The sequence below is a fragment of the Hypanus sabinus genome, chromosome 3 (genome assembly GCF_030144855.1).
Source record: "Hypanus sabinus isolate sHypSab1 chromosome 3, sHypSab1.hap1, whole genome shotgun sequence".
NCBI classification, from domain to species: domain Eukaryota; kingdom Metazoa; phylum Chordata; class Chondrichthyes; order Myliobatiformes; family Dasyatidae; genus Hypanus; species Hypanus sabinus.
In genome coordinates this window covers 18002358-18146536 of record NC_082708.1, presented here as the reverse complement: position 1 = coordinate 18146536, position 144179 = coordinate 18002358, and the positions used below count along the sequence as shown (strand labels likewise).

The window sequence follows — 144179 nt, the reverse complement described above, 5'->3', positions numbered from 1 at the left end:
CTGTTTTTACAGAAAACTGCCAAAATAAAATACATCACAGCATAGCAGCAGAAATTCTAACTAAGGCATTGCATCTGCAAATTCTGGAGACTGTTGTGCATGAAAATCCCAGGAGATCAACAGTTTCTGAGATACGCAAACCATCTTGTTACGCCTGTGCCCAACTCTGAGGGGTGGAAGGGTCCCAAAGTAGCCCCCTCCTTTTTGAGAATCGAAGGATCACTATTGATTCGGGTCAGGAGACCCAGGCAATGAGAGAAAGACATGCAGAATCCACAAGGGGTTTGGAATGTCCTGGCCCCTCAGCGATACAAAGCCATGGGAAGCGGCCATTGTCTCTTGGAGACGGAATTGTGTATTGAGTACTGTGCTTCGTGGAAGCCCTCAGGCAATGTGGGCTGGTTGGCGGATGGCATCATTCCACCCTGATTGACACCCCGTGACACACATTGACACACCTGAGACCCCGTGAGTGGGGATAAAAGAGGGACTGGGGAACAACCCCTGGGGACGCACCCGGAGAAATGCTAGAAATCCCGTGACAGCGTTTGATGGCGACAGCCGGTGGGGCTCGCGTGCGTCCTTTTCCTTGGCCTAGGAATTGGCGGGCTTCCACAGAACGGCTTAGCTAAAAGGACTGACTACAAAAAACGGAACTCTCAAAGGATCGACATCATAAAAAGGAAAAGCTGGCAAGTTTAAACATCTGTCTCTCTTGACTCCAACCAAAAGCTGCAGCCTGAATGAGCTAATGACTTTTATATTTCCATCGGACAATACATTATTCCCTAGACAATGATAGAGCTTAGTTCTTATTGATTATTATCACACCCGCACTGTTAGCATTAGTATTGACGATGTATATTATCTGTATGTTTGCATTGATGTTATTTTTGTGTATTTTTACCAACAAATACTGTTAAAAATAGTACCATCAGACTTCAACGGACCTCTCTATCTTTGCTGGTAAGTGACCCAGTTACGGGGTATGTAACAATTGGGGGCTCATCCGGGATTTGACACCAAATTGGGAGGCCAGTGAATCGGGCTTGTAAGTCCAAACTTGGATCTGGTTATGCGGGTAGCCAGACGGGAAACCAGCAAAGATGGACGTGGATGGATTTATAGAAAACCCGACTCTGGAGGCGCTAGTGGCGGCCACCAAATCGGACTTGATAAATATGGCGAAGGGGCTAAACCTCGCAGATGTGAGGTTGTCAATGAAAAAGCAGGAGGTGCGAAGGGCCATAACTCAGTATTATATTGAGAAGAATGTATTTGTAGCTGAGGTTTTGGAAAATATCCCTGAAAAGGTACCAGCTAGTGGGACGGCTCAGTTAGAGTTGGAGAAATTAAGGTTGGAACATGCAATTAAGTTAAAGCAGCTGGAAGCAGCTGAGAAGGAGAAAGAAAGAGCCGAGAGAGAGAAAGAAAGGGCCGAGAGAAAAAGAAAGGGCCGGCAAACAAAGGGAGCATGCGCTCCAGCTAAAGGAGTTAGAGGTGAAACGGGAGCATGAGCTCCAGCTAAAGGCGTTAGAGGTGAAAAAAGAGCAGGACAGGGCTGAGAAACAAAGAGAGCATGAAATTCAGTTAAAATAGCTGGAAGCAGCTGAAAAGGAGAGAGAGAGGGCCGAGAAAGAAAAGGAAAGAGCCAAGAAGGAGGGGGAGGCAGAGAAACAGAGGAAACATGACTTGGAGATGGAAAAGTTAAGGCAAGAGCGAAGAGATCAAGGGTCAGACCGAGAGGAGCGGTTTAATGTTAGTCGGGAGTTGAGGTTAGTACCTCCGTTCGAGGAGACGGATGTTGATAGTTATTTCTTGCTTTTTGAAAAGGTGGCAGTGAATCAGAAGTGGCCCAAAGAGAAGTGGATGGCATTGTTCCAAAGTGTGTTAAAAGGAAAGGCACAACGAGCATATACGGCGTTGTCCATGGAGGAGGAAGAGGCAGAGGGTTATGACAAAGTAAAAGCAGCCATTCTCCGGACTTATGAATTGGTACCTGAAGCGTATAGGCAAAAGTTCAGAAATTTAAAGAAAGGGGCGAAATCAGACATATACCAATTTTGCCTATGAGAAGGGTGTGCTCTTGGACCATTAGTGTACAGCAGAAATAGTGGAGGAGGATTTTTGGCATCTCAGGGAGTTAATTCTGATTGAGGAATGTAAAGGTTGTGTTTTGGGGGATATCCGGATGTAGTAGAATGAGCTAATGACTTTTATATTTCCATCAGACACTACATTATCCCCTAGACAACGATAGAGCTCAGTTCTTATTGATTATTATCATACCCGCACAGTTAGAGTTAGTATTGATAACGTATATTATCTGTATGTTTGCATTGATATTATTTTTGTGTATTTTTACCAATAAATACTGTTAAAAATAGTACCATCAGACTTCAACGGACCTCTCTGTCTTTGCTGGTAAATGACTCAGTTACGGGGTACGTAACAATCCCGTCTGACACTAACAATCATTCCACGGTCAAAATCACTCAGATCACATTTCTTCCCCATTCTGATGTTTGGTCTGAACAACAACTGAACATCTTGGCCACGCCTGCATACTGTTATGCGTTGAGTTGCTGCCACATGATTGGCTGATTAGAGGTGTACCTAATGAAGTGGCCATTGAGTATATATCAGGATCGGATGCAACACAAAAAAAACACTCCAAGATAAAGAATACATTAATAAAAAAAATAAATATAAAAACATAAGATACTTTATATACCTAGCTTGATTGTGTGTCAAAGTGATGTTTAGTATAGGAGTGTCTGTACATAATGTGACTCTAACAAGAAATGATAAATAAGTGGTGGTTGCAGGTGTAAATGGATGGGCTAGTGGGTGGAGGTGTTGGTCAGACTTACTGCTTGGGGAAAGTAACTGTTTTTGAGTCTGGTGGTCCTGTGTGGATGCTACCTAGTGGCCTCCCTAATGGGAATGGGACATCAGTGAAATCTACATGATGTGTTGGGCTGTTTTATTGTAGAGCCTTCCTATCCACCACAGTACAGTTTCTATACCATGCAGTGATGCAGCAAGCTAGAAAGCTTTCTACTGTGTATCTGTAGAAGGACGTGAGTACAGATGTGCATAGTCCAGCTCGCTTTAGCCTCCTCAGAAAGGAGAGGTTCTGGTGATCTCTCCTACTTGTCCTTGGACTATGAGAGGTTGTATGAGATGTACACTGCCAAGATTTTGAAACTGCTCAGTTTCCACTACTGTGCCACTGATGTAGAGAGAGGAGTGCATGGTGCGAGTTCTCCTGATGTCAATAAACATCTCATTTGTCTTGTTGACATTCAGAAAGAAATTATTTGCCTGCCACCAGACCACAGGGACTTCCTTCTCCTCTTCCTAGCTTATCGTCATTTCTGGTGGTGAGCCCCAGCACTGCCATATCATCAGCCAACTTGACAATACGATTACTTCGATATTTGTCCATGCAGTCATATGTTAGCAGAGTATACACCAATGATCTCTGTTGTGTTCTGTATATTCATATGTACCGTGGGTTACTAATAAAGAACCATGTTCTGGAAGAAATAGACCTTTTATTTAACAACAACCACCATGTTCTTACAATGCATGTTTCTCGATCTTTCTACCATCCCTGCACTTGCTCAGAACTCTCTCCAATCACGTTCTTACACATCATATCACCAAATCTTCTTTTCCCTAAAAAGAAAAACAATTAGCAATATTGACCAGAGTAAATGCGTAATTTAACATGTCTCTATCAGTCTCTCTGGGGGTTTATCAGCACGAGTAGACCTTCTAAGTAGTTCACATTGTTCTTGTTTCATTGTTATTTCCATGTTTTGTCTAGTCTGCATCAGTTAACTGAAACTCTGAAGCTGGCTGTTTCTTGAGATGTTTGTGATTTCTTCTTAACACTGCTCCTTCTGTTTGGACCATGTATTATCTGGGTTGGACTTCTTCAATTACTGTAGCTTTCTGTGTCCATGTGTTCATTTTGTCTTGTATCCTCACTTCATCTCCTTGGTGCAGTTCCGGTAATGGAGGAGAAAATCTGTCAAAGTATGTTTTCTGCTTTGCTTTGTGTTCATCTTTCAACCTTTTCACTTGTTCACCTCCCTCTGTTCTCAGAAGGCTCTCAACTATTGGCAGAATGGATCTCAAACGGCATCCCATCTAGAGATGAGCAGGTGAAAATCCACATTCAAGTGGAGTACTGCGATAGGCTAACAAAGCTTTATAAAAATCACCTCCACTATCTTTTGCTTTGTGCATCAGTTTCTTGATAATTCCTACCAACATCTCAACTAATCCATTGGACTGAGGGAAAATGGACTGGATGTTGTGAGAACAAAGCCCCATTCCTGAGCAAAATGTCTCATGCATTCACCATTGAATTGTGGACACTGTGAACACTTCATCAGGTGCACCATGTCAGGAAAAACTGATTTCATGCATGTAATTACATTCTCTGCAGTTGTTCTGCTCAGGCCACACACTTCAGAATACAATGAGTAGTAATCTGTTACTAATGGATTATCTTTGTTGTCAGTTACAAACAGATCAAAGCCTACCTACTGATAAGGTCTCTGAGGACTAGGATGTGGATGCAGTGGCTCCTTAGGGTTGCTAGGTTGGTATTTAAGGCATATTTGACAAGAAGACACCAATTCCGCAATTTCTTGATTCCTCCTGGGTCAAAACATCACTTCCCATGCCCTTCTCTTACACTTTCCAATACCTAAGTGGCCTTCATGAATTTTCCTAAGCATTTCTTTACGGAGACTTTTAGGAATCACAATTCTGCTACCCTTGTACAATATCCCATCCACAACAGACAGTTCTGATCTGTGGTTCCAATAATCTTGTAATTCTAAAGTACAGTCATGCTTATTATCTGGCCATCCATCCATCACCACTTGTATTACTTGACTGAGAATTTCGTCCTTCCCTGTCTCAAGACGCAGCAGTTCCAACTTTTCAGGAGCAACAGGAACAGTCTCTATGATCATAACAACAAATGCCTGAACATCAACAGAGTCCCCGTGACTGTTTTTTGTTGTTGGATCCACAGCTCTGGAAAATACATCAGCCTTGTACATGAATTTTCCAGGTGTGTATGACACATTCAATGCATATCTTTGCAATTTGATCATCATTCGCTGAATTTGCAAAGGACAGTCACTTAAAGGTTTGCAAAACAATGCAATCAGAGGCTTATGATCAGTTTCAACATCAATAGATTGCCCTGACACAAGCTGATGAAATCTCTCACAAGCAAACATGATACTGAGTAATTCTCTTTCAATTTGAGCATACGTTATTTCTGGATCAGATAATAAATGACATGCATATGCTGCTGGTAGCCATTCCTTATCATGTTTCTGGAGTAATACTGCCACATGCCTGTCTGAGATGCATCACATGAGGTTTTGATGGGTCTCTCAGCATCATAGAATTTCAACACAGGTTCTTCAGTGAGCACTTTCTTGAGATTTTGCCATGCCCTCTCCTGTTCATGATTCCAGCTCCATTCGTTTTTCTTTTCTGTTAGCTGCCTCAATGGAGCAAGCTGTTCAGAAAGTTCTGGTATGAATTTTCCCATGTAGTCGACTATTCCCACGAACCTTTGAACATCCTTTTTACATTGTGGTCTTGGCATGTACTCAATAGCAGAAGCCTTCAATAGATCAGGACACACACCCTCTTTGCTGATGATATCACCCACAAAGATAAGTTCAGTTACTCCTAGCTGGCATTTGTCTTTATTCAACTTCAGGTTTGCCTTGCGTGTTGCCTCTAAGACTTATCTAAGTCTGGTGCCGCGGTCTTGTTTAGATGATCCCCAAACAATAATATCGTCCATGGAAGTATCCCCACCCTCAATGTGCTCACATAGCATGTGAATGATTTTATGGTGCACTTCAGGAGCTAGGGGGGTTGGGGGTTATCTCTGGACCCCACTTCCATCAGGTCTGTTCAGCACTCATAACACCCCCATCCTTCAAGGAATTTTCACCAGGGTGAAAATTAACTAGTAAAGCACATTACAGAGTCTAATATAATACAGAAATGGTCATTAACTACAAGAGTAACACAAACATATTTTCAAATTAACACCTGGATAAACAATCAGCAATTACATTGTCACTCCCCTTTACATGTTTTGTTTTAATATCAAATTCTTGTAACAACAGACTACTACTTAATATCTGCCTATTTTTGTTCTTCATGCTAGTCAAAAATACCAAGGGGTTATGATCAGTGTAAACTATCAATAGTCTCTGTGCCAAATAAATGTAGACCTCAAAATGCTGTAACGCCAGGATAAGTGCCAGTAATTCTTTTTCTACAGAGGAGTAATTCTTAACTTAGGTGTTCATTACAAAGTGTGAACCAATACATGTGTGATTATAATGTAGTACGTTACAGAAGTTTGTGCAAATACTAATCTCTATTTTACTTTTAAACCTAATTCAAACAGTCAATCTTCCATTATGTTACCTTTATCTTTCACAAGCTTCGTCTAAAAAAAAAGTCAAATTCCCGCAAAACCAGATCCTGTTATTCAAAATGGCATTTGGTCAACCCTTGCCTTATTTCCACTTAACTCTCTCGTGATTAGCTTGCTTACCAGCTTAGATAAGACCCTCACAGACACCCTTCACAGGGGCTAGCTTAACACTAATGTTTTCCAGACTAAGCCTATTTGCTGAACTTCCACACCACTCATTAATTTTAAGCAGGTCCTTAATTTTATCTTCAGGTTCTTTAATTATATTAGTTTCCCGTTTAACACCTGCAGGTGATCCCTCTTGGTCAAAACAACACTTCAAGTTCTGCCTCTCCAAATCACATACTTGAACAACATCACCAAGTTGTTTATCCTTAAATTTCAAAACAAACTGTAATTGACTAGCAGGCATCTTGTTAACAAACCATTGTTTTGTTAACGGTCCCCTGACTTTGATCAACAGTCCTGGAACCAAACCCAACTTTAAATTTACTTTATTCAAAAGTCTAGGAACAAAACTTTTCCCTTTTCCTTCAATAATATTCACATCACCAGCTTTCATCTCACCACTAACTTTTAACACAACTTCTGACACAAGTGACTGAGAATTCTCAATTCCTACTGGTGCCAAGGTTAACCCTTTCTTCACTGAACCAAGTCCATCTGACCCAAAAGGATTGCATTCCTTTTCAACTAAGTAAGACCCCTTAGACTTTTCCTGAGCTTCAACACTAGGTTCAGTACTCTGATTCCACAGGTACCTTACAACCTGAATACAGGCAAACAGGACATCTGCCTCTTCTAGGCTTCCAATACCAGTCCCAGTTTCAAATTCTAAGTTCCCCTGATCCTCCCAGTTACTCTCTGGGCCACTACCATCTGGAGTAAACTCAAACTTGTGGGTTAAAACAACCTTGTCTGCTAACCCAGCAGACTCCCTCAAGGTAGCAGCATCCTTTCCATCTAGGACTGCCCTCACATCATCGGGAACATACTTAAATTCTTCAACTACAAACAGCTCTGTCAAGCTACATAAATCACCAGTGTCCAACCCTGGACCTTCTAGCTGCCACATCTGTTTCTCATCTTGGCACTGTGCCTCCATAAGCCCCTTCCTCACTCCAAGATGTCCACCTATGGGTAACTTCTGGGCCAAGTTCAAAATCTCATTCCTTGACAACACCAAATCTGCTTCATCTCCCTTACTTTCCTTAACACCACTATCCTTTTTTTCTCCTCATCCTCTAACCCCTTTTGATACAAGGTCGGTAAAAATGTCTCAGCTAAATCAACACTGGACTCATTTAAACTGGTTCCTATCTCAGCCGCCTTTCTAGACATGCTGTGAGTTATTGCACAGGCAGGATAAATCTTGGAATCTATGGGCGGATCCTCAGCACTTACAGGCTTGCTTGTCAGCTTCACTGCTGAATACACATCCCCACCTGCAAGATCATTACCCAGTAGGACATCCACACCGTCCATCAGTAGTTCTGACTGCACCCTTATTTCAACTGGTCCAAATACCAAGTCACATTTCAAAAATATGCTGTGCAAAGGTACAGCCTCAATCCCTTTTCCAATACCTTTTATCACATTTACCTCCCCAGTCTCGGTCTCAGCATCTAAGTCTAACACCTTCCTTAGAATCAATGACTGACCAGCCCCAGTATCTCTCCAGATCCACATGGGAACTGGGGTTTCTCCCTCCTTCACAGATACCATCCCCTCTGAAATAACCCTCTCACACCCCTCTTGGGCTCTATCTAACCTTGCCTTCCTCATCGGTCTGCTGACCGGTTCAATGCAACCAGTTGGAGTTGTCGTCTTTCCTTTTCCTGTCTCCTTCTTCGGAGCCATGCACTTAGATGCTATGTGGCCAGCTTTTCCACAATTATAACACGTAAAGCTGGGAACCTTCTTGCCTCCTCCTCCTCCTTGCCTTTTCCAGTACTCCCCGGCTTATTCTCTGCCTTAGCCAGTGGGCTTTCTCTAGTGTCCCTACTGCCTCTCTGGTAGCTCTTATTTGGGGGGAGTTTTATCTTGTGGGTTAAGGCATACTTGTCTGCTAACTTGGTAGTCGCAGACAGAGTCTCTGTCTTCCTCTCATCCAGATACATCCTCATACCCTCAGGGACGCAACTTTTCAACTGCTCGATGAGCATCAGCTGTTGCAGTCTATCAAAATTTCCATTGACCCCTTTTAAGGCACACTACCAATCCCAATAAATTTGCATCTCATGGGCAAACTCTAAATACGTGCGGTCCCATGGCCTCCTCAAATTCTGGAACTTCTGCTGGTATGCCTCTGGAACCAACTCGTAACTCCTCAGTGTAGCCCTTTTTACTTCATCATAATATTTAGCCTCATCCATAGACAATGCAGAATAGGCTTGCTGAGCCTTCCCCATAAGTACACTCTGTAACAGAACAGCCCACTTCTCCTTAGGCCAGTCCTGATTCATAGCAACTTTCTCAAAATGGAGGAAGTACCTATCGACATCCATCTCCTCGAATGGGGGTACCAACTTAATCTCCTGACCAACCTTGAACCCCTTGTTTGGGTCTGCTGCCTGGACCCCTCCCTTCGATGACTTTAACCTTTCTTTTTCCAGCTCAAACTGCCTCTCCCTCTCCCTTTCTTCCCTCTGCCTTTCAGCTTCTTCCCTCTCCTTTTCAGCCTCTTTCCTCGGCCTTTCAGCCTCTTCCCACTCCAGCTTCCTTATCTGGAGCTCATGCTCCCTTTTCTTATCCTCCTCAGCCAACCTTAATTTTTCCAATTAAGAAGCTCACTCTCGACTGGTTTACTCTCAGGGAACAACTCCAATACCTCCGACGGGAACACCTCCCAGGATACATAATACTCAGCTATTGCTCTCTGTGTCTCCAACTTTCTCATTGCTGGTTTCAACACCAAGAGATTCAACTGCCTCGCAATACTCAACAATTCCACCTATCTGGTATCCTCAAATGCCCCCGAAGTTGGTTCCTTTATAAATTTGTCAATCTCCATCTCAGCTGGTTTCCCTTCTGGGTTCCCACACAACCAATCATATAAGGGACTTCTATCCTGATTCATCAGCCCCCCAATTTAGTAATCAAATCCCACACTAGCCCCCAATTTTTTACGTACCCCGTAACTGTGTTAACAGAACAGCAGAAATGGAAGGATACGTTGGAGTCTGGTGGTACTGTAACTAAAGGTGTTTATTAGTAAACTAGAAAATACAGTATCAATAATGCAAGTATACATATAAAACAGGTTAGCAATAATAAACATAGAAGTGTAGGAATAATGATCAATAATAGGAAACAAGCTCTATCAATGTCTAGGGGTAAATGAATTGTCATAGAAGAATATAAAGTTCAGTTCAGTTCGTGCTGAGGTAGCTGTTGTTGTGTTACAATTGTTGGAGAGAGAGAGAGAGAGCGAGCAAGAGATTGAGCAGCTGCAGCAGGCAAACCTTCTGTTGTTTTCTTATTCCATTGTACCATTGTGCTCATTTAGTTATGATCCCTCCATTCTCGGCTAGACCGTTCTTCCGTGGTGGACTTGTCACTCTGGCATGAGTGGACACACACACAAACCCCCACCGGCCCTGCCATCACACTGTGAGCTTTGTGTCCGATCTCCTGATTCAGTCCTCTAAGCCCCCACCGTCCTGTTGGTGCACAACACTCTTCCAGTGTACACTGGCATGTCTGAGGTGGTCTCCCCAGATCTGTCTTTTATCCCTACTGACGGAGTATCAGCCATCCATCAACTCAATATGTCCATGTCCATCAAACTAGACCACTCCTGCTGTCTCCTCAGGAATGTTAACGAGCAAAGAAATGTCCTTGTAGTGAAAGGTAAATAATCAGTGAAGAGTCATAATACATAAATCAACTGTCTTTCTCTCTCTCTCTTAACTGTAGCAGATGTCTCTACCTCTGTTCATCATCTCTCTCTCTCTCATTCGCAGCATAGTTCCCAAAAGGGTGGGGGGTTAACTCTGGACCCCATTTCCATCAGGTCTGTTCAGCACTCATAACAGTACATCTGCTGGCTAATGCAAATATCTAATCAGTTGATCCCCTGGCAGCAACTTAATGCATAAAAACATACAAAACTGGTCAAGAGGTTCAGTTGTTGTTCAGACTAAACATCAGAATGGGGAAGAAAAGTGCTCTAAGTGACTTTGACCGTGGAATGATTGTTGGAGCCAGAAGGGGTGGTTTGAGTATCTCAAAAACTGCTGATTTTCATGCAAAACAGTCTCTAGAGTTTACAAAAAATGGTCCAAAAAAACCAAAAAGCATCCATGAGTGGCAGTTCTGTGGGTGAAAATGCTTTGTTAACAAGAGAGGTCAAATATGAATTGCCAGATTGGTTCAAGCTGACAGGAAGTCAACAATAAATCAAATAACCATGCACTACAACAGAAGATTGTCTCTGAATACACAACATGTTGAAATTTGAAGAGGACGTGCTACAAGAGCTGAAGACCATGACTTTCACCCAGTGGCCACTTTAATAGGTACAGGACAAGGCCAAATAGAGGAAATTGGGACCAGCTAGATGGGCATCATGGTTGATATGGACTCGCTGGGCCAAAAGGCATGCATTCATAGAGTATTTCTCATTAACTCTGACTCACGCAATACAGCATGCCAAACAGGAATAAGTTAAAACAAAACAAAATGTAACTGGATGGAAGTTATATTGAATTATATGAAAGGTTACATAATGTCCATCAGAATATGGATAGCATTTGATAGATAAATTCTCAGACGCTGACATCAAAATATGAAATATTTGAAAAATATTTCCTGGTCCCTGGGAACAGTGTAGGTTTCTTCATTTGCTTTGCAATGGTAAAAATACTCAGTCCAGATGATACTCCTCCATCTTATCGAAGACTGGACTTCTTCTTGGCAACAAGTAACATTACTGCAACTTTAAAGTTTGGAGTTCAATTCCAGCACCATCTGTAAGGAGTTTGTACATTCTCTCCATGACCTCATGAATTTCCTATGAGTGATCTTGAGAATGATTCTGGGAATGAAAAGGGTATAATATAATCAGTGATTGAAGACTCTATGCCTGTATTTCATGGAATTTAGAAGAATGAGGGGGGATCTCATTGAAACCTATCAAATGCTGAAAAGCCCAGATAGAGTGGGTGTGAGATGATGTTTCCTTTGCTGGGGGAGTCTAGGACCCAAAGGTACACCCCCAAAATAGAGGGATATCTATTTAGAACAAAGATGAGAAGAAATATCTTTAGCCGGAGAGTGGTGAATCTGTGGAATTCTTTGCCACAGGCAGATATGGAGGCGAGGTCATTAGGTAGATTTAAGTCAGAGGTTGATGGGTTCTTGATTTGTCAGGATGTGAAAGGGAGAAGGAAGGAAAATGGGGTTAGGAGGAACATAGATTAGCCATAATGAAATGGCAGAGCGGCTGAATGCCCTAATTCTGCTCCTATGTCTTATGGCCTTATAGGTGCTCTGGTGTCCTCTAAGAGCACAAAGGAGTACCAATTAGAAGGTTAATTGGTCATTGTAAAGTGTCCTGTGATATGCAAGTGCTAATTAGACAGTCAGGTTGTTGGACTGTGTGCCTCTTTGAGCCAGAAGGTTCTGTTCCAGGCTGTATCTCTAAATTCTATAAATAAGATTGAAGATTCAAAACTCAAAAACGTTATTGTCATTCTAACCATATATCAGCTCTGCAGGGCAGAATGAGACAGCGTTTTCCAGGAGCAGTGCAATCATAACATAACAAATGCAACACTAAATAATAAACATAACAATAAATAGTAAAACACAACAGCCACATGTCAGTTAAAAACATGTTATAAGTGTCCAGTGCAAGTTAAAAGTGTCCAAAGCAGAGTCAGGTAGAGCAGCTATTTAGCAGTCTGACTGCCTGTGGGAGGAAGCTGTTTAGTAGCCTTGTGGTTTTTGTTTTGACGCTCCTGTAACGTTTACCTGATGGCAGAAGAACAAGCAGTTCATGGAGAGGGTGTGAGGGGTCTTTAATGATGTACCGTGTCTTCTGGAGGCATCGACTCTGAAAGAGGTCTTGGACAGAAGGTAGGGAGACCCCAATAACCTTCTCTGCTCCCCTAACCACCCTCTGCAAGGCTTTTTTGTTGGCAGCACTGCAGCTGGAGTACCAGGTTGTGATGCAAAAGGTCAACACACTCTGAACTACTCCTCTGTAGAACGTAGTTAAGATGTTAGTGGGGAGTGATGCTTGTTTAAGCTTCCTCAGAAAGTGCAATCTCTGCTGGGCTCATTTCACAATCTCAGTGGTGTTCCTGGACCAGGTGAGATTGTCCGAGGTCTGCACCCCAAGGAACTTGATGTTTTCCACTCTCTCCACTGTGGAGCCGCTGATGCTGAGGGGTGTGTGCTCAGGCTGAGACCGGCTGAAATCGATGATCATCTCCTTGGTTTTGGTGACATTAAGCATCAAGTTGTTGTCACTGCACCAGCTCTGTAGGTGCTTAACCTAGAGATAAATAAATGAACCCAAAACTCAGCATCCATGGGAAGAAAGAAATTATCAACAATTGACAAATCAAAGTCTTCCTTTTTAATATGAATTTCAAGCTGCTTTCACTAAAGGTAAACAGGATGTAATGAGATTATGGGAAAGCCCACTGGTTTTCTTCAGAAATTGCCTGTTTGTTAGCCAAGATACATTGGAATTAACCCTTGATGACTTTCAACACGGAAAAATTAATGATATTCAGATTTTTTTAATATAATGCGTCTTCACAGTGAATAGCAAAACAAAACATTGTCCTGTTGTAATAGATTCCATTTCTAGTAAACATGTATTTGTACAAGAAAGTCCTTGTACAAGTCTTTATGTAAACGTCCTTTCTACACCCTTGCAGATCTTTAACTCATCATACTCATGCTTTGAAAAGATCTAGCAAGCCTTAAAGTTTTATACTGGTCCCCAGCACATTGGTTTTTGAGGTGAATTTGTTTTACACTTTACACTTCCACAACAGACAGTTCTGATCTGTGGTTCCAATCATCTTGTAATTCTAAAGTACAGTCATGCTTATTATCTGATCATCCATCCATCACCACTTGTATTACCCGACTGAGAATTTCGTCCTTCTTTGTCTCAAGACGCAGCAGTTCCAACTTATTGGGAGCAACAGGTACAGTCTCTGTGATCATATCAACAAATGCCTGAACATCAACAGCGTCCCTGTGACTGTCTTTTGTTGTTGGATCCACAGCTCTGGAAAGAGTGTCAGCCGTGTACATGAATTTTCCAGGTGTGTATGACACATTCAATGCATATCTTTCCAATTTGATCATCATTCACTGAATTTGCAAAGACAGTCACTTAAAGGTTTGCAAAACAATGCAGTCAGAGGCTTATGATCAGTTTCAACATCAATAGATTGCCCTGACACAAGCTGATGAAATCTCTCACAAGCAAACATGATACTGAGTAATTCTCTTTCAATTTGAGCATACCTTGTTTCTGGATCAGATAATGAATGACATGCAGATGCCGCTGGTAGCCATTCCTTATCATGTTTCTGGAGTAGTACTGCCCCTAAGCCTGCTTGAGATACATCACATGAGGTTTTGATGGGTCTCTCAGCATCACAGAATTTCAACACAGGTTCTTTAGTGAGCACTTTCTTGAGATTTTGCCATGCCCTCTCCTGTTCAGCTGCCTCAATGGAGCAAGCTGTTCTGAAAGATTGGGTATGAATTTTCCCATGTAGTTGACCATTCCCATAAACCTCTGAACATCTTTTTTACGTTGCAATCTTGGCATGTTCTCAATAGCAGAAACCCTCAATAGATCAGGACGCACACCCTCATCGCTGATGATATCACCCACAAAGGTAAGTTCAGTCACTCCTAGCTGACATTTGTCTTTATTCAACTTCAGGTTTGCCTTGTGTGAGGCCTCTAAGACTTGTCTGAGTCTGGTGCCACAGTCTAGTTTAGATGATCCCCAATCAATAATATCATCCATGGAAGTACCCACACCCTCAATGTGCTCAGGTAGCATGTGAATGGTTTTATGGTGCACTTCAGGAGCTGATGCAATTCCAAATGGAAGCTGAAGAAAACAATATCTGGCAAAAGGAGTGTTAAAGGTACACAACTTTGAAATCAGTTCATCTAGCTTAAGTTGCCAGAATCCAGAGGATGCATCTAATTTACTAAAGTACTTTGCATTAGCAAAGTGTGACATAATTTCTTCACGAGTAGGCAATTTGAAATGCTGTCTTTTATTGGCTTGATTCAAGTCTCTTGGATCAAAGAAAATCCTCAGTTTTGCATTTTTCTTATCAACAATGACAAGCGAATTGACCCATTCAGTCGGTTCATCAATTTTTTTTTAATGACTCCTAGCCATTCCATTCTGTCGAATTCTGTTTTCAGTTGATCATGTAATGCAAAAGGTACTTTTCTACATGGATGTACCACGGGTGGCACTGTGTTGTCAATTTTAATCGGGTGCTCTCCTGGAAGACAACCAAGTCCTCATACTCTTTCATTAAATCACTGTATTCTGACTCTGTGTCACTGTCCAGCACTAAGATTCTTTTCACCAAATTCAGTCTCTCACAGGCAGATAAACCCAGTATTGACTGTACATTCTTTGGCTCCAGCACAAATGAAAGCGTGTGCACCATATTTTTGTGTGACACTTTTGCCACACATATTCCTTTAACTGGAATGTCTGCACCTGAATACCCAGTCACTTTTATATTCGTCTGATGCAACTTTGGTCTTGGATTTAATGCATTAAACTCAGATTCTGCAAGAACACTTACTTGTGCTCCAGTATCAAGTTTAAACAGAATATTGTTTTGGTTCACTTGCAATGGACTAGTCCAGTCATTCTTACTTTGTTTTCACAGAGCACATCAATATAAAATTCCTCACATTCATTTTCAAGCACTGCATTTACTAGTTTTATTTTCTTTCTATTTCTGCAACAGGATGAAAAATGATTATTCTTACCACAGATTGAATATAGGTTAGGATTTCATTCCTTGGAACATAAAAAAATTAGAGTTTTGAAAGAGGTATACCAAATTATGAGAGGGATAGGTAGGCTAAACGCAAGCGGGACTTTTTCATTGAGGTTGGGTGGGACTGAAAATAGAGGTCATGGGTTAAGGGTGAGAGGTAAGATGTTTAAGGGGAACATGAGGGGAATCTGCTTCATTCAGAGGGTCGTGTGAGTGTGGAACAAGCTTGTGTGGAACACAGGTGTATGCAAGCAAGATTTCAACATGTAAGAGATGTTTGTATAGGTATATGGATGGTAGGGGTATGGAAGACCAGGGTCCCGGTACAGGTCGATGGAAGTAGGCTGTTTAAATGGTTCGGCATGGACTAGATGGGCTGAAGGTTCTGTTTCTGTGCTGTACGTCTCTATGATTCTATCTTTCTCATTATGATCTTTACCTACACAAGCCCATTCTCTGTAACTTTTACACTTTATTCTACTTTATTTTACTTTGTTCTATGTGTGTTGTGTAATGATTTGATCTGTATAAACAGTATGCAAGATAAGCTTTCCACTGTAATAATATTAAACCATAAACCATAATAAAGATAGAAAATATTTTGACGTGAATATGCTTGAACTTATCAACTGTGTGAAAAGTTGGTCAGCTGATATCATTCTGATGATAGTTCTACTCTTCACCACTTTTGAAGGTTGTTGAGCACAAATTCAAACATGTTCATTACTTAAAGTGTTACTTGAGCCTGTGATAACTACACTGTGGAGATTCATAGGAAGTTGCCAAACGTTATTGTGCAATTGCATCCTCTTTTTGTTTGCTGTCAACAATTTCTTCAGATCTTCCTATCAGCTAACCGCCTGATTGAGAAGTTTAATACACTCAGTATTTAATACACTTTATTAGGTACATTTGTACATCTGCTGGCTAATGCAAATATCTAATCAGTCATTCCTCTGGCAGCAACTTAATGCGTAAAAACATACAGAACTGGTCAGGAGGTTCAGTTGTTGTTCAGACCAAACATCAGAATGGGGAAGAAAAGTGATCTAAGTGACTTTGACCGTGGAATGATTGTTGGAGCCAGACGGGGGTGGTTTGAGTATCTCAGAAACTGCTGTTTTTTTATGCAAAACAGTGTCTAGAGTTTTCAGAAAATGGTGCAAAAAAAACAAAAAGCATCCATGAGTGGCAGTTCTGTGGGTGAAAATGCTTTGTTGAAAAGAGAGGTCAAATATGAATTGCCAAACTGGTCAAGCTGACAGGAAGTCAACAGTAAATCAAATAACCATGCACTACAACAGAAGATTGTCTCTGAATACACAACATGTTTAAATTTGAAGAGGTCGTGCTACAAGAGCTGAAGACAACGACTTTCACCCAGAGACCACTTTAATAGGTACAGGGCAAGGCCAAATAGAGGAAATTGGGACCAGCTAGATGGGCATCATGATTGATATGGACTTGCTGGGCCAAAAGGCATGCTTTCATAGAGTATTTCTCAGTAACTCTGACTCATGCAATACAGCATGTCAAACAGGAATAAGTTAAAACAAAAGAAAATGTAACTGGATGGAAGTTATATTGAATTATATGAAAGGTTGCATAATGTCCATCAGAATATGGATAGCATTTGATAGATAAATTCTCAGATGTTGACATCAAAATATTAAATATTTGAAAAATATTTCTTGGTCCATGGGAACAGTGTAGGTTTCTTCATTTGCTTTGCATTGGTAAAATTACTCAGTCCAGATGATGCTCCTCCATCTTATCGAAGACTGGACTTCTTCTTGGCAACAAATAACATTACTGCAACTTTAAAGTTTGTTCAATTCCAGCACCATCTGTAAGGAGTTTGCACATTCTCTCTGTGACCTCATGAATTTCCTATGGGTGATCATAAAAATGATTCTGGGAATGAAAGGGGTATAATATAATCAGTGATTGAAGACTCTATGCCTGTATTTGATGGAATTTAGAAGAATGAGGGGGGGATCTCATTGAAACCTATCAAATGCTGAAAAGCCCAGATAGAGTGGATGTGAGATGACGTTTCCTTTGCTGGGGGAGTCTAGAACCCAAAGGTACACCCCCAAAATAGAGGAATATCTATTTAGAACAAAGATGAGAAGAAATTTCTTTAGCCGGAGAGTGGTGAATCTGTGGAATTCTTTTTCACAGGCAGATATGGAGGCGAAGTCGTTAGGTACATTTAAGGCAGAGGTTGATGGGTTCTTGATTAGTCAGGATGTGAAAGGGAGAGGGCAGGAAATTGGGGTTAAGAGGAACATAGATGAGCCATAATGAAATGGCAGAGCGAACTCAATCGGGTGAATGGCCTAATTCTGCTCCTATGTCTTATGATAGAGATAGATAGATAGATACTTTATTCATCCCCAAGGGGAAATTCAACATTTTTCCAGTGTCCCATACACTTATTGTTGCAAAACTAATTACATACAGTTTTTAACTCAGTATAAATATGATATGCATCTAAAATCACCCTCCCAAAAAGCATTAATAAATAGCTTTTAAAAAGTTCTTAAATAGTTTACTAAAGTGCATTGAGTGGTAACTTAAGCTCAGTCCTAACCCCGGCACTTTAACATGTCTTGCCCTGGTGGTTGAATTGTAGAGCCGAATGGCGTTGGGGAGTAATGATCTCTTCATCCTGTCTGAGGAGCATTGCATTGACAGCAACCTGCCGCTGAAGCTGTTTCTCTGTCTCTGGATGGCCTTATAGGTACTCTGGTGTCTTAGAGGAGTGCAAAGGAGTACCAATTAGAAGGTTAATTGGTCATTGTAAAGTGTCCTGTGATATGCAAGTGCTAATTAGTCAGTCAGGTTGTTGGGCTGTGTGGCTCTTTGGGCCAGAAGGTTCTGTTCCAGGCTGTATCTTTAAGTTCTATAAATAAGATTGAAGATTCAAGATTCAAAAATATTATTGTCATTCTAACCATACATCAGCTCTGCAGGGCAGAATGAGACAGCATTTTCCAGGAGCAGTGCGACCATATAACATAATAAACGCAACACTAAATAATAAACATAACAATAAATAGCAAAACACAACAGCCACATGTCAGTTAAAAACAAGTTATAAGTGTCCAGTGCAAGTTAAAAGTGTCCAAAGCAGAGTCAGGTAGAGCAGCTATTTAGCAGTCTGACTGCCTGTGGGAGGAAGCTGTTTAGTAGCCTTGTGGTTTTTGTTTTGACGCTGCTGTAACGTTTACCTGATGGCAGAAGAGCAAACAGTTCATGGAGAGGGTGTGAGGGGTCTTTAATGATGTACCGTGTCTTCTGGAGGCATTGACTCTGAAAGAGGTCTTGGACAGAAGGCAGGGAGACCCCAATAACCTTCTTTGCTCCCCTAACCACCCTCTGCAAGGCTTTTTTGGTGGCAGCACTGCAGCTGGAGTACCAGGTTGTGATGCAAAAGGTCAACACACTCTGAACTACTCCTCTGTGGAACGTAGTTAAGATGTTAGTGGGGAGTGATGCTTGTTTAAGCTTCCTCAGAAAGTGCAATCTCTGCTGGGCTCATTTCACAATCCCAGTGGTGTTCCTGGACCAGGTGGGATTGTCCGAGATCTGCACCCCAAGGAACTTGATGTTTTCCACTCTCTCCACTGTGGAGCCGCTGATGCTGAGGGGTGTGTGCTCAGGCTGAGACCGGCTGAAATCGATTATCATCTCCTTGGTTTTGGTGACATTAAGCATCAAGTTGTTGTCACTGCACCAGCTCTGTAGGTGCTTAACCTAGAGATAAATAAATGAACCCAAAACTCAGCATCCATGGGAGGAAAGAAATTATCAACAATTGACAAATCAAAGTCTTCCTTTTTAATACGAATTTCAAGCTGCTTTCACTAAAGGTAAACAGGATGTAATGAGATTATGAGAAAGCCCACTGGTTTTCATCAGAAACTGCCTCTTTGTTAGCCAAGATACATTGGAATTAACCCTTAATGACTTTCAATACGGAGAAATTAATGATATTCAGATTTTTTTAATATAATGCATCTTCACAGTAAATAGCAAAACAAAACATTATACTGTTGTAATAGATTCCATTTCTAGTAAACATGTATTTGTACAAGAAAGTGTTATGCAAACGTCCTTTCTACACCCTTGCAGATCTTTAACTCATCATACTCGTGCTTTGAAAAGATCTAGCAAGCCTTAAAGTTTTATACTGGTCTCCAGAACATTGGTTTTTGAGGTGAATTTGTTTTACACTTTACACTTCCACAACAGGCAGTTCTGATCTGTGGTTCCAATAATCTTGTAATTCTAAAGTACAGTCATGCTTACTATCTGGCCATCCATCCATCACCACTTGTATTACATGACTGAGAATTTTGTCCTTCTCTGTCTCAAGATGCAGCAGTTCCAACTTTCCGGGAGCAACAGGTACAGTCTCTAAGATCATATCAACAAATGCCTGAACATCAACAGCATCCCTGTGACTGTCTTTTGTTGTTGGATCCACAGCTCTGGAAAGTGTGCCTGCTGTGTACATGAGTTTTCCAGGTGTGTATGACACAGTCAATGCATATCTTTGCAATTTGATCATCATTCGCTGAAAACAATGCAATCAGAGGCTTATGATCAGTTTCAACATCAATAGATTGCCCTGACACAAACTGATGAAATCTCTCACAATCTTTCTTTCTTTTTCAATCTTTTTATTGATTTTCACATATACACAAAAAAAAATAACATAGTAATAAGTAAATTATAAATACAATAGACTTGAAATCACATTGATAATAAGATAATAATATCCTACTAAACATCAACAAAAGAAAATACCTTAATCAAGTCCACATGATTATATGAAAAAAAAACAAATAACCATTAAAAAAGAAAAAAAATATTAAAAAAATATGTGAAAAAAAAAATATATAAAAAAAAAAATAAAACACTAAACTAAACTAACATAGGCAATAATAACAGTTTACAAGTATAAGATAGTGTCAAAGAACTCCGGAACTCCATACCTGAACATGAATAAGCAGAAAGGTCTGGAAAAGGCCAAATTAATTCATATGAAAATGTCGAATAAACGGTCTCCAAGTTTCTTCAAATTTAATTGATGAGTCAAAAATAGTGCTTCTAATTTTTTCCAAACTCAGACAAGAAATAGTTTGAGAAAGCCATTGAAATGTAGTAGGAGGATTTACTTCTTTCCAATTTTGTAGTATAGACCTTCTGGCCATTAATGTTACAAAAGCAATCATTCGTCTGATTGAGGGGGAAAACTGATTGCCATCTTCATTTGGTATGCCAAAAATTGCAGTAATAAAATGAGGTTGTAAATCTATATTCCAAATTGAGGAAATAGTAGTAAATATATCCTTCCAATAATTATGTAAAGTGGGACATGACCAAAACATATGGGTCAATGAGGCCACTGCTAAATGACATCTGTCACATAGAGGGTTAATATGAGAGTAGAATCGAGCAAGTTTATCTTTAGACATATGAGCTCTATGTACAATTTTAAATTGTATTAAAGCATGTTTAGCACATATAGAAGAAGAATTAACCATTTGCAAAATTTTTTCCCATTTATCTGTTGATATGTTGTATTGAAGTTCTTTTTCCCATTCTTGTTTAATTCTAACTGATATTTCTGGTTGTATCTTCATAATCATATTATAAATAAAAGCTACTAATCCCTTCTGACAAGGATTTAAGATAAAGATCAAATCTGTAGTGTCCATCAAAGTTGAATTGGGAAAAGATGGTAAAACTTTATGTAAAAAATTTCTAATTTGTAGATATCTGAAAAAATTAGATTTAGGTAATTCAAATTTATTAGAAAGTTGATCAAATGACATCAAAGTATCTTCAAAAAAGAGATCACGAAAACATTTTATACCTTTCCTTTTCCATATGTTAAAAGCTTGATCTGTCCAGGAGGGTTTGAAAAAGAAATTAAATAAGATAGGGCTATCAAGAACAAAGTTTTTCAAAATAAAAAACTTACGAAATTGAAACCAAATTCGTAATGTATGTTTAATAACAGGATTAAGTATTTGTTTATTAAATTTAACTAAATCCGCAGGAAGACAAGAACCAAGAACAGAGAATAGAGAATATCCCTTTACCTCATTACATTCCAAATTTACCCACTGTGGGCACAGTGGTGAATCCAAATCTAATTTCCAATACAATAAATTACGAATATTATTTGCCCAATAATAAAATCTAAAATTAGGTAAAGCTAAACCACCATCTTTTTTTGATTTTTGCAATTGCTTTTTACTTAACCTAGGGTTTTTATTTTGCCACACAAATGAAGAAATTTTTGAATCAATGTTATCAAAAAAAGATTTAGGAATAAAAACTGGTAGGGCTTGGAATAAATATAAAAATTTCGGTAAAATCATCATTTTGACAGCATTAATCCGACCAATTAATGATAAAAACAAGGGAGACCATCTTGTAGTAAGTTGATGAATTTGATGAAGCATAGGTAAAAAATTCATTCTAAATAAATCTTTATATTTCTTGGTAATTTTTATACCTAGATAAGTGAAGTTATCAGTAACAACTTTAAATGGTGTCCTATCAGTCAATAAAGTTTGTGCATTTAAAGGAAATAATTCACTCTTATCTAAATTTAGTTTATAACCAGAAAAAAGTACCAAATTGAACCAACAAGGATAAAATAGCAGGAATAGACCTATCAGGGTCAGAAATATATAACAGCAAATCATCAGCATAAAGAGATAATTTATATAACTTCTCATTACGGGTAATACCAAAAATATTAGGAGATTCACGAATAGCAATAGCTAAAGGTTCTAATGCAATATTAAACAATAAAGGACTTAAGGGACAACCTTGTCTCGTACCACGAGATAATTGAAAAAAAGAGGATCTGTGGTTATTCGTAAAAACAGAAGCAACAGGTTTATGATATATTAATTTAATCCATGATATAAAATTAGGACTAAAATTAAAATTTCTCAATGTATTAAATAAATATATCCATTCAACTCTATCAAAAGCTTTTTCAGCATCTAATGAAATAACACATTCTGGGATTGTGGGTGGTGAAGTATGAATTATATTAATCAATTTTCTAACATTAAAAAAGGAATACCGATTCCTCATAAAACCAGTTTGATCTTCTGAAATAATCTGAGACAGTACTTTTTCTAATCTAATAGCTAAAATTTTTGTAAGAATCTTAGAATCTACATTTAATAATGATATAGGGCGATAAGATGTACATAAAGTAGGATCTTTATCTTTTTTAAGAATTAGAGAAATATTAGCTTCATAAAAAGATTGAGGTAATCTCTTCTTAGCAAACGCATCATTAAAAATTTCACATAACCAAGGAGAAAGCAAAGAAGAAAAAGTTTTAAAAAATTCTACTATATAACCATCAGGACCAGGAGCTTTCCCTGAGTTCATTGATGAAATAGCCTCTCCTATTTCCACTATAGAAATAGGAGCATCTAACAGACTATGATCTTCATCAGTCAATTTAGGAATATTCAAATTGTTAAAAAAATTATCTATCATGGACTGGTCACCATCAAATTCTGAATGATATAAAGATTTATAAAAATCTTGAAAGGTATTATTAATTTCTTTATGATCAGTAGTTAAATTACCGTCTGATTTGCGAATTTTAATAATTTGTCGCTTAGTCGAGATAGCCTTTAATTGATTAGCTAACAGTTTACCAGTACGGTCACTATGAATATAAAATTGAGCCCTGGTCCTAATTAATTGATTTTCAATTGAAGAAGATAATAGTAAACTATGTTCCATTTGAAGCTCAACTCTCTTCTTATAAATTTCTTTGGTAGGAGTCACGGAATAAATCTTATCAATTTCCTTAATTTTATCCACCAATAAAGCAATATCTAAATATCTTTGTTTTCTTTTACCAACAGAATATGAGATAATTTGACCACGAATAAAAGCCTTAAAAGAGTCCCAAAGTATTCCTCTGTCGATTTCTTCAGTACAGTTTGTAGAAAAGAACAAGTCAATTTGCTGTTTTATATAAGTAATAAATTCCAGGTCTTGAAGCAAAGTAGCGTTAAGTCTCCAAGATCTGGTGTTATTGGAATAGTCCGAAATCTTAATAGATAACTTCAAAGGTGCATGATCCGAAATAGTAATAGAATCATATTTACAATCAATAACATCCGTTAATAACCGATGATCAATAAGAAAATAGTCAATTCTAGAGTAACTATGATATACATGTGAAAAAAAAGAAAATTCTTTATCTTTAGGGTTCAAAAACCGCCATATTTCTGTAATTCCCGAGTCAACCAAAAATGAATTAATAAGTAGGGCTGATCTATTCGGAAGAGTGCGAATAGGTTTAGATCTATCCATCAAAGGATTCAAACAACAATTAAAATCTCCACCCATTATCAACATATATTCATTTAGATTAGGAAGAGAGGTAAATAAACGTCTAAAAAAATCAGGGCAATCAAAGTTTGGAGCATAAATATTAACTAGAACAACTTTCCGATGGAAAAGTAAACCAGTTATCAACAAAAATCTACCCTGTGGGTCAGAGATAATTTCATGATGTGTAAACGATATTGAGGGATCTATAAAAATAGACACACCCCTAATTTTGGCGGTACAATTCGAATGAAATTGTTGACCCTTCCAGAACCTAAAAAAACGTTGATTATCCTCCCTCCTGATATGGGTCTCCTGTGCAAAGATAATATTAGCATTCAGTCTATGGAATACTTTAAATATTTTTTTGCGTTTAATCGGATGATTTAAACCATTAGTATTCCAGGAGATAAAGTTAACAGATTTATCCATCATACCAATATTAATTGTGTGTATCATAAAAGGTTAAAAAGACACATAACCCACAATTCAGGAAGGAGGAAAATTGATTCAGGAGCAGCCGGAGAACATGACACCTCAACAATATTAGTAATTTAAAGTCGGCCCATAAACTAAAAGCAAAAAAATAAAAAGCAAAAGCGTGAAAAAAGATCCCTACCCCCTCCCCCCACCCTTCGAAAAAAAGCCAAGCGGCAGGCGCATAATCTAATACTAATATTACCCCCATTTCAAGATGGCAGCTCTATAAAAAAAAAGATTAGAAGAAAACTATATATCACCCAAATTAAAATATAGAGTTGCAAAAAAAGAAAAAAAAGAAAATATATATATCAATCAGAATAATAAAAAAAACTAATATAATACAACAATCATTAATAAAAAAAAGGTATAAACGTCAAAATTTAAAAGTGTAATATACCTTTAAAAAAAAATCCCATATTCAAATACAAGATGACGTTTCAAGAGCAAAGACTTATGGGAAGAAGAAACGCCATTTTGGAAAAGCCATATTACTAAATACAAAAGTGAGTTCAGCGATCTGTTAAAAGACAAAATAACATTTAAAAAGAAAGGGATATAATAAACAGTACAACATATATATAAAAAAAAACTAAAAATCCAAAACATTCGTCCCATATCTGAGTACAGGCAAACAGATAAATGCTTGTAAAAAACAAAATCTTACGGGAAAAATAAACATCTTAAAAAAAAAGATAAATCATTAATGCAAAATATAAACGTATATAACCAAAACAGAAAGAAAAAAAAGAATATTATCAAAATTTAAAAAAAACACATCTATAAACAATGAAGCTAGTAAAAAAAACCGGACCCATAGATCAAAAAATAAAAAGTTATAACCCAACTTCATAGGTTAAAACTTAAAATAGAAAGATATCCTCTCTCCGAAAAATCTTCCACATAACACATAGTTCAAGTTGCAGTAGAAGATCGAAATTCTCCAACAAATTTCTTCGCTTCTTCCAGAGTGTTGAAAAATCGTTGACTGTTGTCGGGCAGCACAATTCTAAGCTTCGCTGGATACATTAAAGCTTGTCTAAGTCCGATCGAATGAATCTCTGCCATCACTGGTTTAAAAGCGATCCTGGCTCTCATTACTTCAAAAGAATAATCCTCAACTATTCGAAATTGAAAGTTTTTGTAGGAAATCATACCTTTTTTACGAGCTAATCGAATTAAAAACTCTTTCTCACGAGGATAATGAAGGCGAACAATCACTGCTCGTGGTTTATCAGGCACAGACGAAAACCTCGCAACTCTGTGAGCGCGGTCGATAATAGGTTTAGTTTTCAAACCTTCATCACCGAAAATTTCCCATAGTAAATTAGAGAAAAATTCAGTTAAATCACCGGACTCAACTTTTTCGGGAAACCCGATAATACGCAAATTCTGTCTGCGAGATCGATTTTCGAGATCAGAAATTTTAAACTTATACTGATCTACAGTCTTAAGAGTCGATTGTACCTTCTTATCCAACACTTCAATTGTACGTACTTTTTCAACAATTAATTTTTCAAGAGTCGCCAACTTATCTTCATGCCGCTGAATAACCGATGCCTGCGATTGAAACTTAGTATCAAGCGATTTAACAGCTCCTTCAAGTTCAGACATTTTCGTGGTAAACGTGTTTTCCAAACTTGCCATTTTACTTTCCAAACTTGCCATTTTACTTTGCAGCTTGTTATCCAAACCTGCAAGTTTAGTGTCCAGAAGATTAGAAATTGTTTCAACAGATAAAGGCTCCTTAGACGATTTCTTACTTGTAGCCATTTTAAATTCGGCAAAGTTAGATCAAATATAGTTTTAAAAGAAAAAAAGTCAATCGAAAATATCAACTCATTTGATTAAATTCGAAAAGATTAGATTAAAGGGTGATTATAGTTAGAAAAGTGAAGAGCGCCTAAAAGGCAGATGTTTACGTCGCCATCTTGAAACTCCACCCCTCGAAATCTCTCACAATCAAACATGATACTGAGTAATTCTTTTTCAATTTGAGCATACGTTATTTCTGGATCAGATAATAAATGACATGCAGATGCCGCTGGTAGCCATTCCTTATCATGTTTCTGGAGTAGTACTGCCCCTAAGCCTGCTTGAGATGCATCACATGAGGTTTAGATGGGTCTCTCAGCATCATAGAATTTCAACACAGTTTCTATAGTGAGCACTTTCTTGAGATTTTGCCATGCCCTCTCCTGTTCATGATTCCAGCTCCATTCGTTTCTCTTTTCTGTTAGCTGCCTCAATGGAGCAAGCTGTTCCAAAAGATTGGGTATGAATTTTCCCATGTAGTTGACTATTCCCACGAACCTTTGAACATCCTTTTTACATTGTGGTCTTGGCATGTTCTCAATTGCAGAAGCCTTCAATAGATCAGGATGCACACCCTCTTTGCTGATGATATCACCCACAAAGGTAAGTTCAGTCACTCCTAGCTGGCATTTGTCTTTATTCAACTTCAGGTTTGCCTTGTATGTTGCCTCTAAGACTTGTCTACGTCTGGCATCATGCTTTTGTTTAGATGATCTCCAAACAATAATATCGTCCATGGAAGTACCCACACCCTCAGTGTGCTCAGGTAGCATGTGAATGGTTTTATGGTACACTTCAGGAGTTGATGCAATTCCAAATGGAAGCTGAAGAAAACAATATCTGGCAAAAGGAGTGTTAAAGGTACACAACTTTGAACTCAGTTTATCCAGTTTAAGTTGCCAGAATCCAGAGGATGCATCTAATTTACTAAAGTACTTTGCATTAGCAAACTGTGACATAATTTCTTCACGAGTAGGCAATTTGAAATGCTGTCTTTTAATGGCTCGATTCAAGTCTTTTGTCAAAGCAAATACTCAGTTTTCCGTTTTTCTTATCAACAATGACAAGCGAATTGACCCATTCAGTCGGTTCATGAAATTTTTTAATGACTCCTAGCCATTCCATTCTGTCAAGTTCTGTTTTCAGTTGATGATGTAATGCAAAAGGCACTTTTCTACATGAATGTACCAAGGGTGGCACTGTGTTGTGCTCTCCTGGAAGACAACCAAGTCCTCACACTCTTTCATCAAATCACCGTAGTCTGACTCTGTGTCACTGTCCAGGACTAAGATTCATTTCACTAAATTCAGTCTCTCACAGGCAAATAAACCCAGTATTGTCTGTACATTCTTTGGCTCCACCACAAATGAAAGCGTGTGCACCATATTTTTGTGTGATACTTTTGCCACACATGTTCCTTTAACTGGAATGTCTGCACCTGAATACCTAGTCACTTTTATATTTGTCTGATGTAACTTTGGTCTTGGCTTTAATGCATTAAACTCAGATTCTGCAAGAAAATTTACTTGTGCTCCAGTATCCAGTTTAAACAGAATATTGTGACTTCCGGTAAGATGGCGATTGTTTAGTCGCTCCTGAACTTTTGCTCCGTTATACTTCCTATCTTTGCACTATATGTCTCCCTTCTTAAACCTTAGTTAGTTATTTTATTAGGTCTCTTTTACCTGCCTGCGAACACATCTATCTCATAATGGCTACCAAAAGTACTAAAATCGGGAAAAAGGGAACTTCTACGGCTCTGTCGGCTGAGATTCTCGCTATTTTGGAACAACAATGACAAGATACTTTAACGGATTTTAGAAATGAATTTAGAACTTCTTTCAACCAGCTGGATTCCAAATTGGATCAAATTAATGCCAGACTGGATGAACATGCTGAACATTTATCTCGCATTGACTTAACTTCCGAAGATTTAGAATGTCGTGTTCAACATCTTGAAACTTTCTGCTCCAACCTAGTGGAGAAGAACAGTAAACTTTCTTCCAAAATGGTGGATCTTGAAACTCGGAGCAGATGTTGCAATCTACGAATTCTTGGTTTGCCAGAGGCCACCGAAAAGGGCTCTTCCGTTGAATTGTTTTTCATCTTTTCTCTGTGATATTTTCGGGAAAGAATTTCTTCCGACTCCACCCGAGCTTGAAAGGGCTCACAGGATTTATGTTCCTCATGCAATTTTGGGTTCCCGTCCATGGCCAGTTATTTTATGCTTTCCTTGATGCCAGGTGAAAAACCGTTTGATTATGGAAGCATGTCGCAGAGGTACTTTTGCTTTTCAAAATACGGTCATTCGTTTTGTGGAGGATTATGCCCCCCCAGGTTCCGAAGATGCGTGCTGAGTTTAAAGGTGTAATGAAAGTGCTTTTGGATCGCGTATTCAGACCCTTTCTCCGAAATCCAGCCGATCTTCAAATTACGCTTACTACTGGAGAATATAAGTGTTTTAAATCAGTGAAGGAGGCTGAGGCGTTTGTTGGAAGTCTTCCAGTCTTCCAGTCATCTCAACTTCTTCGGAACCGGCCTGACCTTCTAAAATGGTTGATAAACAGAATATTGTTTTGGTTCACTTGTAATGGAATAGTCCAGTCATTCTTACTTTATTTGTTTTCACAGAGCACATCAATATAAAATTCCTCACATTCATTTTCAAGCACTGCATTTACTTGTTTTATGTTCTTTCTATTTCTGCAACAGCATGAAAAATAATTACTCTAACCGCAGATTGAATATAGGTTAGGAATTCATTCCTTGGAACATAAAAAAATTAGAGCTTTGAAAGAGGTATACCAAATTATGAGATGGATAGGTAGGCTAAATGCAAGCGGGATTTTTCCATTGAGGTTGGGTGGGACTGAAACTAAAGGTCATGGGTTAAGGGTGAGAGGTAAGATGTTTAAGGGGAACATGAGGGGAATGTGCTTCATTCAGAGGGTCGTGTGAGTGTGGAACAAGCTTGTGTGGAACACAGGTGTATGCAAGCACGATTTCAACATTTAAGAGATGTTTGTATAGGTATATGGATGGTAGGGGTATGGAAGACCAGGGTCCCAGTACAGGTCGATGGCAGTAGGCTCTTTAAATGGTTCAGCATGGACTAGATGGGCTGAAGGTTCTGTTTCTGTGCTGTACTTCTCTACGACTCTACCTTCCTCATTATGATCTTTACCTACACAAGCACATTCTCTGTAACTTTTACACTTTATTCTACCTTATTTTACTTTGTTCTATGTGTGTTATGTAATGATTTGATCTGTATAAACAGTATGCAAGATAAGCTTTTCACTGTATCTTGGTACATGTCATAATATTAAACCATAAACCATAATAAAGATTAAAATATTTTGCCGTGAATATGCTTGAACTTATCAACTGTGTGAAAAGTTGGTCAGCTGATATCATTCTGATGATAGTTCTACTCTTCACCACTTTTGAAGGTTGTTGAGCACAAATTCAAACATGTTCATTACTTAAAGTGTTACTTGAGCCTGTGATAACTACACTGTGGAGATTCATAGGAAGTTGCCAAACGTCATTGTGCAATTGCATCCTCTTTTTGTTTGCTGTCAACAATTTCTTCAGATCTTCCTATCAGCTAACCGCCTGATTGAGAAGTTTAATACACTCAGTATATAATACACTCTATTAGGTACATTTGTACATCTGCTGGCTAATGCAAATATCTAATCAGTCATTCCTCTGGCAGCAACTTAATGCGTAAAAACATACAGAACTGGTCAGGAGGTTCAGTTGTTGTTCAGACCAAACATCAGAATGGGGAAGAAAAGTGATCTAAGTGACTTTGACCGTGGAATGATTGTTGGAGCCAGACGGGGGTGGTTTGAGTATCTCAGAAACTGCTGTTTTTTTATGCAAAACAGTGTCTAGAGTTTTCAGAAAATGGTGCAAAAAAAACAAAAAGCATCCATGAGTGGCAGTTCTGTGGGTGAAAATGCTTTGTTGAAAAGAGAGGTCAAATATGAATTGCCAAACTGGTCAAGCTGACAGGAAGTCAATAGTAAATCAAATAACCATGCACTACAACAGAAGATTGTCTCTGAATACACAACATGTTTAAATTTGAAGAGGTCGTGCTACAAGAGCTGAAGACAACGACTTTCACCCAGAGACCACTTTAATAGGTACAGGGCAAGGCCAAATAGAGGAAATTGGGACCAGCTAGATGGGCATCATGATTGATATGGACTTGCTGGGCCAAAAGGCATGCATTCATAGAGTATTTTTCAGTAACACTGACTCATGCAATACAGCATGTCAAACAGGAATAAGTTAAAACAAAAGAAAATGTAACTGGATGGAAGTTATATTGAATTATATGAAAGGTTGCATAATGTCCATCAGAATATGGATAGCATTTGATAGATAAATTCTCAGATGTTGACATCAAAATATTAAATATTTGAAAAATATTTCTTAGTCCATGGGAACAGTGTAGGTTTCTTCATTTGCTTTGCATTGGTAAAATTACTCAGTCCAGATGATACTCCTCCATCTTATCAAAGACTGGACTTCTTCTTGGCAACAAGTAACATTACTGCAACTTTAAAGTTTGGAGTTCAATTCCAGCACCATCTGTAAGGAGTTTGTACATTCTCTCCATGACCTCATGAATTTCCTATGAGTGATCTTGAGAATGATTCTGGGAATGAAAAGGGTATAATATAATCAGTGATTGAAGACTCTATGCCTGTATTTCATGGAATTTAGAAGAATGAGGGGGGATCTCATTGAAACCTATCAAATGCTGAAAAGCCCAGATAGAGTTGGTGTGAGATGATGTTTCCTTTGCTGGGGGAGTCTAGGACCCAAAGGTACACCCTCAAAATAGAGGGATATCTATTTAGAACAAAGATGAGAAGAAATATCTTTAGCCGGAGAGTGGTGAATCTGTGGAATTCTTTGCCACAGGCAGATATGGCAAGGTCATTAGGCACATTTAAGGCAGAGGTTGATGGGTTCTTGATTAGTCAGGATGTGAAAGGGAGAAGGCAGGAAAATGGAATTAAGAGGAAAATAGATCAACCATAATGAAATGGCAGAGCTCACTCAATGGCCTAATTCAGCTCCTATGTCTTATGGCCTTATCTGTGCTCTGGTGTCCTCTAAGAGCACAAAGGAGTACCAATTAGAAGGTTAATTGGTCATTGTAAAGTGTCCTGTGATATGCAAGTGCTAATTAGACAGTCAGGTTGTTGGACTGTGTGCCTCTTTGAGCCAGAATGTTCTGTTCCAGGCTGTATCTCTAAATTCGCTAAATAAATAAACCCAAAACTCAGCATCCATGGGAGGAAAGAAATTATCAACAATTGACAAATCAAAGTCTTCCTTTTTAATACAAATTTCAGGCTGCTGTCACTAAATGTAAGCAGGGTGTTATGAGATTATGGGAAAGCCCACTGGTTCTCATCAGAAATTGCCTGATGGTTATGCAAGATACATTGGAATTAACCCTTGATGACTTTCAATACGAAGAAATTAATGATATTCAGATCTTCTTTTTTTATATAATGCGCCTTCACAGTAAATAGCAAAACCAAAAATTATGCTGTTGTAATGGATTCCATTTCTAGTAAACGTATTTGTACAGAAAAGTCTTATGCAAACTTCCTTTATCAGAAATGTTTCTACACCCTTGCAGATCTTTAACTCATCATACTCATACTTTGAAAAGTTCTAGCAAGCCTTAAAAATTTACACTGGTCCCCAGCACATTGGTTTTTGAGGTGAATTTATTTTACACTTCCACAACCTTATGTGTAATTGTCGGGAGTTCAACCTCCCTGCCAAAAAGGGATGGTAAGCTGCAGGTAAAAATTGCACTATAAAAGTGCCAATGACCAGAAAGCACAAAGTCTAGGACATACCTTGATATTACCATCATTGAGCACATAACCTTCAAACACCTCGGTCAACAGCAACCCTCGGGGGTTGCCGTTGACCGGAAACGTGGAACAATCATACAATAGTATTTGGAGTATAGTGTTCAGAATGCTTGCTTCATTCTTGGAAGAATATGACTGCTTTAGAGAGGGTACAGACAAGATTTACCAGGATGCTGCCTGGATTAGAAAGCAAATCTTATGAAGAAAGACTGAGCAAGTTAGGGCTTTAGTCTTTGGAGCAAAGAAGGATGAGAGGTGACAAGATAGATGTGTATAAGATGATAAAAGGCATAGGTAGAGTGGATACCCAGCACTTTTTGTTGTGCATTTAAAATTTCAATAATATTTGAGTAATCTACTAGATATATATATATATATATATATATATATATATATATAGGGTTAATTAAGCATTCTACATGGAAACATAGAAAACCTACAGCACAATGCAGGCCCTTTGGCCCACAAAATTGTGCCAAACATGTCCCTACCTTAGAAATTACTAGGCTTACTTATAGTCCTCTATTTTTCTAAGTTCCATGTACCTATCCAAAAGTCTCTTAAAAGGCCCTATCATATCCGCCTCCACCACTGTTGCCAGCAGCCCATTCCACGCACTCACCACTCTCTGAGTAAAAAACTTAGACCTGACATCTCCTCTGTACCTACTCCACAGCACCATCAACCTGTGTCCTCTTGTGGCAACCATTTCAGTCCTGGGAAAAAGCCTCTGACTATCCACACTATCAATGCCTCTCATCATCTTATACGCCTCTATCAGGTCACCTTTCATCCTCCGTCTCTCCAAGGGCAAACGGTCGAGTTCACTCAACCTATTCTCATAAGGCATGCTCCCCAATCCAGGCAATAGCCTTGTAAATCCCTTCTGCACCTTTTCTATGGCTTCTACATCCTTCTTATTGTGAGGCACCCAGAACTGAACATAGTACTCCAAGTGGGGTCTGACCAGGGTCATACATAGCTGCAACATTACCTCTTGGCTCCTAAATTAAATCCCATGATTGATGAAGGCCAATGCACAGTATGTCTTCTTAACCACAATCAACCTGTGCAGCAGCTTTGAGTGTCCTATGGAGTCAGACCCCAAGATCCCTCCAATCCTCCACACTGGCAAGAGTCTTACCATTAATACTATATTCTGCCATCATATTTGACCTACCAAAGTGAACCACTTCGCACTTATTTGGGTTGACCTCCATCTGCCACTTCTCAGACTAGCTTTGCATCCTATCAATGTCCCATTGTAATCTCTGTCAGCCCTCCACACTATCCACAACACCTTCAACCTTTGTGTCATCAGGAAAATTATGAACCCATCCCTCCATTTCCTTATCCAGGTCATTTATAAAATTCACGAAGAGTAAGGGTCCCAGAACAGATCCCTGAGGCACACCACTGGTCACTGACCTCCATACAGAATATGACCCGTCAACAACCACTCTTTGCCTTCTGTGGGCAAGCCAGTTCTGGATCCACAAAGGAATGTCCCCTTGGATCCCATGCTTCCTTACTTTCTCGATAAGCCTTGCATGGGGTACCTTATCAAATGTATTGCTGAAATCCATATACATAACATCTACTTCTCTTCCTTCATCAATGTGTTTCGTCACATCCTCCAAAAATTCAATCAGGCTCATAAGGTAGAACCTGCCCTTGACAAAGCCATGCTGACTATTCCTAATCATATTAGGGTGAGGGTGAGAAGCTGGATGTTGTGGTCCATGTAGGGACCAATGACATGGGTAGGAAGAGTGAGAAGGTCCTGAAAGGTGAATTTAGGGAGTTCGGCACCAAGTTAAAGGACGGGACTTCCAGGGTAGCAATCTCAGCATTGCTACCAGTGCCACGTGCAGGTGGGTTTAGAAATAATAGGATAGTGCAGATGGACACGTGGCTGAAGACATGGTGCAGGAGGAAGGGCTTCAGATTTATAGATAATTGGGCAGTTTTCCAGGGAATGTGGGACCTGTTCCAATGGGATGGTTTACATCTGAACAGGAGGGAAACAAAGATTCTTGCAGGTAGGTTTGCTAGAGAGGCTCCAGTGGATTTAAACTAGATACAAGTGGGGAGGGGAACCAGAGTGCAGGAACAGATGTATGGGAGAAGGAAAAAAAAGAAGACGGTAAAGTTTTTTGCACTGTTAGAGATAAACAGAAAAGAAGAGGTGGAGAATTTCTTAAATGTATTTATTTTAATGCTAGGAGTACCCTAAGAAAGGTGGATGAGCTTAGAGCGTGGACTGATACCTGGAAATATGATGTTGTGGCTATTAGTGAAACACGGTTGCAGGAGGGGTGTAATTGGCAACTAAATATTCCTGGATTTCGTTGCTTCAGGTGTGATAGAATCGGAGGGACAAGAGGGCGAGGTGTTGCATTGCTTGTCAGAGAAAATAGCAGGATAGATTAGAGGGCTTGTCTAGGGAGACTATTTGGGTGAAATTGAGGAATGGGAAAGGTATAATAACACTTATAGGGGAGTATTATAGACCACCTAATGGGGAGCGAGAATTGCAAGAGCAAATTTGTAAGGGGATAGCAGATATTTGTAGTAAGCACAGTGTTGTGATTGTGGGAGATTTTAATTTTTCACACATAGACTGGGAAGCCCATACCGTAAAAGGGCTGGATGGTTTGGAGTTTGTAAAATGTGTGCAGGATATTTCTTTGCAGCAATACATAAAGGTATCAACTAGAGAAGGGGCAGTGTTGGATCTTCAGTGTTAGAGAATGAGATAGGTCAGGTGACGGAGGTATGTGTTGGGGAGCACTTCGGGTCCAGTGATCACAATACCATTAGTTTCAATATAATTATGGTGAAGGATAGGACTGGACTCAGGGTTGAGATTTTTGATTGGAGAAAGGCTAACTTTGAGAAGATGTGAAAGGATTTAGAAGGAGTGGATTAGGACTATTTGTTTTATGGGAAGGATGTAATTGAGAAATGGAGGTCATTTAAAGGTGAAACTTTGAGAGTACAGAATCTCTATGTTCCTGTTAGGTTGAAAGGAAAGGTTAAAAGTTTGAGAGAGCCATGGTTTTCAAGGGATATTGGAAACTTGGTTTGGAAAAAGAGAGAAATCTACAATAAATATAGGCAGCATGGAGTAAATGAGGTGCTCGAGGAATATAAAGAATGTGAAAAGAATCTTAAGAAAGAAATTAGAAAATCTAAAAGAAAATATGAGGTTCCTTTGGCAAGTAAGGTGAAAATAAATCCAAAGGGTTTGGATTTACAGTTATATTAATAAAAAAAGGATAGTGAGGGATAAAATTGGTCCATTAGAGAATCAGAGTGGAGTGGACAACTATGTGTGGAGCCAAAAGAGATGGGGGAGATTTTGAACAATTTCTTTTCTTTGGTATTCACTAAGGAGAAGGATATTGTGTAAAGTAAGGGAAGCAAGTGGGGAAGTTATGAAAACTATGACAATGGAAGAGGAGGATGTACTGGTGCTTTTAAAGAATATAAAAGTGGATAAATCCCTGAGTCCTGACAGGATATTCCCTATGACCTTAAGGGAAGTTAGTGTAGAAATAGCAGGGGCTCTGACAGAAATATTTCAAATGTCATTAGAAATGGGGATGGCGCCGGAGGATTAGCGTATTGCTCATGTGGTTCCATTGTTTAAAAAGGATTCTAAGAGTAAACCTAGCAATTATCAACCTGTAAGATTGACATCAGTGGCGGGTAAATTAATGGAAAGTATTCTTAGAAATGGTATATATAATTATCTGGATAGACAGGGTCTGATTAGGAACAGTCAACATGGATTTGTGCGTGGAAGGTCACATTTGACAAATCTTATTGAATTTTTTGAAGAGGTTACTAGGAAAGTTGATGAGGGTAAAGCAGTGGATGTTGTCTATATGGGCTTCAGTAAGGCCTTTGACAAGGTGCTGCACTGAAGGTTAGTTAGGAAGGTTCAATCGTTAGGTATTAATATTGAAGTAGTAAAATGGATTCAACAGTGGCTGGATGGGAGATGCCAGAGAGTAGTGGTGGATAACTGTTTGTCTGGTCAGAGGCCGGTGACCAGTGGTGTGCCTCAGGGATCTGTACTGAGTCCAATGTTGTTTGTCATTTACATTAATGATCTGGATGATGGGGTGGTAAATTAGATTAGTAAGTATGCAGATGATACTAAGATAGGTGGTGTTGTGGATAATGAAGCTTGCAGAGAGATTTAGGTCCATTAGAAGAGTGGGCTGAAAGATGGCAGATGGAGTTTAATGCTGATAAGTGTGAGGTGCTACATTTTGATTGCTACATTGAGGTGCTACAATCATGGACATACATGGTAAATGGTAGGGCATTGAAGAATGCAGTAGAACAGAGTGATCTAGGAATAATGGTGCACATAGTTCCCTGAAGGTGGAATCTCATGTGGATAGGGTGGTGAAGAAAGCTTTTGGTATGCTGGCCTTTATAAATCAGAGCATTGAGTATAGGAGTTGGGATATAATGTTAAAATTGTACAAGGCATTAGTAAGGCCAAATTTGGAGTATTGTGTACAGTTCTGGTCACCAAATTATAGGAAGGACGTCAACAAAATAGAGAGAGTACAGAGAAGATTTACTAGAATGTTACCTGGGTTTCATCACCTAAATTACAGAGAAAGTTTGAACGTTAGTTCTTCATTCTTTGGAGTGTAGAAGGTTGAGGTGGGACTTGATAAAGGTATTTAAAGTTATGAGGGGGATAGACAGAGTTGATGTGGATAGGCTTTTTCTATTGAGAGTAGGGGAGATTCAAACAAGATGACATGAGTTGAGAGTTAGGGGGCAAAAGTTTAGGGGTAACACAAGGGGGAACTTCTTTACTCAGAGAGTGGTAGCTGTGTGGAACGAGCTTCCAGCAGAAGTGGTACAGGCAGATTCAATATTGTCATTTAAAGTAAAATTGGATAGGTATATGGACAGGAAAGGAAAGGAGGGCTATGGGCTGAGTGCGGGTCAGTGGGACTAGGTGAGAGTAAGCGTTCACACCCCTCCTGCAACCATGTTTCACTAATAGCTACAACATCATATTTCCAGATATCAATCCATGCTCTAAGCTCATCCACCTTTCTTAGAATGCTCCTAGCATTAAAATAAATACATTTAAGAAATTCTCCACCTCTTCCTCTCTGTTTATCTCTAACAGTGCAAAAAACTTTACTGTCTTCTTTTTCTTCCTTCTCCCATGCATCTGTTCCTACACTCTGGTTCCCTTCCCCATTTGTATCTAGTTTAAATCCACTGGAGCCTCTCTAGCAAACCTACCTGCAAGAATATTTGTCCTCCTCCAGTTCAGATGTAAACCATCGCACTGGAACAGGTCCCAACTTCCCTGGAAAACTGCCCAATTATCTATAAATCTGAAGCCCTCCCTCCTGCACCATGTCTTCAGCCACGTGTTGATCTGCACTATCTTACTATTTCTAAACCCACCTGCACGTGACACTGGTAGCAACCCTGAGCTAGATTGCTGGAGGTCCTATCCTTTAACTTGGCACCTAGCTCCCTAAACTCAGCTTTCAGGACCTCCTCACTCTTCCTCCCCACGTCATTGGTCCCAACATGGACCACGACATCCGGCTGCTCACCCTCCCTCTTGAGAATACTGAGAACCCGATCCGAGATATCGTGGACCCTGGCATCAGGAAGGCAACAGACCATCCGGGATTCTCGATCTCTTCCACAGAACCTCCTATCTGTCCCCCTCACTATTGAATTCCCTATCATGAATGCTCTCCTCTTTTCCCTCCTTCCCTTGTGAGCTGAGGGTCCACTCTCGGTGCCAGAGATGCAACCACTGCAACTTGTCCCTGGTAGATCATCCCCACCAACAGTATCCAAAACGGTATACTTATTGTTGATGGGAACGGCCACAGGGGTGCTCTGCTCTTCCTGTCTATTCACCTTCCCTCTCCTGACAGTCACCCAACTACCTGTCTCCTGACTCCTAGGGGTGACTATCTCCCTGGAACTCCTGTCTATTTCTGCCTCTGCCTCCCGAATGATCCGAAGTTCATCCAGCTCCAGCTCCAGTTCCCTAACACGGTTTGTCAGGAGCTGCAGCTGGATGCACCTTTTGCAGGTGTAGTCATCAGGGACAACAGTGCTCGCCCTGACTTCCCACATACCGCAAACAGAGCACTCAACTGCCCTAACTGCTGCCTCCATTACCTACTGCTAAGCTAATTGGATTAATTAAAGGAGCTTACCCAGCCTTACTTCACCTGGAGTGAAGCTTGTACTCAGCCTCTGCTCGCTTTTTAAAATTCCCCCGCTGATCTCAGAGGCCGACTTTCACGCACTTGCGCAGTCATGCCCCATTCAAACCTCGCCTCTGCCTGTTCTCGCCAAATGCCTGACTGAGCCAAAGCCGACCCACTCTGCCTCAGTCCACTCCGACAATGGCCACTACGATGATCACAATGGCCACTACGACAATCTTAGGCACCCTAGCTATATATATGTTTAAGACCTTTGCACAGAAATATATAGATAAAAAAATGATAAATATTTGTTAGGGTACCTGTTAATCTACATGTAAGAAAGCATTTCCTTGTCTTTCTAGCTTAAATCTCTTAATTCTGTATTTACTCTGCTCTCCACAGCACTGAGGCTGATACAGTGGCTTGCTCTTACTGCTCTGGGCTCCATGTCTCCATGTCTCCATTTCCATTTTGCTCCACAGTGTGATGAACTGAGGCTGAGGCTCCAGGCTTCATGTCTAAGGATGCACTTTAGTTCTGAGTGCTGTTGCTTGCTTTTGTTGTTTGGCACAATGTGTGTGTTTTTCACTCTCTCTGTGTATTGGGTCTTTTTTTAAATGGGTTCTTTCAGATTTCTTGTTTTATGACTGCCCGTAAGGAGATGAATCCCAAGGTTGTATAATTTATACATACTTTGATAATAAATATACTTTGACCTAATGCAACTCAAAAAGACTAAAACATCTGAGAGAGTACGTGATTCAGATTCAGACCGATTTATTTATCGCATGGACATCGAACGTACAGTGAATTGTGTTGTTTACACTAAAAACCAACATGCCCTAAGGATAAACATAAAAATTCTGCAGATTCCGGAAATCCAAAGCAGCACACACAAAATGTGAAGGAACTCAGCAGGTCAGGCAGTGAACAAACAGTCAACATTTCAGGATTGAGAAGGAAGGGGAAAGACACCAGGATAAAAAGGTGGGGGGAGGGGAAGGAGGCTAGCTAGAAGTTAATAGGTGAAGCCAGGTAGGTGGGAAAGGTAAAGGACTGGAGAGGAAGGAACCTGATAGGACATGAGAGTGGACCATAGAAAGGGAAGGAGAAGGAAACCCAGGGAGTGGCGAAAGGTAGGCAAAAAGAGGTAAAAGGCCAGAGTAGGGAATGGAAGAAGAAGGGAGGGTGGAGGTAATTTTATTTTACCAGAAGGAGAAATCAATATTCATGCCATCTGGTTGGAGAACCTTCCGCTTTTGTCAGATAGAGCACAGGTGCTTGACGAAGCATTCCCCCAATTTATGACAGGTCTCACCAATGTAGGGGAGGCTGCATCAGGAGCACCAGACACAGTAGACGACGCCAGAGATTTTCAGGTGAAATGTTGCCTGACCTGGGGGCCCTGAATGGAGTTGAATGGGTAGGTGTATCACCTAGGTTGCTTACAGGGATTAGTGCCAGGAGGGAGATTTGTAGGGAAGGACAAATGGACAAGGAAATTGCAGAGGGAGCGACTCCCTTGGAAAGCAGAAGGAGGTGGGGAAAGTAAAAATATGTTTATCTAAGGATGTGCTAGGGCCAGCCTGGAAGAGTCTCCGCATATAATAGTGCCAACGTAGCATGCCACGTGTTCAGCAGAACACACGCAACAACACAATAGTAAAATAACAACAGCAAACCAAGCCCATTCCCTACCCACCCACCGACCTATCCACTGACAGGCAGGCCTCCAAACCCCAGCATATGAAGGAAGTGGCTGGTTGAGGTAAATATGCACATTGTTTTGTTTTTCTGAGTTGGCAGAAAATAACTTGAGCTGCAGTTGGCAGCTTCCTTTACCATACTGTGGCTTTGCAAATATTTGTGCTTCCAAGGAATGTATTTCATGGAATAATAATCCCTCATTTCAGTAAATGTGAAAATGTAACTATTTACTTCCTAGCTTTGGTTGGCTTTGAGAAAGTGTTAGTGCATGCAGTTCCCCTGATCAAAATGGTGAGTGAGAGCCTTTTGGACCTCGATCCAGGGGACTTGGTCTGTCATTAATTCTTTGGGGTTTTTTTCCGTTCCATGGATGCCTATGAAGTGTAAGAATTTCAGGCTGTATATTGTATACATTCTCTGCTATTAAACTGAACCATTGAACCATTGAATCAGAGAGGGAGAGAGGGCAAAATGACAGTACAAACTCACAGTTCAAACTACCAGTGTTTCAAGAGGCATCAATGCCATCATTCTCAAGCACTACTTTTCTGCAGTGAATACGTTCATTAATAAATCTGTCAGGCTAATAGCTTACGTACCACACAAACAATGGCTTCCATGATAGAAGATTATTTACTGTCATTTTTCAGTACATGGGTGTAAATGAGAGCAAAGCGATTGTTTTGTTGTCGTCCTGACTTTGCTTGGATTATATTAGGAATCTTGAAAGTAGAAAAGCCTGCAAATGACAAGGAGAACAATGCAGTGGCTAGAATGAAGCATATTATTCCAGCTAAGTCTTGTTGTTCTGCTCTGCGCCCTGAGGCTCTTCGGGTGGCAACCTTGCCATTTCTTTGGCACTTGTCTGTTTTTAATGAGGCTGAGTTGCTAGCCCAGTGCTCAACCCAGCACGGATGGAAAGCGTGCAAGGAGCCGGCCGTGTTCAAACTCAGGACCACTTACCTTGGATGCCACTATGCCTCCAGCCATCAACACCTAAAGTTTTAACTTATGTTAATACAGTATGTAGTATTTCTTTCTTGTTTTAATCTCCTACATTTTATAAATGAAGCCAAAGATCTCTTTCACTTTTTCATCACCCTTCTCAGTTTAGAACATAGACCACAACATTTTATGGGTCCTTCATCCCACGAAGTTGTGCTCTGTGAACAATCTAACCTCCTATGTGGTCCATAACCCTTCATTCTTCTTTCATTCATATGTCTATAGAAGAATCTCATAAATGTCCCTTTTACATCAGACGCTACCACCAGCCCTTTTAGGGGACATCACCCCTAAACATTTTTCCACTCACCTTAAAGTGATTTCTGGTATTAGCTATTGCCACCATGGAAAAGAGATGCTGGCTCTCCACTCTATCTATGTTTCTTATAATCTTATGCACAACTATCAAGTTGTTCTTATACATCGCTATCAAGTCATCTTTCATCTTTCGTTGCCCCATAGAGTAGAGCCCCAGTTCACTCAACCTTTCCACATAAGATCTCTACTCCAAGCAACATGTTGCAAATCTCCTCTCCGTCCTCTCTAAAACATCCATATTCTTCCGACCATGAGGCAACCAGAAAAATAGTCCGAACCAGCTCAAGAACATATAAGATCGGATTAGATTGTGAGTTTTGTGTTGTTAAAAGTGTCGGTTCCCACCTTGTGAAAGAAATGGAGACTGAACAAAAGTATTGGCGCACACTTCTAGATCAAATAATTGAAGTTGTCAAGTTTTTAGCAGAACGAGGCCTTTCATTTCGTGGTAGTGATGAAACTGTTGGCTCTCCTCATAATGGAAATTACTTGGGGTTGTTAGAATCACTGGCCTAGTTTGACCCTTTTCTGGCAGAACGTATAAATGCTCATGCAAAACAAGGAAGGGGGCATAAATCATACCTAACTGAAACAACATGTGAGGAACTCATCAATCTGATTGGATCCAGCATACTGGATCACATTATTGGTGACGTGGAGAAATACAAGTATTATTCTGTTTCATTGGATTCTACTCCAGATATATCTCATGTGGACCAGCTGACTTTGACTGTGCACGGTTTTGCCATCTGGAGCAGTTCAAAGATATCTGAAGTTTTTGGATATGGAAGGTCATAGTGCTGACCAGCTCACTCAAAGTTTACTTGATTTATAAAAGGAAAATGACATTGATATAAAAGACTGACGTGGTCCAAGTTATGACAATGCCAGCAACATGAGTGGCAAATATAGTGGTTTATAAGCCCGAATTAAAGAGCTGAATGAGTTTGCGGATTATATTCCATGTTTTGCACATTCACTAAATTTGTTTGGAAAATGTGCTGCTGAATGTTGTCAAGAAGCATAAATTTTCTTTCAATTTGTAGAAAGCCTGAACACATTTTTTTCTGCTTCTACTTATCAGTGGGATCTCCATTCTGCTCCACTATCTGATGGTGGTGCTCATTTGCCCATTGTGAAAAGAATGTCAGATTCCAGGTGGTGAGCTCGTGCAGATGCAACAAAAGCACTTTTACACAGCTTTTCTGCAATAAAACAAGTCTTGGATGACATTTCAAATAACAATGATCAGAAGGCAGAGTGTCGACAACAGGCTCATGGACTACTTTCAACCATGGTGAAGTTGGAAACAGGAATAATGGTCAAATTGTGGGATCAAGTATTACAGCGTTTTCAAATGACCAGTGCTTCTTTGCAATCTTCTGGCCAAGACTTGAACACAGCTTGTGCACTCTATGAATCCTTGCATGGATATATTCAAGCTATGCGGTCTACTTTTTCAGACATTGAACAAAAAGCCAAGGATCTGACTAAGTTTGAAGATTATCAACAGCAAACTTGAAGAAAACACAGGCAAAATCATGCGTATGATGACTTCAGTGGTTCCAGCACTCTTGATCCACTTATTGAATCTCAAACGCCTTCTCAGAAGTTTAAAAGCCGAACGTTTCTTGCCATGATTGACAGCTTGCTTTCTGCCCGGTCAAAAAGGCAGAAGGGTGAATGGTGTTTTGGGATTCCTTCATCAGTTACAGTCGCTTACACCTGAAGAGATCGTAAAGAGGTCATCAAATCTTATTGAATCATATCCGGAAGATCTGGAAGAAAGTCTTGATGAAGAATTTGTGCAGTTTACTGAACTATTGAAAACTGAAGCAACACACACAAAATGCTGGTGGAACACAGCAGGCCAGGCAGCATTGATAGGAAGAAGCAATGATGACATTGGGGGCCAAGACCCTTTGTCCGGACTAACTGAAAGAAAATATAGTAGGAGATTTGAAAGTAGGAGGGGGTGGGGGAAATCCAAAATGATAGGAGAAGACCGGAGGGGGAGGGGTGAAGCCAAGAGCTGGAAAGGTGATTGGCAAAAGGGATACAGAGCTGGAGAAGGGAAAGGATTATGGATAGACATACCAGAATGGGAATGGGATGTGGAATTTATCCATGTCCTTCTCTACTGTCAAGATGAAACCACACTCAGGTTGGAGGAACAACACCTTATATACCGTCTGGGTAGCCTCCAACCTGATGGCATGAATATTGACTTCTCTAACTTCCATTAATGCCCCTCCTCCCCTTCTTAACCCATCCCTGATTTATTTATTCCCCCCTTTTTTCTCTCTCTCTCTGCCCATCACTCTTTGCCTGTTCTCCATCTCCCTCTGGTGCTCCCCTTCCCCGTTCTTTCTCCCTAGTCCTCCCGTCCCATGATCCTTTCCCTTCTCCAGCTCTGTATCCCTTTTGCCAATCACCTTTCCAGCTCTTGGCTTCACCCCACCCCCTCCGGTCTTCTATCATTTCAGATTTCCCCTCCCCCTCCTTCTTTCAAATCTCTTACTAACTTTTATTTCAGTTAGTCCTGACGAAGGGTCTCGGCCTGAAATGTCGACAGTGCTTCTTCCTATAGATGCTGCCTGGCATCAGAATTTTGTGTGTGTTGCTTGAATTTCCAGCATCTGCAGATTTCCTTGTGATTGCTGTTGAAAACTCATCTTCCTTCTCATATTGGCACCAAACAAGACCTTGTGAGTTACAGTTGTACCGTTTGATAGCTGACAATTCTTTGGAGTTGTGCTTTCCAAATGTAGAAAATGCCTTGTGCATCTAATTGTCACTCATGGTTACCAACCGTAGTGGAGAACGCTTATTTTCAAAACTGAAAAGGATTAAAAATGAACTAAGGAGCACCATGGGTCAAAACAGACTGAAGAGTCTCAGTCTAATGAGCATTGAACATGAATTACTGCGTGAAATAGACATTTCCAGTATCATCAACAAATTTGTTCATGCTAAATCTGGAAAATGTAACTTTTGAAATGTAGTTTTGTTATTTTTGACATTTCAAATTGATACCTACATGTAAGTAATACTATTGCTGAAGTGTCAGACATTTGTGTATTATCTGGCTGTATAGCAAATGAAAAAAATGAATTACTTTACTATGCAAGTAAATAATTTATGTTTTAACACTTTGGTGCATTTTTTAAATTTAGGGACACTTTATAACATATGCTACAGGCCCCACTGTAGCTTAATCCAGCTCTATAATAGAACACTTGAAGCCAAAATGAACATATATTTCAGACTACTTGCCTCAGGTAGGAATTTGGAGAAACGAGAAATTAAATTTTATTGAATATAATGTGTTTAATTGCATAATGGTGCTGACACTTTGCAATAGCGTCAAAAAGTGTTTTGATGATGGTTTTTGTCTGCAGTTAATGTCTGAGGCTTCTCGCTTAACTGTCCGACAATAATCAGCCAGCACTAATGGATTCCAGTTGCACTGATACTGCTTCTCCATCATGATAATGTCCTGGTGAAACCTTTCACCGTGCTCATCACTGACAGCACCAAGATTTGCAGCAAAGTCTAAATGGGAATGCAGAAAGTGAACACATATTGCATTTCATGGTTTTGTATGCATGCAGCTTGTCAACCAGCTGCATGTCGCCTGGTGCTCTGCTGTTGCCAAGAAAATTTTCCACAACGTCCTTGAACGCCTTCCAAGTGACTTACTCCATTTCCACTTAAAGTCCTTCGAATTTCCCGTCTTTAATGACCTGTTTGATTTGTGGTTCAGCAAAAATGCCTTCCTTAACCTTGGCATCAGTTATTCCTACTCGAATCATGAATTGAAATAACAAATAGATACAATTTCAAAAAATGGTGTGTCATAGGAAAATCTCATGGTGATTATCATGATCATCAGCCCAAAATCCTTAAATGCACCCAAAGGTATTTCAGAGGCAATATCTTAGTTGTCTAGTGTAATCAGCACACATAATACAAATTAATTAAATGTTATTTTTATTCTAATATTTAACACTTGAACAATCAGATCTAAGGAGGTTTCATTTAAATTACACAACTGATTCTTTTGTAAAATCAGAGAATTAAAGATGTCTTTCAAAGTCGCACTCTGATCCTTCTCCAATATAGACTAGCTTGTCCTTCTCCTTCAATTTCCCTTCCCTCTCCAAGTAAAACATCCATCAAATTCACATCCCCTCTTTTCCCTTCCTTACCCTTCCTCTTTACACTCCAGCCCCTTATTTTCCCTTTGCCTCCCTCTTGTACATTAAGTTTCTCCACTAGAGGATACCCAACGTTTGCAACCATACCTCACAGGTTTGTCATTTGGTTTAATTTCATGTTATCAAAACTTTTAAGTTTCTTGCTGCTTAATGAAAATGTTATCAATTAGCTAGATACTTTATGAATCCCAGAGGAAATTACAGTGTCACAGTAGCATTACAAGTGCACAGATATACAAATATTAGAAGAGAAATAGAAAGAATTTTTTTTAGATTCCCAGTCTAACAGGAGTTGGGGGGGGGGGGTCATCACCTCCTTGGCTATAGATTGACTCATTATAGAGCCAAAAGGCTAAGGGTAAGAATGACCTCATATAGTGCACCTCAGAGCAGCACAGTTGTCTTAATCCACAACTGAAAGTGCCCCTCTGTTCAGCCAACGTGGCATGCAGAGGGTGACAAGCATTGTCCAGAATTGCCAGGATTTTCCACAGGGTTCTACCACAGTCTCCAGTGTGTCCGGTTTGATTCCTATCCTACAGAGATAGCCTTTCTGTTGAGCCTATTGAGCCTGTGTTGATCACCCGTGTTGATGCCATTGCCCCAGTGCACCACTGCATAGAAGATTGTACTGGTGACTACAGAGTGGTAGAACATGTGAAGGGGAGGCCTGCATACATTAAAGGACCTCACTGTCCTCAGGAATTAGAGGTGATTCTGGCCATTCTTGTACACAGTCACTCAAGTCTGTCATCCAGGTGCACCCCCAGATACTTGTAGGTCCTCACCACATCCACATCATCACTATTAATAGTAACAAGGAACAATATAGGCTTAGTCTTCCTAAAGTCCATCACAATCTCTTTTGTCTTACTGATGTTGAGCTGCAGATGAGTCAGCTTGCACCATTTTACAAAGTGCTCCACCAGGGCCCTGTATTCGTCCTTCCGTCCTCCCTTTACACAACCAACTATTGCTGAGTCATCAGAGAATTTCTGCAGATGACGTGACTCAGTGTTGTATCTAAAGTCCGAGGTATACTGGTGAACTAGAAGGGAAAGAATACAGTGCCCCATGGGGCCCCAGTGCTGCTATAACCATGTCTGACTCGCAGCTCTGAAGCTGCACAAACTGTGGTCTGCAAGTTAGGTAGTCCATTATCCGGGATACAATGGAAGTGCCGACCTGCATTGAACAGAGTTTTCCCCCCAACAATGAGGGCTGTATGGTATTGAAGGCATTTGAAAAATCAAAAAAGCATGATCCTCACATTGCTGCCCTGCTTATCCAAATGGGAGTAGGCTCTGTTCAGCAGATAGATGACAGCGTTGTTGACTCCGGTGTGCTCCTGGTTAACCTCTCTTCTCTGTTTTGATGTTCTGGCATTATCTGGTAAGTTTATCACTGTACTTGTGCATACTTGCAATTGCACACACGACACCAGATCTTAAAACGGGGGTACCTCAAGAATGTTGCATCCATCAATACTGCCGTCAGGATGGGGGTATGAGAGCCCGAAGGCCCATACTCAACATTTTAGGAACAGCTTCTTACCATCTGCCATCAAATTTCTGAACATGAGTTAATTGATGGTCCATGAACTCATGAGCTGTCCCTCATTATTCCTTTTTTGCACCATTTATTTATTTTACTGGTATTGCTAATCATAGTAAATTTTTGTCTCGCTGCCACAGAACAACAAATTTCATGACATATGTAAGTCATAATAGAACATTTGAGGGAAGATCTATCCAATATTGAAAGGTCTAGACAGAGTAGATGTGAGGGGAATGTTTCCTATAGCGGGGGAGGCTAGACCCAGAGGGCACAGCCTCAGAATAGAGGGACATTCCTTTAGAAAAGAAATGAGGAGGAATTTTTTTAGCCAGAGTTTTCTGAGTGTGGAATTCATTGCCTCAGACAGCTGTGGAGGCCAAGCCATTGGGTATTTTTAAAGCAGAGGTTGATAAGTTCTTAATTGGTAAGGGTGTCAAATATTATGAGAAGAAGGTAGAAGAATGGGTTTGAGAGGGCTAATAAATAAGCCACAATTGAATGGTGGAGCAGACTTGATGGGCTGAATAGCTTAATTCTGCTCCTGTGTTTTATGAGCTTATAAATCTGGTTACAATTCTTATTTGACTTGGGGCTTTAGATTTGTCTCATTACAGTTTATCTGATGCTTGGCTTTACATAATGGTATAAGCAACAAATGTATGTGATTTGCATCTTTTTTTTGATGAAAATCTGTTCGGAGATACTGAATTTTCAAAGTAAAGTACATCCATTGTTCATAATAAACCTCCTTGTCATAAATTGTCAGTCAGAGTTTATGAGAAACAACTTATAAAAGATCTTGACCTACTCTCAGCAAGCTGCAAGAACAAAAATTAGAAAGCAGTAACAAGAAGGTAAAAATATAATGCATGGATACATAAATACTTGGGTGTGTAAGACTCACTCCCTACCCATGCATGTTATCTGCTCAAGCATCTCTTCCATTGCAAAAAGAGCAGGTGTTGAAATTGGCTCACAAATTGAAGAATCTGACAACATATGATTTATCTTACATCAGCATTCCTCTGACATGCAGACTTTGTCCCTTATTGTAGTCTTGGCTACAGTACCAGAATAAACTACAATATCTTTTTTTTAAAAGGAGAAAATTTATCCCCTACACTTGCAACCACTCAGTGAGGAGTGATTCTATGGCTCCTGTGAGTACGTGGCCTGTGGATGCACTCAGGCAGTATGGTCGCGTAGAGGTTAGCACGGTGCTTCATAGTACCAGATACCTGAGTTCAATTCTCACCGCTGCCTGTAAGGAGTTTGTACGTTCTCCCTGTGACCACATGAGTTTTCCCTGTGTGCTCCAGTTTCCTCCCACCGTCCAAAGACCTACAGGTTGGTAGGTTAATTGGGCATTGTAGATTGTGATTAGGCTCGGATTATATTTGTGGGATTGTTGGACATCACGGCTCAAAGGACTGGAAGGGCCTACTCCGTGCTTTATCTCAATAAATGATTTTTTAAAAAATGTGTTCCACTGGTAGACAAAGAGCACAGAAACAGGCCCGTCGTCCCACCTTGTCCATGCTGAACTATTATTCTGCCTAGTCCCATTGACCTGCAGCTACACCATAATCCTCCACACCCCTCCCACCCAATTACTTATCCAAACGCCTCTTGATTAAGTAAATTACCAAAGAAACCTTGATGCTTCTGTCCCATCAAATATGGCCGTAAACATAGAATGAGTTGACTTGAATCACCACAGTAAACACCAAGACCTAGAATCAAAGAACTGCGCTTGAAATTGGATTCACACTGTCCACAGAGGTTGGATTTGAAACTTGGCAAGAACTCCTTGAAAAGAGATTTGATAGTCTTACTTAATTGTCTCTACATCCATCGTGTGTGTGTCTGGGCACAGCTTCATATTATTGAACAGAGGTTCCTTGTAAAGTTTTCTGCAGTCAGGAACCTCACTATGTCATTCCTCTCTCTGCTTGCTAATGCTTTACTGAAGTTTATTAGATCCATGTTTAACTGGATAATCTGGTCTCGTTCAAATGAAACACACCCACAGAGAAAAAAAAACTATTGCAGTCAGCTGATTTTAAAAAAAGTTGTAGAAAGATATTTGATAAACTACAATAAATGGCTCAGTCTCCTCTCATTCTTCCTTTGAAATACATTTTTTTTCTCTTTCGTTCTCTCCTATTGAAGACAAAAACATCTTGAGGATAATCGAACATCCCTGTTGCTGGAAGTCTAGAATGTGACAACAGCTTTTAAGGATTGTAGAATTCTTTAACAGTAATTTAAGTGCACTCTTCGGTTTTGTTTGCCAGCTGGGGATTCTTGTTAATCCACTTCTACGGAAGAAAACAAATTGAGGTTATTCTGTTAGCAGCATAAATATTCTAGGAAGGATAAATTGGAAATAGTGAATGTGCAATATCTCAGGTGGAGTAGGAATGGGATTAATACTGTCAGCATTTCTACCATCTCTACCACCATAGGGCAGAAGGTAAAGGAGACTGAACCTCACACCAACAGGTTCAGAAACAGTTGTCCTGCAACCATCAGGCTCCTGAACCAGTGTGGGTAACTTCACTCACCTCAAAGCTGGACTGACTCCACAACCAGGCACTTGCTTCCAACCACTCTACAACTCGCATTCTCGGTATTAATTATCTAGTTTTCTGTTAAAATTTGCACAATTTGGCTCTACTGTGTGGGTGATTTGCATGCCCACAAAAGCATGCAGTACCCTCCCAAACCAAAAGCCATGGATGAACCAGAAGCTTCATAGACTGTTGAGAGCTAGGTCAGTGGTATTTAAGTCTGGCAACCCAGGTCAGTATAAGCAAACCATCTATGACTCGCAGAGGGCTATTTCAAGAGCCAAGGAACTATTCTGGAAGAGTTTGGAGGTGACATTAGATGCATGACAACTCTGGCAGAGTTTGCAGGCCATTACTTCCTACGAAGCAAAACCCAACATCCTGAATGGCAAAGATGCATCACTACCAGATGAGCTCAACGCCTTTTATGTTTACTTTGAAAGGCAGATTAAAACCACAGCTATGAGGAGCCTTGCAGCATCAGGTGACCCTGTGTTCTCTGTCTCTGAGGCCGAAGTCGAGCTGCCTTTTAAGAGGCTGAACCCTCGCAAGGCAGCAGGCCCGACAGAGTGCCTGGTAAGACTCTGAAAACCTGTGCCTACTAACTGGCAAGGGTATTCAAAGACTCCTTCAATCTCTCATTGCTATGGTCAGAAGTTCCCACCTGCTTCAAACGGGCAACAGTTATATCTGTTCCCAAGAACAGCAGCATGAGTTGCCTTAACCACAATCGTCTGGTACTGCTCACATCTAAAGTGATGTTAGTCAATGCTGGAATCAACACCTGTCTCAGGAAGGACCTGGATCCACTGCAATTTGCCTATCAATAGGTCCAAGTTGCCACGATAGGTCAATAGCAGACGCGATCTCAAGGCTCTCCGCATGGCCTTGGATCACCTGGACAATGCAAATACCTAGGTCAGGATGCTGTTTATTGACCATAGCTCAGCGTTTAACACCATCATCTGACAGTACTGATCAAAAAGCTACAGAATCTAAGCCTCAGTACTTCCCTCTGCAATTGGATCCTCGATTTCCTAATTGGAAGACCACAATCCATGCAGATTGGAAGTAATATCTCTATCTTGCTAACAATCATCACTGGTGCACCTCAGGGATGTGTGCTTAGCCCACTGCTCCACTCTTTATATACCCATGACTGTGTGGCTAGGCATAACTCAAATACCATCTATAAATTTGTTGACGATACAAACATTGTTGCCAAATTTTCAGATGGTGACGAGAAAGCTCACAGGAGTAAGGTATACCAGCTAGTTGAGTGGTGTCGCAGCAACAGCCTTGCACAACGTCAGCTAAGCCAATGAGCTGATTGTGGACTTCAGGAAGGGTAAGACAAGGGAACATGAACCAATCCTCAGAAGTGGAGAGGGTGAGCAGTTTCATGATCTTAGGTGTCAATACCTCTGAGGACCTAATGCAGATGCAACATATTGATGTAGCTATAAAGAAGGCAAGACAGTGGCTAAGTTGCATAAGGAGTTTGAGGATATCAAGTAAAACACTCGTAGGTGGCATTTGGTGAGTTCAAGTCTCTTGTTCCCATTTAATATTAAGGGAGTGTTATACTTCAGTAAATGACATCTCTCAGAAAATATAACAGTTCAAGTCTCTTTCCCATTACATTAAATTACTGTGGACAGTGGAAAATAAGGCACTTCCCTTCTCCATAAGACCACACGAGCAGGAGGCATAGGAGCAGATTTAGACCATTCAGCCCATTGAGTCTGCTCCATCATGGCTGATTTATTAATCCTCTCAACCTGATTATCCAACTTTTTCCCCATAACCTTTGAGATCCTTGCTGATCAAGAAGCTATCATTTTCCACTAAATATACCTAAAGTCCTGGCTCTCAAAGCCATCTGTGGCAATGAATTCCTTCTCCTCTCTGTTCTAAAGGGACATCCTTATATTCTGAAGCTGTGTCCTCTGGTCCAAGAATCACCCACTGTAGGAAACATCCTCTGCACGTTCATTCTATCTAACCCTTTCAATATTTGATAAGCTTCAGTGAGATCCTCCTCATTCTTCTAAATTCTAGCGATTACATGCCCAGAGTTACCAAATGCTACTCATAAAGTACTGGGCAAAGGTCTTAGGCACATATACATAACCATGGTGCCTAGGTCTTTTACACAATGCTGTTTTTGTCAATGCAGAGTGGAGAGCGAGTTTGTAAACCTGTAGGGAGAAAAAGACACTGGGAATGGCAAGGGTAGAGTGCCATTGGAGGGTGTGGGACAGTTGGCAGAGAAGGAGTGCCAGGTGTAGTGGGGGGTGGTGTGGATGCAGACACATCACTCTTGAGTCCAATCAATTTGTTTACTGATCATTACAGAACATCGGTCTGGTGCTGCTGCACTCCTTCCACTCTCACTTCCCCCTTTCCCAACCATGATTCCCCCCTTCCTGCCCCCTTCCCCCTCTCAGTCCACAATAGAGACCCATATCAGAACCCGGTTTATCATCACTCACATATGTCATGAAATTTGTTTTTTTTCTGCTGCAGCAGTTCAGTAAAATATATAAAATTACTACAGTACTGTGCAAAAGTGTTAGGCACCTGAGCTATATATATGTGCCTTCGGCTTTCGCACAGCACTGTACATTAACACTTTCATTCCCAGGATCATACTTGTGAACCTCCTCTGGACACGTTCCAATGTCAGCATATCCTTGCTTAGTTAAGGGGCCCAAAACTGCTCACAATCCTCCAAGTGCAGTCTGATCGATGCCTTACAAAGCCTCAGCACTACAACCTCGCTTTTGTTTTCTTGTCCTCTTGAAATGAATGCTAACATTTCATTTGCTTTCGACACTAACGACTCAACCTGAAAGTTAACCTTTAGAGAATCCTGCACAAAGATTCCCAAGTCCCATTGCGTCTCTGATTTCTGAATTTGCTTCCTGTTTGGAAAACATTCAACACCTTTATTCCTTCCACCAGAGTGTGTGAACATTCATTTCTCTATTCTATATTGTATCCACCTAATCTGTCCCACTCTTTCTGACTCTCTGCTTCCTGAGCGCTAACTCCCATTCCACCTATCTTTGTATCATCTGCAAACTTAGCCACAAAGCCATCAATTGTGTTATCCCAATCACTGACATATAACATGAAAAGAAATGCTCCCAACAGCAGCCACTGTGGAACACCACGAGTCACTGACAGTCAAACAGAGAAGAACTTTTTTAATTCACTTTTTGCCTCTTGCCAGTCAGCCAATCTTCTATCCTTGCTAGTATCTTTCCTGTAATACCACGGGCACTTATCCTGTTTGGTACCCCCATGTGCAGCACCTTGTCAAATGACTTCTGTAGGTGCATCACAATGAACATTATCAAGTGAATAGATTATCTGGCTGTTACCAAACAGCAGTTTAAAGGACGTACAAGATGTAAATTGATTTCTGTGTTCAGCACCACACTCAGAATGCTGGAGGGACTCGGCAGGTCAGGCAGCATCAACGGAGAGAAATCAGCAGCCACCATTTCAGGCCGAGACAGCTCCTGCTGAGTTCCTCCAGCGTTTTGTGTGCGTTGCACAAGATTTCCAGATTCTGCAGAATCTCTAATGTCTGTGATTTCTGTGATTCTACTACTACAATGGTATTCAAGTTTGTTTATTGTCGTATGCATGTATGCCCAGGATATACAGGCCTTGACAAAAATAGTTTTTTTTGCAGCAGCAGCATTTGAGGACCTCTCCATTGGTCAGGGTCGACCATGGAGATTGTCTATGTGATATGCAAGCCAGCAGTATGAAATGGAGAGCAAGCTGCTGCCCATGCAGCAGGCTCCCTCTCGCCACGCAGCTGATGAACCCAATGCAACAGCAGAGACCGATACTGCTTGGCATCAGCAGCATTGCAGGGACCCTAGGGACTTCAGCTCTGGATTTTTCCTCGGGGTTTACTCCTGAAGCCTTCCCTCTCCAATACCAGCACATCCTCCTGTAGAGTCTCTCCTGACTGGTTGCAGCATGGTCTGATGTAGCAATTCCAGTGCAAAGGAGTGCAGGGAGTGATGGATAATGGACAATCACGGGCACAGCCCTCCCCACCACTGATAGTATACACAAGCAGTGATGCCTCAAGAAAGCAGAATCTATCCTAAAGGATATATAGTACAGAATATGTAGTCCCACAACACAAAGTTCAAGAAGAGTTACTTCCTCAGGCAATCAAGTTCTAGAATTGACTTGCACCATTCTAACCTTACCTCAGCAATGGAGAAACACTTGCTACTATGGACTTATCTCTGACTGTTTTCTTTTCCACTAATGTCTTAAGTCTCTTTCAGGTATGCGTACCCTGAAGAAGTTTAGATCTTTTCTTCAATGCAAGTTCAGTAAGACCCTCTTTCACTGCTCCCCCCTTTGTTTGTCTCGAACTCTTTGCACCTATCACTTGTCAGCTTGTACTCCTTTCCTTCACCGATCTTCTCATTATAGCTTCTTCCCCTTCCTCTACAATCCTGATCAAAGTCTTGGCCCAAAAGACTAACTGCTTACACCTCTCCATAGATGTTACCTGACCTACTGAAATCTTTCAGCACTTTGAGTGTGTGTGTGTTAGTTACTCTGGATATCTAGACCCTGCAGAATCTCTTGTATTAATGAACTTCAAGGCATTATTTAATAAGCATCCATTCTTCAGACAGGAAGTGTTCCACTAAATGCAGTTCCTACACATGTGAGAAATCAGGACTTGCAAATTGATCTATTGTTTTTCCACCTGCCCTCTGATGCGCACTTTCATTGCTTACCTGAAAATCGCCATTGTACTCCTCAAATAGTCCTTTGAACTTCTCTCCAGCATCAGGGATTGGTTGGCACATTTTTGACACAAATTTACATCTGGAGGAAATACAAAATGCCAAATCATTTTCAGTCAGAATACGTTAGGGAAGAGGAGACACATTTATTGGATTTGTCTAATCATACTAAAAAGAGCACAGGATCAGAAAATGAAGGGAACAGTTTGAATGGAGAGGAGGAGAAAATGTTTCACTCAGAGGGTATCTGAAATTCCCTGCTTGAGTCAATGATTCAAGGTAGAAGCCTGCCACACATTGGACGAGCACTTAACCAAGTGTAACCGACAAAATAATCTCTCAAATATTTACATACTCTGTGATGGTAGTGAAATTCTTGCTGCAGGAAATGATAATAATACATGAAATCTTAGAAACACTCAGCTGGTGGTGTAGTATCAGATATTTCCAAGTTGATAATTTAATTCTAGACTTCCATCATTTGATTGTCATGATGACTTTATGAATTAAGTATATCTTTAGCAAAATAATATAGAGGACTTTGGACTAAAAACATAAGAAATAGGAGCAGGAGTCAGCCATCTGGCCCGTCGAGCCTGCTCCACCATTCAATAAGACCAGGCTGATCTGGCCACAGACTCATCTCCACCTACCTGCCTTTCCCCCATAACCCATAATTCCCCTACTATGCAAAATATTGTGTGCAATATTCCAAATACTGGGCCCAATATTTGGTTACCTGAAGAATTGAAAAACTGCATGCAAACTTCACAAGGACGTTGCTAGCAATGTTCCCTTTAATGTGTAATGACCAGTGTGCACAAAAATCTTGTGTTGTGCAATTTTTGCCCAGTTTCAACAACATGTGCACACTGAATTTTTAAGTGGAAGCAAACCTGAAGTTGTTCTAAGGATAATGAACTACCAAGTTCAGTATGTTGTTCATTGTTTAAAAGAAATAAAATAATACACATCACATAATCTTATTTCTCATATACTATATGACAGAATGTAATAATGTCAATTTTTTCATATGCTGTTGAAGTTGTTTGAAACAGTCAAACAGAATTATAAAATTACGAAGCCAGTTGACAAAATATCCAGAAAGGTATTTTATTTGAAGATCATTGCATAAGACAGATTTTGTAGCATAATTTCATTAGAGACATAAAGTTGAACAAGATAATGAACATATTTAGGTTGGTTAGCCATTTTTTCCTCACTCCTGTCTAGGCATTTAGAGAATCAATAATTATTTCAATAAAAACAGTATTCATAAGCCAGTTCTAAAGTTTGCAGACAAGTCATTGCAAACTCCATGTCCACAACAGAAACTGGAAACTGGTGCAATCACGAAATATAAGTAACACGCCAACGAAGGAAGAGTGATAACTTTTTGTGTGCAGTTTAAATTCCTTTGTGTGTTCATAGCAAAAGATGTGTGTGCGTGCACATTTTAGAAGGAACATTAGTTGCCAGGTTAAACAGGTTAGAACTTTATTCCTTAGAGCATAGAAGAATGAGGGGAGATTTGATCAAGGTATACAAAATTGTGAGGGATATAGATAGGGTGAATGCAAATGGGCTTTTTCCACTGAGGTTGGGCAAGACTACAGCCAGAGAACATGGGTTAAGGGTGAAAGGTGAAATGTTTAAGGCAAACATGAGGGGAAGCTTCTTCACTCAGACAGTGGCAGGAGTGCAGAACGAGCTGCCAGCAGAAATGGTGAATGCAGGTTCAATTTCCCTATTTAAGAGAAATTTGAATTGCTATGTGGATAAACAGATTAACAGTTCAGCATGGACTAAATATGTTAAAATGTCTGTTTCTGTGCTGTAGTGTTCTGTGACTCTATGGCGACAAATTCTGTGAAGACAGAATGGGCAGAATACTTCTTTATTACCTAAAATGGAACTTAGGCCAAATGGCTTCTTTCAAAAGGATTGTTCAATTTAATTTTAGAAGGATTCTATTGAAGAAGAACATGCTTTCAGACAGTCCTCCTCAGTAATTTCTCCACACAATCTAAATTCAAGTTAGATAGTTATGTGGGTGTTGGGTGAGATAGATATCTTGGTTTATTATTTAATCAGTAATTTGTGGTTTGCAGACACTGGATCCAATTACAAGCACACATTCCAAGCCTGTGTTGGAAACCAAGATGACTACATTAGCCTGCATACAGCTGGGGCTTTCACCATCTCCTTTAAAGTTCAAAAATTTTGAAGTTCGAAGTAAGATTTATTATTAGAGTACATACATGTCACCACATACAACCCTGAGATTCTTTTTCTATAGGCATACTTAGCAAATCTACAGAACAGCAACTGTAAACTATAAATATCAGGAACTACTAACTGCTAATAGACTTTGCCAATGCAGATATAAATAAATAGCAATATGTAATGAGCATGAAATAATAATATAATATTTAAGAGTCCTTAAATGAGTGGAGCTATCCCCTTTTGTTCAAGAGCCTGATGGCTGAGGGGTAGTAACTGTTCTTGAACCTGGTGGTGCAAGTCCTGAGGCACCTGTAACTTCTACCTGTTGGTAGCAGTGAGAAAAGAGCACGGCTTGGGTGGTGAGTATCTTTGATGATGGATGCTGCTTTTCTACGGCAAAGTTTCATGTAGATGTATTCAATGGTTAGGAAGGTTTCCCCTGTGATGTACTGGGCCGAATCCACTAACTTTTGTCGGATTTTCCACTCAAAAGCATTGCTGTTTCCATACCAGGCCATAATGCAGCCAGTCAGCACGCTTTCTACAAAATATCAATAGAAATCCACAAGGTTTTCGATGGCAAGCCGAACCTCTGCAGGATCCTGAGGTAGTAGAGATACCGTCGTGCTTTCTTCACCGTAATTTCATCAGTAGGTCAACCTGACTGGCAGGTTTAGCCTCCAATCACTGAGGGCTAGCAGGTAACAAGCCATAGAAGGTTGATTCTCTGACAGATGGATTGGGTTGAGGGTTTTAGTCTAATGAGAGTGTGGAGGGTCAAACCCGGGTAGCAGCTAAGCCTTGTCGAGTGCAGCGTAAAAATGACATCTCTTTTTTTTTCCTTAAGCACTCCTTGCTTCTCTAGAGCTACTAAGTTTCACCAAGACCAGGAAAGTCAGGATTGAATATGTAAACTAGGCCAAGTATAGAGGCTGTCTGACCTACTGAGTTCCTCTAGCATTTTGCATGTGTTGTAAGCCCTAACCTTTATTTTATGATAGTTAAGCCTTCCACTGGTCTGGCTGATTCCAAGCTTGTTCTATTAACACATGCAAAATGCTGGAGGAACTTAACAGGCCAGGCAGCCAATATAGAAAAACTTAACCAGTCGATGCTTCAGGTTGAGACCCTTCATCAGGACTGAAAAAAAGATGAGAAGTTAGAACAAGAAGGTGGGGGAGTGGAGGAAGAAATACAGGGTAGGGGAGGGGTGAAGTAAAAAGCTAGAAGATTGGTGAAAGCAATAAGAGGTTGGAAGAAGGGGCATCTGATAGGAGGGTGTAGAAGACCATGAAAGAAAAGGGGGAGGAGCACCAGAGGGAGGAGATGGGAGTTAGGGAGATAAGGTGCAAGAGGGAAAAGTGAAGGGCGGGGGGGGGGGGGATTACCTGTGTGTGGCCTCAATGCAGCAGTAAAGGAGGCCTTAGATTCACATGTCGGAATAGGAATGGGAAGTAGAAGTGTAATAGGTGACCACTGGGAGATCCCACTTTTTCTGGCGGATATAGCATAGGTGCTCGGCGGTCTCCCAGCTTGCGTTGGTTTGCACTGATATACCGTAGGCTATTGTCTGTTTTTTTCCAATGGTCATGGATTCACATTTTAGGTAGCAACAACAGGGTATTTACTTCTATTTATTTATTGTGATCCAGCACGGAATAGGCCCTTCTGGCTCTTTGAGCTGCGCTGTCCAGCAATCCCCCTATTTAATCCTGCTCTAATCACATGACAATTTATATTGACCAATTGACCTACCAACCTACCATCTTTGGACTGTGGGAGGACCTGGAAGAAATTCATGCAGTCACGGGGAGAACATACAAATCCCTTATAGGCAACGGTGGGAATTGAACCCTGTGTTGCTGGTACTGTAAAGTGTTGTGCTTGCCATTACACCACCATGTTGCCACAAATGCTAAAGCCAAACTCAGACTTTGGGTGCAGTGTGGTCTTCAGACTATTAAAGCCATAGAATTTTCAGTGAAGTACAACAAAGAATTATAGAGGTGGACAAAACCAAGAGAATAATGATTACAAAATATTGGGCAGGGTAGATAATGGAAGATAGAGATGATGTGATTGCAGTTTTAAAAATTATGACTAAGATGAAGGGTCGTGAGCTATAACATTGACTCTTTATCCCCTTCCACAGATGCTGCATGACTTGTTGAGTTTTTCCAGCAGTTTTTGTGAGTTACATAGAATTGCAGGGAATGTTTCCTCTTGTGAGGAAACCCAAACTAAATGAGCATAAATACTGGATATTTACTAATAAATCCAACGGGAAATAATAAGTAACTTGTTTACACAATTAATGTCAACTTAGTCCCACAGGTAGAAATTGTGGTAAAGAGCATAAATATTTATTTTACAGATTCTGGCCAAGGTTGATTTTTCCCTAGGGTGTAGGAGAATAAGGGAAGATTTAATAGATGTATGAAAAGTAATGAGGGATACTGATCAGGTTTGGGTGGCAGGGTGGAGATATTTCTCCACCAAAGGAGGTGTAAGGCACTCCTTCTCTCTACTAGCCTGCAGATCACCCTTGGGTAAGGTATAGCACCTGCTTAGGCCCCACCATCCCCAATCAGGGTCTCGTGAAGCCCGGGCAGCAGGAGGTCGATGGTGATGTGAGCAGCTGGTGTATATCACAAGTCCTGGTTATGCGACCACTGACACCAGGCAGACAATCTCTGAAGGGTATTGAGAATGGGTGGGGTCACCCATCTTGGAAAGACACTGCCTAGAAGAAGGTAATGGCAAACTATGTCTCTAGAAAATGTAGCCAAGAACAATCATGATCATGGGACTATGATTGCCGACATCATACAACATGGCACATAATGATGATGATGATAATAGATAGGGTTAACAAAAGCATGCTTTTCTCACTGAGGTTGGATGAAACTAGAACTAGAGATCACGGGTTAAGGGTGAAAGGTGAAATGTTTAAGGGGAACATGAGGGGGATCTTCTTCACTCAGACCAGCCGGTGGTGAGGGTGTGGAATGAGGTGCCAGCAGAAGTGCTGGATATAGGTTCAATTTCAGCATTTAAGAGAAATTTGGATACTACAAGTACAGGCTTTTAACATTATAAATTGGCCGGTTGTTTGTTATATCTCCCTCTCGCTGTGAAACAGGGACACCTCTTTTCCTTTATTAGAGAAAGAGAGATACGGTATTTTGAATTAACTGGTGAATGAATAGTCTTTGGGGCACTGCATGTCTGTGCCTTTATTGATGCTTTGCTGCACGCTTGAGTGCTCGGTGGGGGGCACCGATGCTTTTTTGCTGGTGCGGAGGGGGGTCGTGGCCTTGCTGCTGATTGTGCGTGGGAGGGGGGAGCTGGGCGGGGTCTTTGAGGTTCTAACGTTTGACTGTCCTTCATTCTTTGGGCACTCCTCAGTTTTTGTGGATGTTTGCAAAGAAAAAGAATTTCAGGAAGTATATTGTATACATTTCTCTGACATTAAATGTACCGATTGAAACACTGATGGGAGGGGTATGGAGGGTTATAGTCTGGCTGTAGGTCAATGGGGCTAGGCAGAATAACAGTTCATCATGAGCCAACTGGGCCAAAGGTCTGTTTCTGTGCTTTAGTGGTCTATGACTCTATATATTGAAAGAAAAGGGGAAAGGAAAAGATGGAAGGCAAGGAAACACAGGGAAAGAATAAATGACCAGTTGGGAGATGAATGCCGGTGGATCAAAGATAATTGGGCCATTGGTTAATTGGAACCACCTCTTATTTTGGACAACTCTTAAAGAACAAAAATTGATCAAGAAAATAGCCGGCAATTCCTCCATTTATTTGGGACACTATGCTGCTTAAATGGGTCAGGAGACTGTTGCTAACTAGCGTCAGACGTGTTTACTTGTGTGGCCATTAGACCTATTAGACACTACACCAAGCTTAGAGCAAACAGGTTTTAAATTGCATCAGTTGCACATGCTTGTATTGTGTTATCCATTTCGGCTGATGGATGATGATTCACAAAACAGTCCTTTTTGATAATTTTGATACCAGGAAGATTATTGTTCAAAAGTGATACTACTTCATGCAGAAAGGCAACAAAGACAGACCATTATCTGCACCAGGTATCTGTGCTGATTTTGTTTATTTACAATGAATCAAAAGAACATGGCATCGCAAGTCATGTATTTAATATTTCAATAATATTTGAATAATTGTTTAAATATCCATTCATGTTCATTTAAATAATTTATTACAGGTTTTATGTATAAATACATTCATTGCATTTGTCATCACACTACCATATGATACATGCGTGTCTCATATTCCCGGACTCCCCACGTCCTCTTTTGAATTAGTTTAGTGTTTTGAAGTCATAAAACTTAACAGCATATACCGGATGAATTCCTCTGTCAATAATTATTAGGAACTAATACACAGCTTGACAGTACTGCAGTGGCATTCTCAGTGTTCTAACTTGTTCTGTATTTCATTTAAATAAATAACTTGTTACGAGGTTAAATGGTAGTTTGTCTTATTTTATATCCTTTTAACTATTTCCATGAGACTTTGGTGAACAGGGTCAGCCACCTAATTGTGCCAAATGTACTGGTCCTGATCTGTCTCAGTTAACCGGAATCAATTGCTTCATTGGTTCACCTGTCCAGCAACTTGAGGTTGAAAGAAAATACAGTATAAGGATATCTGTATGTTTCCATGTACATGTGATAAATAAAGCTAGTATCTCTCTTTAAGTGAATGAAGTATGTCGGATTAGACATGGTTCTATGGAATAGTGGGATGAGTTTGTGGGATAGAATGGCCTGTTCAGTATTCTTGCTGCTTATGATGCCATACAGTAGTATTAAAGGGCATGTGTAAAATATTTTTAAAGAAATAGATTTTAAATGCAAAGAAAAAAATTAAAGGACAGCAGTTCAGTAGCATGGAGACATAACAGGAGCTATAGGTGCAAGGCACAGGCAATCCAGTGAAAATGTTGGATGCTAAGAAGCACAGAATGAGTGGACAGCCAGTGCCTTTTTCCCAGGTGTCAGTGGCCAATACTAGAGGATATCTGTTAAGTTAACGGGAGGAAAATTAAGGGGAGCTGTCAGAGGCAGGATTTTTACACACAGAGAGGTAGGTCCCTGGAATGCATAGCCAGGAGTGATGGGTGAGACTGATAAATTAGCAACATTTCAAAGATCAAGGATCAACTTTGTTCACTGTATACATATATTAGGAATTTGCTGTGATGAGTTGGTCAGGAAATGACCAACAAAAAAAAGACATCTTTATATAAAAATAAAGAACTACTGTACTGTGCAAAAGTCCTGAGCATATAGATATAGCTAGGATGCTAAAACGTTTTACATAGTACTGTTTTTGTCAATGTGGAGCACAGAGCAAGTTTTAAAATCTGGCAGGAGCAAAAGATGTTGGGAATGGTGAGGGTGGAGCACCCTGGGAGGGGTGTGGGACAAGTAGCAGAAAAGGAGTGTCGGAGAAAGGGGGTGAGCGATGTCGGTGCAGACACACCCAGCCCTGAGACACCAGGCAAGGTCGTTTGATTCCAAACAATCAGTTTATCAATCATTACAGAATGTCCCTCTGGTGCTTCCCACTCCCTCCCTTCTCCCTTCCCCTTTTCACAACCATGATTTCCCCTTCCCACTCTCAGTCCACAATGCAGACCCGCATCAGAATCAGGTTTATCATCACTCACATGTTTCACAAAATTTGTTTTTTTTTGTGTCAGCAGTACAGTGCAGTACATAAAATTACCACAGTACTGTACAAAAGTCTTAAGCGCCTTCACTATATAAATGTACTCAAGACTTCTGTGCAGTCCTGTACATAAAATAAAGTTAGAGGTTAAATGATGGATGTGAACTGTGCACAAGTAAATAAATTCTTGTATATTTTTACAATACAAACAACATTATAAAATATGACTTAAAGTGTCTACAGTGCAGTCATTTAGTGACAGGGTTGTAAAGAAAGCTTTTGGCATCTTGGCCTTCATAAGTCAAATTACTGAGTATGGGAGATTGGATGTTATGTTGAACTTGTGTAAGACATTAATACGACCTATTTTGGAATATTTTGTGTAGTTTTGGTCAGGAAAGGTGTAAATAAGGTTGAAAGAGTAGAGAGGAAATTTACAAGGAGGTGGCCGGGTCTGGAGGACCTGAGTTATATGGAAAGAGTATTTCTTGGAATGTAGATGCTTGAGAGGAGATTTGATAGTATATAAAATTATGAGGGGTATAGATAGGATAAATACAAGCAGGCATTTTCTACTGAGGTTTGGCGGGGCTACAACGAGAGGTTATGGGTTAAGGGTGAAAGGAGAAGAGTTTAAGGGGAACATGAGGGGAAACTTCTTCACTCAGAGTGTTGTGAGAGTATGGAACGAACTCCCAGTGCAAGTCATGTATGTGAGCTCAATTTCAATGTTTAAGAGAAGTTTGGATAAGTACATGGATGCTAGTGGTGTGGAGAGCTATGGTCCAGGTACAGGTGGATGGGACTAGGCAGGTTAAATGGTTCATCACAGACTAAATGAGCTGATTGGCATGTTCCTCTATAATTCTTAGATAGGCACATGGAGGAAAGAAAAATGGAGGGTTGTGGACTATGCAGGAGAGAAGATCCTGGAGTAGGTTAAAGGGTTGGCACAACATCATGGAACAAAGGGCCTGTACTGTGTTGCACTGTTCTAGATTCTGTGTTCTATGAAAAAGCCACACATGTATACATCTTTCTGTGCTACACAACTCTATAATTCAACAACTGATAAACCAAAGTAGATGATATAAATAAACTTACTTTATACAGATGAATACCAATAGCAATATTAGCACAACAAGAATCACTGCAAACACCGAAGCAATTGCCAGAACAGACATATCGCTTGCATCAGATGCTAGAAAAAGAAATAAGCCTTCCATTAATATCTGATCCAATAAACCTGCTGGCATATCAAGAACAGCAGTTGCTCCTTATTTATCACCACCTTCAATGCTCTATCCAGCAGTGTATTCCAGTTACTGTATGTAGCTACTTGCCACCCTTTGAAGGTACAGAAGTCAAGGCCCGATAGCCGGCCTCGAGAACCTCTATGAGTCCACTTGGGAAGTCAGGGCACAGTGTCTGGGAATCCATAAGTCTGCTGGAGGCCAAGGATGGACTGTTCTGAGCTTAGAGGACTGTATATGTGAATTTGGGAGGGAAAGGAATAATAGGGGTTAGACAATAGACAATAGGTGCAGAAGTAGACCATTCGGCCCCTCGAGTCTGCACCGCCATTCTGAGATCATGGCTGATCATTCGCTATCAATACCCAGTCCTTGCCTTGTCCCCATATCCCTTGATTCCCCTATCCATCAGATATCTATCTAGCTCCTTCTTGAAAGCATCCAGAGAATTGGCCTCCACCGTCTTCCGAGGCAGTGCATTCCACACCTCCACAGCTCTCTGGGAGAAGAAGTTTTTCCTCAACTCTGTTTTAAATAACTGACCTCTTATTCTCAATCCATGCCCTCTGGTACTGGACTCTCCCAATATCTGGAACATATTTCCTGCCTCAATCCTATCAAATCCTTTAATTATCTTAAACATTTCAATCAGATCCCCTCTCAATCTCCTCAATTCCAGTGTGTACAAGCCCAATCTCTCCAATCTCTCTGCGTAAGACAGCCCTGCCATCCCAGGAATCAACCTAGTGAATCTACACTGCACTTCCTCAATTGCCAGAATGTCCTTCCTTAAACCTGGAGACCAAAACTGTACACAATATTCCAGGTGTGGTCTCACCAGGCCCCTGTACAAATGCAAAAGGACATCCTTGCTCTTGTACTCAATTCCCCTTGTAATAAAGGCCAACATTCCATTTGCCCTCTTCACTGCCTGTTGCACTTGCTCATTCACCTTCATTGACTGATGAACTAGGACTCTTTGCATTTCTCCCTTACCTAACTCTACACCGGTCAGACAATACTCTGCCCTCTTGTTCCTGCTTCCAAAGTGGATAACTTCACATTTATTCACATTGAATGACATCTGCCAAGTATCTGCCCACTCACCCAGCCTATCCAAGTCTCCCTGTATTCTCCTAACGTCCTCTTCGCATGTCACACTGCCACCCAGTTTAGTATCGTCAGCAAACTTGCTGATATAGTTTTCAATGCCCTCATCTAAATCATTGACATAAATCGTAAAGTGCTGTGGTCCCAATACAGAGCCCTGTGGTACCCCACTAGTCACCTCCAGCCAGTCCGAGAAACACCCATTCACTGCTACCCTTTGCTTTCTATCTGCCAACCAGTTTTCTATCCATGTTGAAACCCTGCCCCCAATGCCATGAGCTCTGATTTTACTCACCAATCTCCTATGTGGCACCTTATCGAATGCCTTCTGAAAATCTAGGTACACTACATCCACTGGCTTACCCTCGTCTAACATCCTTGTTACATCCTCAAAAAACTCCAACAGATTAGTCAAGCATGATTTGTCCTTGGTAAATCCATGCTGGCTTGGCCTAATCCTATTACTGCCATCAAGATGTGCCACTATTTCGTCCTTAATAATGGACTCAAGCATCTTCCCCACGACTGACGTTAGGCTAGACGATAGTTCTCCGTTTTCTCCTTCCCTCCCTTCTTGAAAAGTGGGATAACATTAGCCACTCTCCAATCTTCAGGAACTGACCCTAAGGAATCTAAGGAACATTGGAAAATGATTACCAATGCATCCGCAATTTCCTGAGCCACCTCTTTTAGAACCCTCGGATGCAGACCATCTGGACTCGGGGATTTATTAGCCTTCAGTCCTATCAGTCTACTCATCACAGTTTCTTTCCTAATGTCAATCTGTTTCAATTCCTTGATATCTTATGACTCTGGCCCATCCATACATCTGGGAGATTGCTTGTGACTTCCCCGGTGCAGACAGATCTAAAGTACACATTAAATTCTGTTACCATTTCCCTGTTTCCCATAACAATTTCTCCCAATTCATTCTTCACTGTTGTTTCACTGTTAAGATTTGTTGATTGATCTGTTCTGCTTTGTTGACTTCCATGTTCTGCCAAACATTGTGGGCATGCTACACAGTATGTTGGTACTGGAATGTGTGGTAAAACCGCCAACCCTTCCAGCTTACTGCTTTTGCTGCTGCTTGTGGAAAATTGCAAATGTCACTCTACTCTCCAAGGGACAAAGGCAGATGAAAGGAATTATAGGCCAGTTATTCTGAGCTCAGTGGTTGGGAAGATGGAGTCAATTGTTAAGGGTGTGGCTTTGGGGTACTTGGAGGCTCATGATAAAGTAGGCTGTACTCAGCAAGGTTTCCTCAAGGGAAAATCCTGCCTGACAAGTCTGCTGGAATTCTTTGAAGAAATAACAAGCAGGATAGACAAAGGAGAATCGGTTCATGTTGTGTTCTTGGATTTTCTGAAGGCCTTTGACAAGGTGCCACACATGAGGCTGCCTAACAAGCTACAAGCCCATGGTATTACAGGAAAGATTCTAGGATGGAATAGGCAGTGGCTGAATATCAGGAGGCAATGAGTGGGACTATTGGAAGCATTCTCTGACTGGCTATCGGTGACTAGTGGTGTTCCACAGAGGGTTCTGCTTTGGGACTGATTCTTTTTACATTATATGTCAATGATTTGGATGACGCAATTGGTGGCTTTGTTGCAAAGTTTGCTGACGATATGAGGGTACATGGAGGGGCAAATAGTTTTAGAGGAAATAGGCTACAGAAGGACTTAGATTGGAAGAATGAGCAAAGAAGTGGCAGATGGAATAGTGTCAGGAAGTGTATGGTTATGTATTTTGGAAGAAGAAATGAAAGGGTTAACCATTTTCTAAACGGAGAGAATAGAGGCACAAAAGGACTTGGGAGTCCTTGTGCAGGATTTCCTAAAGGTTAATTTGCAGGTTGAGTGTGTGGTGAGGTAGACCAATAAGATCTTAGTATTCATTTCAAGAGGACTAGAATATAAAAGTAAGGATGTAATGTTAAGACTTTATAAACTACTGGTCAGCCCTCACAGAGTATTGTGAGCAGTTCTGGGCCCCTAATCTGAGGAAGGATGTGCTGAAACTGGAGAGGGTTCAAATGAGGTTCATGAAAATGATTCTAGGATTGAACGGCTTGTCATATGAAGAACATTTGTTGGCTCCGGGCCTAAATTCACTAGAATTCAGAAGAATGAGGGTGACCTAATTGAAACCTGTCGAATGATGAAAGGCCTTTATAGAGGCGATGTGGAGAGTATGTTTCCTTTGGTGGGAGAGTCTTAGACCACAGGGCACAACCCCTCAGAATAGAGGGGGGTCCTTTTGGAATGGAGATAAGTGGGAATTTTTCAGCCACAGAGCGGTGATGGCTTAGAAACCTCGGTCTTTGGGTATATTTAAAGTTGTTGATAGGTTCTTGATTGGTCAGGGTATGAAGGGATACAGGGAGGATGCAGGACATTGGAGCTGAGAGGGAAAATGTATCAGCCATGATGAAATGCAGAGTACCTCAAGGTTCAACCACAAACAAGAGAAAATCTGCAGATGCTGGAAATCCAAGCAACACACACAAAATGCTGGAGGAACTCAGCAGGCCAGGCAGCATCTGAGGAAAAGAGTAAATAGTTGATGTTTCAAGCCCAAGACCCTTCTTCAGGACTGGAGATAAAAAGTTGAGAAGCCCGAGTAAGAAGCCGGGGAGAGCGGAGGAAGAAATACAAGATAGGTGAAACCAGGAGGGAGGGAGGGGTGAAGTAAAGAGCTGGGAAGCCGATTGGTGAAATAGATAAAGTGCAGGAAGAGGGGGGAATCTGATAGGAAAGGACAGAAGACAATGGAAGAGAAGGAAGGGGAGGAGCACCGGAGGGAGGCGATGGGCTGGTAAGAAGGTAAGCTGAGAGAAGGAAAAGGGAATGGGGAATGGTGAAGGGGGACATTAACAGAAGTTAGAGAAATCAATGTTCATGCCATCAGCGTGGAGGCTACCCAGATGGGATATGAGGTGTTGCTGCTCCACCCTGAGCGTGGCCTCATCACGGCAGTAGAGGAAGCCATGGACTGACATGCCGGAATGGGAATGGGATGTTGAATTGAAATGGGTGGCCACTGGGAGATCCCACTTTTCCTGGCGGACTGAGCGTAGGTGCTTGGCGAAGCAGTATCCCAATCTACATCGGGTCTCACTGGATACAGCTGACGACCCCAACAAACTCACAGGTGAACTGTCGCCTCACCTGGAAGGGCTGTTTGAGGCTCTGAGTGGTAGTAAAGGGAGGAGGTGTAGGGGCAGGCACAGCAATTATTCTGCTTGGAAGGATCAGTGCCAGGAGGGAGGTCAGCGGGGGGGGGGGGGGGGGAACAAATGGACAAGGGAGTGCATAGGGAGCGATCCCTATGGAAAGCAGAGAGTGGGGGAGGGAGGGAAAGATGTGACTGATGGTGGGACCCTATTGAATATGATGAACGTTACGGAGAATTTTGAGCTGGAGGCGGAGGCTGCTGCGGTGGCAGGTGAAAACCAGAGGAAGCCTAACCCTGGAGGGGAGGATGGGGTGAGGGTAGCATCAATGATGGAGGACAGCAACCCCTTTCTTTGAAGAAGGAGGACAACTCTTTTGTTTTTAGTTCAAGGTTCAACAACAGCTTCTGCACAACTGTCATTAGATTATTGAACTGACCTGTAACGCTATATTTTTCCCCGAAATTTGGAATTCAATTCTGGTGCCATCTGTAAGGAGCTCATACATTCTCCCTGTGAATACATTAGTTTCCTCCCACAGTCCAAAGAAATAATGGTCACTGTTTAACTTGTTATTAATTTTTCCACATGTGAGTTAAACATAATTTAGGTCATAAGACCATGGGCATAGGAGCAGAATTAGCCATTCAACACATCGAGTCAGCTCTACCACTTCACCATGGCTGATCCATTTTCCTCTCAAACCCATTCTCCTGCCTTCTCCCCATAACTTTTCACATCATGGCTAATCATTTTGTTTCATTTTTCAACCTTTTTATTGATTTTCAAATAAAGAATATACAAATCAGAGGAGGAGTTTAGTAAACAGATAATATAAATGACATATAAACTGCAATAATAAAAACAGAAAGTATATAATGTCAAAATCAAATAGGTAAAATATTACGCTGTTATATATACATTGGTAAAAAAGAACTACAACTCTTCATAGGAATCATAAAAGAAAATTGGAAATTTTTTAAAGGAGGAAAAAACCCCACTAACTAAACTGAAATAAAAAAAGAGAAAGAAAAAAAAAGAAAAAGAAAGATAGGGCAGTCCAATTGAGGACAAAATTAAAAAGAGAGAAAAAAAACATCCTTCCAGTCATCTCCGAACCTTCACGGATAAAGATTTTCCCCAAAAGAGAGAGAGAAAAAAAAAGAAGAAAAATAAATAAATAAATTAGACCATATGAAAATATTGAATAAAGGGTTCCCAGACTTGTTCAAAATTAAAGGATGTATCAAATGTCCGGCTTCTAATTTTCTCCAAGCTTAGACATGACATGATGGAGGAGCGCCAATAAAAAACAGTAGGGTTAGATTCTTTCCAGTGTAGCAAAATAGCTCTCCTAGCCAGTAAAGTTGAAAAAGCTATCACATGTTGAGCAGAAGCAGACACCTTGCTTGCTTCCTCTGGAATAATCCCAAAAATTGCTGTAAGTGGATTAGGTTGAACATCCACATCTATAACTTTAGATAATATTTCAAACACATCCCTCCAAAAATTGTTTAAACTTACACATGACCAAAGCATATGAGTTAGAATAGCCAATTCTGCATTACATCTGTCACAAATAGGGCTTATATTAGGAAAAATATGCGCCAGTTTATCTTTGGATCTATGGGCCCTGTGTACTATCTTAAAGTAAATTAAGATATGGCGTGCACAGATAGATAAATTATTGACTAAATAATAAATTTTACTCCATTGATTGTCTGAAAGTGAATATTGAAGTTCTACTTCCCAAATGTGTTGAACCCTATCATTAGGCGACATGCAAGCATTCATTAACTATTTATAAATGATAGCTATTAATCGTTTTTGTAAAGGTTTAAACTGAAAAATAGCATAAGCCAAATTTAAAGAGCAGGCCGAGGGGTGATTCGGTAAAAAATCATGTAGAAAATTCCTAACCTGTAAATATCTGAAAAATTTTGTATTAGAGATATCATATTTATCCATTAACTGTGAAAAGGCATTAAACAGTCTTGTAAAAACAAATCTAAAAAAGTTTTTATTCCCTTAATTTTCCATGTTAAAAAAGCCTTATCCAAAGTTGTTGGTTTAAAAAAGAAATTAGAATAAATATTTCTAGAAAGCAGAAAATCATTTAATTCAAAAAATCTACGAAACTGAAACCAAATTTTTGAAGTATGTTTAACAATATGGTTGAGAGCTTGTCTACCTATTCTGGAGAGCGAAAACGGAAGGGGAGCTCCTAATAAAGAAGCTAACGAAAACCCCACTACTGAATTTTCCTCCAACTGTAACCATGAAGGGTGATCTTGGTCACCTATATCATAAATCCAAAAAGTAATATAACGAATATTAATTGCCCAATAATAAAACCTAAAGTTTGGTAAAGCCAGTCCTCCATCTTTTTTTGATTTTTGCTATAAAAGTTTATTCACTCTAGAGCTTTTATTATTTCAAACATAAGACAAAATCAAAGAGCCTATTTTATCAAAAAATGTTTTTGGAACAAAAGAGGGAACTGCTTGAAATATATATAAAAATTTCAGTATAATAACCATTTTTATCGCATTTATTCGTCCTATCAATGACATCGACATAGGCGACCATTTAGAAAGCGCCTGTTGAGTATATTCAACTAAAGGGGAGAAATGATACCTATATAGGTCTTCAAAATTTTTAGTAATTTTGATACCAAGGTAAGTAAAATGTTTTTTGGCAATATTAAAAGGTATTTGATCATAATAATCAGAATGATTATTTATAGGAAATAATTCACTTTTATGTAAATTAAGTTTATATCCAGAAAAAATACCAAATTCCATAAATATAGATAACATAAAAGGAATAGATTTCCTAGGATTTGAAATGTAAACTAATAAATAACGAAACCTTATGTAATTTATCCCCTCTCTTAATACCCTGCACAGAATTAGAATCCCTAAGAGCAATAGCAAGTGGTTCTAAAGCCAAATTAAATAATGAAGGACTGAGGGGAGACTAATCAAGAATCTACGTATCCACCTCCACCTTAAATGTGCCCAATGACCTTGCCTGCACAGCTGCCTGTGACAACAAATTTACCTCAAGTTAAATTCATATTTGCTAATGGTTCTCTTGCTCTTGTGCTGCAGTACAAGTGCAATATTTCATTGCACTTATACCCAGTTCATGTTTGCTTATGGCAACAAGCAATTTGAACCTGAAGTTCAACCTGAGTTACTTGATATCATATTTCTGGTCAATTAACGCAGTCTCAGCTCTGTCCCCTGGTGTTCACATCCCAGAGTGGGACTTGAACCGAAGCCCTTCCGGTGCAGAAGCTGAGACAGAAAGCATTCAATGCAATTTTACTTTATTTATTTAGAGATACAGTATGGAACAGGCCCTTTCGTTCCAACAAGGTGCACCACCCAGCAACCAACATATTTAATGCAAGCCTGATCACAGGACAATTTACAATGACTAATTGATTGACTAGCTATATGTCTTTGGACTGTGGGAGAAAATTGGAGCACTCGGAGAAAACCAATGTGGTCACGGGGAGAGCGTACAACTCCTTACAGACAGCACTGGATTTGAACTCCAAATTCCAGAATGCCCCGAGATGAAAATAAGATTGCTTTAACCATTACGCTACCAAGGCGTAAGAAGGACACTAAAATATCTCCTCCCCAATGGGAAGGCAGTAAATCGCGGACGGTAGGAGTCCTTCATGCTGACTTCTTAAAGCACCACCCTTTGAAGTCACTGGGTATATTTAAAGCAGAGTTTGAAGGGTTCTTGATTCGTAAGGGTGTCAAGGATTATGGGGAGAAGGCAGGACAATGGGGTTGAGAGGGATAATAAGTTTATTCCCATGGACAGCTGTGGGGGGTGTTGTGTCTGTACAGATACATATCGACTAAATAAAAGCACGCATGCAGGAGATGGCTTTAACTGGTGTATTCATATTGCAGGGAGAAAGAGAGAGAGAGGACGTGTGTAAGCAACAGATCAATGCGCAGAGGTAAGTTATCAGTCTATACATAGTGCCAAGCGAAGTCAGTGCATAAAGGTAATGGATCCATAAATTACACTTCCTCCCCCTTTAGATTAATGTAACATAATAGAGATTTACAAGGATTGGAGGGCGTACCCTATAAGAATAGGCTGAGTGAACTTGGCCTTTCCTCCTTGGAGCGACGGAGGATGAGGGATGACCTGATAGAGGTGTATAAGATGATGAGGGGCATTAATCGTGTGGATAGCCAGAGGCTCTTTCCCAGGGCTGAAATGGCTAGCACGAGGGACATAACTTTAAGGTGAAAATAGGTCCTGAGGGGCTATCAGGGGTAAGTTTTTCCACACAGAGTGGTGAGTGCGAGGAATGCACTGCCAGCAACGGTGATGGAGGAGGGTACAATAGAGTCCTTTAAGAGATTCTTAGATCGGTACATGGAGCGTAGAAAAATAGAGGGCTTTCTTTTTTCTTTTTAAATCTTTTTATTAATTTTAAACAAACATAAATGAAACATGAATACAAAGAGCTTGAGAGTACATAATTAATAGGTTAAGGTATAAATACAAATAGATGCTAATCCATATATAGTAACCTCCCAAACTCATAGTAGTTACACAAAATGGAATAAATAAGAAACCCCCCCCTCCAAAGAGAAAGAAACCTAACCAACATGGGCCATTGCTTTGTATCAAATATACACAGTAGCGTCAATAACTCCGTACCTCCATCCAAGTAATTAAGTATAATAAAAGTAAGGTTTAGGAAAAGCCAGTTTAGCTCATTTGAAAATGTTGAATGAATGGTTTCCAAGTTACTTCAAATTTAACTGACGGGTCAAAGACAACACCTCTAATTTTTTCTAAACTCAAGCAGGAAATAGTTTGAGAAAACCACTGAAATATGGTTGGAGGATTAATTTTTTTCCAGTTCAATAGGATAGATCTTCTAGCCATTAAGGTAACAAAAGTAATCATCCACCAGGCTGAGGGGGATAAACAACTATTATCCACCATTGGTAAACCGAAAATTCCAGTGATAGGATGTGGTTGCAATTTGATATTCAGAACTGTTGAAATAATACTGAAAATATCATTCCAATAATTTTGCAAACAGGGGCAAGACCAAAACATGAAGTGACTTCAGAATGACATCTGTCACAAGTTGAATTAACATAAGAATAAAATCGAGCAAGTTTATCCTTGGACATGGGAGCCCTATGTATGACCTTAAATTGTATTAGGGCATGTTTAGCACAAATAGAAGAAGAATTGACTAATTGTAAAATTTTCTCCCACTGCTCAGTATAAGACAGTGAAGTTCTTCTTCCCATTCCTTCTTAATTTTTTCTGATACTCCTGGCTATATTTTCATGATCATATTATAAATGATGGCTACTAAACCCTTCTGGCAAGGATTCAGAGCTAAAAACTTTTCAGCGGGCTATGCGCTAGGGAAATTCTAGGCAGTTTCTAGAGTAGGTTACATAGTCGGCACAACATTGTGGGCCGAAGGGCCTGTAATGTGCTGTAAATTTCAGTGCCCTATGATCTAAAATTGTATCAGTAACAAAACATTCAATTTCCCTTTAATAAGCCACATTCCAAATAAACATGCTTTCACAATAACTGTCCATAACTAACTTCACTATGCTGAAGGTTCCGTCTTTTGGGTGCTGCTCTGTTTCTTTCATGATAGCATCTTTGGACTTGGGGAGTGACATCAGGTTTGGCAGGTGTCTTGTCAAAGACAACGTCCTCCGTTGCAGGTGTCACATTGTTGTTAGTGACATGATCATCACTGAGAGGCAAGTCCAGTGGCTATAATGATACTGTTTAGTTGGATGCAGCCGATTCAGGTGTGTTTGTTGGCTGAGCATCCAGTATCTGGTCCATATGACATCTCCATGTCTGATCTCCAACATCAACTGTGCACATCAGTGGCCCAGTGCTTGTAGATATTCTACCGGCTGTCCACATCTCCCCAGTAATCATGCGCTAGGACTTCCTGTCCAACCTCGAAGCTCCTTGCTGATTCACATGGCAAATGGCTGAACTGTTTATTCTGTACTTCTCCCCGTAGACCTGGTTTCAGGAGGTCTATGCAAGATCTCAGATTCCTGCTCATGAACTGGTGTTTGATTTGTCATTGTATGAAGTTCCGATACGCAAGAAAGAAATTGTCCACTTTGTGATGTAGATAAATGTACTCCTTATCCATCACTTTAATGGACTTCTTGAAGGTTTAGATAAACCTTTCAGTACCCCATTAATTGATGAGTGGTGAGGAGCTGACTTGAAATGTCCTATGCCCTTTTTCTTCAAGAACAGTCTGAATTCTTCTGACATGTATTGAGGTTCATTGTCACTCACAATTTGTTCTGGTAAACCATTTCTGGAGAAGATAGTCTTCAGAGTGGAACCAGTCTTCTCTGATGTGGTGGACATCATTGGCATGACTTCAGGCCACTTCAAATGAGCATGTAGTACGTCCCTCGTCGTCGATGAAGACCTCGACACCATTAGTCACTTTGAGACTGGATGCGGCGTGTCCAGAGATGACTGGTCAGGCCAATTTGGGCACGGAATGTCCTGGCACATGTTGGGCAGACGTGTGTGGGCACTGCAGTTGTTGCGCTGGTGGCTCTGGACTTGAGCAGTTTGCGCTGATGTTGTGCTTCAACAGCGCGCCTTGCTTCGAAAGCTTGACAGCCCTTGTGGATGAGTCCGCGCCAGGCAGGGCGGTTTGGTGCCAGCGTTTCCCAGGAGGTCATGTCTATATCAAGCGACTCCAGGGAGGCCCTTAGAGTGCCTTTGTAACATTTCTTCTGCCCTCCATGCAAGCATCTTCCAGCAGAGAGTTCCCTAAGAAAAAGCTGCTTAGGTATGTGCTCGTCCGGCATGCAGATGATATGACCTGCCCACTGGGTCTGTGCTCTCATCAGCAGTGTGTGGACTGATGGGAGACTTGCTCTAGGGAGAACTTTCATGTCTGGTACTTTGTCTTGCCATCTGATGCCTAATATTCTGTGAAGACAAGTCATGTGGAAAGGGTTGAGCTGTCTTGCATGCCTTCGATACACATTCCAACTGGTTCGAGGAGAATGATGAAGAGATACAGGCTCCACTTGCTGAAAAGCACCGCCTTCATCGTGCCCATCAGAACGACCCATCATCAGCTGCCAAGAAAAACGCCTTTACCAGTGTTCGCAGGACAGTCCAGAATAAACCGCGTAAAATGCAAGATGCCTGGCTGAGCGCCAAGGCAGATGAAATACAGGGATACGCTGACAGAAATTACTTGAAACGATTCTATGAAGCCCTCAACACTCTCTACGGACCTCAGTCTCTCGGGAGCTCCCCCCTCCTGAGTACAGCTGGTACAACTCTCAATACAGAGAAGGCTCAGAACCTGCAGAGATGGGCTGAACACTTCAAAGTTATCCTCAACCGACCGTCATCCATTAACGATGAGGCGATAGACAGGATTCCCCAGGTCGACATCAACAGTGCCATGGATAACCCACCGGTAGCAGCGGAAGTCACGAAAGCTGTCATCCAGCTATCCAGTGACAAAGTCCCAGGGGCAGACGCCAAACCTACAGAGATCTACAAAGCTAGTGGTCCTGTACCTTTAGAGAAGCCAGTCTTTTTGGAAGCAAGGATCCATTCCTCAGGAACTTAAAGGTGCATCCATCGTACACCTCTACAGGAGGAAGGGCAATCGACAGGTATGCAACAACAACTGAGGAATCTCGCTGCTCTCCATCGCAGGAAACACTCTTGCAAGAGTCCTGCTGAATCATCTGGTCACTCATCTGGAGCTGGGCCTGCTGCCAGAGTCACTGTGTGGCTTTCGCAATGGTCACGGGACCATTGACATGACTTTTGCCGCCCGCGAAGTTCAGGAGGAGGGTCAGGAGCAGAATCGCGAACTTCACACAACTTCTGTTGATCTCATGAAAGCCTTCGACACTGTTTGCCGACAAGGCCTGTGGAGGATCATGTCAAAGATCGGCTGCCCCGCCAAATTCATTCCGATGGTATGCCAGTCCCATGATGGCATGATGGCCAGAGTGCTGGACGACGGAGAATCCTTTGAGGCATTCCCACTCACCAATAGCGTCAAAGAGGGCTGTGTGCTCGCACCCACATTATTCAGTATGATGTTTACTGTCATGCTGAATGATGCCTTCCAGGACAGTGATGCTGGAATCAACCTTAAGTACAGAGTGGATGGGAAGCTCTTCCAGTTATAACAAAGTGAAGGAGACTGTCCTGAGAGACTTCCTCTTTGCCAATGACTGTGCCCCGTATGCTGGCTCAGAGCCAGAGATGCAAGCCAATATGGAAAATTTCTCCACGGCTTGCGACAACTTTGGACTCAACCATCAACATCAAAAAGACCGAAGTCATGCACCAGCCTGCTCCTCGCGCACCGTACACAGAACCCGAAATCACAATCAAAAGGACAGAAACTATAGGCAGTGGACCAGTTTTCTCACCTTGGCAGCACCCTCTCCTGAGCAGTGACTATCGATACGGAAGTTAACTGCAGAATAGCAAAAGTAAGTTCTGCTTTCAGTAGACCGCACTCCACTGTATGGGAACGTCGAGGAATCAGCCCAGCAACAAAACTGAAGGTTTACAGATCTGTGGAACTCACTACCCTCCTGTATGCCTGTGAAACGGGGACTGTGTATCGAAGGCATGCAAGACAGCTCAACCATTTCAAATGAGCATCCACAGCAATCAGAAACATGGAGTCCATGAATGGCCCAGCGAAGTCAATTACTACTCTTTACCCTGGTGACAATGGCCACTCCCACGGGTGTAATGGTGCCCCATGGGGGTGCATTTTGAACTCATTGGCATCCCAAACAGCTTTTGGTCAAGTCTTCAATCTGTCTATCTATTCCCAGCCACCACACTTAGCTCCAGGCAATATTCTTCATCTTGACTGTGATTCTCTAACACTCTGGTGTGCAGTTTGGAGGGAAGCACAACACGATATCCACACATCAGCATTCTTTGACATTCAGACCGTTGGTCTCATCTCACCAAGAACATAGGATTATCATGAGCTGGTTGTACATGCATGGTGATGTCATAGGCTGTTGACAATGTCAGGTCATTCCTTGTTTCTCTTTGTGTTTTCGAACTTGTTCCCGGCAAGTGGTCCACCAATGCTGGGTGAGATATTTCTGATGGGTCACAGTATGAAGACTTGTCTTCTTCAGTTGCCAACAGTGGAAGAGGCGACAAGTCATCAGCATTGCAGTGTTGTTTGGTACCCTTGAACTCTATGTCATAAGCTTAGGCCCCTAGGAAAAGTACCCAACACTGCAACAGGGTAGTGGACATCACTGGGAATCCCTTCCTGTGGCGGAAAATGGACATAAGCGGCTGGTGACTAGACCTGACTTGACTTGACTAGCATAAACTTTTGTCTTTAGAGGTAGTGGTGGATCTACTTTATTCCAATTGGACGAAGGGTCTCTTGGTCGATCTGTGCATAATTGTGTACTGCGCCTCTCAGTGATCTTGAACCAAACACAATTGAGCGTTCAGATCCATCTTTCATAACACGTGACAAAATGACTCCAGTGCCATTGGGGACACATCGCACACAAGTCTGAGGGCAGAGATGGGTCATAATGGGTGAGCAGTTTATCTGATGCTATTAGTCTCTTTGTTTCCTTGAATGCTCTTTCACATCTTTCTAACCTTTCCTACCTTGCTCTTGTTTGCAACAGTGCGTTCAATAGATGCAGCACTGAAGCAATATTTGGCAGTAACCTGTGGTAGTAATTTACCAGGCCCAAGTATGACCTGTAGTATGACAAAAAAGTATGACACATTTTCCTTTTCATCTGCCTGTAGCACTGCTTCAATATTCTCTTGTGACTTATGTAAACCATGCTTGTCAATGGCATGTCCACAATAAGAGATTTCATATTGCAGACCATTTTTGTGGAGGTGCTCTTCATCATTCTTGCCAGTCACGATGAGGTCATCAAGGTAACATTGTGTTCCTGGCATATCTTGGAGCACTTGGCCATTGTTCTTTGCCAAATTGCTGGAGCTACTGCGATGCTATGATCAGACGATTATACTGGAACAGTCTTTATGAGGGTTGATTGTGAGGAACTTCCTGCTGGACTCATCAATCACCATTTGCAGATCGGCTTGTGACAAGTCAATCTTTGAAATCCTCTTCCCGTCAGCCAAAGATACAAAAAATGTCTTCTATTCATGGCATGGTATACTGCACAGTATGCAGCTCAGGGTTGATACTCACTTTGAAGTTCATGCATATGTCAACAGCTCTGTCCTTCCATTTCTTGATCACTGAGATGATTGATGTGGTCCAATCCCTCCACTCAACCTTGAAATATAAAGCACTACCTGCTGTGTATTACTTCCATACATCACACTTGCTTTCAGTTTGCCTTTGAGAGACACTTTCTCACTTGTGTAGGTCTTTAGCATCACTGGTGTCTTTTCTAATTATAGCTTAGAAAACAGTCTGTTTTAGTCACCCTCTGAAATCATAGACAAAGCTGACCCTGCATCCAGCTCCATTTCCAGTTTTACACCAGACACATCGACTGTGATCCATGTGATTTTGTGATCTGCTTCAGTAAAACTATGAAGTTCCAGGCATGACAGCTCACCTTTGTCAGACTCTGTGTTGTCTGATGCAGTTTTACATTCAGTCACTTTGTCCATTTGTTTAGTTTAGTGTTTGAATCATTTCAGTCTGTTGTTTTTCCACTTTGGTTGTGCTTTTTGTCTGACTTGCACACTCTATGTGACCTTGTCTGTGACACCCTGTGCAAACTTTTTCATTGAACCAACGTCATGGGAGGATTTGCCGTATCAATAACATTTTTGGCTTTCTGAACCATTCAGTGACATTTTGTGCATTTCAGATTCGAAACTCTTTTTCTGTAATTCTGCTGCATCCTTTGCTGTAGACACTAACAATATTGCAAAGGTCAATGCCTATTCTAAGGATAGGTCTCTTTCTGCCAGTAGCCTTTTTTGAGTGCTCTGATTATGCATACCACATACAAGCCTGTCCTTTTAAGCACTAGAAATTCCAACTTTAAAGTCACAGTATTGGGAAAGTTTGTGATGTAGTGTATTCAGAAATGCTTTCATCCTTTGGTTACTTTTGTAAAATCTAAATCTTTCAGCTATTATCAGTGGTTTAGGGCTCTAGTGATTTTGTAACATACCATAAATTGCATCAAACGTCTTGCTTGCAGGCTTTTCAGGAGTTATGTAAAAGACTGTACATTTTAGCACCCATTAAGCAAAGAAGCACAGTGGTTTCCTTTTCCACATCCACGTTGATCTTGTTACAATACAGTTCAACCCTCTTGATATACAATTTCTAGTCCTCATTAGCACTACCAAATTAGTCAACTTTCCTGACTAAGGCCACTGACACGCTACTTTCACATTAAATTTGTTAGTTGTGCATCTTTCACTGTGTATTACTCAGTCGTTCACATGCCCTTTGTTAGCGTCCGTGACGGCCTTCTCCACACTGACTTACTCTTTCCCCTCACAGTCTCTCCCTCCAAATTTTGTCGTCCCATAACTGTTGGTGTCATTGCTGATATTTGCTGATTTTCAAGTTTGTTCTCATCACCAATTTGTTATGTCTGTGCAACTACATATCAAATAAATAAAAGCATACATGTGGGAGATGGGTTTAACTGGTCTATTCACATGACAGAGGGAGACAGCACAGATCAATGTGCATGTATAGACAATAGATCAATGCGCATCGGTAATTTATCAGTCCATTCATCATGCTAAGGTGGAGGGAGGTCATTGTACTGAAAGAAATAGATCCATACATTACAGGGGCCAAGTCATTGGATATATTGATAGGTTCTTGATTAGTAAGGGTGTCAAGGGTTTCAGGGATAAGGCATTTACATTTGCTACTGTATAAAATAATCCTCTTACCTATAATAAGTGGTTTGCTCCAGTCACTCCAGATAATGCTTTCCAAACAAAAATTATTCACTTTCACCCTTACTTGCACTGAATATTTCTTTGTTTTATCCCGACTGATGACATATTTTGTATCAGATGTATTTTTAACCTGAAACAAACATATTGGTTAATAACAATTCATTAAATTTTCAGAAGTGATTATAGATTCTGTGACCATTCACAAATTCATAGACTTATTTGAAGACAAATTCAGAGACACTTAGACCACACTCTAAGTATTGTGTTCCATTCTGGTCACCTCATTATAGGAAGGATATGGAAGCTTCAGAGTGAATGCAGAGGATATTTACTAGGAGGTTGCCTAGATTGCAAAGAATGTCTTATGAAGATATGTCGAGTGAAGGGATTTCTCTTTAGAGTGAAGGAGAATGAGAGGAGACTTGATAGAGATATAAAAAAAATGATAAGAGGCATAGATAGAGTGGGTCACCAGAGACTAATTGGCTGATACGGGGGGGGGGGGGGCATATTTTTAAGGTGACTGGAGGAAAGTATAGGGGGATGTCAAAGGTAGAGTTTTTACACAGAGAGTGGTAGGTTCATGGAACATCCTGCCAAGATACCAGAGGCAGAATCATTAGGGGCATTTAAGAAACTCTTTGATAGGCATATGAGTAACAGAGAATTCTTGTACTATGGAGGAGGGAAGGGCTTGATTGATCTTAGAGTAGATTAAAAGGTCAGCACATCATGGTTGAAGGACCTGTAATGTGCTGTAGTGTTCTATATTCTATATGAGAGAGGCGTATCAAGATTGACTCTTGATCTCTCAACCGATCTTGTCATGGTCTTTCCAATCTGATTTCTCTACAACAATTCTCCACACTGTTACCATGTTTAAATTTGTACTACTTCAGTCTAATCATGTATGGGAGAACATATTTAGACAGCATGCAAACATTGCTTTTCACTCTCTCTTTAGAGGTAACAATAATAATTTGCCAATTTATGAGACTTTATGACCATAAGATAAAGGAGCAGAATTGAACCATTTAGTCCATCAAGTCTGTTCTGCCATTTCATCATGGCTGATCCATTTCCCCTCAGCTCCAATCTTCTGCCTTCTCCCCGTATCCCTTCATACTCTGAGTAATCAAGAATCTATCAACATCTGTCTTAAATATACCCAATGACTTGGTCTCAACAGCTGTCTGTGGCAATGAATTCCATGGATTCACCACTCTCTGGCTTAAGAAATTCCTCCTCATCTCCATTCTAAGTGGACGTCCCTCTATTCTGAGGCTGTGTCCTCTGGTCTTAGACTTCCCCCATTAGAAGAAGCATCCTCTCCAAATCTACTTTATTGGGTTCAATTAGATCCCATTGTTATTCTTCTGAATTCTAGTGAGTACAGGCCCAGAACTAACAAACACTCCTCATACTGTAAGCCTTTCAATCCCCACATCATTTTAGCGAACCTCCTTTGAAATTTCACCAGTGTCAACATATCCTTTCTTCGATAAGGTGACAAAAACTACTCACAATACTCCAAGTGAGGCCTCACCACTGCCTTATAAAGCCTCATCCTTACATCCTTACTTTTATATTCTAATCCTCTGTAAATGAATTTGTTGCCACAGATGGCTGTGGAGGCCAAATCTTTATGTATATTTCAGGCAGAAATTGATAGATTCTTGATGGTCAGGGCACGAAAGGGGAGATGGTCAGGGCTTCTTCATCAGGAGAGAAGGGTCTCGGCCTGAAACGTCGTCACTACCTCCTCCCATAGATGCTGTCTGGCCTGCTGAGTTCTGCCAGCATTTTGTGTTTTTATATCTTTCCTGTATATCATGGATAACTGTACAAAGTCTTCCAAATTCACTACTCGTTCTTATTTGCATAGTTTGCCTCTTGTTGGTCTTTGTCTGTTTACATATCATTTTTTTGTAAAGTTTTATTCTGTTTATTTTCTCCCTGTCAATGCCAACAAGAAGATGAATTTCAAAGTAGTATATGCTAACATACACGTACTTTGCTAATAAATGTACCTGGAACTTAGAGCATTAAAATTCGCCAGAAAGACAGGAGAGCCAATGGTGTTGTCCTCTCCCAGCCCAACATTTCCCAGTGTTGAGATCCTAGTTAGAACCAATCAGTGCATTGGGCAGGTCACAATGTTCGCCTCTCCTCAATCATCTCTGGTTCTTGTTTCACCACTCATCATCTCCTGTTTTTTACTGGTCATTTTCCCTCCCAATTCTTAGTCTAATGCAGGCTTTTGACTAGAAACGTTGACCATTCCCTTCCACCCACAACACCACCCCCCCCCCCCATCCCACCCCTACTCTCATCCTACTCTGAATTCCTCCAGCTCTGGAACTGAGCATTTGTTCTCTTGTGTCTCCACATGGTTCACATGTCTGACCCCAGACTCAAAACAGGCACTCTGTTCTGAGTCCTGTCATGAGAAGAGGTCACTAAGTCATCAAAGGAGACGATGGAAGAATTGTCTCTGAAGCTACTGGAGTGAAAGTTGAGGACCAGGAGAAGCTTATCTCTGTTCTGTGTGGGGAGAGGTGTAGTCATTAGTCAGGTACAGCATTTCTTACTAACCTTTCTACTCATTCTGCCTGACTTGCTAAGTGTTTCCAGAGATGATTGTTTTTATTCCATTAATGTTGGATTAGAGTGTAAAATTGTTATTTTTTCTCATAATTCAATCTTTCCTATGCTTGCTTGTGTTTTTTTATATATTCATATAATTGCTCAGTGATTTTTTCAACATTTGCAGTATGGTTCATTCTGTTCTTTTCTGGAAGCTTCTTGGCTTTTCTTCAACAAGTGTCAGGCCACTTAAATCTGGTTATTTCATAGGTTTTATGTTTTTTTCAGGTGGTGTCTTATCCTCTAATTTAGATTAGATTAGATTCAACTTTATTGTCATTATGCCGAGTACAGATACAAAGCCAAATGAAATGCAGTTAGCGACTAACCAGAGATGCAAAGAATAGGGTTATTTACAAAATAACTGCGAATTAAAGGTACTGCTTAGCGCTGTGATGTGAGGTTCAGCAGGGTCACAGCCTCAGGGAAGAAACTCTTCCTGTCCCTGCTGGTGTGGGAGCGGAGGCTCCTGTAGCACCTACCTGATGGGAGGAGAGCAAAACGTCCATGGTTAGGGTGAAATGCGCCCTTAATAATGCTTTTCGCCTTGCCCACACAGCGTTTATGGTAGACATTCTCAATGGTGGGCAATTGGGTGCCGATAATCCACAGAGCAGTTTTCACCACACGCTGGAGTGCTTTGCGGTCCGATGCGGGACAATTGCCATACCACACTGAGAGTCTGCTCTCAATGATACAGCAATAAAATTCCGTCAGTATTCTGGGACAGAGGTGAGCTCTCTTGATGCTCTGCATGAAATAAAGGCACTGTTGAGCCTTTTTGAGCAGGATAGAGTTCAGGGACCAGGTGAGGTCCTTGGAAATGTGGACGCCAAGGAATTTGAAGCTTGATATATGCTTCACTACCGTTCCATTGATGTAGATGGGGACGTGAGTGTCATTCCTAGCATGCCTGAAGTCCACAATGATCTCCTTGGTCTTCTGGGTGTTAAGGGCCAGGTTGTTGTAGGCACACCATGCGCCCGGTGCTGAAGCTCATCCCTGTAGACTGTCTTGTCATCCCCTCTGATCAGGCCAACCACCGTGGTGTCGTCTGTGGACTTGCTTATGGACTTAGAACCATGTACAGGAACGCAGTCATAGGTGAAAAGGGAGTACAGAAGAGGGCTCGGCACACAGCCTTGAGGCACACCAGTGTTTTGTGGCGAGAGTGGAGGAGGAGAGGTTGTCCAACAGATTGAGGTCTGTTAGTCAGAAAGTCCAAGGTCCAATTGCAGAGGGATTAGCTGATACTAAGCTGGCGAAGTTGGGCGATCAGCTTGGAGGGGGTCACAGTATTGAATGTTGAACTACAGTCAATGAACATTTGAGTTAACTTGAGTTAGCTTTGAGTATAAGATAACCACAAATTCTTTGTTCTTTCTTTCATTCTTCACACACTCAATAAATGGCCATAACCACTGAGTTTTATGCTTCATTCTTGACTTACAGATTACAAAATGACCGGGATCCAACACTAACCTTGAGAGAATTACAAGATATACCGAAGGAATCATAGAACCATCTATCCTGACCAGCATCCCGCCCCAATGCAACAACAGTGCTGAAGTCCCAGAAAGCAGATGCCAACATATTCCAATCCATTGTAAAGTACATATTTGCTTACCTTCTGCTCTCCATTATTCCAATCTGTGATTTTTAATTGAACGTCGTAACAAATAGGGTTTAAATTATCGTTTGCAAGATTCCAGGTGACTTCATCAGTGCTTTTATTTATCTTGACATTTATTGGACTGCCGAGCTTATCTGAAAGAAGTTAATTTAGTTTAGTGCCATAGCATGGTTCAGACACAGCAAAAAAATTCTAACATAGTAAATATGATTTAATGTCTGTGCAAAGCTCAACACTATAGTTCTGGCAATTCATCTCATTTAATGGAATAATTGGGGACCATCTCTTGCAATATCATGTACTTGTCTCTGATTGCTTTTAGTTTTGGACTAAAGTCTTGTTTTTGTATAGTCTTTCTTTTACCTCAAACTTTTTAATTCATCTTTGGATATGAGCATTGAGTTGCAGCTACATGATAGGCTGATTAGATATGTGCATTAACAAACAGGTGTACAGGTGTACCTAATAAAGTGGCCACCGAGTGTATAGTCCAACACCCACCCCTGTTCCTCAACCATGTTTTGTGGATTCAACTTCTTGCCTAAATGCTTTACTTCATGTAGCCCCCAGTAAGCTTCAGGGTCGCTCAGCTCGCTTCTGTCTAGGGGTAGCAGCCTTCGGCCCTGCCAAACTGGGTAATCAGCTTGTGTAGATGCTGTGTGATGTCCCCTCCACACCAAATAACAGACAGTACACCATATGCGATTAAATGATTACACTTTATAGATTTTACTGGAAATTTGTACTTAATAGAGATACAATATAAAAGGAGAAGTAAAAGGCACCAAACTTAACAAAGTTCAACCACTTCATGCACAACCGTTGGAGCTCAGTTAACGTCTTCTTGCCACCATTCGACCCCCTCTGACCTCCTTGACCCACCGCCTGGGACCAACCACGGTGGTCGACCAGACGCTCCACACGAATCTGTCCTCATCCCCTCTCCTTGCCAAAAGCCCTGGGCCTGGGAACCCCGCACGGGATCCGTTCTGTTGCCCAGCTTACAGCATCATGCCTTCTCCCCAAAAGTCTGCAAAACAATAGCTTATAGACCCACAAGAAAGAATAACAGCTATCCCAATTGGTTAACAAATGAATACAATTCTTGTTATTAGTAATTATAACCCAAACAAGCTGCGAAAGAAAGCACTCTCTCACCAGTTAACATAACAAAGAAGCATTTTTACTTTTAACGTTGCAAAGAAGCCATTTTATTAGCCTTAGCAGTAACATAAAAGAAGAAACCCCTTACATTTAGTTTTTTCCACATTAAACTCCACCTGCCAATATTCTGATTTATGTTTCCACATGTTCTGATCAGAAAGAGGTAAAGAGTATCTTACGGAATTTGTATGGTCCAAATATCCTGCAATACGGTAATTTGGTTTTGTTGGTCAGTTCACTGATGCACATCGTAATCACGAGAAACAAAGGAAGGTCATATCTGTGGCCAATGCAGCCAGTGTTCTTCGTTCCATCCACACGGTAATTTGAACAGTTGTATATGACACTTGCATCTTGCATCCTTAAAAAAAGTAAATTGAATTGTAAGTTCTTCCAAAGAATGATAGGGGTAACAGACAGACTTCTGACATGTCAATTTGACTTCCCATTCCCATTCCCATGTTGACGTGTCAGTCCATGGCCTTCTCTACTGCCATGCTAAGACCAAACTCAGGTTGGAGGAGCATCGTATATTCCATCCGGGCAGCCTCCAACCTGATAGCATGAACATTGATTTCTCTAGCTTCTGATACTTTCTCCGCAATCACTCCTTCTCTCTCTCTGGTTACCCTCTCGCCTCTTGTCTTCTCCTCACCTGCTGCTCATCTCCTTCTGGTGCTCCTCCTACTTCCCTTTCTCTCATGGATCACTGTCAGCAAAGTTTACGGGGAGAAGGCAGGAGATTGGGGTTGAGAGGGATAAAACAAAAATCAACCATGATGGAATGGTGGAGCATGTCTGCTTGCCTGTCATATGATCTCATATGACCTCTCCTGTCAGATTTCTTCTTCTTCATCCCTCTGATTCTTCCACCCACACTTTCCCAGCTTCTTACTTCATCTCACCTCCTCTACCTACCTTCTCACTCACATGGCCTCACCTATCATTTGACAACTTGTACTCCTTTCTCCTCTCCCCTTTCTTATGACAGCTTCTGCCCCTTCCCTTCCAGTCATAATGAAGGACCTATAGATTTATTCCTCTCCATAGATGCTGCCTGACTTGCTGAGTTCCACCAGCATTTTTGGGTGTGTTCGTACAGACAGACGGGAAGGCAGACAAACAGGCTGAGTGACTGGTAGACAGAGGCATGGACAGGCAGACAGAAAGGCTGAGATCAGGAAAACAGAAAGAAGGATGCACAGGCAGATAAACTGAATGACCAACAGGCCAGTAGATGGGCAGAAGAATGGAGGTTAGACAGCTGGTTAGGTGGCATTTATGGAAAGGAATAAACAGTTGATGCTTTGGACTGAGACTCTTTATCTGCACTGGAAGGGAAAGAGGAAGAAAGAGGAGAAAGTTGGTGGAAGGAGAAGGATTACAAGCTAGGAAGTAATAGGTGGCTAGGTGGCTGAGAGTGTTGGAATGAGGTAAGAAGCTGGGATGTAATAGGTGGAAATGGTAGGACCACAAGACCATAAGATATAGGAGCAGAATTAGCCCATTTGGCCCATCATGTCTGCTGTGCCATTTCGTCATGGCTGATCCAATTTTCCTCTCAACCCCAATCTCCTGCCTTCACCCCATATCCTTCATGCCCTCCCCAATCCAGAATATATCAAACTCTGCCTTAAATATACATAAAGACGACCTCCCCAGCTGCCTGTGGCAATGAATTCCACAGATTCACCACTCTCTGGCTAAAAAAACTTTCTCCTCATCTCTGTTCTAAAAGGACAACCCTCTATTCTGAGGGTGTGTCCTCTGGCTTTAGACTCCCCCACCATGTGGAGAGAAACATCCTCTCCGCATCCACCCTATCGAGGCCTTTCACCATTCAATGGGTTTCAATGAGATCACCCCTCATTCTTCTGAATACAGGCTCAGAGCCATCAAACATTCTTCATATGACAAGCCATTCAATCCTGGGAACATTTTTGTGAATCTTCTTTGAACCCTGTCCAGTTTCAGCACATCCTTTCTAAGATACATAGACCAACCCTGCTCACAATACTCCAAGAGAGACCTCACCAATGCTTTATAAAGTTTTCATATTACATTCTTGATAATATATTCTATCCTTCTTAAAATGAATGCTAATATGGCAAATTAACCTTTAGGGAATCCTGCACAAGGATTCCTAAGTCCCTTTGCACTTCAGTTTTTTGTATTTTCTCTTCATTTAGAGAAGATTCAATTGTTTCTACCCAAATGCATGACCATACATTTCCCAACACTGTATTCCACCTGCCATTTATTGGCCCATTCTCCTAATCTGTCTAAGTCCTTCTGTAGCCTCTCTACTTCTTCAAAACTACCTGTTACTCCATCTATCTTCACATCAACTTTGCAACAAAGCCATCAATTCCATCAGCCAAACCATTGACATATAAAGTTAAAAGAACCGGTCCCAACATAGACCCCTGTGGGACACCACTAACCACGGGCAGCCAGCCAGAAAAGGCTCCCTTTATTCCCACTTTTTGCCTCCTGCTAATCAGACCTGCTTATCCATTCTAGGATCTCTTCTGTAATTCCATAGGCTCATAGCTTGTTAAGCAGCCTCACGTTTGGTACCTTGTCAAAGGCCTTCTGAAAATCCAAGTACACAATATCAACCAATTCTCCTTTGTCTCAACTACTTCAAAGAATTACAACAGGCAAGATTGTCCCTTGAGGAAACCATGCTGACTACAGCCTATCTTATCATGTGTCCCCAAGTACCCTGAGACCTCATCCTTAATAATCAAGTCCAACATCTTCCCAACCACAGAAGTTAGACTAACTGGCCTACAGCTTACACGAGAAAGTCTGCAGATGCTGGAAATTGAAACAACACACACAAAATGCTGGTGGAACACAGCAGGCCAGGCAGCATTTCGTGTGTGTTGTTTGGCCTATAGCTTCCTTTCTTCTGCCTCTCTCCCTTCTTGGAGTGACATTTGCAATTTTCCACTCCTCTGGAACCATTCCAGAATCTAGTGATATTTTCAAAAATATCATAACTAATTCCTCCACAATCTCTTCAGCCGCCTCTTTAAGAACTGTGGAGTGTACACCATCTGCATCCTCACCAGTGTTCTTTTCCAAACAATTCTGGCCAGCTCCACTTGTGTGTCTCTGTAATTCCCTTTACTCCACTGTAATACTGATATATCTGACTTTAGCATCTCCTTCTCAAATTAGCCTGCCTGGCCTGCTGAGTTCCTTTAGCATTTTGTGCTTGTTTATTGGATTTCTAGCATCTGCAAATTTTCACTTGTTTATGACAGGGTAAATTCAATCATATTAAGACCACTTACACCTAAGGGTTCTTTTACTGTAAAGGGCTGGAGAAAAGGAAATCTGGAAAGGAGAGGAGAGTGGCGTATGGGAGAAAAGGAAGGAGAGCACTAGGAGGGGTGATAGTCAGGTGTGGCTTGAAGAGACTAGGCAGAATAACAGTATGACATGGATTAGATGGGCTGAGGGACCTGTTAATGCAATATCAAGCAATCGTGTGGCAGCAAACAATGCATAAAAGCATGCAGTTGTTCAGACTAGACATCAGAATAGAGAAGAAATGTGATCTATGCGATTTTGACTGTGGAATGATTGTTGGTGCCAGATGGGTTGGTTAGAGTATCTCAGCAACTGCTGATCTCCTGAGATTTTCATGCACAACAGTCTCTAGAGTTTACAGAGAGTGGTGTGAAAAACAAAAAAAAACATCCAGTGAGTGACAATTCTAAGAGGAAAAATGCCTTGTTAATGAAAGAGGTTAGAGGAGAATGGACAAACTGGTTCAGCAAGCTGAAAGTAACTTATATAACCATGCATTACAACAGTGATGTGCAGAAAAGCATCTCTGAATGCACAACAGATTGAACCTTGAAGAAGATGGGCTCCAGCAGCAGAAGACCATGAACGTACAATCGATGTCAACTTTATGATGTAGAGGAGGTATCTAATTAAGTGGCCCCTGGGTGCAACTTGGTATTTTGAAGAATAGACAGGCAGACAGGCAAACAGAATGAATAGGCAGAGAGATATATCAGGCAGACAAGTAAGCAGGTGGATAAGCAGCCAGATAAATAGACAGAGAAAGAGAGATATGGAGAGATAGACAAAATAATGGTCAGATTGACAGGCACGTCTACAAAAGGAGAAGTGAAGAAACGTGAATAGACAGCAAACCAAGGTGTAAATTAACTGGGGCAGCACGGTAGTGTTGTGGTCAGCACAATGCTTTACAGTACCAGTGACCAGGGCTCAATTCCTGTTATGGCCTGTACCTTCTGCCTGTGACCATGTGGGTTTCCTCTAGGTCCTCCGGTTAATTTCCACAATCCAAAGACATACCAGTTGGTACGTTAATTGGTCATTGTAAACTGTCCCCGTGATTAGTCTGGGCTCAAAGGGCTGGAAGGGGCTGTTCCGCACTGTATCTCAATAAATAAATTAAAAATAACTAAATGGATAACTGGCTGGACAGATAGACATCAGCAGTAGGTCCAGCACAAGCTCTGTCCTTACCTGTAGGACAAAATGAATTGTGCATCCTCTGTAGCATCATCATAAACATCCCAAGTGCAGTTCATGTAAGTATTCCCATAAAAAACACAGGTCAGGTTTTCAACTGAGGCAAATGAATCGCCTGAAGGAATGAGCCAATCAGAAAGTAAATATTAGCATAGTTCACTATTTTGTATGTCAATTTTATTATGCATATATTGTAGGTGTGACCTCCCATTCCTGTCATAATTAGAGTTTCAAAGTTAATATGCATTCCCACTGCCAAGTCTTTCACTTATGATTAAGAAAGCTCCTGATTATACTGAAGCAAAATGCATGTGAGCACATGGGGTGGTGCAGTGAAATATGGTGTAATCTGATCACTTCTTGTAGTCTTATTGAACCAAAAAACTTTCCTGTACTTGTATTTTGTGTTTCTTATCCAACAGCACAGACACATGCCCCTCAATCCACCTATTCCATGCCATATTGTTATTCTGCCTAGTCCCATCAACCTACACCTGGATCATAGCCTACCATACTCCCCTGTTCCATGTACCTATCCTATGGAACAGAAATAAGCCCTTCAGCCCATCTAGTCCATACCAAACTGTTATTCTGCCTACTCCTATCGACTTGAGCCTGGACCACAACCCCTCTGTACCCTTAGTTCATGTACTTTTCCTACAGCAAAAGGACAAGCTGTTTAACAGTTAACAAAATGCCAAACAGAATGTTTGCTATGATATGATATAGATAGGACATAAAACCAGAAAATACAGGAAATACTCTGTGGGTTAAACAGCATCAAAGAACGAAGAACTTTTCAGGTTGAGGCCCGTCATCAGAACTGGGGATATTTCCCAGTTTGGTACTGTAAAGCATTGTGCTGGCCACTACACTACCATGCTGCCCCAGTTAATTTGCACATTGGTTTGCTGTCTATTCACATTTCTTCACACTCAGGTTGGAGGAACAACACGTTATATACCGGCTGGGTAGTCTCCAACCTGATGGCATAAACATTGACTTCTCTAACTTCCGTTAATGCTCCTCCTCTCCTTCTTACCCCTTCCCTGACATATTCAGTTGTTTGTTTTTTTTTCTCTCTCTGCCCATCACTCTGCCTGTTCTCCATCTCCCTCTGGTGATCCCCTCCCCTTTCTTTCTCCCGACACCTCCCATCCCATGATCCTTTCCCTTCTCCAGCTCTGTATCCCTTTTGCCAATCACCTTTCCAGCTCTTAGCTTCATCCCACCCTCTCCGGTCTTCTCCTATCATTTTGCATTTTCCCCTCCCCCTCCTACTTTCAAATCTCTTAGTATCTTTCCTTTCAGTTAGTCCTGACGATGGGTCTCGGCCCAAAACATCGACAGTGCTTCTCCCCATAGATGCTGCCTGGCCTGCTGTGTTCCACCAGCATTTTGTGTGTGTTGCTGACATTTCTTCACTTCTCCTTTTGTAGACTTGTCTGTCAGTCTGTCCGTTATTTTGTCTATCTCTCCATATCTCTCTTTCTCTTATTATCTGGCTACTATCCACCTGCTTACTTGTCCGCCTGATATATCTCTCTGCCTATTTGTTCTGTTTCATTCCTGCAACACTATCACCATTTTTCCTTCCACAGATTCTGCCTGATCTGCTGAGTGTTTCTCACACTTTCTGTTTTAATTTCCAGTTTTTAACATCTGCAGGTTTTTTCCTATTTTCATTTAGCCTTGAGAGGTTGTGCTCCACGTCTAGGGAGCTTGGGCTTTACTCTTTGGAGAGAAGGAGGATGAGAGGAGACATGATAGAGGTGTACAAGATATTAAGAGGAATTGATAGAGCGGACAGCCAGCGCCTCTTCCTCAGGGCACCACTGCTCAGTACAAGAGGACATGGCTTTAAGGTAAGGGGTGGTAAGTTCAAGGGGGATATTAGAGGAAGGTTTTCCACTCAGAGAGTGGTCGATGTGTGGAATGCACTGCCTGAGTCAGTGGTGGAAGCAGATACGTTAGTGAAATTTAAGAGACTACTAGACAGGTATATGGAGGAATTTAAGGTGGGGGGGGGGGTTATATGGGAGGCAGGGTTTGAGGGTCGGCACAACATTGTGGGCCGAAGGGCCTGTCATGTGCTGCACTATTCTATGTTCTATGTCACCCCGATCAATGCCAGAAGATAGTAAAGTCTGAATGTCTAAAGACAGTCCTGTCTGGCAGAGAATGCATCATCAGTTTCTGTGCATTACTTGTGTGTGTGTGTGTGTGTGTGTGTGTGTGTGTGTGTGTGTGTGTGTGTGTGTGTGTGTGTGTGTGTGTGTGTGTGTGTGTGTGCGTGTGTGTGTGTGTGTGTGCGTGTGTGTGTGTGTGTGTGTGTGTGTGCCTGTGTGTGTGTGTGTGTGTGTAAAACCAAACAAGACAACATTCCTCCAGTCCACAGTGTACCCACCCCACTCAACATATATCACACACAGCACATTAAACTAAATATTACCACAAGTTTTCATAGAATATAATTCAAAGTGCATGCAGTGCACAACACGGGAAAACAGTAAACATTTCATTCTCTTAGTGACAAGACTTTGCTGGTGGTTTGTCAGCCTGGGAGAATAAGCTGTTATCCAGTCTGGCAGTTCTAGTCTTGACGCCCTGTACCTCCTTCCTGACAGTAGGGGCAAATCACGGACACTTGGGATAGTCAGTCCAGTAAATGCCAGAGGGTGCAATTCATAGAATCAGAGGAAACCATAGAACAAAAACAGGCAGTTTGGCCCATCTAGTCTGTGCCAGCCTGGCTTTCTGTCTGGTCCCATCTATCTGCACCCAGTCTTTAGCCCTCCATACCTCTCTCATCATGTACAATAGACAATAGACAATAGACAATAGGTGCAGAAGTAGACCATTCGGCCCCTCGAGTCTGCACCGCCATTCTGAGATCATGGCTGATCATTCACTATCAATACCCAGTCCCTGCCTTGTCCCCATATCCCTTGATTCCCCTATCCATCAGATATCTATCTAGATCCTTCTTGAAAGCATCCAGAGAATTGGCCTCCACCGTCTTCCGAGGCAGTGCATTCCACACCTCCACAACTCTCTGGGAGAAGAAGCTCTTCCTCAACTCTGTTTTAAATAACTGACCTCTTATTCTCAATCCATGCCCTCTGGTACTGGACTCTCCCAACATCTGGAACATATTTCCTGCCTCAATCCTATCAAATCCTTTAATTATCTTAAACGTTTCAATCAGATCCCCTCTCAATCTCCTCAATTCCAGCATGTACAAGCCCAATCTCTCCAATCTCTCTGCGTAAGACAGCCCTGCCATCCCAGGAATCAACCTAGTGAATCTACGCTGCACTTCCTCAATTGCCAGAATGTCCTTCCTTAAACCTGGAGACCAAAACTGTACACAATATTCCAGGTGTGGTCTCACCAGGGCCCTGTACAAATGCAAAAGGACATCCTTGCTCTTGTACTCAATTCCCCTTGTAACAAAGGCCAACATTCCATTTGCCCTCTTCACTGCCTGTTGCACTTGCTCATTCACCTTCATTGACTGATGAACTAGGACTCCTAGGTCTCTTTGCATTTCTCCCTTACCTAACTCTACACCGTTCAGACAATACTCTGCCCTCTTGTTCCTGCTTCCAAAGTGGATAACTTCACATTTATTCACATTGAATGACATCTGCCAAGTATCTGCCCACTCACCCAGCCTATCCAAGTCTCCCTGTATTCTCCTAACGTCCTCTTCGCATGTCACACTGCCACCCAGTTTAGTATCGTCAGCAAACTTGCTGATATAGTTTTCAATGCCCTCATCTAAATCGTTGACATACCCCAACTTCTCTTATATGTTACAACTGAACCCCCAACTACCAATTTTACTGGGAGCTCATTCCGCACTCATACCAGCCTCAGAGAAAGGAAGAGACCTTCTCCCCTCATCCTCCTGCACTCCAGGCAATGATGTCCTAACCTTTTCAATCTTTCCCTATAACTCAGATCCTCAAGACCCAGCAACAACTGTGTAATTTTTCTCTGCGCTGTTTCAAGCTTATTGATATCTTTGTTGTGGGAGGGTCACCGGAATGACACACAATTGACTGTATAAGTGTAGATTAAAAGAATTTCTCATAGCTGTTAGAGCATATTCTGGACTCAGGGTGTATAATAAAACATTAACTTCAGCCACCAGCATTTCAGATTTGAAAAATGGACTGTAGATTAAACTTAAGGTATAAGTTATCCATCTCCAATCCCATTAAGTGAATACCAATATGCAAAGTGATTCAGCAAATCATTAAAAAGAAAACATACGTGGTTGATCAAAAGTTCTTTTAGTCCAGTTGCTAGATATTTCATCAACGTATTCTGCACTATATAACAGCTTGACTTGGATAAATAGTCCTCGGTGTAATTCCAAATCCATCGTCCTTTGATATTTTTGCAAAATAATTGGTTCAGTCTAAATTTAAAAAAAAACATATTTAAAACTCTTCATTTTAATACCAAGTTGCAGGTGTTGAAAATTAGATCTAGAAGTCAATTGAAAGAACTACATAGAGTTAGGTGGTGGGAATGGTTCTCATATGAAGCATTAAGAGGCAAAATGTACTGAATGGCTAGTTTTTGCAAACATAAGCATGAGGAGGAATTGAATTGAATTGAATTTCGGTTTATAGTCATTTAGAAACCACAACTGCAATGCAGTTTAAAAATGAAACAACATTCCCCCAGAATGATATCACAAAAGCACACGATAAAACCTACTATACCAGAAAATCCACATAACGTTTGGCATTCCCCAGAAGCATTCAGCCCCTAAAGCTCAATCCATCTTTCAATAAGTTTGTGAAAGTAAAACCATGGGCTCTTATCTTGTCAAGCAGCCTCACGTGAGGCACCTTGTCAAAGGCCTTCTGAAAATCCAGGTAAGCAACATCCACTGACTCTCCTTTGTCTATACTGCCTGTTATTTACTCAAAGCATTCCAACAGATTTGTCAAGCAAGATTTCCTCTTAAGGGAACCATGCTGATTTCAGTCTATTTTATCATGTGACTCCAAGAACCCCAAAACCTCATCTTTAATAAGAGACTCCAAAGTCTTGCCAACAACTGAAGTCAGGATAACTGGCCTCTAATTTCCGGTCTTTTGCTTCCCTCCATCTTTACAGAGCAGAGCGACATTTGGAATCTCTCTCCCCCACCCACCCACCCTTCTCCTCACCTATCATATTCCAGCTTGTACTCCTTCACCTGCCCAACCTACTTAGTCTAGCTTCTGTCCCATCCTTTCCAGTCTTGAAGAAGGGTCTCAGTCTGAAACCAAGTTGACTGTTTAATCCCCTCCATAGATGCTGCCTATCCTAATGAGTTCCTCCAGAATTTTGTGTGTGCTATCTACCTGCCATTGTCTTCAAACTCCACTGCAACTCACCTTCCAGTATCATCAGAATCTCTTGTGTTTATGAGTGGCAGGTGAATGACAGCGGCAATAAAAGAGAGTGGGAGGTGGTTAAAATGAATGGAGCAGGATTATTGAGAGGAGTGGATGGAGGAGAGTATGAAGATATGAGACTGCTGCTGGAGAGAGATAATCAGGAACACAGAGCTGGAATCTAAAATGGAGGTGAGACTGATGAAAACAATTGGGAGGGAGGGTGGGGAATAGCAAAACAAAAAGTTGCTGGCAAATGCAAGTGGAAAATGGTGGGTTGGAAAAAAATGGCAATTGGTAAATGGCTTGTGAATTGGTATATGTACTGAGATACAGTGATAAGCTTTATTTTGTATGTCATTCATACAGTTCATTTCAAAATATAAGCGAAATGAGGCCATACCAAGGGAAAGGCAATAACAGATTATCGAATATGGACCAACACACACAAAATGCTGGTGGAACTCAGGAAGTCAGGCAGCATCTGTGGAGGGGAATAAGCAGTTACTGCTTCAGCCGAAACCCTTCATCTGGAGACTTGCTGAGTTCCAGCATCTACAGAATCTCTTGCGTTTACGATTTTTTAATTTATTATTTACTTATTGAGATACAGGGTGGTATAGGCTTTTCCACAAGTTATCCCCAGCCTAATCAGGGCACAATTTATAATGACCAATTAACCTACCAACCAGTATATCTTTGGACGGTGGGAGGAAATCGGAGTACCCGGAGGAAGCATGCACAGACACGTATAAACTACTTACAGTGGTAAGAACTGAACCTTGATTGCCTGTACTGTAAAGCATTGTGCTAACCCCTACACTACCGTGCTGCCCACACTACATTGCAGAATATAGTGCTACACTTAAAGAGAAAGTGTAGTGCAAATAGATACTGTAAATAAGATGTAAGAGCAGGGGCATATCGACAGAAAATAGCGCCTATGTCAAGCACTGAAATTGCGCCCCTGTCCAAACATCTGACACCCATCTTTTAGATAACTTTACTATAATATTAGCTCAAAAATAAGTCAAGCAAGTCAAGCTCATTAATCTTTTGATTAACAAATTATGGCACTACATGAAAATTATAACTGCACTTTCCTTGCTTTCGCTGATGCAAATTAGTCTACGATGTGATCAAAGTTTTTTTTTTCAGTTTCTTCTCTTTCTACACTCAGCGGAGCAAGATCACAGAGTCTGTCTTGACCCATGGAGGCTCTCAAATATGAAAATATTAGTTTTAATTTGCTGAATGATCTCTCACAGCTAGCGATGAATAGCAATGTGAAAGCTGGGGAAGACACTCTCATCTCCATACTGAACAATAAATTCAAGAAGCTCTTCAGTTCTTGATACTTTCATGTTGACCCGCCTTGATAGCAACATTCTGCAATCCAAAATTTCCTCATATAGCTGCTGTCCGTCAACATCAGGGCTGTACAATTCGCCCAAATTTTCACACTTCTTCTTTAGATTGTTACTGTTGGTGCCGTAACACAGTCCCTCAACATTGAGAAGGAACCCAAACTTGGCATTACTGTCATGCAAATGAGTGAACCTATCATCGATATCTCTGTGAAGACGGTTAAGTGTTCCCTTCCTGACACTTTCCATTTCCTCCTTAGCTGTTAACCCAGCATCTCTCAAGTTTTCATCAGCCATTTGTTTCTTTCATCTCTGATGTCTTTCAACTTCAATATTCCATTCTTGACAGAGACCAATTCCTTCTTCAAGTGACTCAATGACCAACACTTCTCTTTCATCATAAAAATGATCTTGGAGGGCTTTCAAATCCAGGGCAGCATCATAGAAGTTCATGCTAGGATCCTGCAGCCTCTTTTGAATACAGTCAATGTGAATGAGTACTTTGTTCCAAAATCCTAGCAAAATCATAAAATCCTAACTCAACTTGCGGTTGTACAGCTGCCTTGCATCATTTCTTGTTTCACTGGTCTCGTTTTCATTGTCTATCATGTCCTGGAGAACTTGAAGTATCTCCTCAAGGTATCTGTTGACAGGCTTCACTGCTTCTGTCCTTGCACTCCACCTGGTTTCGGACTTTGACTTAACAACCACAGGCAGAGTGTTTTAGAGTGTTTCTCAGCGCTGTGTTGAACAAGAGAAAAACACATAGAGGGCTTTGATGATTCCAAAAAACGTGACCATCATTGTATCCTGCTTGGCTGCATGTACACTCACCAAGTTGATTGAGTGATTGTCACAATTCACAATTCAGGTTGTATCTGTCACTTATTCTTTGATGAACACCACTTCTGTGTCTAGCCATCACAGCAGCATTGTCATAGCACTTTGACCGGCAATCTTGTAGCTTCATTTCATCCTTCTTTAGCTGTTTCAAGATGTCTTCAACCAAGCTCTCAGCATCCTTCTGGCTTATCTGGATAAAAACAAGGATGGACTCTCTAACACGGACTGTTTTCCTCTCAAAATCAGCTTCCACATACCTCACTACTTCTGACATCTGCTCACGGTGTGCCTGATCAGGAGTCGAGTTGAACATGAGGCCATAATACTTGGCTTTACGAATGCTTCTCAGTAGACTTTGGCAAACAGTAGATGCTATCATGTGGATGAATTCGTTTTGGTGAAAGATAAGACGTGGATCCAGGATGACTTTCCAAATGAGTGAGGTGTTCTTTTATGACAGGGTCAAAGATGGCCAGTAGTTTCAGTAAGCCAAGGAAATTTCTCACATTGGAGTCATTGTCTAGCTGAAGTGACTCCCTGTGTCCTTGCAAAGCCAGGAATTTTATGCAGTGAAGGATTCTCATCAAGATATCACACCACTTCTGCTTTTCCTTCTCAATCTGTGACTGAAATAATGCGTCAATAACTCCTCTGTTTGCAGCTAAATTTCTTTCCAGTTTTTTCCACTGTGTGAAACATTCCTGATAATTCTTGGCATTTTCATGAACACTAATCCTTTCAGGTGCTTTCCACTGGTTGACCCCACCTTCCTGCTCCAATGAGGATTGATGGCCTGACTGGGAACAGAGAAGACAACAGATACAGCTTGCAGACTTTTTAGAAGGGGAAGAGGCCAGCCATGAGCAAGTCACTTCTTCACCACGACCATTTCCCAATTTCCTCTTGAACCAAGTTTTGTTCATTGAGCGGTTATTTGTTCGTAGGAAATGCCGCTCACAGTTCTGGAAATAATTTGAACCCAGCTTTATTATTTCTGTTCTCAACACATCAAGCAGAATTGCATTTTCAGTATCCTTGGTGAACTTCAGAAGTCCAATGTCATACTATTCAACTACTTCTGGTATGACAGTTCAAGGCTCTTTGACACCATCCAGTTCACTAGGTTCAGTGTCGTCAGGTTCAATCTTGTCAGGTAAAATCTCGTCAATAAACTCAACATCACCACCACCACCATCATCGTCTTCCCTCCTGTCATGTCCACGCTCTCTGTGGCAGCCTCACTCTTAATCTCAACATACTCGGATTTATCTGCCTTGATTTCCTCCTCGGCTTGTGACACATTTGTACTTGATCCACCTTTGGATTCTAACAAACTTGTAGCAGGTGCAGGCGACTCCATGAAACGTGTCGAACTACTTGTTCCAGGCTTTTCAGAGAAGGGCATGAAGAACTTGCTCGACTTCTTGGCTTCCTCCGCCTCCAACTTTCATCTCTTCCGTCCTTCAGATCCGCTTTCCTTCTTCTTCGTGAAGAAACATTTCATGGTTTTCTTACACAATGCTCTGAAATAAGGCCATTCTAGTGCTTCACACCCATGACAATCAGACAGATCATACATCTGAAGAAAATTCTTTTTTCACTATCCGCGGATGGCTTGTCTGACTTTAATAGAAACTGCTCAGTGGTGCCCCCCTTCAAGTGGTGCCCAAGGCACGTGCCATACCTGCCATACCTTAGATACGCCACTGTGCAAGCATCATTATGAGGTAGACTTACTGCAAAACAGTCCATTCAATAGGCTTATACCACCAGGAGAGAAGCCATCTTTGAACCTAATGGTAGATGCTTTCAAGCCTTTGCATCTTCTAACTGATGGAATGGAAAAAAAGAGAGAATTTCGGGGAGGGAGGGGGTTCTTTGATTATGCTGGCTGATTTCCCGAGGCAGTGAGAAGTGTGGGTGAAATCGTTGGAGGGGAGGCTGGATTTCATGAGGAACTGAGTTGTACCCACAACCCTGCAATTTCTGGTGGTCTTGGGCAAAGCAGTTGCCATACCATACCGTGATGCAACTGCAGAGATGCATCTGTAAAAATTAGTGAGAGTCAACAGGGAACATGCCAAATTTCCTTCACGCTCTGAGGAAGCAGAGACACTGGTGCTCCTAGTTTTCCATAGCATCCACGTTGTTGGGGAATGACCAAAACTCTAACTTGGTGGTTCAGTCCATGTTCAACTGCTTCCTGTACTCTTTACCTGGGATGCAGGACTACCTTGTTCAATGGTTCAATTTAACGTCAGAGAATGTACACAGCATACAACGTGAAATCCTTACTCTTTGCAGACATCCAAGAAAGAGAAAGAGAAAAAGTAAACAAAAGATGAATGACAGAAAAACATTGTAACTCCTCCCACACACAAGCACCCTCCCCCTTTCACCTCCCCCAACTTGTTCCAGCGAAAAGCATCAGTCCCCCACCCACCCACATAGTAATAGCAAGCCCCCAGAGACCATGATCAGTAGACCATCCAAAACTACTATCCATCTTAACGCCTCAACATCTCAACAGACCCTCTCTCTCACTAATGAGGGAGAGAGAGATATTGCTTCTGCCACAGCAAGAGGGCAGGCCAGCAGCTCGCGGTGCTGATGTTGTGGTATTTTTGAGAGACTGAATAAGATTTACCTTGTCATCAATTGCATTGAGGTACTTGTAGCTAAGCTGGTAATACACATTATCAGCAAACGTGATGTTTCCATCCCAAGACACAGTGTACGATCCCAGCCCTTCATTGCAAAGCCGAATATTCAAAGGTGGATTTGCCTTAACTTTGGAAGATAATGTGAGCTGAATTAGTTGGTAAGCAAACATTTATAAATGGAAGGCACATATCTAACATTAATATGGTGCTGAATATTCAATAAAGGGCACAAATACATTGGCCTAGCATGTGTAAATCAAACAAAGTTTAAACTGACACACCTTTCATTATATTATTCATATTTTCACCTAACTAGCAGATTAAAATTATTCCTTGGAGTTTTGACACTAATTATGTCAAACTGGAATCTCTGACAATTTTAATGTGGAGACAAGGTCACCTACTAGAAGCAATCCTGAAACATTTTATTTTCATGAAATGGAATGCCTTTCAAATTATGCACTTTATAATACTGAAAATAACTTGCTTCTGCACTCATTCCTCAGAGAAGTTTATAAAATTCTGAGAGGTATAGTTCAAAGTAAATTTACTATCAGAGTACATATATGTCACCACATACAACCCTGGGATTCTTTTATCTGTAGGCATAGTCAGCAAATCTACAGAACAGTAACTGTAAACAGGATCAATGAAAGGTCAAGTAGAGTGCAGAAGACAGCAAAATGTGCAAATGCAAATCTAAATACACTTTGTAAATAGCAATAAATAATGAGAGCATAACATAAAGAGTCTTTAAAGTTAGATCATTGGATATGGGAACATGTCGGTGCATGGGCAAGTTAGTATAGTTATCCCCTTTTGATCAGGAGCCTGATTGTTGAGGAGTAGTAACTGTTCTTGAACCTGGTGGTGTGAGTCCTGAGGCTTTTGTACCTTCCACCTGATGGCAACAGTGAGAAAAGAGCGTGGCCTCGGTGGTGAATTCTTTGTGACGGATGCTGCTTTCCTACAACAAGATTTCATATCAATGTGCTCAATGACAGAGAAAGGAGTTAGAATCTTTGTCCCGGAGTAGAAATATCAATTACAATTCTTGAGGACATTGTAAATACATTCTGGTATTTATGCATATTTTGTCCATATCTGTACTTATTTTCAATAATTCTTCATTCCATAGAATTGTTGATGTTTTTGTCTTTCATTACATGTCCCAAACACATAACACAGCAAATTTCTAATATACGTACAGTACCATGCAAAAGTCTTAAGCACCTACAGTATATAGAGCTAGGGTGCTTAGACTTTTGCATAGCACTATATTTGTTAACATGGAGTGGAGAGTGAGTTTGTAAATCTGGTGTAGCAAAGGATGTTGAGAATGGCGAGGAATGCCAAGGGTGGAGGTTGGCGTGGGTGCCGACACACCCAGCCCTGAGACACCAGGCAAAGTCATTTGATTCCAGACAACTGGTTTATTGATCATTACAGAATGTCTCTCTGGTGCTTCCCACTCCCTCCCCTCTCCCTTTCCCTTTTCCCAACCATGATTCCCCTCTCTTACTGATCCCTTCCCACTCTCAGTCCACAACAGAGACCCATATCAGAATCAGGTTTATCATCAATCACATATGTCATGAAATTTGTTTTTTTGTGGCAGCAATGCAATGCCATACATAAATTTACTATAGTACTATGCAAAAGTGTGTGTGTGTGAAAGACTGTTGCACAGTACTGTATATATATAAATGCATATGGCAAATTACATGTACAAATGTATATGATGGGTAAAGTTGACTCTTGACCCTTGACCCTTAATCCTTGCCTTACATTTTAGGTGAGAGAGGGCAAAGGTAAAAGGGGATGTATAGACAATATTTTCTTTAAGTAGTGAGTGACTAGGTGCCTGGAACAGGCTCAGAAAGACAGTGGTGAAAGTAGATACGATAGTTGTATTTACATATAAACACATGAGTATACAGAGTATGGAGGGATATGGATCATGCGCAGCCAGAAAAGATTTAATTTGGTATCATATTTGGTGCAGACATTATGCACCAAAGTGCCTGTTTCTGTGTTGTACTGCTCAATGTTCTACTAATGATGTCAAGATTTGCAGTCCAGCCCAAAAAATGACATGCTCACAGACAAGTCTGTGCTCCTTGTCTGCCTCACTGAACTGGAGAGCTCCATTTATGTTTCCACTCTTGGTAGGTCACCAATGCCAAACAGGTCAAAGGGTAGAGGCCTGACTAAGAGTGGTCCACTGGTCCTCCAGGTTTGGTGTTCAGCTCGGCTAACAACCCTGACTGATAAAAAAAATGGTTACTGAAATAGCAATGAATAATCCTTCTACATCTGAGTATGTTGATATTCCTGAGTCTCCATCCAGAACTTGAATGACTGACATCAGTGAAAACTGAGCTACAGGCACAATGAACACCACCAGAGATGGTGAACCATCATTGCTGCCCTAAATGCCAGTGGTGTAATAGGCAGTGAAGAGACAAGCCTGCATCTTTATGATATTGGCCATTTATTAAAGTAAAGATAACAAACAAATTACTGTGTACCATGGGGTGAAAATAATTTATCAAATGGCATTAAGTATGAGAGTAGATTATTTTCCATACAGAATTAACATTAAATTTGAAGTGTCAGTGGTCGGCATAACATGTATACACAAACACACCAAACGTTTCGAAAGAAGCTGCAGAAGGTTGTAAATCTAGTCAGCTCCATCTTGGGCACTAGCCTACAAAGTACCCAGGACCTCTTTAGGGAGCAGTGTCTCAGAAAGGCAACGTCCACTATTAAAAACCTCCAGCACCCAGGACGTGCCCTGTTCTCACTGTTACCATCAGGTCGGAGGTACAGAAGCCTGAAGGCACACACTCAGCGATTCAGGAACAGCTTCTTCCCCTCTGCCATCTGATTCCTAAATGGAATACATCTGTTCATCAATTAACTTAATATGAAACAAATGAATTTACTCACTCATTTCTTTCAGGGAACTGGGGATAGCTGCAGGTGCTTTAACAGCCCCAAAAGCGGCTAGGAGCAGGAAGGTTTTTGTAAGCGTCATGACAATGCAAGTGCAATAAAAATTCCAGGGAAACCTAAAGAAGAATGTACAACAAATTAAAATAAACTTTGTGATGTATTTCATAGCTGCAGTGCACTTTAATTTAATTATTTTATTTAATTAAACAGCCCCCAATACCCAATCACATTGGAGTAAATTATTTGTAGCCAGCAGCAAACAACGTTCATCCAAAGTCATTGTGGTGAGGTCTTCCATTGATTCCATTATGATTATTATTCTATTATGAATTTGAGTATGCCCGCAAGAAAATGAATATCAGGGTTGTGTATGTTGACATATATGTACTTTGGTAATTAATTTATTTTAAACTTTGAACTCAGCTTAAGGACACTGGATACAGAAGAGTGGGGTGTATTCTTGCTGAAGGTAATTCTCAAATTCTTAAACACAAAGTACACTGCAGATGCTGGGGTCAAAGCAACACGTACAACACGCTGGAGGAACTCAGCAGGTCGGGCAGCATCCATGTAAATGACCAGTCAATGTTTCAGGCCGACACCCTTCGTCAGGAAGAGGGAGGGGGCAGGGGCCCTATAAGGAAGGTTGGGGGAGGGTGGGAAGGAGAAGGCTGGTAGGTGCCAGGTGAAAAACCAGTAAAAGGAAAGATCAAGCGGTGGGGGAGGGGATAGACAGGAAAGGTGAAGAAGGAATGTAAGGGGAAAGCACTATGGGTACTAGAAGGAGGCAGAACTATGAGGGAGGTGTTAGGCAGCTGGAGGAGGAGGCGGAGTGAAACTGGGATGGGGGAAGGGATGGGGAGGGAATTACCGGAAGTTGGAGAATTCAATGATCATGCCAAGGGGCTGGAGACTACAAAGATGGTATATGAGGTGTTACTCCTCCAACCTGAGTTTGGCCTCATCATGGCAGTAGAGGAGGTAGGTGGCAACGGGGAGGTCCTGTCTGCTGTAGCGGATGGAGAGAGGTGCTCGATGAAACGGTCCCCCAATCTGCGTCGGGTCTCACTGATGTAGAGGATCTCCCGGTTGCCACCCACTTCAACTCTGCTTCACATTCCCATTTGGATATGTCCATACATTGCCTGCTCTGCTGTCGTGATGAGGCCAAACTCAGGTTAGAGGAGCAACACCTCATATACCGTCTGGGTAGTCTCCAGCCCCTTGACATGAACATAGAATTCTCCAACTTCCGGTAATTCCCTCCCCCTCCCTTCCCCCATCCCACTTTCACTCTGCCTCCTCTTCCAACTGCCTATCACCTCTCTCAGGATCCCTCCTCCTTCTAGTACCCATAGTGCTTTCCCCTTACATTCCTTCTTCACCTTTCCTGCCTATGCCCTCCCTGCTTCCCATCCCCCACCCCTTGATCTTTCCCTTTACTGGTTTTTCACCTGGCACCTACCAGCCTTCTTCTTCCCACCCTCCCCCCACCTTTTTTCTAGGGCCCCTGCCCCCTCCCTCTTCAGTCCTGATGAAGGGTCTCAGCCCGAAACATTGACTGCTCATTTCCACGGATGCTGCCCAACCTGCTGAGTTCCTCCAGCGTGTTGTACGCGTTACTCTCAAATTCCTGTTATGTTATGACACAAGTTATTAATGCTGACTAGCTTCATCACAGCCTAGTATGGAAACACCAATGTCCTTGAATGGAAAATCCTACAAAAAGTAATGGACATGGCCCAGTCCATCACGGGCAAAGCCCTACCCACCATTGAACTGTTGTTGTAGGAAAACACAGAGAACATGCTCTCTTCTCACAGCTGCCATCAGGAAAAAGGTACAGGAGCCTCAGAACTCACACTTCCAGTTTCAGGAAGAGTTATTACCCCTCAACCATTGGGCTCTTGAACTAGAAGGGATAACTTTACTCAGCTTCACTTGCCCTATCATAGAAATGTTCCCACAACCTATGGACTCATTTTCAAGGACTCTTCATCTCACGTTCTCAGAATCTGTCACATATGTATGTATGTATGTATTTATTATTTATGGTTCTTTCTCGTTATATTTGCACAGTCTGTGTCTTTTGCACACTAGTCGAATTCCCAAGTCAGTGCAGTCTCTCATTGAGTCCATTACGATTACTACTCCATAATGGATTTATTGAATATGCCCGCAGGAAGATACATCTCAGGGTAGTATATGGTGAAAATGTTGTGTGAATAAAGTCACTGGAAAGACATAGCTCGTAGAAATGGAGTAGTCTTTTATTCAACAAAATGAGACACTGCAGCAATCATATTGAGACTCTTTCGGAGGAAGAGGCCAATTCGACCCAACGCTACATACTATTTTCTATGCCAAAAATCAAAGGACAATTCTATATTTACCAATGTATCTACAAACCCCATTTCCAGAAAAGTTGGGATATTTTCCAAAATGCAATAAAAACAAAAATCTGTGATATGTTAATTCACGTGAACCTTTATTTAACCAACAAAAGTACAAAGAAAAGATTTTCAATAGTTTTACTGACCAACTTAATTGTATTTTGTAAATATACACAAATTTAGAAATTGATGGCTGCAACACACTCAACAAAAGTTGGGACAGAGGCATGTTTACCATTGTGTTACATTACCTTTCCTTTTAATAACACTTTTTAATCATTTTGGAACTGAGGATACTAATTGTAGTAGATATGCAATTGGAAATTTTATCCATTCTTGCTTGATATAAGACTTCAGCTGCTCAACAGTCCGTGGTCTCCGTTGTCTGATTTTCCTCTTCATGATGCACCATACATTTTCAATAGGACATAGATCTGGACTGGCAGCAGGCCAGTCAAGCACACGCACTCTGTGTCTACAAAGCCACGCTGTTGTAGCCCATGCAGAATGTGGCCTGGCATTGTCCTGCTGAAATAAGCATGGACGTCCCGGGAAGAGACATGGCCTTGATGGCAACATATGCCTCTCTAAAATCCTAATATACGCCTCAGAGTCAATGGTACCTTCACATACATGCAACTCACCCATGCCGTGGGCACTGATGCACCCCCATACCATCACAGATGCTGGCTTTTGCACCTTTCGCTGATAACAATCAGAATGGTCATTTTCGTCTTTGGCACGGAGAACTCGACGCCCGTTTTCTCTGAAAACGAGCTGAAATGTGGACTCATCTAACCACAGCACACGGTTCCACAGTCTTTCGGTCCATCTGAGATGAGCTTGGGCCCAGAGAACTTGCCGGCGTTTCTACATAGAGTTGATGTATGGCTTCCTCCTTGCGTGATACAGTTTCAAGTTGCATTTCTGGATGCAGTGACGGACTGTGTTAAGTCACAATGGTTTTCCAAAGTACTCCTGAGCCCAGGTGGCTATAATTGTCACAGTAGAATGATGATTTCTCAGGCAGTGCCGCCTGAGGGCTCGAAGATCACGTGCATTCAACAGTGGTTTCCGACCTTGCCCTTTACACACTAAGATGTCTCTGAATTCTCTGAATCTTTTCACAATATTATGTACTGTAGATGTTGAAAGACCTAAATTATCTGCAATCTTGCGTTGGGAAATGTTCCTTTTGAACTGACTAACAATTCTCTCACGAATTTTGGCACAAAGGGGTGAGCTACAACCCATCCTTGCTTGCAAAGACTGAGCCTTTGATGGATGCTACTTTTATACCCAGTCATGATACCTCACCTGCAACCAATTAGCCTGCTTAATGTGAAGTCTTCCAAACCAGTGTTACTTGAATATTCTGTGCACTTTTCAATCTTATTTTAACTCTGTCCCAACTTTTGTTGAGTGTGTTGCAGCCATCAAATTTTAAATTTGTGTATATTTACAAAATACAATTAAGTTGGTCGGTAAAACTATTGAAAACCTTTTCTTTGTACTTTTGTCAGTTAAATAAAGGTTCACGTGAATTAACATATCACAGATTTTTGTTTTTATTGCATTTTGGAAAATATCCCAACTTTTCTGGAAATGGGGTTTGTACAATGCTTCCTTTGAACCACTCATAACTCTCACACCCACACTCCAAGCAATGTTAATCAACATTGTCTGGTTCTTCAGTCAACTGTTGTTTTCAGAGCTCTAGGATCCCATTGTGCAGAGCTGCCTTTTAAATTTAATCTACAGTCCATATTCAGTTCTGATGATGGGTGGCTGAAGTTAGGTGTTGAAGTTATGTACCATATGTCTAACCCCAAAAATGACCTAACAAATTTACCTTGAACTTTCAACATTGAACTTTGATTACTTAGCACAAATTCACAAGTATTGATATTGCTTTACACTTGTCACATATACCAAGATACAGTTAAAAAGTTTGCCTTGCATATTACTCATGCAGATCGAATCATTACACTGTGCATTGAAGTAGAAAAAAAGTAAAACAATAATAATGCAGAATAAAGTATAAAAACTACCAAAAGAATACAGTCCAGGTGAATGATGAACAATAAAAATCATAAAAATGTAATTGAGAGAGTGCAGTATCAGCAAACCAAGTGTACAATCATAACAAGTCACATTGTGAGGTCAGTGGTCTATCTCAGGTGCAAGGGCTTCATTCAGCAATCTGATAACAATGGGGATGAAGCTGTCCTTCAGTCTGGTGGGATGTACTTTCAAGCCTTTGTATCTATGGTCTGATGGGAGGGGGAGAAGAGAGAATGTCTTTGACAATGCTGGCTGCTTTACTGAGTGGGGTCTTTGACAATGCTGGCTGCTTTACTGAGTGGGGTCTTTGACAATGCTGGCTGCTTTACTGACTGTTGTCTTTGACAATGCTGGCTGCTTTACTGAGTGTGGTCTTTCACAATGCTGGCTGCTTTACTGAGTGGGGTCTTTGACAATGCTGGCTGCTTTACTGAGTGTGGTCTTTCACAATGCTGGCTGCTTTACTGAGTGTGGTCTTTCACAATGCTGGCTGCTTTACTGAGTGGGGTCTTTGACAATGCTGGCTGCTTTACTGAGTGGGGTCTTTCACAATGCTGGCTGCTTTACTGAGTGGGGTCTTTGACAATGCTGGCTGCTTTACTGAGAGGGGTCTTTGACAATGCTGGCTGCTTTACTGAGTGGGGTCTTTGACAATGCTGGCTGCTTTACTGAGATAGTGAAAGGTATTGACAGAGTCCATAGAGGGGAGGTAGGTGTCTGTGATGTGCTGAGAAGTGTCCTTGAGGTTATGTGTAGAGCAGTTGCTAAACCAAGCCATTATACTGTACGTGCAGACAGAATGCTTTCTGTGGTGCATCAATAACAATCGTCAAGAGTCAACAGGAACACGCCAAATTTCTTTAACCTTCTGAGGAAGTAGAGTTTGGACGTTGTGTTGCAGTCATACAAAATGCTCCTGAGGCTACACCTGGAGTACTGTGTTCAATCTTGATCAACATATTGCAGGAAATAAGTTACAAAGAAGGCGTGACAGCAGCTATATTGTTTTAAGAGTTAGAGGAGATTTGATATGTCACCAAAAGCATTTACAAGTTTCTACAAATGTATCATGGAGAGCATTTTAGCTGGCTACATCACAGTCTGGAATGGGGGGGGGGGGGGTGCTACTGCATATGATCGAAATAAGCTGCGGAGAGTTATGAACTCAGTCGGCTCCATCACAGGCACTAACCTCCATAGAATCCAGAATATATTCAATGAATGATGCCTCAAAAAGGCGGCATCCAAAATGAAGGACCCCCATCACCCAGGACATCAAGTCAAGTCAAGTCACACATGCCCTTTTCTCGCTGTTACCATCAGGGAGGAGGTACCAAAGCCTGAAGGCACACACTCAGCAATTCAGGAATGGCTTCTTTCCCTCTGCCATCTGATTTCAGAACGGACATTGAACCCATGAACACTACCTCACTCACTGTTTTTTATTTCTCTTTTTGCACTACTTATTTAGTTTAACTACTTAATATATACATAAATATTTACTGTAATTCACATTTTTTCTGTATTATTATGTATTGCACTGTACTGCTGCCACAAAGACAACAAATTTCACGATATGCTGGAGAAATTAAACCTGATTTGGATTCTGATATTAAGCTGGAACAAGTGCAGAAAAAATTTATGAGGATGTTGCTGTAACTTGAGGGACTTGAGTTACATGAAAAGAAAAAGATTGGTCAAGACAAATGTAGGTCCTTTACAGTCAGAGACAGGTGAATTGATCATAGGGAACAAAGACATGGCAGACCAATTGAATAACTACTTTGGTTCTGTCTACACTAAGGAGGACATAAATAATCTTCCGGAAATAGTAAGGGACCAAGGGTCTAGTGAGATGGAGGAACTGAGGGAAATACATGTTAGTAGGGAAGTGGTGTTAGGTAAATTGAAGGGATTAAAGGCAGATAAATCCCTGGGGCCAGATGGTCTGCATCCCAGAGTGCTTAAGGAAGTAGCCCAAGAAATAGTGGATGCATTAGTGATAATTTCTCAAAACTCCTTAGATTCTGGATTAGTTCCTGAGGATTGGAGGGTGACTAATGTAACCCCACTTTTTAAAAAAGGAGGGAGAGAGAAACCAGGGAATTATAGACCAGTTAGTCTGATATCGGTGGTGGGGAAAATGCTAGTGTCTGTTATCAAAGATGTGATAACAGCACATTTGGAAAGAGGTGAAATCATTGGACAAAGTCAGCATGGATTTGTGACAGAAAAATCATGTCTGACGAATCTTATAGAATTTTTTGAAGATGTAAGTAGTAGAGTGGATAGGGGAGAGCCAGTGGTTGTGGTATATTTAGATTTTCAAAAGGCTTTTGACAAGGTCCCACACAGGAGATTAGTGTGCAAACTTAAAGCACATGGTATTGGGGGTATTGTATTGATGTGGATAGAGAATTGGTTGGCAGACAGGAAGCAAAGAGTGGGAGTAAATGGGACCTTTTCAGAATGGCAGGCAGTGACTAGTGGGGTACCACAAGGCTCAGTGCTGGGACCCCAGTTGTTTACAATATATATTAATGATTTAGTCGAGGGAATTAAATGCAGCATCTCCAAGTTTGCGGATGACACAAAGCTGGGCGGCGGTGCTAGCTGTGAGGAGGATGCTAAGAGGATGCAGGGTGACTTGGATAGGTTAGGTGAGTGGGCAAATTCATGGCAGATGCAATTTAATGTGGATAAATGTGAGGTTATCCACTTTGGTTGCAAGAACAAGAAAACAGATTATTATCTGAATGGTGGCCGATTAGGAAAAGGGGAGGTGCAACGAGACCTGGGTGTCATTTTACACCAGTCATTGAAGGTGGGCATGCAGGTACAGCAGGCGGTGAAAAAGGCAAATGGTATGTTGGCATTCATAACAAAAGGATTTGAGTACAGGAGCAGGGAGGTTCTACTGCAGTTGTACAAGGCCTTGGTGAGACCGCACCTAGAGTATTGTGTGCAGTTTTGGTCCCCTAATCTGCGGAAAGACATTTTTGCCATAGAGGGAGTACAGAGAAGGTTCACCAGTTTGATTCCTGGGATGGCAGGACTTTCATATGAAGAAAGACTGGATCAACTAGGCTTATACTCATTGGAATTTAGAAGATTGAGGGGGGATCTTATTGAAATATATAAAATTCTAAAGGGATTGGACAGGCTAGATGCAGGAAGATTGTTTCTGATGTTGGGGAAGTCCAGAACGAGGGGTCACAGTTTAAGGATAAAGGGGAAGCCTTTTAGGACTGAGATGAGGAAAAACTTCTTCACACAGAGAGTGGTGAATCTGTGTAATTCTCTGCCATAGGAAACAGTTGAGGCCGGTTCATTGGCTATATTTAAGAGGAAGTTAGATATGGCCCTTGTGGCTAAAGGGATCAGGGGGTATGGGGTTTTGAGTTGGATGATCTCAAAGCAGGTACAAAGCAGGTACAGGGTTTTGAGTTGGATGATCAGCCATGATCATACTGAATGGTGGTGCAGGCTCAAAGGGCCGAATTGCCTACTCCTGCACCTATTTTCTATGACTGAGAAATGGAGCAGTCTGGAGCTTTATTCCTTCAAGCAAAGGAGACTGTCTACATCTCTTACAGAGGTGTGCACAATTGTGAGGGCCATAGATAAGGTGAATGTACAGGCATTTTCTCAAGTTTCTGGAGGAGAAAGGATTTTAAAAACAAGCTGAGGGCAACGTCTTCACACAAAGGGTGGATTGTTTATGGAATGAGCTGCCAAAGGAAGTGGTTGAGGCAGATATAGTAATGACATTTAAAAGACATTTTGGCGAGTATACGGATTGGAAAAATTTTGAGGATTATGGTCAAACATGGACAAATAGCACCATGGTTGGCATGGACAAGTTGAATAGATGAGCATTCCATCCTGTATGACTCTAAGTGAGGGCATATACAAAATGGTGGAAGAACTCAGTAGGTCAGACAGCATCTATGGCAAGGAATAAACAGTCAATGCTTCAGGTTGAGGCCTTTCAACAGGACTGGAAAGGAAGGGGGATGAAGCCAGATTAAGAAGGTGGGGGGCAGAGAAGGAGTACAAGAGAGAAGGTGATGGGTGAAGCCAGGTGGGTTGGGTCGTAGTAAATGAAGTGAGAAGCTGGGGTAATGGGAGATAGGTGGAAAAGGTAAAGGGCTGGAGAAGTAGGAATCTGATAGGAGAGAAGAGTAGTCCATTGGAGAAAGGGAATGATAAGGGACACTAGGGGAAGGTGTTAGGCAGGTGAGGAGAACAGAAGAGGTAAGAGGGGAATCAGAATGGGGAATGGAAGAAGAGGGAAGGGAGAGGGGGAGAATTACCAGAAGTTAGAGAAAGCAATGTTCATGCCACCTGGTTGGAGGCTTCTCAAATGAAGTTGAGGAGTTGCTCCACTAAGCTGAGATGCTGTCTGTGCAAACACGAGGAAATCTGCAGATGCTGGAAATTTAAGCAACCCACACAAAATGCTGATGGAACTCAGCATTTTGTGTGTGTTGCCTGAGATGTTTTCTGTGTTGCTTTGGATTTCCAGCATTTGCAGAATCTTTTGTGTTCATAATTAAGACAGGATCTAATTACTAGAAGTCTATTGCAATTGTGCAGTGTTTTGCTAAGGCCTTACTCAGATTATTATGTACTATTTTGATCTCTATACCTAAAAAAGGATGTACCTGACTACCATTGGGGAGTAGGTACTGGAGCCTAAAGACCCATACTGAATGATTCAGAAACAGCTTCTTCCTCACCAACATCAGATTTTGAATGGTCCAGGAACCCCTGAACACTATATTGTCCTTCTTTTCTCTTGCACTATTTACTTATTTCTATGATTTATAGATATTTATGTCCCAAGACCATAAGACATAAGATATAGGAGCAGAATTAGGCCCTTTGGCCCATTGAGTCTGCTCTACCATTTCACCATGACTGATCAATTTTCCTTCTCAGCCCTAATCTCCTGCCTTCTCCCCATATCCATGCATGCCCTGAATAGTCAAGAACCTATTAACTTCTGCCTTTAATTATACCTAGTATATGGCCTCCACAGCCATATTCTGGTTAAAGAAGTTCCTCCTTATCTCTATTCATAAAGGATGTCCCTCTATTGTTCTGGTACTGTGCATCTAATGCAATTTCACAGTGCTGTTGTACAGGGCACTCCAGCACTTAAAGTACAGCAATAATGAACAGTGATACACCCTCAGTGACCACTTTATTAGGTACATCCATACACCAGCTTGTTAATGCAACTATCTAATGAGCCAATCATGTGGCAGCAACTCACTACATAAAAGCATGCAAACATGGTCAAGGGGTTCAGTTGATGCTCAGACCAAATGTCAGAACAGGGAAGAACTGAGATCTTAAGTGACTTTGACAGTGGACTGATTGTTGGTGTCAGATGGAGTGTTTTGAATATCTCAGACTGCTGATCTCCTAAGACTTTCACGCACAACAGTCTCCAGAGTTTACAGAGAATAGCACTAAAAACAAAGAACATCCAGTGAGTGGGAGTTCTGTGAGTGAAAATGCCTTGTTAATGAGAGAGGTCAGAGGAGAATGGCCAGACTGGTTCAAGCTGACAAGAAGGTGACAGTAACTCAGATAACCACGTGTTACAACAGTGGTGTGCAGAAGAGCATCTCTGAATGCACAACATGTCAAACTTTGAAGTTAGGTAGACTAGTGCAGCTGGAAACCATGAATGTACAGAAATACGCATAGCAGCCACTCTGGATAAGCTACAGTAGCAGAGTACTGTGGTGTGTTCCACTCCTGTACATAATAAAATGGCCATTGAGTGCAATTTCCAGCCCTACACGGTGTATAGAGCACAGAGTGCCATCACATGAAATTGCTAAAGAAGCATTCTCCAAACACATTCTTCAGATCTTTATCACATGACACCCTGCTTCCAATCACTGTACCCAAACTCTTGCACTTCATTGGTAGGGGCAGTGCCCATCCTCAGTATAAATTCCTTTTTCCAAGAACTTGTAGCTCCCCATCTCCCACGATTCATTGGGCATGTTAAAACTCAGGAGTCATTGCCATCCTATTTCATTTGGAACGTGAATGTGCCCTTCAATCTCCAATTGGTTGATTCATGCTTATCAGTCAAATACACCGCCACCTCCGTCCAACAGGTTCAAAGTCAAAGAGTTCTACAGTATGGAAGTGTGTTTTTCATTGAAGGTAAAATGTAGAAAATTACAGCATGGGAATTAACTCAGAAAATGTGTAGCTCGGGTGGCTGATGGTTGGCTTGAGTTGTTCTCTGATCTTGGCAAACATTTCATCACCATATGAGGAGATATCACCAATGTGTAGTTCACTTGTGGTGTGTCCTCCGAATGCTTGGCCTTTATATACTTACAGTATCAATCAGTTGATTGGTCGTCATTATGGAAACTCAGTTACGACATAGACAGGGGGTCTCGCTGTTGATTGGTTGAGAAATGAACTCTGTGCATTGTTCAGAATTTTGCCCACACTGGCTTATAAATGGGATTGAAGGCTACACGTCTTGTAAATATCTTAGAAATGACAGCCTGACTGCTCAAAGAACATAGAAATTTGGTCGTGCCTAAGCCAACAGCAACACTGAGGAGAGTACTCTGCAGATCCCAAGAACAATCCAAGCTATGGACAAGACCAATATGGTCTACGAAATCTAAAAGGGGGACTGCAGGAAATATTACATTGGTCAAACTGGGAGAAAGCTAACCACAAGGATCCATGAATATCAACTGGCTATCAAGCACCATGACCAGCGCTCCCCAGTCTCTACCCATGAAGGTCGAGAGGGGTACAAATTCGACTAGGCATCAGTGAAGTTATGTCGCAAGCAAAGACAACGGCATGGAAGAGAATTCTTAGAAGCATAGTTTTCTGCAAACAATTCTATAAAGAGACATGTAGATCTCGATTCCATTTATAAATGAATTTGGACAAAATTCCAGACAACGCACAGAGCTTGCCATGCAACCAAAACCCTCAGGTCACAACTGAGTTTTTGTAATGACAACCAACCAATCAACTGATTGATAAGTACCGTTTGTATCTAAAAGCCGAGCATTCGGAGGACTCACAAGTGAACAGCACACTGATGTTGTCTCCTTGTGTGCTGATAAAACGTTTGCAAATGGATTACCAAGATCGGAAAACAATTCAACCCAACCAGTTACAGCATTGTGCAGGCCCCTCAGCTCCCGGTGTTGTGCAAATGAACCTACCTCCATCTCCTCCACTGGCAGCTCATTCCACACTTGCAATACCCTCTTTGTCCAACCAAACTGTACTTAGCAGTAACCCTGTGTCAATTACATCTTCATTCAGCAATTGTGATGGAACACTCTACAGCCGTCACTGTAGTGCCCAGTACAGCGAGCAGCTTCTGTTTGCTTACTTGTTATGCCTCAATGACCTCCTGTTTTATTCTCTCCACTCTCTGTATTGTATCTTTCTAACAGCTGTTTAAAACAAACCTTTTTTTCCTATATCTAAAATAATTGCTAAGAGATACAGTACATAAATCACCAACCCTCTGCATCTGCCTGCCATCATCGATGGTCTGAACTCATCCCCTCACAATACTCAGAGTATTTCGGTTTCTCTTGTATGCATTGTAGATTTCTCCTCTCTATAAATTTGTGCTGCAAGATGCAGAAGCTGAGGTAAAATCTATGCCTGAGTGTCAACGGCTTTCAGCTCGGCATCAAAATATCAAGCATTCCTGCACTACGTGTAAGGTGAACGTGCAAGATTGACTAACACTGAGGTTTCGAAGCAGAACTGAGAGAGTGTTGCGCCGTTAGAGATGCTGTTGCTGTGAGAAATCAAAGAGTAGAGGTTCTTTCTGCCCTCCTAGCCATGACTTGGCTGACACTTAGCAAAATCTGAAAGTTGTCTGATTATCAGTGAACTGTGAATAGGTTAAGGGTTCAAGATTCAAGTTTATCATGTGTACAGTACTATGCAAAAGTCTTAGGCACATATATGGAGCTAGGGTGCCTAAGACTAGCACACAGTACTGTATAATGTTTAAATCAGCAAGGTGGTTGGGAAACAGAAATTAGAGTACTTAGCTTTGTATTACCTCAGTAGAATTAAGCGTTATTTGGTAACTGAAAAGACATAATATACAGTACTGTGAAAAAGTCTCGGGCACCTCAGTTATATATATATGTGTCCAAGACTTCTGCTTGAAAACATACAGTGAAATGCATCGTTTATGTTAACCAGGGATGTGCAGGGGGTAGCCCACAAGTGTCTCCACTCATTCTGTCACTAAAATAACATGCACGCAATGCATGGCAGAACAACAGCAAAACAAGCCTCGCTCCCCCCGTGCACTCACGCAGTCTAATGAGCACAACACTAAAACACATACTAGAGCAAAGAGATATAGGAGTATGTTTGAACAGATCTCTGGAAATGGGAGAGCAGACTGAGGACGTGGTTAAAATAAAAACATTTCCAGGATTCTTATCTTTGTCAGTAGTGACAGTGAGTACAACAGAAAAAAAGTCAATAAACAGCTTTAAAATATTGGTTTGGAACACAACTGAAGTGCTGTGCTGAAGAGTGTCACATTGAGGAAAGATGTGAAGACCCTGTATTGAATGTCTGATATCTGATGTGTCTACTACACATTAATTTACAGTGATTCATGTGCAAGATCACTTAGGACATTTTGAAAACACACTAGTGCCTTTAACCCTTTCATCATTTAAAAAATATTCCAGTCTCATCTGTCTATCACTTCCCCCGGGGCCCCTTCTTCTTCCATTCCTCCTATGGTCCACTCTCCTTTCCTATTATATTCCTTCATCTCCAGCACTTGATCTTCCCCACCCACCTGGCTTCACCGATCACCTTCCAACTAACCTCCCTCCCCTCGCCCCGCTCCTCCTTTTTTATTCTGGTGTCTTCCCCCTTACTTTCTAGTCCTGAAAAAGGCTCAGCCCGAAACATCGACTGTTTGTTCATTTCCATTAATGCTGTCTGATCTGCGGAGTCCCTCCAGCACTGTGTGTGTGTGTGTGTTAGTGTGTGTGTGTGTGTGTGTGTGTGTGTGTGTGTGTGTGTGTGTGTGTGTGTGTGTGTGTGTGTGTGTGTGTGTGTGTGTGTGTGGCATTGGATTTCCTGCATCTGCAGAATTTCTGTCGATGATTTGTGAGTCTTATAAATTCCTTTACCCCAGTCAGGTTAACATGATCAGGTCTCCTTTTTAGCTCTTATGCACATAATGATGAAAAAAACAGAGGTCATTTGGTCCAGTAGGTCTATGCCAGCTTCCAGGAAAGAAATCCAATTATTCACATTTCTCCTCTTCTTTTTTTCCTTTAGCCCTATAACAGAGGGATGTATGCTCCTTATGAGTTACAGGGAATATCCCTCACACATGCCCATCACCTCCCCTTTAACTCCCAAGGAGTAATTTACAGTGGCCAATTAACCCAGTTAGACCATGATGTCCATGGGTTGTGTAACAAAACCAACAGAATCACAGAAATACTGTCTAAACTCCATACTGACACCACTGGAGGTCAGGGCTGAATTCTGTTGCATCATCATGTGCCGTAGTCTTGTGACCTCAACATGCACATAATGAATAAATTAGTTTAATAACATCCTTCTTAAAGCAGGGCAACAAGAACAGCTTGTGGTCTTATACCGTTATAGCATGACATCCCTACTCCTGCACTCAACATCCTGATCAATACAGGCATCATCATTATGTGCTGTATTGTATGATGTAGGTAATCATGGTGGCCATGATTGTATTTGGCAAATTTTTCCAACAGAATTGATTTCTTCAGGGCAGTGTCTTTACAAGACAGGTGACCCCAGCCGTAATCAATACTCTTCAGAGATTGTCTGTCTGGTGTCAGTGGTCGCATATCCAGAACTTGTGATATGGTCCAGCTGCTCACATGACCATCCACCTCCCGCTCCCATGGCTTCATGTGACCCTGATCAGTGGGGGGGGGGTGGGGAGGATGGGGAGCTAAGCAGGTGCTACACCTTACCCAAGGGTGACCTGCAGGCGAGTGGAAGGAAGCAACGTTTTGTACCTCCTTTGGTGCAGACATATCTCCACCTCGCCATCGCAATGAAGGCAAATATATCAAGGGCCTTCCTCACCACCCTGTCTACCTGTGCTGACATACTTGAGAGAAACTTATCACTGTGCCTTCATTTTCACCAGGTCTAAATCGGGGAGTGCTCTCCCCAACGGCATGATATTTTTATTTATTTTATATTTTATTTATTTTAGAGAAATAAACGGGCCCTTCCAGCCCACTGAGCTACACCACCTAGCAATGCACTGATTTAACTCTAGCCTAATCACAAAACAATCTACAGAGACCAATTAACCTATTAACCGAGATGGCTTTGGACCGTGGGTGGAAACCAAAGCACCAGGAGGAAACCCACATGCACATGGGAAGAATGCACAAACTTTCTTACAGAGGACGCCAGAACTGAACACTGAACTCCAACACACTGAGTTAACTGCTATGCTACATTACCGTAGCAACCCAGTAGGCTACAATAGAAAGATTTTCAGCAGAAGAACTGAAGTGGTTCAAGAGGTTGACTCACTCTCACCTACTAAGGGGTAATTAGTTATAGGCAATAAATGATGGTCCTTCCAGCTGTGCAGAATTTAAATATGAGCTCCAGTTTGTAAGGAAATAGTCATCAATAAGAATTTAATGTCTCAGAGACACAATGCTGAAATCTGGAGCAACAAATAATCTGCTGGAAGAACTCAGAATGTCAGATGGTATCTGTGGGAAGAAAGGAAATGTCTACAGCTTGGGCCCTGATCCTGCACCAGGACGGAGAGTGGAGAGCGGCCAGAATAAAGAGGAGAGGGGGAGCGGGAAGACCAGGAGAAGGTGATTGGAACGGTGTACAATGACAGGCTTGTTGGATCAGGCTGGAGATAGAGTTAGAGGAGAGTGGAAGGTGGAAGCAGACTGAAAGAAACACAGGAGAAATAAAGCATTGGAGCAAGGTGGAGAAAGGGCTGAGTGAAGGTGGAGGGAGGTGAGTAGAAGCACAATGGGCTGCCATCTGAAAGGCAAAGAAGGTGAGAATAGGAATCATTAGCGAAGAGGTGAATGGCAGAAGGAACCAGATCCAGATATAGGAAGAAGGTCTAGGTGGCACTGATGAGAGAGAGAAACCTGTTTGTGTGCTGGGTGAGGGAGAAAAGACGGAAGAGGAGGATTGAAAAGCAGCAAAAAATGGGAAACATAGAAACACAGAAAGCCTACAACACAGTACAGCTCCTCCGGCCCACAAAGTTGTGCCAAACATGTCCCTAGCTTAGAAATTACTAGGTCTACCCATAGCCCACAATTTTTTTAAGCTCCATGTACCTACCCAAAAGTCTCTTAAAAGACCCTATCGTATCCACCTCCACCACCGTTGCCAGCAGCCCATTCCACGCACTCACCACTCTCTGAGTAAAAAACTTACCCCTGATATCTCCTCTGTACCTACTCCCCAGCATCTTAAACCTGTGTCCTCTTGTGGCAACCATTTCAGCCCTGGGTAAAGCCTCTGACTATCCACATGATCAATGCCTCTCATCATCTTGCACAATTCTATCAGGTCATCTCTCATCCTCCGTCGCTCCAAGGAGAAAAGGCCGAGTTCCCTCAACCTACATAAGGCATGCTCCCCAGTCCAGGCAACATCCTTGTAAATCTCCTCTGCACCCTTTCTATGGTTTCCATGTTGTTCCTGTAGTGAGGCGACATAAACTGAGCACAGTACTCCAAGTGGGGTCTGATCAGGGTCCAATATAGCTGCAACATTACCTCTCGGCTCTTAAATCCAATCCCACGATTGATGAAGGCTAATGCACCGTATGCCTCTTAGCCACAGAGTCAACCTGTGCAGCAGCTTTGTGTGTCCTATGGACTCGGACCCCAAGATCCCTCTGATCCACACTGCCAAGAATCTTACCATTAATGCTATTTTCTGCCATCATATTTGACCTACCTACCAAAATGAACCACCTCACACTTATCTGGGTTGAAATCCATTTGCCACTTCTCAGCCCAGTTTTGCATCCTATCAATGTCTCATTGTAACCTCTGACAGCCCTCCACATATCCACAACACCCCCAAACTTTGTGTCATCAGCAAACTTACTAACCCATCCCTCCACTTCCTCATCCAAGTCATTTATAAAAATCATGAAGAGTAAGGGTCCCAGAACAGATCCCTGAGGCACTCCACTGCTGACCGACCCCCATGCAGAATATAACCCATCTACAACCACTCTTTGCCTTCTGTGGGCAAGCCAGTTCTGGATCCACAAAGCAATATACCCTTGGATCCCATGCCACCTTACTTTCTCAATAAGCCTTGCATGGGGTACCTTATCACCTACCTTGCTGAAATCCATATACACTACATCTACTGCTCTTCCTTTATCAATGTATTTAGTCACATCCTCAAAAAATTCAATCAGGCTCGTAAGGCACGACCTGCCCTTGACAAAACCATGCTGAGTATTCCTAATCATATTATACCTCTCCAAATGTTCATAGATCCTGCCCCTCAGGATCTTCTCCATCAACTTACCAACCACTGAGGTAAGACTCACTGGTCTATAATTTCCTGGGCTATCTCTTTTCCCTTTCTTGAATAAAAGAACAACATCTGCAACCCTCCAATCCTCTGGAACCTCTCCTGTCCCCATTGATGTTGCAAAGATCATTGCCAGAAGCTCAGCAATCTCCTCCCTCACCTCGCACAGTAGCCTGAGGAACATCTCATCCAGTCCCAGCAACATATCCGACTTGATGCTTTCCAAAAGCTCCAGCACATCCTCTTTCTTAATATCTACATGCTCAAGCTTTTCAGTCTGCTGCAAGTCATCACTACAATCACCAAAATCGTTTTCCATAGTGATTACTGCAGTAAAGTATTCATTAAATACCTCTGCTATTTCCTCTGGTTCCATACACACTTTCCCACTGTCACACTTGATAGGTCCTATTCTTTCATGTCTTATCCTCTTGCTCTTCACATACTTATAGAATGCGTTGGGGTTTTCCCTAATCCTGCATGGCAAGGCCTTCTCATGGCCCCTTCTGGCTTTCCTAATTTCCTTCTTAAGCTCCTTCCTATTAGCCTTATAATCTTCTAGGTCTCTAACGTTACCTAGCTCTCTGAACCTTTTGTAAGCTTTTCTTTTCTTCTTGACTAGATTTATTATAGCCTTTGTACACCACAGTTCCTATACCCTACCATAAATTCCCTGTCTCATTGGAACGTACCTATGCAGAACTCCACACAAATATCCCCTGAACATTTGCCACATTTCTTCTATACTTTTCCCTGAGAACACGTTTCCAATTTAAGCTTCCAATTTCCTGCCTGATAGCCTCATAATTCCCCTTACTCCAAATAAATACTTTTCTAACTTGTCTGTTCCTATCTCTCTCCAATGCTATTGTAAAGGAGATAGAATTATGATAACTACGTATCTCCAAAATGCTCTCCCACTGAGAGATCTGACACCTGACCAGGTTCATTTCCCAATACAAAATCAAGTATAGCCTCTCCTTCTGTAGGCTTATCTACATCTTGTGTCAAGAAATCTTCCTGCACGCACCTAACAAACTCCACCCCATCTAAACCCCTTGCTCTAGGGAGATGCCAATCGAAATTTGGGAAATTAAAATCTCCCATCACAACAACTCTCTTATTATTACACCTTTCCAGGATCTGTTTCCATATCCGCTCCTCGATATCCCTGTTACTATTGGGCGGCCTATAACAAACACCCAGTAGAGTTATTGACCCCTTCCCATTCCTAACCTCCACACACAGAGACTGTAGACAATCCCTCCACGACGTCCACCTTTTCTGCAGCCGTGACACTATCTCTGATCAACAGTGCCACGCCCCCACCTCTTTTGCCTCCCTCCTTGTCCTTTCTGAAACATCTAAAACCCGGTCTTTGAAGTAACCATTCCTGTCTCTGAGCCATCCAAGTCTCTGTAAAGGCCACCACATCAAGTACCGATCCACACTCTAAGCTCATCCGCTTTGTTGACAACACTCCTTACGTTAAAATAGATGCCTCAAACCTTCGGTCTGAGTGCGTCCCTTCTCTATCACCTGCCTATCCTCCTTCCCGCACTGTCCCCAAGCTTTCTCTATTTGTGAGCCAGCCACCTCTTCCCCAGTCTCTTCAGTTCAGTCTCCACCCCCCAACAATTCTAGTTTAAACTCTCCCCAGTAGCCTTAGCAAACCTCCCCACCAGGATATTGGTCCCTCTGGGATTCGAGTCCAACCCGTCCTTTTTGCACAGGTCACACCTGCCCCAGAAGAGGTCCCAATGATCCAGAAATCTGAATCCTTGCCCCCTGCTCCAATCCCTCAGCCACGCATTTATCCTCCACCTCATTCTATTCCTATTCTCACTGTTTTGTGGCACAGGCAGTAATCCTGAGATTACTACCTTTAAGGCCCTGCTTTTCAACTTCCTTCCTAACTCCCTGTACACTTTTTTCAGGACCTCTTCCCTTTTCCTGCCTATGTCATTGGTACCAGTATGTACCATGACCTCTGGCTGTTCTCCGTCACACTGCAAGTTATCTTGGACGTGATCCAAAACATCCCGGACCCTGGCACCTGGGAGGCAAACTACCATCTGAGTTTCTTTCCTGCATCCACAGAATTGCCTGCCTGACCCCCTAACTATAGAGTCCCCTGTCACTACTGCCTTCCTCTTCCCTTCCCTACCCTTCTGAGCCACAGGGACAGAATCTGTGCCAGAGGCACAGCCAATGTTGCTTCCCCCGGGTAGGCCGTTCCCTCCCCCCCAACGGTACTCAAACAGGAGTACTTATTGTCAAGGGGTACTCTCTAGTACCTGACTCTTCCCCTTCCCCATCCTGACTGTGACCCACTTGTCTGTCTCCCGTGGCCCCAGAGAACCTGAGGAGGATTGGAGATGGGGAATGGGAAGGAGAAGCACATAAAAATTTACATCTTTCCTGAAGAGAAGAGAATTAAAGAGACTGAAGCTGCAGCTTTCCAGAATAGGGTTAAGTGCAGCTGACTCCACTGCCAGCTACGTGTTGGGTCAAGACCACTGGGTTGGATTTCCTAAGTGCTGAATCCATGGAATTATTCCCTACAGAGCTGAGGAGGAGTGCTAACTGCCGTTTATCTCAAGGAAAGCTCTTGTATCTACCCTGACGGGAAGTTCAGCTGGGGCAAAGAGACCAGGAGCATGAAGTGAACTTCGCTTGAACCAAATCAAACTCCTTCTGCAACAATTGGCCCAAGGGATTATGAACCATAAAGATTTGCCTATTAGATGTGCACCTGCTTTCTGACCTGAAGCTGTGGTTCAGTCGACTGCATTCTCATCTCTGGTTCAGACTTCAAGTCTTACTCCAGGGACATGAGGCCAGATTTAGGGCCAGCTTTTGGCTTCTGTACCTCAGAGGTGCCACAGTCAAGGACAGCATTGTTTGAACAGATCACACCACCAGATTCAGGGACATTTATCATGCTACAACTATTAGCCTCTTGAACCAGCGTGGATGACTTGGCTCACCTCAAAACTGAACTGATTCCACAACCAATGGACTCTCTTTCAAAACACTACAACTCATGTTTGCAATGTTATTAATACTGATTTTGCTCAGGTGCTCCATTTTTTTCTGTTATTACAATGGCTAGTGATTTAGTAAATTAACTGGCCCCTTTCAAACATTCCTGGTGATCAAATCAGGGGGAGGTTGATGGGAGAATCAAATGGAACCAGTGTGGGATTAGTGTAGATGTGTGCTTTAGGAAGGGTAAAACGGGGAATGCACAAACCAATCCTCATAGAGGGATCAGTCATGGAGAGAGTGAATCATTTCATGTTCCTAGGTGGCAATATCCCTGAGGACTAACCTGGATGCAACGTATCGACGCAGTGAAGAAGAAGGCAAGACGGCACTACATTTCATTTGGAATCTGAGGAGATTTGGTTTGTTAACTAAAATACTCGAAAACTTCTACAAATGTACCATGGTGAGCATTCTGACTGGCTGCTTCACTTTCTGGTATGGGGGAGGGGGTGGGGGGGGGGGTTGGCTACTGCACAAGATTGAATTAAGTTGCAGAAACTTGTAAAATTCGTCAGCTCCATCATGGGTACCAGCCTCCACAGTATCCAAGATATCAGCAAGGTACAATGCCTAGGGAAGGCAGTTTGCTTCATTAAGCATCCCCACCACCCAGAACATACCCTCTTCCCACTGTTACCATTGGGAAAGAGGTTCAGAAGCCTGAAGGCACACTCTTAGTGATTCAAGAACAGCTTCTTCCCCCTTAGCCATGAACACTACCTCACTATTTTCTAATTTCTATTTTTTGCACTACTTACTTTAGCTTAACCACTTAATAGACATGTATATATTTAATGTAACTCATTTTTTTCCTCTATATTTATTTATCATGTATTTAATTGTACTGCTGATGTAAAGTTAACAAAATTTCACGATATATGCCGGTGATATTAAATTTGATTCTGATTGATGTTCACCTAATGGTTAATGTTCATCTGGGACTCCAACCATCCAGGCTATGCTCTCTTCTTGCTGTTGCCATCAGGAAGAAGGTACAGGAGCCACCAGGTTCAGGAAGTTATTACTCTACAATCATCAGGCTTTGAACTCACTCTCTTACATCTCAAGTTCTCAGTATTATTTATTTTATTTGCACAATTTGTCTTGGTTTGCACATTGGTTGTTTGGCAGTCTTTGTTCATGTTCTGCTTTTCGTAAATTCTATTATACTTCTTTATATGTAAATGGCCGCAGGAAAGGAATCTTGAGATAGCATATAGTAATATATACATACTTTTCTAGTAAATTGTATTTTGAATTTTACTTTGAATTCAAAACCACTTCTCTCTACCCAGGCAGACGTAATAAATCTTGCAGTACTTTCAAAGGAGAACAAAGATGTTCTTCTCAGTCCTGGTTAGTATTATCTATTAATCAGAGGAAACAGGAAGATCAACTCCCACTGCTGTAAGAAGTTTCCGCTGGTTTCCTCCCACAGTCCCACAGTCCAAAGACTTTGGGATTGGTAAATTAATTGGTCATTGTAAATTGTTCCATGAGGAGGCTACAGTTAAATCCAGGGTTGTTGGGTGGCATGGCTCAAAGGGGCAGAAGGGCCTGTTCCACACTGTATTTCAATCAATAAATAAGTAAATAATCTAGATGAAGGGTCTCAACCTGAAGTATTGACTGTTCATTTCCCACCATGGAAGCTGCCTGACCTGTTGAGTTCCTCCAGCACTTTGTGTATTGCTCTAGATTCCAACATCTTGCATCTCCGTAACAAAATAACCTGTCCTTTTACCACATTATAATCTGTGGGACCGGACAGTCTGTGGGTGGTACTTTAGCAATTAAACTAAGAACACAATTGTTAGAACTGCTACAGCTGGGATCTGCAAACTGCTAATTATACTGCCAAACTGCTAAATCAATTGGATTAGAATTTAAAAGCAAAGATGTTATGCTGAGGCTTTATAAGGCATTAGTCAGATCACACTTGTAGTATCATAAGCTCTTTTGGGTCCCTCTTGCTAAGAAAGGATATGCTGGCATTGAAGTGGGGCCAGAAGAGTTCATGAGAATGATTTCAGGAATGAGGATGGCTCTGGCCTGTACTCATTGAAGTTTAGAAAAATATGGGGGCAGGGGGAACATCATTGAAACCTATCCAATATTTAAACTCTGAGATAGAGCGGATGTGGAGAGAACGTTTCCTAGATTGGGGAGTCCAGGACCAGATGGCACAGCCTCAGAATAGAAGCACAGAACAGAGTTGAGGACGAATTTCTTTAGCCAGTGAGTGGTGAATTTGTGGAAATCATTGCCTCAGGTGTCTGTGGAGATCAAGTCATTGGGTATATTTAAAGCAGAGGCTAGTAGTTTCTTGATCAGTAAGGGTGTCAAAAGTTACGTGGTGAAAATGGGATTAAGAAGAATAATACATCAGCCACAATCAAATGGCCTAATTCTGCTCCTTTGTCTTATGTTCTTACTGATACAGTGTAGAACATCCTCAGTTTTGCTCCATTTTAAATCACAGAGGGGAAACAAGAGAGTTGTAAATTGAACCACGTTGAAATCCCCAAGATGAACACATGAATGGGTTCCAAACTGGCTCTCTTAACATTCAACGCACAGTTGTAGACCTAAATGGTCTGCCAATAAGTCTCTGGAGAGATGATGTGAGGAAAATGCAGATGAAGTAATCGGAGGGCAACAGACAGCATGCTGGAGGAATTCAAAGGGTCAAGCTACAGCTGTGGAGGAAAAAGGGATGGTCAACATTTTGGGTTGAGACGTTGCATCAGAGCTGAGACTGCAGAGGGGAGGTGACCAGTATAAAGATGTAAAAAGGAGCACTAAGCAGGGGAATGAGTAAATTAGGAGAGTGATGATGGAGGGATGAAGTCAGGAGGAAGGTAAGTGGATGGGGTTAACAGATGGTGGGCTGCTGGGTGAAAGGGTGATTTAGATAAGGAGATAGATAAAGCAGATGGAGCTAGGCAGGATCAGGAAAAGGGTGAAGGTAGAGCCAGACGATGGAAGATGATAGGTGGAGCTAGATGCAGGAGGGATGCTGGACAGATGAAACCAATTCGGGGAAGGAACAGGAGGCCCAGTATGTTAAGCATGTGGGTTTTAGGCAAATGAAACCTGGAGGGGAGAAAAGGGAGCAGAAATGGGGATCAAAAGCTGTGGGTTGGAAGGTGGGAAGTTGGAAAAAATTGTGAGGTTGGGATTGCTGAGTTCCTTCGGCTGATTAACACCACAGACAAAATGCTGGAGGATCTCAAAAGGTCAGTCAGCATCTATGGAGAGGAATCAAGAGATGGTTTTGGGCTAAGACCCTTCATCTAGATGTTTCAGATGCTGGAAATCCAGAGCAACAGACACATACACACAATGATAGAGGAACTCAAAATAAATTTATTATCAAAGTACACTCTATATGTCATCACGTACTACCCTGTGAATGCCCGGAAGAAAATAAATCTCAGGGTAGTACTTGGTGACATATACATACTTTAATAATACATTTACAAGTTAAAGTTCAAGCTTAATTGTCATTCAGACGTACACATGAATACAGCCAAGGTGTCACACACAATACTAACAGTCACACACACCACAATAATTACAATAGGAGAAAAATACAGTCACCAAAAAAAATAGTCCACGTCCCTGAGTGTTATGGCCTGTATATTGATGGTGCATGGAATGTTGTCCGCAGGAACACGCACACAGCAGTCCTCGTTATGAGCTAGTGCAGCCACAGATGAACGCAATCCAGCTTGTTTTCCACAGGGCGAACACTGGAGGAGTCAGCCCCCAACCCAGCGCGGACGCCGGCTTCACCACACCACCTCCGACTACTCCTCCCCTAGGTGTCTAGTCTAGAGTTCTACAGGGTTCAGTGTTAGGACCTCACCATTTCACTTGATGCATTAAATTTGCGATGGCATTGTGGCCAGTGCTGTAAAAGATACAAAAATAGGTGGAAGACCCAGTGGTGTGACAGAGTCTGTCAAAGCACCTAGACAGGTTGGCAGAGTGAGCAAGGAAGTGTGGGGTTATGCACTTTGGTTAAAGAATAAAAATGAAAACTATTTTCTACATGGCCTGAAAATTCAAAAATCAGAAATTCAAGTAGTCATGAGAGTCCCAGTCCAAGGTTAATTTGCCGGATGAGTTGGCAGTAAAGGAGACAAGTGCAATGTTAGCATTCACTTCAAAAGGACTGGAATATAACATCCAGGATGTAGATTTGAGGCTTTGGTCAGACTACATTTGGAATATTATGAGAAATATGGGTTTGTGTATCCAAGGAAATACGCCGTCTCTGGAGAGGGTCCAGAGAGTATTCAAAAGAATGATTCCAGGAGTAAAGGGCTTAAAATATAAGGAGCATTTGATATCCTGGGCCTATAATTGATGAAGTTTATAAGATTGAGGGGTGGGACCACATTGAAACCTCCTGAACACTGAAAGCCTGGCAGAGTGGACGTAGAGAGGATGTTTCCATTAGTAGGAGAGTCTGAAATCGGAGCACGCGCCATCAGACTAAAGGAATGCTCGAGGAGGAATTACTTCAGCCAGAGGGTGGGGAATCTGTGAAATTCGTTACCACTGAGGGTGGGTGGAGGCCAAATCCTGTAATACTGCAGGTCACTCTGGAAATTGCACAAATTCCTGTAAGCAGTATGTGTTGTGAAAGCAGCTGCTTTTATTAATTTAAACCACACGGGTACTTCCGGCAAGACCAGCTCAAGACAGGCCAGTCTCGGCTTCTCCTCCAGTGTATTTCAGACAGGGACAGATGGATGATTTACACTGGCTGGAGATACACAGGATGATCACAGCAGATTTCCTCCCCTCTGGGGCACTTGTAAACCAGCTGGATGACTAGAACAACTCAATCCCTTCATGGATCATAGCTTCAGATAACTTCAGTCACCTCAACACTGAACTGACCACTGAATACAGTCTCTGGACTCACTTTCAAGGACTTCCCAACTCAAATTCTCAGTATTACTTATTTATTTACTTAATTTAGAGATACAGCATAGAATAGGCCCTTCCGGCCCTTTGAGCTGCACCTCCCTGTAACCCCGAAAAACCCAACATAACCTTAACCTAGTCATGGGACAATTCATAATGACCAATTAACCAACCCAGAATGACTTTGGGCTGTGGGAGAACACAGAGGACCCAGTGAAAACCCACACATTGCATGGGGAGGATGCCCTGATAGAGGATGCCAAGACTGTACAAATTCGGATGCCCTAAGCTGTAATAATGTCGTCCTAAAATAGTTTATTTATTTATCATTATTTGTTTTAATTATTGTACTTGCATATTTTCACAGTTTGTCTTCTTTTACATACTGATAGATTGCCAGTCTGTGTGTAGTTTTTCATTAATTCTATTGTATTTCTTTGTTCTAGTGTGAAGAAAATGAGTCTCAACATAGCTCATGGTGACATATATACACTTTGATAATAAACTTACTTTGAATTTTGACACAGCTTCTTATTACTAGATTTATTGAATTAATTGAATGTAAATTCAGCAGTGGATATGATTGGATCGAAATTTATTCCCACAGGAAGAATTTTGAGGTGCCCAAAATTTTAAGCATTACACCATCATTCCCTTAACCATTTTACTTCCATCCAGTTAATATCCAAATTCAGACAAGCAGAGAAAGAAACTTTACCAAATATACTATGAATTGGGCATGAAGAATCATCAATGGAGTTCAAAGTTCAAAGTAAATTTATTATCAAAGTATGTATATTTCACTATATACAGCCCTGAGATTCTTTTTATTTTGTGCAGACATTCATAGTAGAACAAAGAAATAAAATAGAATCAATGGAAAACTACACAAAAAACAAAAACTGACAACCAATGTGCAAAAGAAGAGAAACCATGCAAATACAAAATAAATAAATAACACTGAGAACAGACCTTGTAGAGTCCTTGAAAGTGAGTGCATAGTTTGTGGAATCAGGGCAGTGTTGTGGTGAGAGAAGTTATCCACACTGGTTCAGGAGCCTAATGGTTGTAAGGGTAATAACTGTTCCTGAACCTGGTGATGTGGGACCAAAGGTTCCTGTACCTCCTTCCCAATGGCAGCAGCAAGAAGAGAGCATGGCCTGGGTGACAGGAGTCCTTGTAGATGTTGTAAGTGAGTTGATACAGGTCTGGTGATTTCATGAGTAGGATTTAAAAATATTTGAAAAGAGTATCAGAGGAGGACATTAAAAACTTTTCTTAATTAGCAAGCAGTGATTTGCATCACACTGGAGGGAGTATGAGCAGAGCCACGAAGGAATTGGGAAAGATTCATGAAAAATTTCAAACCTATGACAGAGACAAAGGAAGTTGAATAGGCCAGCATGGTCTGATTCATTTTCACTGTGGCACAATTCCAAACAGAATACATTTATTCTACACTGGAATTCTAAATTGATAAATGCAGCAAATCTTACACACATCAGAAATTAAACAATATGACCTAATTTATGAAACAATTGCCAGAGTTACAATGTTTGTACCTTATTGCATTATTAACACACACTGGTGTTTTTTATACTGTTTTTGGCTATGTGCAATATTTCACTTTCTTGCCTCTCTAATGCGATTTTGCCAACATATACCGAAGCCCAATCAAAGTTAAAGCAGCTAGTCGTAACGGAAACCCACTGGGTGACTCGCCTTTCTACCAAGTCATTTTCCTAATTTAAATTCCCTCAGAACACCAGCCCCTTCAGTTCCTTCTCTAAGCCATGCACTGCTGGTTGGGGAATACTTGTCCATATTATTGAATCTAAATCCAAGAACTCACCACACAACAGCAGAGTAGGAACATACTTACCAGAAGAAATGCAATGCTTCAAAAAGGCAGCTCAACACTACCACCATCATTAGCAATTGGAAATAAATTCCGATCTGTTTGGCAAACTAATAAAAAGGACTCAAGCAAGAGAAAGTCTGCAGTTGCTGGAAATCAAAGTAATGCACACAAAATGCTGGAGGAACTCAGCAGGCCAGGCAGCATCTATGGAAAAGAGTAAACAGTCAATGTTTCAGGCTGAGACCCTTCTTCAGGACTGGAAAAAAGATATCAGAAGTCAGAGTGAGAAGGTGGGCAGAGGGGAGGACGTACAAGGTAGTAGGTGATAGGTGGAATCAGGGGAGGGGAGGGTGAACTAATGAAAGAGAAAGAGGGTTGGAGAAGGAGGAATCTGGTAGGAGAGGACAGAAGGCCATAGAAGAAAGGGAAGGGAGAGAAGAGTCAAAGGTCTCAAAAAAAGTACTTGAAACCCTGAGTTTCAAAGTACCCTCAAAGTTGGTGACTTCCAGCATCTGTAAGTACAAAATGAGTAGGTGGATCATCCATAACATTCCCACCAATTCTACAATCATTCTGACTTTGGTGTAGATCCTTGCAATGGCTAGAAAAGGATGCTTAACAATTCATTCCTAGCTCCTTTGTCCTGGAGGCTTTCAGGAGTCACATTGAAGAATCAGGTATTTTCTCAAGGGTAATCATGATGACAACCTGTCCCAACCATGATTCCTTTCCCCAAGCCACCATCCCGCTCTCAGTTCACAACAGAGACCCACATCAGAACCAGGTTTATAATCACTCACATGTGTCAAGAATTTTGGTTTCTTTTAATGCTCCTGTAGAAGGTCGTTAGGATGGGATGGAGAGTTGTGTATGCCTCAGTCTCCTCAGAAATTATAGATGCTGCTGTGCCTTCTTGACTGGTGATGAGGTGTTGTGGGTTCAGGTTAGATCGTCCATTTATGTGCACAACCAGGAAATTTGTGCTCCTCACACTCTCCATGGCATAGCCATTGATGTGCAATAGAGAGGGGTCAACCTGTACCTTCCTGAAGACCACTTCAAGCACACTTGACAATAACAGAGCCAATGCCACTATCAATCCAAGACAAACGTAGACTATAGTCCATAATCTAATGAGGATTATTAATTCTAGATAGAAATTAAAAGAAAATGAGAGACAGCCTTACAGGAAAGTGAGCTTTCCAATCAACAACTTACCCTGAGTGCAGACACACTCAGCCCTGAGACACCAAACATCTTTACAGGCAAAGTCGCTTGATCTATACAATCGGTTTACTGACCATTACAGAATGTCTTTCTGATGCTTGTCATTCCCTCCCCCCTCTCTTCCCCTGTTCCCAAACATGATTTCCCTCTCCCTACCCCTTCCCACTCTCAATACACAATAGAGATCCAAATCAGGTTCATCTTCACTCACATATGTCATGAAATTTCTTGATTTTTGTGGTAGCTGTATGACTACAGTACTGTTCAAGGCATCGTAGCTATATGAATATGTCTAAGATTTTTACATAGTACTGTATATTTGTCATATGCTGATCAAGACACAGTAAAATGCAACATTTGCATTTATGCAAATTATTGAAGACTGTGGTGGGCAGCCCAATAGTGTTGCTACGCTTTCAATGCCAACATAGCTCATTAACCCTAATCCGGAATAAACCCACATGGTCACGGAGAGAACTTACAAACTCCTTACAGGAAACAGTGGGAGTTGAACTTCAATCTTACAGCTGAAGCTGTACAGCATTGTGCTATCTGCGACATCTTAGAGAAGGGCAATACGTGCAGAACCACTGATAGACAACCGGACCTCTGGAGAAAGCAGCGAAAAGGAGGATCTAGAAGCAACAGACGCACAGGAGCAGGATACGTTTACAAATCCGTTTGGTGATTATTCGTCACACCTACGTCAAAACATACAGTGAAATGCATTGCTTCCATCAAATCAATTCAGCAAGGATTGTAACGGGCAACCCAGAAGTATCGGCACGCTTCAAATCAGGTTTAATATGTCAAAGAATTTGTTGACTCTGCAGCAGCAGTACATGCAATATATAATAATAGAGAAAAAACTGTAGATTGCAGTAAGTATATATATATATAAAATAAGTAGTGCAAAAATAGAAATAAAAAAGTCGTGAGGTAGTGTTCGTGGGTTCAACATCCATTCAGAACTCAGATGGCAGGGTGGAAGAAACTGTTCCTGAATCATTGAGTGTGTGTCTTCACACTACTGTACCTCCTTCCTAATGGTCGCAATGAGAGCAAGGCGTGACCTGGGTGATGGGATCCTTACCGATGGATGCCACCTATTTCAGGCATTGCTCCTTAAAGATCTCCTGGATACCGATGGGGCTAGTGCTCATGACGTAGCTGGCTTAGTTTACAACTCTCTGCAGCTTACTTCAATCCTGTGCAGTAGCCCCCACCATCCCCTCCCTCCATACCAGGCGGTGATGAGGCCGGTTAGAATGCTCTGCATGGTACACCTGTAGAAGTTTGAGTGTTTTTGATATGCCAACTCTTCTCAAACTTCTTTGGCACCAACCTAGCATGCCCACAAATCACTAACCCTGACCATACATCTTTGGAATTTGGGAGGAAAGCAGAACCCCCAGAGGAAATTCACATGGCTGTGGAGGGAATGTACAAACTCCTTACAGTCAGTGGTGTGCATCGAATTCCCATCTTACAGCTGGCACTGTTAAAGCCAGACACTAAATTGCTATGCTATTGTATTGCCCCAGACGGGGGGACCTCCTCATCTGTAAGACCAAAATGGTATACATTGCTACCAGGGTGGTCTCACAAGGCCCTGTAGTAAAGCCTCCCTGTACCTTGTTGCTATGAAAGCCAACATACCGTTTGATGTGCAACTACCTGCTACACCTGCATGGTTACTTTCATTGACCCGTTCTCAAGGACACCGACATCTTGTTGCAACTTGACCCTTTTATAGCTATGTAACAGAAAACATCCTATCTGCATGCACCACAGCTTGGTATGGACCCAGCTCAGCCCATCGCCAGAGTTCAGAGCTCAATTCTGAAGCCATCTGTAACAAGGCTACATGTTCCTTTCTGGTTTCCTTCCACGCTCCAAAGACGTACCAGTTACAAGGTAAATTGGTCATTGTAAATTGTACCGTGATTAGGCGAGGGTTAAATAGGTGGGGTTTCTACGTGGTGTGGCTTGTTGGGTCGGAAGGGCTTGTTCCGCACTGTATCTCTTTTTCCACTGAGGTTGAGTGGGTCTGCAACCAGAAGTCATGGGTTAAAGGTGAAAGGTGAAATGTTTAAGGATATGAGGGAAAGCTTCTTCACTCAGAGGACCATGAGAGTGTGGAACGAGCTGCTAGCACAAGTGGTGCATGCGAGCTCAATTTCAAATTTTAAGAGATGGTTAGATAGGTATATAGATGGGAGGGACATGGAGGGCTATGGTCCCGGTGCAGGTAGATGACAGTAGGGTGTTTAAATGGCTCAGCGCAAAGTAGATGGGCCAAAGGGATGTTTCTGTGCTGTAATTTTCTATGACTCCATGACTCTAAGTGAATTAATTAATTAATTTAAAAACATGGACGCTTTCTACATATCTCACTGTCTCAGTAAAGCAGCCAGCATAATTAAAGGCCACCCCATCCACTGAAAGTACATACCGCCAAGGTCAAGACAAATTTCTATTCCGCTGTTTTTAAAACTATTGTACAGGGCTCTTGTCCAACAAGACAGACCCTTGATCTCACAATCTACCTCATCATGGATTTGTATCTCGCTGTCTGTCTGCATTGCACTTTCTGCAACTGCAATATGGTGTTCAGATTCAGATTCATTTACTTACCTCATGTGCACCACAACACATAGTGAAATACAGTAATTGTTAGCAACCAAAGCAACCGAAGCAGCCTGCAGGTGGGACAGTATGGTAGCGTATTGGTTAGCACAACGCCTTACAGTGCAGGAGACCCAGCTTCAACTGCCGGCACTACCTGGAAGGAATTTGTACGTTGTCCCCCTGACAGTGTTAGTCTTGGTCATGGGCGGGATGCTTCTTATGATGGGAAAGTCTAAGACCAGAGGACACAGCCTCAGAATAGAGGGGCATCCTTTTAGAATAGAAATGAGGAGGAATTCCTTTAGCCAGAGAGTCTGTGGAATTTGTTAGCACAGGTGAATGTGGAGGCCAGGTCATTGGGTATATTTAAGACAGAGATTGATAGATCCTTGACTAGTCAGGGCATGAAGGGATACAGGTAGAAGGCAGGAGGTTGGGGCTGAAAGAGAAAATGGATCAGCCATGATGAAATGGCGGAGTAGACGTGATAGGCAAAATATCTGCTCCTATATCTTGCGATCTTAATTGTTGCCACACATTCTGACCCACAACACAGAACACAACAAGAAACAAACCAACAGCTAAACATTTGGCTTTCCTTCTTCCCAGCAATCCACATGCCCACTCACACACAAGCAACAGGAGACCACATTATAAAAAGCAGATTACTGGAGAGAAAACACAAGAAGCTCTAAACGATTAACAACTCTCATCAAGCAACAATCAGGTGTTCTTAAGAACCTCACAGCTCAACACTCTCCAGTTCTCCACACAAGCCCAAAGAGCTTAGTACAATAACACACACAAAATGCTGAATGAACTCAGCAGGTCAAGCAGTGTGTATTGAGAAGAATAAACAGTCGATGTTTCAGGCTGAGATCCTGGATCAGGAATTATCTAAAAATTAAGATAATCTAAATTATGATGATGCTTGTTCCTTGCACTACCTCAAGGTATTGACTGGATGGAATGTAAGGCAAAGGTTTTTACTGTACCTCAGTACATGTGGAATTGTGAGGCTGTTGTCAGATCCCTCTTGCTGTGGCAGAAGTAATCTCTCTCTCTCTCATTAGTGAGAGAGCAAGCCTGTTTAATGTTGTTGTGATGGACAGCAGTTTTTGATGGACCCTAGATGTTGGTCTCTAGGGGCTTGCTGTTGCTTGCATGGTGGGCGGTGGGGGGCGGGAAGGTTGATGCTTTTGCTGGAGCAAGTGGGAGGGAAGGGGAGGGTTAATGCTTTTGCTGCAGCTTGTGCATGGGGGGGCTTCAGGGTTCGAACATTTTTCTGTCATTCGTTCTTTGAGATTTTTTTCTGCTTCGCAGATGTCAGTGAAGAGTAAGGATTTCAGGTTGCATTCTCTAATGTTAATCTGAACCATGGAACCATTAAGTATTGTGAGCAGCTTTGGTCCCTTCATCTAAGAAAGGATGCATTGGCATTGGAAAGGCTCCAGAGGAGGATTACGAGAATTAGTCTGGGAACAAAAGGGTTAAATACGATGAGCATTTGATGGCTCGGCTGGAGTTTAGAAAAATGAGGTGGGGTGGGGGTGGAGGTCTCACTGAAATCTATCAAATATTGAAAGGCCTGGATACAGGGAGATGGAGAAGATGTTTCCCATAGTGGTGGAGTCTGGGACTAGAGGGCACAGACTCAGAATACAAAAGCAACCTTTAGAACAGAGATGAGGAGGAATTTCTTTAGCCAGAGGATGGTGAATCTGTGGAATTCATTGCCACAGCTGGTTATGGAGTCCAAGTTTTCAGTATATTTAAAGTGGAGGTTGATAGGTTCTTGATTAGCAAGGACATCAATAGTTAAGGAAGAAGGCAAGGGAATGGAATGTGGTTGAATGTGGTTGGAATAGCAGAGCAGATCGATGGGCGAAATGTCTAATTTTGCTTCTATGTCTTAGGTTCTGATGGTCTTATATGACAATAATTAAACATTATATCAATTTACTTTCCATATCTAACACAATTCACTCCTGTGCTCTCGCTATTGCTGTCAAGGCAGATAAATAACATCCTGTTTATTCAAATTCTGCTGCATCTGCCCACTCACTGCCCTCGCCCAATTCTACAGGAACCTCTCTGCATTCCCAGTAGCTCAGTCACCCGCAGCCTTGCGTCCTCTGCACACATTACATTGAAAACATACAATACATTGCTGGCGTCCAAGTACTGAAGCGAGTAACACTAACCTCATCACCACCTACCACTTGGAAAACATAGAAGAAACTTCAGGTGCTGGGGTCTGGAGCAACAGGCAATCTGCTGAGGAAATCCCCCACAGCCGATTGCTTGCTCCGAAAAGCAGCTCTAGCCCATAAGAAATGGACTTCCCCACCGTCTCCACCGCACTTGTTCTCACTTTCCTTCACAGAAAGGGACTAACCTTCCTCCACCATCAACGCTGCCCTCAGCCGCATCGCTTCCATTTCGCGCACATCTGCCCACCGGAGATAGGGTTCGTCTTTGTCCTCACCTCACCTTCCACCCCACCAGTCTCCGCATCCAGCACATCATTCTCCTTAACTTCCGCCATCTCCAACCGGATTCCACCACTAGGCACATCTTTCCCTCCCTCTCTTCTACCCCCCCCACCCCACCCCGCTTTCTACCTTCCGTAGGGATCCCTTGTCCATTCGTCCCTCCCCGCTGATCTCCCTCATGGCAATTACCTTTGCAAGTGGAACAAGTACTACACCTGCCCCAACACCTCCTCCCTCACTACCATTCAGAGCCTCAGTCCTTCCAGGTGAGGCGACACTGCACCTGTGAGTCTTTTGGGGTCATCTACTATATCCAGTGCTTCCGGTGAGGCCCTCCCGTATATCGGTGACACCCGATGTAGATTGGGAGACCGCTTCAGAACAAGCGGGATCTCCCAATGGCCACCCGTTTTAATTCCACTTCCTATTCCCATTCCGACATGTCAGTCCATGGCTTTCTCTACTGTGGTGATGAGGCCACACCTAAGCTGGAGGAGCAACACCATATATTCCGTCTGGGTAGCCTCCAACCTGATGGCATGAACATTGACTTCTCGAACTTGCGGTAATGCCCCTTCCTTCACTATTCCCCATTCCCATTTCCCTCTCTCGCCTTGTCCGCTTACCTCTGGTATCATCATTTCCCTCCGAACTTCAGAACCTCCATTCTGCTAAGCTCCAGCGAGTACGGGCTCTCCTCATACTACATGCATCTAAGCATTTTCAACGTCAATCACCACTTCCATCCAGTCCAGTTTAAATGAAGACCCCAAACATAGACTTCTCTGTTCCCCTTTACAGTGGCTGCCTGACTTGCTGACTCACTCCAACATCTTGCTTGCGGCTCCGGACTCCAGCAGCCGCAGACCCTAGCGAGTACTCTATTCGTGTGCAGTCATCACTTCAAGCTTAATGCGTCTTGACTTTCGACACGCACTTCTGGGAGTTGTACGTACTTTCTGCCAGTTAGGCGTTCTCATGTGCTGACGCTGTTACATTGAGAAGGAACCAATTATCAAGGGTCCACGACAAGAAAATACCACGATAATACTGTAGGTAAGCTGTCCGCGGCAGCACGACAACACGGGATAATGTCTAACCTGTCCTGATGTTCAAAAAGAAACTTTGCCCAAACACAAATGAGAAACAACCGTTCAGAGTATTTCCAAGATTTACCGTTTTTCCACGCCTCCTTGCTATCACACAGCGGCTCTCTGGTTGAGAATTCTGTGCTTCGGTCTCAAAAACGGAGCTTGGGTGCCTGAGAATCTATCGACTGTTGTTACCCGTCGAGTCGGACAACATATACAGAATATATGTTGTCCCTTAATTATGTATATGTAAGAAATATCCCTTAATTCTGGGCACCCTACAAGCTAATGTCCACTCTATAACCCAGCTGTGAGAATTATTCATTTTAGACAGAAGTCACCTCCAAGCTACAATAGAATGAGAGGTGTCCTGACAAGAAAGTTACCGAATGTGTTCACTGATAAAGAATAAACGTTTTCAAAGAGTAATGATCACGCCTCGCCTAAACCTTTTCGGCTACCATACTGCCACCGCTCAGGGTAGTAGACCGCTGAGAACTCACCTAGCGGGATTCCCCAGGATTGCTGCCCAGAGACACCGAGGCGCTGCACTGTTATGTTCCAGTCTCGTGAAGGCACGTTCTTCGGTTTTATTCGAAGCAGGCTCCACCCATCTCCCGCTCCGTCACTATCCCGTTCCGAATTTAACAGAGCAAACCATGTAAATATCGGACCACCCAAGAATCTGCTGGGGGAATTCAGCGGGTCGAGGGGCATCTGTGGGAGGCGGGGTGGTGAAGAAAGACGGTGTTGATGTTTTGGGTCCAAACTGGGTATTCAGATCGATACATCGATAATTCGCTTCCTCTCACAGATGCTGCTCAACCCTTCCTGTAGCAGTTTCTTGGTTGTCCAGGTTCCAGGATATGCAGTCTCTTGTCTCAATCTCTTTATTAGGTGCGTCCGTACACCTGCTCCGTAATGCAAATAACATCAGCCAACCATGTGGCAGCAGCAGTGCATAAAAGCATGCAGACATGGTCAGGAGGTGCAGGTGTTGCTCAGACCAAACATCAGAAAGGGGAAGAAAGGTGACCGATTCTGACTGTGAGATGATTATTGGTGCCAGACAGGGTAGTTTGAGTACTGTATCCCAGAAACTGCCCATCTCCTGGGATTTTCACGCACTGCTGTCTTTAGAGCTTACAAAGCATGGAGCGAGAAACAAAATAAACATTCAGTGAGTAGCAGTTCTGTGGGTGAAAATGCGAGAGGTCAGGGGAGAATGGTCAGACTGTCAAGCCATGAGGAAGACAACAGTAACTCAAATAACCAGGCATCGCAACAGTGGTGTTGCTGAAGAGCATCTCTGAATGCACAACATGTGGATGGGCTACCACAGCAGAAGACCATAAGCATACAGGAGGTACCTAAAATAGTGGCCCACTAAGTGTAAATATCATGGTTGGTAGAACAGACCAGAGGGGAGATATCTTATGGCAGTTGAATCACCTCGTGAGTAAATCAATGAAGATGAAATTTAATCCAAAATCCATAATAATACATAGCTAAAACTGAATATGCCCATAAATTACTAATTAATGCAATATTGACATCCATGTTTATCTCTGATATTTTCTTTACATCATTATCCTTTTTGACATCTGATTTCCTTTGTTCACTCCAGACTTCTTATTTCTTCTATCTTCTCCTTGCTCTGCACGTGACACTTGGTTATGTTCTAACGCTTTCTACTTTAGGTGAAACATTGCCTCAACCACCAGTTCCACATTGGCGGGAGACCTCTCCGGAGGTCGCCACCTTGTCGTGGTGGTGAAGCTTCTGACTTCCTGAGATCCCCAGGAGCAATGTAGCCTGGAGCTTAGCTACTGGTAGGGTCATCCATGGTGAGAAGATCAGGAGCAGGGTGGTGGGGGTGGCTTCCAAGCAAAGAGGGACCCAGTGGTGAAGCTGGTGGAAGATTATGACATATCATAATGGCAGTAAAGGCAGAGGAAATCTGAAGTGTCCCCGATCATCTTGGATGCCATGTCACTGGACCTTGACCCTAACGTGTCAAGCTCCATCATGGGCACTCCCCAGCATTGAGGAGACCTTCAAAAGGTGATGACTCAGAAAGAAGACATCCATCATTAAAAACCCCATCACCTAGGACATACCCTCTTCTTGTTGCTACCATTGAGGATATACAGGAACCTGAAGGCACACTCTCAACATTTCAGGAACAGCTTCTTCCACTCTGCTATTAGATTTCAGAGTGACATATGTCAGTGATATTAAACCTGATCCTGGTCTATGCCAGAGCAACCCACATATTCTATTGTAACCTGTTCTCTCAACACTGCCTTGATTTTCCCACCAGTCCATCATAGCTTGGTATGGTAACTAATCTACCCAAGACCACAAGAAGTTGCAGAGAGTTCTCAACTCAGCCCAGTCTATTATGATAACTTGTCCCATTCTTCCACAAACACCTCTCCCCCACCCCCCCCCCCAACTCATCCGCTGCCTCAGGAAAGCCGCCAGCATAATCAAATATCTCTCTAACTCCTGTCATTCCTTCTCCCCTCTTTCATCAGGCAAAAGATATGAAGACTTGAAAGCACGTACCACCTGGCCCAAGGACAGATTCCTATCAGACTCTTGAATAGACATCTTGTACAATAAAAATGAACTATAATCTCTATATCTATCTTGTCACAGCCTTTGCATCTGCTTTGTCTACCTGCACTACACTTTCTCTGTAGCTGTAACATTATATTCTGCATTCTGCTATTTTTTTCCCTTTGGCACTACCTTGACATACTTAAGTTTGGATTGATAGCATTCAAACAGAAGAATAATAAAGCAATTATTAATTGCCATAGAAATGGATACATAGAATAATATTCCGAAAGTCTTTGAGGTGACAAACTCAAGGAGAGTCCCACTCAGTATATTACTACTGGGTTATGATACACACCAGTCTGCAACAGCTTCCGGAGTTTGGATGGTCTGTCTGTCCCAGAATATGGATAGCTGGCACAACCCCTTTAAAGCCCCTGCTAATTGGTGCCCATGTTTTGGTATCAGGAATTTAATATTTAAAGGGCACCAGAAATGTGATTCAGTGCTTTATCAGTAATATAATTGATAAATGTAAAGAAGCAGTAAATATTCTCAGGTGTCTATGTGGGTATTCTTCAGGTGCTACATAAAAATCCTTTGTTGACCCTTTATATTTATTTAATTAGACCTGTGCTTGATTATTGCTGTGTGGCTTCATCTTCAAATTTAAAATGTTTGGGTGTGATGCAAGCACAGGCTTTAAGACTGTGTTGTTGTGCAGAAAGTTCCTCCCCTGTTTCAGCTTTATTGGGACAATTACCTTTACAACTGCAGAGGTTGAAGTTGATTGATGCTGGCTTAATTTGAGGGGCAAAGAAATGATCATCCTGTTAAAGGTGTGTTGGGGAATGGTTGGGAACATCACAAGAAGAGTGCTTTTAGTTTTGGATGGCTGGGTTCTTATCACGCTAGTAATGTGTGCCTGCTGTATTGTGCAATATGTCCCTCTGTAGCTGTCTCAATAACTCCTCTTCGTTCACTTTCTGAATAACTTGTTGATTTTTGGTTACATGATTTAGTGGTCAAAGGATTCTGATATGCCTGAGAGTTTGTTGGTTCATTAATATGTTAAAGAAAATGTTAAATGTTTAACATTTTTACTTCTGGATCAAAAGATATTTTAACTAGGAATGTTGGTAAATTTGTCCTTGCAAAGATTCTTGTTCAGCATTGAACAGTCTTAAAACGGATCATTCAAGCAGTAGGCCAGATTTACTGCTGGAAGCTCTTAAACTTTATTTCATATTCAAAGTGTTAATTTACATGTCTTCTTCTTATGGGTCCCTGCACATAGAGGTGTTCAGGGGAATAAGCGGGTTGATTGTTTAACTAAAATAGCTATTAAATGTTCAGCTGTGGATAATAGACCGTCCACATAGAAAATCAGAAGGTAACAATTTGGTTGCATTAAGAATTAGGGGGTTAAGGCAATTAGAATTAGGATAATGGGCATAAGGGGAGAAACCTTTAAAGAATACATAAAACCGTTGGGTTGATGGGAAAAGGAGGTAAAACAAGAAGGGAAGGAATTATATTGACTCAACTCATAACAGGGTACACTGTGCCTAATTATTCCTTGAATCTTGTTGGAAAACATCACTCTGAGGTGTGTAGGTTTTGACATCATTAGGAAACAGTTGAACACATTCTTTTACAGTATAAAGCATATAAGGTTGAAATAAATAAGATTGGTCGGTATGATGTTGTGGGTGTCACTGAGCTGTGGCCGAAAGAAGATAATAATTGGCAGTTTAATATAAAAATGATATACTTTGTATCAAAAGGAGAGGTAAGAAGGCAATAGCAGCGGTGTGGTGCTGTTGGTAAGAGATGGAATTATATCTTTAGAAAGAGGTGAATTAGGGTCAGAGAATGTTGAATCTTTATGGGTGGGATAAAGAAAATGCAAGGCTGAAAAAAAACATTAAGGGAATTATATATAGGCCTCCAAATCGTAGCCAAGATGTGGGGTTGAGATTACAAAGGGAGCTGGAAAAGGTGCATAATAAGGGTAATGACACAATTGTAATGCGGGACTTCAGTATGCAAGGGATTGGGAAAATCAGGTTGGTGTCAGATCGCAAGAGAGGGAACTTGTTGAATGCATAAGAGATGGCTTTTTAAAGCACCTTGTGAGCTTACTTGGGGAAAGGCTATCTTAGATTGGGTGTTGTGTAATAATCTAGATTTTATTGGGGAGCTTAATATAAAAGAACCCTTAGGAGGCAGTGATATGATTGAATTTATGCTGCAATTTGGAAGGGAGAAATATAGTCAGATGTATCAGTACCACAGTGCAATAAAGGGAATTACAGAGGCTTAACCAGGTGGTTTGGAGGGGGATGCTGGCAGGGATGACAGCAGAGAGCAGGTGACTGAAGTTTCTGGGAATAGTTCACAAGGTATAAGATAGATAAATCCCATAGAAGATGTTGTTCTCAATTGGCAAGGGTGGGCAACTGTGGCTGACAAAGGAAGTTAAGGACTGCATAAACACCAAGGAAAGGGCATATAATATAGCAAAAGTGAGTGGGAAGTTGATGATTAGGAAGTTTTTATAATCCAACAAATAGCGACAAAAAAAAACTATTAGAGGGGAAAGGATGAAATATAAAGGCAAACTAGCCAATAATATAAAGCAGGATACTAAAAGTTTTTTCAGTTATATAAAGAGTAAAAGGGGCTGAGAGTTGATATTGGACCACTGGAAAATTATGCTGGTGAGTCAGTAATAGGGGACAAAGAAATGACGGATGAACTTTGCATCGGTCTTCACTGTGGAAGACACTAGCAGGCACCAGAGGTCCATGAATGACAGGGAGCAGGAGTGTGGGCCATTGCTATTACAAAGGAAAAAGTGCTAGGCAAACTCAAAGGTCTTAAGGTGGATAAGTCACCTGGACTAGATGGACTACATCCCAGTGTCCTGAGAGAGGTTACTGTAGAGATAGCAGGTGCGTTGGTCATGATCTTTCAAGAATCACTTGACTCTGACTCTTTAAGAAGGAATGAAGGCAAAAGAAAGGAAATTGGAGGTCAGTTAACCTAACCTCAGTGGTTGGAAAAGTATTGGAGTCTATTATTAAGGATGAGGTTTCAGGGTACTTGGACACTAATGATAAGTCAAAGTCAGCATTCAGTTGAGGGAAATCTTTTCTGACAAGTCTGTTCTTTGAGGAATTAACAAGCAGGGTGGACAAAGGAGAGGCAGTGGATGTCATTTACTTGGGTTTTCAAAAGGTGCTTGATAAGTTGCCAAACATGAGCCTGCTTAATTTAACAAGATAAAATCCCATGGCATTACAGGAAAAATACTGACATGGATAAAGGAATGGCTGACAGGCAGGAGTGGGAATAAAGGAGGCTTCTTCTGGTTTGCTGCCAGTGACTAGTGGTGTTCCTCAGAGATCAGTACTGGGACCACTACTTTTCACATTGTTTATGATTTAGATAATGGAATGATGACTTTGTGGCAAAGTTTGCATATGATGCAAAGGTAGGTGGAGGGGTAGGTAGTACTAGGGAAGCAATGCGATTGCAGAAGGGCTTAGACAAATTGGAAGGATAGGCAAAAGATTCGCAGATGGAATACAGTGTTAGGAAATATATGATAATTCGTTTTGGTAAAAGGAACAAGAATGCAGACTATTGCCTAAATGAGGAGAAATTTCAAATGTCAGAGGTGCAGAGAGACTTGGGAGTCCTCATGCAAGATTCCCAGAAGGTTAATTTACAGGTTGAGTTTGTGGTAAAGAAGGCAAATGCAATGTTGGCGTTCATTTCAAGGAGAATAGAATTTTTAAGAAAGGAGCTAATGCTGAGGCTTTGTAGGACACTAGTCAGGCCACACTTGGAGTACTGCCAACAGTTTTGGGCCCCATATCTCAGAAAGGTTGTGTTGTCATTGGAGAGAGTCCAGAGGAGGTTCACGAAGATGATTCTGGTAATGAAGAGGTTAACATATGAGGAGCGTTTGGCAGCTTTAGGCATGTAATCACTGGAATTTAGAGGAACGTGTGGGAATCTCATTGAAACCTACCAAACGTTGAAAGGACCAGATGCAA

At 41.6% G+C, this 144179-nt stretch overlaps 1 protein-coding gene across 1 annotated transcript; it reads right to left on the bottom strand.

Annotated features, from left to right (window-relative positions):
* Positions 1-49303: 49303 nt before the first annotated feature.
* LOC132391074 (interleukin-5 receptor subunit alpha-like) lies at positions 49304-138066 on the bottom strand. Its single transcript, XM_059963798.1, has 12 exons — positions 138051-138066; positions 137282-137445; positions 103173-103294; positions 100202-100344; positions 94224-94371; positions 89937-90057; positions 85598-85779; positions 84249-84388; positions 79967-80105; positions 63566-63662; positions 54521-54611; positions 49304-49481 (listed from the first exon to the last, which is right to left on the bottom strand). Exons 2-12 carry the CDS (start codon positions 137287-137289, stop codon positions 49428-49430), a joined length of 1245 nt encoding a protein of 414 aa, XP_059819781.1. The 5' UTR covers positions 137290-137445; positions 138051-138066; the 3' UTR covers positions 49304-49427.
* Positions 138067-144179: the final 6113 nt, after the last annotated feature.

What these genes read in the sequence shown, in the direction of transcription:
- LOC132391074 (XM_059963798.1), bottom strand. An exon ending in CAGTTCCCTGAAAGAAATGA is followed by an intron (nt 100,345 to 103,172) that starts GTGAGTAAATTC and finishes TATCTTCCAAAG; the next exon opens with TTAAGGCAAATCCACCTTTG. An exon ending in AAGAACTTTTGATCAACCAC is followed by an intron (nt 90,058 to 94,223) that starts GTATGTTTTCTT and finishes TCATTCCTTCAG; the next exon opens with GCGATTCATTTGCCTCAGTT.